The 144,179-nt window shown below is 42.6% G+C and overlaps 2 protein-coding genes across 3 annotated transcripts; one reads left to right on the forward strand and one right to left on the reverse strand.

Moving 5' to 3' along the window:
• Nucleotides 1-1,404: 1,404 nt before the first annotated feature.
• Nucleotides 1,405-45,002, forward strand: RIGI (RNA sensor RIG-I). Its single transcript, XM_060237175.1, has 18 exons — nt 1,405-1,650; nt 13,496-13,627; nt 17,640-17,818; nt 21,912-22,056; nt 22,909-23,049; nt 23,583-23,690; nt 25,254-25,407; nt 27,054-27,312; nt 27,743-27,905; nt 28,892-28,993; nt 30,233-30,390; nt 31,007-31,142; nt 31,744-31,892; nt 34,363-34,453; nt 37,482-37,652; nt 42,215-42,366; nt 42,611-42,757; nt 44,476-45,002. The coding sequence occupies exons 1-18, from the start codon at nt 1,545-1,547 to the stop codon at nt 44,773-44,775; spliced, it is 2,793 nt and encodes a 930-aa protein (XP_060093158.1). The 5' UTR covers nt 1,405-1,544; the 3' UTR covers nt 44,776-45,002.
• A 10,997-nt stretch (nt 45,003-55,999) lies between these two features.
• ACO1 (aconitase 1) lies at nt 56,000-97,492 on the reverse strand. 2 transcript variants are annotated; one of them, XM_060237176.1, is made up of 20 exons: nt 97,372-97,492; nt 96,104-96,272; nt 86,752-86,889; nt 84,729-84,798; nt 84,087-84,270; nt 81,437-81,576; nt 80,005-80,176; nt 78,926-79,026; nt 76,821-76,937; nt 76,266-76,425; nt 72,413-72,548; nt 70,329-70,413; nt 67,850-68,006; nt 64,811-64,935; nt 61,949-62,053; nt 60,923-61,065; nt 59,819-59,966; nt 59,067-59,189; nt 58,061-58,246; nt 56,000-56,547 (listed from the first exon to the last, which is right to left on the reverse strand). In XM_060237176.1, exons 1-20 carry the CDS (start codon nt 97,466-97,468, stop codon nt 56,434-56,436), a joined length of 2,670 nt encoding a protein of 889 aa, XP_060093159.1. In that variant the 5' UTR covers nt 97,469-97,492; the 3' UTR covers nt 56,000-56,433. The 2 variants fall into 2 exon arrangements, with proteins under 2 accessions (XP_060093159.1, XP_060093160.1); XM_060237177.1 differs by lacking the exons at nt 84,729-84,798; nt 96,104-96,272; nt 97,372-97,492.
• Nucleotides 97,493-144,179: the final 46,687 nt, after the last annotated feature.

Raw genomic sequence — 144,179 nt, forward strand, 5'->3', positions numbered from 1 at the left:
ACATATGGTTTAAAATGGTCTGCTGTACATACGAAGCAGCTACTTGTGCAAGTGCAACATTCATGTACCAGCAGCAAACCGCCTGTTTGAGTTGGGAATCTCTGGTATACTAATATTCCTTGCATTGTAGCACCAGCTCTAGTTCAGATGAGATGCTGGATTAGGGTTGCCAGATCCAGGCTGGAAAACTCCTGGAGATTTAGGGATGGAGCCTAAGGAGAACAGGGACCTCTTGGGTTTTACACTGCAGCCAGTGTCATATTCAGAGGTCAAACATTGCCATTACAAATGTAAACGGGAAGGGGAGCAGGCAAGGTTGCAACTTCCAGGGGCTGGCTGGCAATCTCCTGGGATTGCCACTGATCTCCAGGTGACAGAGATTAGTTCCCCTGGAGAAAATGGCTGCTTTGGAAGGTGGACTCTATGGCATTAAACCCCACTGTAAGTCCCTCTCCTCCTCCCCAAAACCCACTCTCTCCAGACTCCAACTCCCACCCCCAATCTCCAGGAATTTCCCAACCTGAACCTGACAACACTAGGGCCTGGGCAGTCAAGGCCAAGTTGATACTTCTGTCTGCTGTGGTTGAGTATCTAGGGCTATGGCATGAGTGCATGCAATATGGCAATGGGGAGATGTGAAGTACAGGGGAAGTGAGAGGAAGCATAAAGTGATTCTAGCAGTGGAAGTGGGGAGGTATTTCCCCCCTGAGGGTTGTTCAGAATTACTGGTCTGGGAGTTATACCCCAGTTCTCATTGTGAAGCTTCTGCCATTCAGTGTGTGGTGTAGTAGCAGGCAGCATGTTGCACGTGGGCTGTGGACATACACACTATATCAGGTAAAAGTTAAACTAAAACATCCTATGGTGGAATTAATAGAATCTAGAAATTAAGTTTGTATAAAGAATGTCACAGTTTATTCAGTTTTTTTTTTAAAAAAGCATTCTGTTGAGGGAAAATTAAACAGAATCCATTTTGGGTGGGTTTAAGAACATTAACTATGCTTTTTAAAAAATTATATCCCACTTTTCCTTGGTCGGGAACACAAAGTGGCTCTTCGCCTAGCTCCCTCCTTTTCCTACACTTAATTCCCACAACAACAACAACCCAGATAGCTGAGGAAGTCAGTGTAGTTCCAAACGAAAGTGCATACCTTGAAGAAAACTTTGTTGGTCTTAAAGATGTCACTGGACTAAAACTTTGTTCTACTACACAAGAATAGGCTTCCGGCGTCGGTAGCCTGGCTGCCTGCCGCCTGCCTTGAAACTTTCTGTTTCCATTTCTTCACTTTCGTTTCCTCCCTTTCCTCTGCAGCAGGCAGCACTGCCTCCCCGTCAGCTGACTTTTAGGAAATGGGCGGATGGGATCCGGGCTCGCCTATAAAAGGCCGGCATGAGCTCCCGGTCAGTCGGGGTCCCTGGCGAGAGCAGGATAGTCCCCTCTGCCCCGGAGTGGTGGCCGCAGAAGCTCTTTCCCCGCCCAGGCTGTCTTTGCAGCGAGAGTTTCTGCAGAGGAAGGGATCCTGCAAAAGGCGAGAGCCATCAAAATGAGCCAGGAGGAGAAGCAGAGTCTCCTTTCCTTCGCCTCTTACATAGAGAAGACGCTGAATCCGAAATACATCTTGCCCTATATGAAGGGCTGGCTCACTGATGGTGAGTTGTGGACCGGCGTGTTTTTGGCGGGACGATAGAGTTGGCTAGGCAGCGTTGGAAGTGGGCAGCCTGTCGCTCGGTGCCTTCTCGCTTCAGCTCTTGGTAACCATTGGGAGCGGTGAGTCTGGAGATGGATAAAGTCCTGGACCGGGAAGATCTGAGTTCAAATGTTTGCGATTCATTCGATAGACTTGAGCGACTCATGCGGGCGTGTTTGGAGGGCAATTTTTAGCTTGAGTGCCCCCGGAGTGGCAAGCTAATTTAACAGTAGTCTCAAAGAACGTGGTTGGGTGGGTTTAATATGGGCTACATTGCAGTGATTGGGACTGAACAGTGGGATCCACGCTGCAGCTCCAAGTCCTGCCCGTTCTTGTTTTTTGTTATTAACTGTTACGGTTTTGCTGAAATTATATTTATTCCTGTGAGGCAAAGAGGTTAATGGAAGTTTAGATCCCACCCCTTGCATATTTTAACTACTGCAGCCACATTTCTCTAAGGTCCTATAGCAGGGGTGGCCAAACTTGCTTAACCTAAGAGCCACACAGAATAAAATTCAGACGTTTGAGAGTAGCAAGATATGAATGTCAGTTGTTTCAGGACCACAAGAGGGGAAGGAAGGAAAGCAAGTAGATGGAAAGGGACATGTGGAAAGAAAGCAACTTTTTTTCCAAACAATTTTTATTAGTAACATATGGCAACATATTCAATTTCTTATATCATTAATAACTACTTTTTTCTCTATCCCATATATTACTTTCTACCTACCCCTCCCCCCATTACTTGACCCCCGCCGGTCTACTGTAATCAAAACATCATTATAAAAGGTATCCCTAATTAATAAGAACCAAAATTCATAACTTCCTCCCACTTATACTTAATACTTAATCATTATCAAAGATTGTCCAATGTCCTTTTATCTTCCCTTCTTTTTCTACATATCTTCTGAACTTCTTCCACTCCATCTTAAATACTTCTAAATCATAGTCTCTTAAAGTTCTTGTTAACTTATCCATTTCACTCCATGTCATAACTTTTACAATCCAGTCCCATTTCTCTGGTATTTTTTCTTGCTTCCACAACTGTGCATACAATGTCCTAGCAGCTGAGAGCAAGTACCAGATTAAAGTTCTATCTTCTTTTGGAAATTTTTCCATTTGTAATCCCAACAGAAAAGTCTCTGCAACTTTGTTAAATTCATATCCCAAAATCTTAGAAATTTCTTGCTGAATCATCTGCCAAAACATTTTAGCTTTTTCACAAGTCCACCACATATGGTAGAAAGAACCTTCATGCTTTTTGCATTTCCAACACCTATCCAACATATATTATTCATCGTTGACAGTTTTTTAGGAGTCATATACCATCTATACATCATCTTAAAACAATTTTCTTTAATACTCTGACATGTTGAAAGTTTCATAGAGTTCTTCCACAAACATTTCCAAGTTTCCATCTGTATTTCTTTGTTTACATTAATTGCCCATTTAACCATTTGAGATTTCACTACTTCATCTTCTGTAGACCCTTGTAGAAGTAATTTATATACTTTTGAAATTAATTTATCATTGTCTCCAAGCAGAACTTTTTCCATTTCTGTTTGCTCTTTTCTTATTCCTTCAGTTTTAATGTCATTCTCCACCAAGCTCTTTATTTGTTGTATTTGAAACCAATCATATTTATGATTCAACTCTTCAGCAGTTTTCAGTTCAATTTTGCAACTTTGAATTTTTAATAGTTGATTGTATGACAACCACTTTCCTTCACCTATCTCAGCTGTTATTTTTATTACTTCAGCTGGCACTATCCATAACGGTCTTCTCTCATCTCCATATTTCTTGTATTTCATCCATGCATTTAGCAAATTATTTATTATATAATGGTGAGAGAAAAAAACATCCATCTTCTTTTTTCCATAATACAAATACACGTGCCAGCCAAATTTATTTCCGTGACCTTCCAGCACTAAGAGTTTTTTATTTAACAATGTTATCCATTCTTTTATCCACACTAAACAAACTGTTTCCTTATATAATTTTAAATTCGGTAATTGAAACCCACCTCTCTCCTTTGCATCTGTCAAAATTTTCATTTTAATCCTTGGTTTCTTCCCAGCCCATACAAATTCTGAGATTTTTCTTCGCCAATTATCAAATTGTTTACTATCCTTCACAATAGGAATAGTTTGAAACGAATACCAATGTATTTATTTTAATTGCAGCTATTCTACCCAACAATGACAAATTAAGCTTGTTCCATTTTAATATATCTTCATCCATTTTATGCCATAACTTCTCATAATTGTTTTTAAACAGATCAATATTCTTAATTGTTATCTCCACCCCCAAATATTTTACCTTGGAGGTGACTTCACAGCCCGTTAGTCTCTGTAGTTCTTGTTGCTTGTTCTTCTGCATATTTTTACACAAAATTTTTGATTTCTCTCTGTTAATACAAAGTCCCGACAACTCCCCATATTCATGTATTTTAGCTAACAACAAAGGTAACTTGTATGGGGTTTTCGTTTATAAACATATCATCAGCAAAAGCTCTATATTTGTAAGTAAATCCTTTTATTCTTAATCCTTCTATATCTTTTTCTTCTTTGATCTGCATCAATAATATTTCAAGAGTCATAAACAACAATGGTGAAAGCGGACAGCCTTGTCTAGTACCTTTGCTAATTTTCATCTCTTCTGTAAGATCTGCATTTATACATAATCTTGCACTTTGTTCAGAGTATATTGCTTTTATCATTCTTATAAAACTTTTTCCCAACTCCATTTTTTCCATTACTGCAAACATAAAGTCCCGATTTAAATTGTCAAATGCTTTCTCTGCATCTGCAAAGAATAATGCTACATCTTTTTCTGGATGTCTTTCATAATATTCTACAATATTTACAACAGTTCTAATATTGTCTCTTATTTGCCTTTTGGGAAGAAACCCTGCTTGATCTTCCTTTATAAAATTTATCAAATGTTGTTTAAGCCGTTCTGCCAAGATTCTTGTAAATATTTTATAGTCGTTATTTAATAGCGAAATTGGTCTGTAATTTTTTACGTTCATGACATCTCTATCTTCCTTAGGTATCAATGAAATAACAGCTTCCTTCCATGTGTTTGGTATTTTCCCTTTTATTCTTGTCATATTCATCAACTTCTGCAATTTTGGTATTAACTCGTCTTTAAAGGTTTTAAAATATTTAGCTGTATATCCATCTGGCCCAGGTGCTTTCCCATTTTTCATTGCATTAATTGCTGCTTCAATTTTTATTTTTTCAATTGGATCATTCAAAACTTTTCGCATATTTTCAGTTAAGGGCTCTATTTTTCTTTTGTAAATACTCAACCATCTTCTCTTTGTTTTAACACCTTTAAACAATTTGGCATAGTACTTAAAAATTCTCTTTTTATTCCCTCTTGGGAAACCACTTCTCTTCCATCTACCACAATTTTATTAATAATTTTATTTTCTCTTTCTTCAATTGCCAAACCAAATACTTTCCCGGTTTATTTGCTCCCTCAAAAAATTTCTGCTGAAGTCTTTTCAAACTCCATTCCACTTCTTTTTTTAGCAAATGTCTCATTTGAGTTTGTAATATTGTAATTTCCCTTAAAATTTTATTTTTCCCTGGCCTTTTTCTCAACTCCCCTTTCTTTTTTTTTATTTCATTTTGAATGTCCAACAACTGTTTTTCTTTTGCTCTCTTATCTTTATTATTCAAAGTAATCAATATTCCTCTCATTACTGCTTTGTAGGCATCCCAGACCGTCTGAAATTCTATATCCTCTTTATCATTCATTTGAAAAACAGCTTTAGTTTCATTTTCTAGATATGTCACTGTTTCTTTATTCTGTAGCAAATCTTCATTCAATCTCCATCTTCTCAACTTCTTGGACAATTTTGTAATCCACATTATTGGGTTGTGATCAGCACCAATTTTAGGTAAAATCTCTATTTTCTTTGTTATAAGACCTAAATCTTTTGTCACCCACAACATGTCAATTCTAGAAAAAAGTTTTGTGTCCTGATGAAAAAAAGGTATAGTCCCGAACCTCAGGGTTAAATTTCCTCCATATATCTTCCAAATTTTCTTGTTTAACCAATTCAAAAAAAGACTTTGGCAATTTTCCTTCCTTGCTATTATTTTTTTCCCCTCCAGACCTATCCAATAAGTTTTTAACTGTTCCATTAAAGTCACCCATTATCAAAACTTGGTTATAAGTCAGTTCATCAAGCTGTTGCATAATGTCTTTTAAAAAAGCATCTTTTGCACCATTAGGCGCATACAGTCCCAATAACGTTTTCTTTCCATTTAATATTGTTTCTACTGCTATAAATCTTCCATCTTTATCTTTAAACACTAATTTTGGCTCCAATTCTTGTTTGATATAAAAAACCACTCCCCTTTTCTTCTGTTCAGCCAATGAAAAAAATTCCACTCCCAATTGTTTATTCCATAAAAATTTGTAATCCTTTTGTTTAATGTGCACTTCTTGCAGACAAATATTTGTTTGCACTTCTTGCAAACAAATTATATTTTGTTTCTTAATCCAATGAAATGTTGCCCTTCTTTTTTGTGGTGAATTTAGTCCATTTACATTCCAAGACAATAATTTGTAATCCATCATGGTGCAAATTCTTTATTTTCTTCAAAAAATCTATGCATTTTCTGCACATTTGTAATTGTGATTCTTTTCCCTTGAAGTTCAAAACTTAAACCTTCAGGTATTATCCATCTAAACCATTCCATTGTCTCTCAATTTTTCTGTCAATTTTTTATATGTTCTTCTGTCATTTATCACTTGCCTTGGCAACTCCTTCATGATTCTCACTCTACTGCCTCCCAGTATCAATGTCTTTTCAAAGTTTTTGTTCATGATCCTTCCCACCATTTCCTTTGTCATATATCTTATAACAACATCCCTGGGTAAATTATTTTCTTGGCATATTTTATTTATTTATATTTAGACTTATATCCCGCCCTTCCCACCGAAGTGGCTCAGGGCGGCTTACAACTTTATAATTCACATAGATTCAGCTTAAAAACATTTACATAATAAAGTTAAAACCATAATTAATAAGACATAAAAATAAGAATAAAAACCAGCGGTCTGTAGATGCATTTCTAGTTCCATTCAGAAGATGTTCTCAATGTCATTTTTAATTCCATCCAGAAGATATTCTCAATGTCAGTTAGTTGTTATAGGCCTGCCGGAAGAGGGCTGTCTTACAGGCCCTGCGAAACTGCCCTAGGTCCCGCAGGGCCCGTACCTCTTCCGGCAGCTGGTTCCACCAGTAAGGCGCCGTTACCGAGAAGGCCCGATCCCTGGTGGATTTCAGGCGGGCCTCCTTTGGCCCGGGGATTACTAACAGGTTTTGTGAACCCGATCGTAGTACTCTCTGGGGAACGTGTGGGGAGAGACGGTCCCTAAGGTAGGCAGGTCCTAGGCCATATAGGGCTTTAAAGGTAATGACCAACACCTTGTACCAGACTCGGAATGTTATTGGCAGCCAGTGCAGATCCCGAAGCCCCGACCGAATGTGCTCCCATCTTGGGAGCCCTAATAGCAGCCGGGCAGCGGCATTCTGCACTAACTGCAATTTCCGGGTCCGGCACAAGGGTAGCCCCATGTAGAGGGCATTACAGTAGTCCAACCTCGAGGTGACCGTAGCATGAATCACTGTTGCTAGGTCGTCGCGTTCCAGGAAGGGGGCCAACTGCTTCGCCTGCCTAAGATGAAAGAATGCGGACTTGGCAGTGGCTGCTCTCTGAGCCTCCATTGTCAGTGAAGGCTCCAATAGTACCCCCAGACTTTTGACCCTGCTCGCCGCTATCAACGGCGCGCCGTCAAAAACTGGCAGGGGGATTTCCCTTCCCGGGCCACAACGACCCAAGCAAAGGACCTCTGTCTTCACCGGGTTCAGCTTCAGCCCGCTCAGCCTAAGCCACCTAGCCACTGCCTGTAACGCCCGGTCCAGATTTTCTGGGGCGCAGGCAGGCCGGCCGTCCTTGAGCAGATAGAGCTGGGTGTCATCAGCATACTGATGACAACCCAGCCCATACCTTTGGGCAAGGGGGCGCATATAGATGTTGAATAACATCGGAGAAAGTACCGCCCCTTGAGGCACTCCGCAATCGAGTGTGTGTCTCTGGGACAGCTCTTCCCCAATCGCCACCCTTTGTCCCCGACCATTAAGGAAAGAGGAAAGCTATTGCAAGGCCAGCCCCTGAATCCCCGCGTCGGCAAGGCGGCACGCCAGAAGCCGATGGTCGACCGTATCGAACGCTGCCGATAGGTCTAACAGCATCAGCACCGCCGAGCCTCCTTGATCCAGATGCCGCTGAAGGTCATCCACCAGGGCGACCAGCACCGTCTCCGTCCCATGGCTCGGGCGGAAGCCAGACTGGCAGGAGTCAAGGACAGAAGCGTCCTCCAGGAAACTCTGTAGCTGCAACGCCACTGCCCTCTCAATAAGTTTACCCCAAAAGGGCAAATTCGAGACCGGCCGATAGTGTGCCAATTCGGCCGGATCTAACATTGTTTTTTCAAGAGGGGATGGACCACCGCCTCTTTAAGCGCTGATGGAAAATGCCCCTCCAATAGGGATCTATTTATGATATCCCGTATAGGATACCTTAGCTCCCTCTGGCAGGTCTTAATAAGCCAGGAGGGGCACGGGTCCAATTTACAAGTTGTTGGGCGTGCAGATAGGAGGAACCTGTCAACTTCTTCCAGGCTGAGCGCACCAAAGCCGTCCAGAACACGATCCGAAGACAGGCACGGAGCCTCAGGTTCGCTAACTGTGTCTAATATGGCAGGGAAGTCGGAACGGAGCGATGCGATTTTATCCGCAAAGAAGTTCGCAAAAGCCTCACAGCCAATTTCCAATTCATTAGAATTTGGTCTGCCCTGTGGCAGTGTTGTAAGAGTCCGAATTGTATTGAACAGTTGTGCTGGGCGCGAAGTTGCGGACGCAATCTCCACCGCAAAGTATTTTTTCTTTGCGGCCTTGACTGCCATCTCATAGGACTTCATAAACTCTCTATAAGATGTTCGAATCGCTTCGTCTCGAGTACACCGCCATTGCCTCTCTAGTCGTCTGAGTCCCCGTTTCAGATGCCGCAACTCCTGGTTATACCAAGGTGTCGGCCTTGAACGAGGGCGCAGAGGACGTCTAGGTGCGATCTCATCGTTGGCCCCGGCGAGCCTATCATTCCAAGACTCCACCAGGTCATCAAGGGAATCGCCAGGGGGCCAGGGATCCCGCAGAGCTGTCAGGAACCGTTCTGGGTCCATCAGGCTCCGCGGGCGAGCTAAAATAAGCTCGCCGCCCAAACGGGCTTGGGGTGGGATGTCCACACGAGCCTTGAGGGCATAGTGATCCGACCATGGCACTGCTATAGAAGCAAGATCGTTCACTAGAACTCCCGTCGCGAAGATCAAGTCTAACATGTGGCCCGCCTGGTGAGTGGGTGTCATAACTACTTGGGAGAGTCGTAGTGTCGCCATGGAAGGCACTAGGTCCATCGCCTGATTGGCGGTCACGTCATCGGCATGAACATTGAAGTCACCCAGGATCAACAGCCTCTGGTGCTCCAATGCCCATCCTGCTGCGGCCTCCATCAGGGATAGTAAGGCGCTGGCCAGTGCGTTAGGCGGTCGGTACACCAGCCAGATCACCAACTCCTCCCCAACATCCCACGCCAGACGGGCACATTCAATGCCCTTGATCTCCGGGGCCGGGAGGGCCCGGAAGGAGTAAGCCTCTCGAATGAACAGAGCCACCCCTCCCCCCCGCCCGCTAGTCCGCAACTGGTGAAAGACCGAGTATCCCGGGGGCGCCATCTGGGAGAGGGCTACAGTCTCCCCATCGCGCACCCAGGTCTCGGTCACGCATGCCAGGTCCATGTCCTGCTCAAGCAGGAATTCCCGAAGGATAGAGGTCTTATTGTTGATGGACCTGGCATTACATAACACCAGTGACGGAGGCGAGTAATTTCGCCTTGCCCCACTACCTGTCACCATCGGGATGGGACGCAGGCTGGAAGGTGGTTGAGTCCTATCTTGTCTCAATCCCCTTCCCTTACATTTCCGCCTGTTCCCACCGTCATACCTTCCCCTCCCCAGGAGTACCGGAATCCCCAGATCAGTCATCTCTTACTGGTATCCACCAGCCCTTCTACTGACAGATATTTAAGTTTATCTCTTCTCAACCCTCCCACCTCCAATTGGCCTATCAATAAGTTAACCCACTAATATTCTAATAGTTATTTAATATACAATCCTCCCAACCCATCCAATTCACTAGCTAACAATAATAAATTATAAATCCAATTGGCTCCTTAATTAAAACCTTCAATCGTTGTCCCTCTTTTTCATTAATTTGCCATAAATAGATCCATTAAATTAGCTAGTCAGTAAAATCAATTTAAATAACCAATAAATTAATCCAATCTTGATAATTTGGGAGATAGAGTCCAGTGGGTAGGAGAGTACAAATTATACTAACTAAAGTGCCAGAGACAGTAAAGTGCAAATGATCTTAATAGTCTTAATTAGTCTTAATTAAATAAAGTGAGTTCACTCTGTACATATAGTCATACATATTTTTAGACTGTTCAGGATCTTCCTCTAAAAATTCTGCAATTATTTTTATTATATATTTTAAATCCCCATCCTACTTTTCAGGTACTCCTCTCAGACGTATCTGAGTTTCCATCAATTTGCAATCATGGATTGTCACTTTTTCTTGCATTTTCAACAAGGTGGAATCATATGCTTTCATTCTCCCTTCTACCTCCTGCACTTTCTTAGATGTTTCCTCTGTTTCCTTTCTGAGATCTTCCATGTCTTTTTTAATCTCTGCAATAATTTCTTTTTTCGATTCATTTATCATTTTTCTCACACTTTTCATCATTCTGGCCTCTATTGCCTCTAATTGGTCCTGCATTTTTTCCAATGAAGTAGCCCTTTACGGGGCTGCTTGTGTTCATACATTTAAAAAAACAGTGAAAATTTGGACCTCAACAATTTCAAATTTGACTATCAGATTCAAAGGAATAGGACTTGCCTTTTATAATAAGCCCAATTTCGCCATCCTCGGAGCCCCCAAAGTCAAGATATTTATTTTTAAAGTTTTTAAATTTTTCAAAATGGCGGTCGCAACTTTTTACTGCTCCTTACAATTTTTCCCCCCTTTAAAAACATCTGAGGTCCACACAAATAATAAGTCCAATAATATTTATCTTCTTACCCTCTTCTCAGTTAACTCCAACAATTTTTAATGTCCAGAATTCTTTAAAAACATTATTTTAATTTTGACCTCCCAGCAATGGCCGCTGATGTTTTAATGGTAGTATATTCCTAGAGTAGGTTTTCCTTCCGTTATTTCCTGCTTTAGTTGCCACGAAGTCTCATTCACACTAGCAAGGAGATCTCACGATACTTGACATACTTCCTGTATTGCTTAAATGTGCTGCAGGTGTGACGATGGTGCTCTTTCTTTCCAAAACCGCAAGTAGACTAAACAATAAATTCCTTTGCACTTTTTAGCACTGTCCTTTATATTTATAAAGTCCAAATTTCACATCTTCCTCCCCTCTTCTTCCAGACTTTCAAGATTTTCCTTTCCCACCTTTAAATTTATTCCATGAAGCTGTAAATTGTCCTGGAATGAAAAACAGTAAACTGTACCTTCTCTTTCAGTTATCCAAATTCCCACTGGTCTTGTGTAGCTTTAAATGTTTATAAATGTCCAAGAAGGTTAGGATCTGTCGACCTTATGTCAAATAAATGACTCTGAAAACTTCTGCAGATGATGAATATGCAACTCTTCCCGGAGACCCCTCAAAGGAGCCCCCCCCCCCCGGGACTCCCTTTTAGCCAAGGTAAATCTCCTCAAAGTTTTCTGTGCATATCTTGGACTAATCTCGAACTGAGAAAAGTAGGCAGTAGGCATTAATTTGCCTTCCACTACACCGAACAGAAGTTCCAGCCTGCTCCTGTTATGAGAAGCAGCTCAGCTCGACATTTTCCTCCCCCGGAAGTCCTCAAACTCTGGAAAGAAAGCAACTTTAACTTTAAATACCTTCTCTAAGCTGGCTGATGGAACATTGGGGGCTTTGAGAGCCACACAGTATGTATGAAAGAGTCACATGTGGCTCCTGAGCCACAGTTTGGCCACCTTGTCCTATAGTATCAGTTTATCTCCTTTACTCCTCTAGCCTGTTTAGCATCAGGTGTTAGTGTCATATGTTGAGTGAGCCTTTGCTTTTTGGAGTGGGCCTTGATTTGAACTAGCTTCTTTTTGAAAATTCCCCACCCTTTCTGTTGGGCATCTAAATCTGCATGATGGATATATTTTTCAATGCTTCTGATGATGTGAGCTCTGCCTCAAGAAAGCTTATGTTTAAGGTACCACTGGTAGGACTTTAGTGGGTATCAGTCGTGTTGTTGGTCTTGATGAGTCATCCTTCTTTAGCCATGCTTATTTAGCACCTCTCTGTGATATGTCTATGGAGGATAGGTACCTCAGCGGGGTACAATGCAATAGAATTCACTGTCCAAAGCATTCGTTTTCTCCAGGGGAACTGATCTCTTTAAGTCTGGAGAAGACCTGTAGTTCCAGAGAATGCCCAGGTATTACCTGGAGGCTGGCATTCCTAATTTTACTATATATTCTGAGTGATGAACACTTCCTAAATAGCATTTCACTCATTCCAAGAAAGAAAATATTTCATAGAATTTTTTCCCCAGTGCTCTCAAAAATTTTCAGTTTCTTCGTTGGAAACATAGGATACCCTTGATAACTGTGTAATGTTTTTTCTGTTTTTCTCATGGACCTTCAGTCTCAAGGACACAATGAAGCCATGTAGGACATGTGTGAATGAAATGCAGCTGAGCAATTTCCTCTTAACCCCACCTTCTGGTACCATCAGTTGGACAGCAGTAGACCTTATGCTAATCTTGACCAGATGGTCCAGAACTTTCGCATGGCTGATGCTGTCAAAAGCCAAAGAATCAAAAGGGGCACCCTCTTCTTCGCCCTTGGGGTGACTAAGGCAGTTTAAGTTCCAAAAACAGACCTGACAACATCAGATTGGAACGATCAATCTAGTCTATCCAAGAAAGCAGAAAAGCTCCGTAGCACAGATTGTTAAAGCTGCAGTACTGCAGTCCTAAGCTCCGCACATGACCTGAGTTCGATCCCAGCGAAAGCTGGTTCAGGTAGCCGGCTCAAGGTTGACTCAGCCTTCCATCCTTCCAAGGTCGGTAAAATGAGTACCCAGCTTGCTGGAGGGAAAGCGTAGATGACTGGGGAAGGCAATAGCAAACCACCCAGTAAAGCCGTGAAAACGTTGTGAAAGCAACATCACCCCAGAGTCAGAAATGACTGGTGCTTGCACAGGGGGCCTTTCCTTTCCTGCCTTGCCTCCAAAGTAAATGTTTGCTTTTGGAGGATAGTTCATAGGCTTCTTTGGGTTCAAAGAACAGTTCTTCCAATGGGAGTTTCTCAAGATTTGACACTAGTCTCTCCTTTAGCAAAGTATTTGCTGACTCCTGAACCCATCTGAGCAATTCACAGCTGAGTTATTGCAACTCCATAGAGTCTCAAGGCAAGAAACGTAATGGTATGCCATTGTCTTCCTCTGCATAGCAACCCAATTTGTACTTGAAAATCCAGATCTTTTTTCCACCTCTTCCCTTTCCTCTAGAAAAGTGGCAAACCTTAATTGTCTTGTTGTTCAAAAGCATTCAGAACATGTTGTAGTTCCCAATCTTTGTGTGTGGAAAGAGCGAGTCTGCTTCAATGATAGAACTTTTATATGGTTTCATTCCAGAGGATGTGGAGAAAATTCAGACAGAAGGACAGAAAAGTCCAACTGCTGCTGCCCGTGTTTTTCTTCAAATCATTGTGAACCTCACAGAGGATGGATGGTTCCGTGGATTTCTGGATGCTTTGTCTGAAGCAGGTTGGGTTTATGCTGCAATACTTAATCATGGGAGATGCACATTTTAAAGTATTAGCTTACATGGACATGGAATAGGGTTCCCAATCCCCAGGTGGGGACTAGGAGAAAACCGTGTTGAAAGTGTTAAATCTGCCAACACATATAACTGTTCCTCACAAGTAATATCAGTTTGCTATAATGCTTATTTTTGTTTACTCCTAAAAACTGATCACTTTGCACTTATATCATGAACATACATACACAGAAGTATATATGTCTGAAGATACATTCAAATTACAATAAATTCCATGTATAGTCCACTGGTACAAAATAACAATTTGTACATGAAAACTTATATAAAGGTGCCAGAGTTTCTCATCCAGAAACCGAATTGTTTGTGACCCGTTTCTGGCGATATACGTATTTTGATTACGATTCTTCATCTGACAAAAGAGATTAATTTATCTAGAACCACAGCTCAATTCAAAGTAAGTCTAAGTCAATTTCACAAGGCAACAGTTATCACTGGTGGCTGATAGCCGCAGGCTGATAGTAATTAGTCAGTTCTTGAACTGATAGTGTCTGCTTTGTAGGGCCGGATCTGAGGGGGGGGCAGAGGGGGATGCTTGCCCTGGGCACCGACAGAGGAGGGGTGCCAAATTGGGTATGGAGTCCATTGTATTCTATGAGACCATAAGATAGAATGGCCTGTAAGGGGGTGCCATTTTTTAATTCCCCCCCCTCAAAAAAATGTAGACTCGGTCCTGCTGCTTTGAGTAATTGACCAGTAACGCTGGTCAGTAGCGTATAGAGCACTGGTTCCAGACTAATTACTATTAGCCTGTGGCTATCAGCCACCAGTGAGAACTGTTGCCCTGTGAAATTGACCTAGACTTACTTTGAATTGAGCTATGGTTCCAGAGAAATTAATCTCTTTTGTCAGATGAAGAATCGTATTCGAAACACGTATGTTACTGGAAACGCGTCACAAACAATTCAGTTTCTGGATGAAAAACTCTGGCACCTTTATATAAATTTTCATGTATAAATTATTGTTTTTGTATCAGTGGACTGTACATGGAATTTATTATAATTTGAATATATCTTCAGACATGTAGTGTATACTTCTGTGTATGTATGTTCATGATATAAGTGCAAAGTGATCAGTTTTTAGGAGTAAACAAAAATGCATTATAGCAAATTAGTATTACTTGTGAGTAACAGTTATATGTGTTGGCAGATTTAACACTTTCAACATGGTTTTCTCCTAGTCTCCACCCTTCCGTGTCCCCCCCCCTTTTTTGTCAATCCCCAGGTGGGGGCAGGAGATCCTCTGGTTTGGAGAATCTCCCACTGCTTCAGGGTCATTAGAAAGTGGGGGGGGGGAGAAAGGTCTGCTGGGCACTCTATTATCATAAGGCATATGATAATAAGGCATATGATCCATACTGAATCCCATAGGGTATAATGGAGACTTGATCTGTGGGTATCTGGGGCTCTGGAGGGGGCTGTTTTTTGAGGTAGAGGCACCAAATTTGCAGTTTAGCATCCTGTGCCTCTCCTCAAAACACCCTCCATGTTTCAAAAAGGTTGGACTGAGGGCCCAATTCTATGAGCCTCCAAAGAAGGTGCCCCTATCCTTCATTATTTCCAGTGGAGGGAAGGCATTTAATAGGTGTGTGGTCCCTTTAAATGTGATGGCCAGAACTTCCTTTGGAGTTCAATTATGCTTATTACCCCCAATGTCTCCACGCTCCACCCCCAATGTTGCCAGGCTCCACCTCCAGAGTCCCCAGATATTTCTTGAATTGGACCTGGCAACCCTAGCATGGAGGAGAAATGAAAATCGCTTGGGAACACAGTAAGATGGCAGTATCCAGTCACTTTAGACCAAGGTGTCAAAGTTCCAGCCCATGGGCCAGAAATGGCCTGTCCAGAGCTTTAATCGGGTCCATGGCTCTTTTCTCCCCTTCCGCTTCCTGTCTTCACCCTTTGAAGCTATGAGGCTGCTGAAGTTCCCAGCTCCTTCTGCCTTGTTTTTGCTGGCTGCAGCAGGAAGCTCTTTTGGGCTCACAAAACTGCAAAGAAAATGCAGAATGGATTTTCCATCAAGGCCCAGAGACTTTATTGGAAAAACCGATTCCATGTTTTCCTTGCAACCTTGTCTTTTGTGCAATGTGTTTCAATGGAGTAGAGCTCAGTTTCACTTTCCAGCATTTCTATGGCCAGCTGAAACAGTTTCTTTCTGGAGTTGTGTCCTTGCAAATAAAGGGTTGATGCTCTGAGTCAGCTTTTCTCTGCTGAATGGACCTGAGAACTGGTGCTTAGTGAGTACTCTAACCTGGGAACACACAGCCAAAGGGGGATATTACACTGGAGAGCCATTGCCAATCTGAGTAGACTGGGAGGGGGAGAAAGTGTTGGCGTTTAGTGTGTGGTCTCTTGAGACGCGAAGGAATAAAGTCTGCACACAGCTGCTGTTAGGCAAACTATACACTATTTATTTACAGATATTTACACAGAATAACAAAGTGCTCTGCATATACAACCACCATCCATCCACCATACGTAGCACTGGGCTACATTGCATTTATACAGTTCAGCACAGTTCATTATCCAATCAGCTTAGTGCTGAGTCATTATACTCTTCCCCCTTACATCATTCTAGCTGATGCAATCTGGAGGACTGTCAGCTGTCAGCTGTCACTTAGATCATCTATTGTCCTGTAGATCATTGCAGCTGTAGCTGTGGTCTGATGACTGTATACTCTGTCACCCCTCCTCATGTCTCAGACCACTAGCTTCAACATTTCTCTCAGCTTTAAGAATCTGTCCACTGCTGCATTCTTTGTAAATACATCTGCCATGTTACCACAAGATTTACAATGTTTAAGAATGACCATTCCGTTATTTACAGCTTCTCTAACATTTTGGTAATGGATATTTATGTGCTTATTCCTGCTTTTTATTCCTCTGTCAACTGCTAGATGCTGAGCAGCCGTACTATCACAATACACCTCCACCGGTGTTGGATCTTGTATTCCCAGATCCCTCATTAGCTGTCTTAACCATTCAATTTGGATGCTCACTTATTGCAGAGTATTCTGCTTCACAGCTGCTCATTGAAATATGCGGTCGTAACATCAAAATGATGTACTGCCATGCCACTCACCCCTGCTTTACACAGCATTGCTTTCAGTGTTTCAGTTTTTACAGTAGGTGCAAAGCTTTCGTCAAAATCTCTGCCCTCTAGCTGTGTAAACCCTCTAGCTACCAGCCTTGCCTTTTTCTGTAAAGACCCATCAGTCAGGCATTTCAGTTTATACAGCCACTTACAGCTGATGACTGTTTTACCCGCTGGTAGAACCGTAGGTGTGAATACATTGTTTTCTTTCAGTGAGTCAAATTCTTTCTGCATTGCACTCAGCCAACCATCCCGTTCCTCACGGTCTAAAGCTAGCACTTCATAGTTTTGTGGCTCTTTAGAATTCACATAGTTTATAGCCGTACTAAACCCGTACATGCACACAGTTTAGAGGGAACATTGAGGGGGGGAGGGTCGGACCTGAGTGAAGTCTCGATCTTGGGAATGTCTGGAGCTCTGCCCCCTTGGCCAGCCAGTAGAGAAAGAGCTGGGCTGGCTGAGGGCCATTGTGGGACCATAACCCTAAGTCAAACTTATTACAATTTATGTCTATTGTGAGGAAGTAGAATAGATTCAGCTTGTGGACTGGCTTTAGGAGAATAGAATATTCCCAAACATCCAGAAATTGACTCTCCATGACATATGCACATTGCTAAAAGCAGCATTTTCTCCTCCGTCCCCATTTTGTCCTTGAGCAAAAAACCCTGAAATTTGAGAAAATCTGTTGGCCCTTTGGACAGTGGGTGCTGGTGAATTATGAAACAAACCAAGTGTCTTGTATGCGTTGTAGCAGGGGCCAGCGGGGGTGTTTGTGTAGTGAATTCAAATATATGGTGTGCTTTATTTGCTGATGAATTAGCGTACATTTCTACGGATTTGCTTTAAAAGGTTACCATGGCCTTTATGAGGCAATTTGCTCCTGGGATTTCAGCATGATTGAAAAGCTGGAGCAGTATAGACAGTTGCTGAGAAGGATTGAGCCCTCTTTGCGACAGATTGAGATAGAACAACTGTTTCCATTCTTACCTGACTGTATCCTGGACCAGGAGTGGGAAGAGATCAAACAGGTATTATTGTTTCAAATATGAAGATGCCAAATGTTCAGTATATAAGGCCTGTAACAAGTGTGGAACCTCTTATTCGTACTCAAGCAGCTCAGGTTATGCATCAGGTTATTCTAATTTCCCCTGACAATAAATTGCTCTATAACAGGTGTGGAACCTCTTATTCATACTTCTTCAAGTAGCTCAGGTAATGCATCAGGTTATTTCATTTTCCCCTGACAATAAATTGCTCTGAGATAAGTTAAGCTTGAGAGAGCATAAATTGCTACCTAGTGACATGTAAACTTCGTGACTGAACAGGGACTAACATAAGAATTTAAGAGGAGTCCTGCTGGATCAGACCAATGGTCCATCTAGAAGAAGAAGAAGAAGAATTGCAGATTTTTACCCCGCCCTTCTCTCTGAATCAGAGACTCAGAGCGGCTTACAATCTCCTGTATCTTCTCCCCCCACAACAGTCACCCTGTGAGGTGGGTGGGGCTGAGAGGGCTCTCACAGCAGCTGCCCTTTCAAAGACAACCTCTGCCAGAGCTATGGCTGACCCAAGGCCATTCGAGCAGGTGCAAGTGGAGGAGTGGGGGATCAAACCCGGTTCTCCCAGATAAGAGTCCACACACTTAACCACTACACCAAACTGGCTCTAGTTCAGCATCCTGGCTCACACAGAAGCCAACAAGTTACTCCAGAGAGCCAACAACAGGCCATATAGGCCGAGGCCTTCCTCCTAATGTTGCCTCTTGGCTCTGGGATTCAAAGACTTAGTCTAGCCTGTGAACATCAAGGTTCCCTTCTGTCATTATGGCTAATAGCCACTGATAGACCTATCCTCCATGAACCGATCTAATCGTCTTTTAAAGCTGTTTATACCTGTGGCCACTACTACATCCTCTGGCAGTGAATTTCACATTTTAATCACTATGTGTGTAAAGAAGTGTTTCCTTTTGTCTGTTTTTAATCTGCTGTCCATCAGCTTCGCTGAATGCCCTTGAGTGCTAGTATTTTAGGAGAAGAAGAAAAATTTCTCTTGTCAAGTCTTTCCATCTCACGCATAATTTTTTAAACCTCTATCATGCCCCCCCTCCCCCGTCTCTTCTAAACTGAAAATGGGGGACGACTCTTCAGCCTTTGCTTACAGGGAAGGTGCTCCAACCCACTATGAACTCAAGTTTTTCCAGTTAAGTCCAGCTCTTTAATCCAGGTCAAAGTATATATCTCTGTTCCGCTTAAGGCCAGACCAGCCTGTCCTCAGCTCTACCTCCCCTTTATGGAAGCAGTAATGTAGCCAGGTGTCACCCAGTAATTCCCCTGTGGCTTTCAGTAAGCTGCCATACACAGCTTGTTGCCAGATGGAAGTTCCTTAGAAGACCTAGGGCTTCCAGTTCATAGTCAGGTGGAGCCTGCAAGAGCCTGGTGCCATGGCTTAGCTTTAAATTGGTTGGTGCTATAAAGGGCCTGTTCCCCTTGGCATTGCTGTGGCTTCTCTACCCCTGGAATGTGGTTGGAGTTAGTCTGCCTTGTACTCATCACCATCATTGTTGAGAGTTGCGCTGCCCAAAGCAAGTCTGCAATCCAGCTGGGGGAGCAGGATGGAAACAACATTGCACAAGAAGAAGTGTTATGATCCTAGGCCTAAGTGAGGCTTACAGGCTCCAGAGAAGTCTGTGCTAAAGTAGCTACAGGGCCTAAACTTCCCAGCCTCCTTCTGTCCCTCTGATTGGTTGGGCAGCAGTTTTGGAGGGAAGACTTCCACAGAGGGGTGGGACCTGGAAGGAAACAATAAAAGGCCAGCTGGAGAGGAAGGTTTTTTTTTTTTTTTTGAAAGGCTGCAGCTGGGGAGAAATCTCTCATCCAAGGAGGTTGAGTGAGTCAGTTGGAAATCGAGGAAGGGAACGTTTACTTAGTTGGGTCAGGGCATTTATACCTTTGTACCAACTTTTACTGTTTTCATATTCGCTGTTGCACTAAAAGTTTTTACAAACTACTTATTGTTTTTGAGCACTTACAATAAACCTGTTGTTATATTGCCTGGGTCCTCACATATCTTTGGTCACAGATAGGAGTTTGCTAATAAGGAAGACAGGGGTGGGTGGGTGCTCTGGGCCCTCCCAGACAGACCCTTACCAGAGTGGTGACAGCCAATAGAGGCCCTTCCTGGTCCCCTACTGTGTGACAAGAAGTACAGCAATAACTAGGACTGACAACAGCTAGGTGGTGGCTGTATAACTCCTAGAATTAAAATTGATCTCCAAGCTACAGAGATGAGTTCCTCCAGAGCAAATGGCTGCTTTGGAAGATGGACTCTATGGCATTATACTCTGCTGAGGTGCCTTCACTCCTCAAAGGCAATGCTCCTCAAACTCTACCTATAACATTTCCTAGGATTTCCCAATGCAGAGCTGGCAGCCTTAGCAATAATAGTGGGTGGGTACCTTAACTCACACTGAGGCACTATTTAGTCCATCTCCACTAAGGAGAGAGACAGAGGCAAGCAGCTACCAACAGGCTTGTCTGGGAAGGCCACACTCTTCTGGAATAAACAACATCCTCTGTGATTCTTGGATAACTCCAATGGAAACCTAGTAAGAAATGAATGTCAACAAAAGCTGAGAAAAGGGAAGCAACACCTGATGAAAGAAGTCATTCTGGGCTTTGGGAGAGGAACAAGGACTTGGAGAGCCAAGGGCAGGGCAGTACCCTTTAAGCCCTGTCCTTTCCTATGCTGTGAAAGCCACACTACTGAATGAATGGGAGAGTGCATTTTCTTGAGAGTGTGAGTTGTGAGCCAGGAAGTCCTAAGGTTGAGTGTTGTCCAACTAGATGGCCTTGGATAGAGATGTAAAATTTCTGGAAATTTTGAAGCTCGGAAAACCCCTGTTTTTTTTTTTCAAAAAAATTGAAAAAAAAATGCTACATTAGCACTTTTTTCTTTTCCAGATTGAAAGTCATTCTGTTACTTTAGGAACATAAAATATAACTATGGACAATTTTACTTGGCATAAAATTATCACAACTATTAAAAATATAGTGTATCCAAACAATTATTACGAACAGAATTTCCTTTTAAAATAATATTTATTTGCCGTTGTAACAAATGGAGCAACAATCTCCTGAGCTGTTTACTAGTTTATGTGGAACAGACAAAAAAACCTCCACAAAACAGTTTTTAAAAATCTAGAAGTAACCATTATTCATATTCCCTCTCCACAGTATTAAATAAAAATAAAAGCCTCATTCTCATAAAAAGAATTGAAGAGGAGGGAAATGTATAGAAGGGAGTGTAGGACTAAGTTTCAGTGAATGGGCATGACCTAGGACTTGCTTGTCCTCAGTGCACAGAAATTAGAATAATCTGATACCATACATATTTTTTAGAAATGATTTGGAAAATATTTGAACACTTTGTCTTAAAATGTTTTATTCATCATGTTAAAATAAAATGTTCCATAATCATTTTTTTCTTCTTTTTAATTTTTTCCAATTTTTTGGGAAAAAACAAAGACTTCAGGGAAAAAATTGGAAAAAAACCAATCCCCCCCCACCCCAAATTTTTCTGGTTTTTTTCTGGGCCTTCACATCTCTAGCCTTGGAGAAGCTACTGAGTGAGGGGTCAACAATAGCTTCTCTGTCTAGTGACCTTGAAAATTAGAATAAGTTGAGAAATGAGTCCTGAACGTTACATTAATTTGAGAAGTGGATCTTGGTTACATAATTTTGAGAGCTACTTTTGAGAGTTAAAGCAGTATCAGTGTTCATGCTTTGAAATAAAAATTAAGAAAATCAGATCTTGCCTTGTTGAAGTTGTGAACCCATCCAGACTTACCATGTTTCCCCTACACCCTATTGTGGCTTTAAAGCAACAGTGGAGCAAAATAAAAGAACTCTTATGCTTGATCCAAACTCATAATAATGTGATGTAGATTTTCCCAGGACAGCAAGTCTGATTAAACAGTTCTTTAAGTTTGTCCAGTGTAAGCAAATCTGTGTGGTTACTGAGGTGAACTTTCTGAGACAATGTTTATTTACAATATGCACATACTTCTTTTCTGTTGTACACTCAAAAATAGTCCTGAAGTTTTACTCATTTTTCTTTTTGCAGGTTAGACAAAACAATGGCAAAGCAGCAAGTGCATTAAAATTAGCAGATTGCCTATATCGGTCAGACAAGACAAACTGGCCCAAAACTTTCCAGCTAGCACTGGAGCAGACAAACTATGCATATATCAGCTGGAATTTGACAGATGGTACAGTGCATCCTTGTTGTTCTTGTGTCTTTGTTTCATTTTTTGTGCCACTGCTTCAGGAATTTAGAGGATATAGTAGGCCAGCCACAGACAGACAACTTTTTCCAGCTAAAAGCTGGAGGGGCACCACTCCCCCTTCAGAGCTGTTGCAACATTTTTCTCCCTCCCAAACCGTCATGTGCTCCAGATGCACGTGCCCCCTTTCCCTCAGTTCCTTTTTTGCCACCACCTGGATAGGAGCTTTCCAGCTCATCTGGTTCCCACCAGCTGTCCTTTGTGTCTGCAGTCTAAACCCATTGATTTAATCTGATTTGGACTGGCATAGCTCTTCATAAGAATTACCAAGGACAATGATTTCATCAGAACATAGGAAGACCCTCTGAGCAAATTGTTGGGAAGACAAAATAAAAAATATTTAAATACCCTGTATTCAGGCCTGTTTGTGTAGTTATGCTTGTCTTGTGCAGAACACGACAAATGCACACAAGCATTTAAAGCCTTCTGCCAATGCTGTGCCCCCCCTCATAACTATGAGGACTAGAAGCGTAGAGGTGATTGGGAAGGAATATTATATTCTCTATGGGATTGCTAGCATTGCTCTATAAACTCTTACCTATTTTATCCTGCCTGTGTGTTTATTTACAAAATTTATACCCTGCTTTTCTGCCCTCATGAGGGCCCCCAAAGTGGCTACCAAAAATGTATGAAATAAAAACATGTGTTGGAATGAACAGATCTGAGGGAGGGTCACTTGGCAGAGTTAGTGAAACAAATATTTTTACCCTGCTATGTGAAAATTAGTGAAACTTCTAACTCTTATCATGAAATGTGCTTCTTTTCTGTCATGCTCAGATCAAAGTAATGTGAAAGATGTTGAAATGACAGATGAAGATGAGGACAGCTGTGCTGTTGATATAAATGTTCAATATACTGAAGATGCAGAGCCTGCCAATTATAGCGAGAATGCCTGCTCTGCTTTGACTTCTCCTGCAGGTAACATCTAAAAACCATGTTAGTGCTATGAATCTGTGTTCTTAGTGTATGTAGAATGATCTGTATTACTGACTTCCAGATGATGGATTGAGACCTGAAGGAAATTGCAGCACTAAACGGATGACTCACTGCATCGAAAGGATTCCCATGCCTGAATTTATGTTGAGGGGATGGGCAAAATAGATGGGGGAATTAGCTTTATGTAGTTGAGAGAGGCTGGAAAGAGACTGAAAAGTGGCCTGGCTTTTATGTGGAGCACCAAGTCCAGCTGGATGGGTCAGATCATCAGGAAGTGGGATCTTTGAACTGTTAGAAAGTTAGGGGATGAACTTAAGGGAGTGGTGGTGGTGGTGGTGGTGGTGGGTACTTCCCAAAAGAGATCTGTGGCCATGTTGTGGTCAGGAGTGGAGGTCATGGTGATTTGCAAGTCTTATGGTGTGAATAACAGTGCCTTCATTGTGATATTCTATCAGGGTTGCTTGTGGCATTTATCTGCATACTACAAAGTTACTTTTGCCTTCTTGTGTTTCTAGAACCTTCTCAACAACCCACTTATTTTCCAAAGAAGGCAAGAAGCTATCAAAATGAACTTGCCCAGCCTGCTCTCAATGGGAAAAACACAATCATTTGTGCCCCTACTGGTAAGATCTCACTGCTTCTGGATTATGGTCATGTTTGTCAGTGGGCTTTCTAAAATTGTTGTGTGGTTTTAGAATTTGGGAATGATTTCGTTTGGAATGGAAGATCTCTTTGGAAAACCACAGAATATTTGTTTTAGAACTGATATGGGAAAGATTAATTAATCTGAAAGAGATAGTTGTAGTGTCACTTTGTGGTACAGGGCTGTATTGTCACTTTGTGGTGCAGGGCTGTACTGCAGAGAGCATGTTTTGTATGCAGAAGGTTGCAAGCTAAATTACTTGAATCTCCAGTCAGAAAGGACCACTTGTAGTGAACCTATGAATCTCTGCTAGTGACTCTGGAAAACCACCAGCAGTCAGTCAGAGTAATTGTTATTGAACAAGGTGCATTGATGGGTAGCCCTATGTGTGTCCATTGTAAAAATTGACTGGTTGCTGTGAAAAAGCAAAGTCACAAGTGTGCTTCCATATTATAAGTTTTTTTTTATAAAACAACAACAGTGAGCTCATCTTTTCATAAAGGTATCATATAGCGTCAATAAAAATTTTTAAAATCTGATTTTAAAAATCAATTCTATAGAACATCAAAGAACCCAGTGCAGCAGTTTATGACACATGTTACTAAAGACGGAGGTTAGAAATAAAGTTTTTACTTAGTGCCTCAAACATATACAAGGAAGAGTCTGAACATCCCCAAGGAGGGTATTTCACAAGTGAGATTGATGGGAAAAAGCCGAACAACTGCTGTGTTGTTTAAAATACACACAGAGATTTTATCCAAACATCTGATCAACCCCCCTCCCCAGTTGTCTACAGTGGTTGTACTTAGTCTGACATTTCAGAGTAAGATTTTCATACTGTGGCATCATCCATACACGTGGAACTCCTGTGTGAAGCCCTTCTTTCTTTGTCCAAACTTCAGGGCTTTCTAATTTTGGCTCAAAAAAAAAAAACTATGGAGACATCTCTGATGAGGATTTCTTTGATGTTAACTAGTCTCATTATTAGATGAGTGGAAAGGAGTGATCCAGCCTACTTTCCCACCCATTTTGCATGCTGCACAAGGCCATAAAGCTGTATTATAGGAACTAAGCTTGCTTCTCAACTTGTGAAATCCTTTTTTAGCCTGTTTACTGTTCAGAGAAGTACTGTAAAAATAACAGGGACATCAGTTTTCTGTCCCTGCTTTTGCAGTATATAGTACTAGTATTCAGAGTGCTTCCCATACATTATTTCACTAATGTGTACAATGGTCCTTTAAGGTATGTCAATATTATTATCCTCATATTACAGTTGGAGAGGACTGAGTCTGACTTAAGGCCATTAATGTGTTAGGGCTTTTGAGTGAAATTTGAGGAACTTCATGACTCTTCTGTAAGATCAGGACAAGCATAACACTGCTACAGGATTGAATCTTCATTTGGTACATGGATGTATTTTCACCTTGTAGATAGATACAGAATGTCTGAGGTTACTAGGATGCACCCTGGGAGTGGTAAGAAACACTCTTGCTTTTGCAGCTGATACCAACTAGCCCTTTTCTTCTCTGTTCTGCCTTCACAGGATCTGGAAAGACTTTTGTATCTCTTATGATATGTGACTATCACCTCCACAATAGGCCTGCTGGGGCAAAAGGGAAGGTTGTCTTCCTTGCTACTAAAGTCCCAGTGTATGAACAGCAGAAGGAAGTTTTCCAGGAGCATTTTGAAAGGACCAGGTATGACTGAAGTCCTCCTTTTTGGATTGCCTGTTCATAAACAAATCAAGCATGTTTTTAATATTTACTTTAGGCCAATCTGAACAGTAGTTGTCTTGGCTGAATGTACTTCTGAGTAAAATGAGCCGCAAGAATGATTAGCTATCCTTATTAAATGCTTAAAATGGCCCAGTATTTGTGAGAGGTGGAGAGAAATGTGGGGTGGGGGGTTGGAGCCAAAGTTTGATTTCTGTTGACAGAAGGCACTTCTGTCTACAGAACAGCTCTGCCGTTCCCCTTCCACTGCAGCCTGGGGAACTCTCTTTACATGGTCTCCAGTGTCCTAGTACCAGCATTTCACAAAGGTCAGTGGGGTGCAGAGGGAGGAGGGGAATAGGTATATACTATTGATGGAAGTGCCTTCTGTTAATGAAAAATTTAATCCAGGATCCAACCTGTGGTGTTTGTATCAGTAGTGTAGTTCACTTCTGCTTTCGTTATTTCTGATTACTAATTTCTTCTGTGTGGTCCACAAGAGGAGCTTTCTTAGCAGCTCAGAATGTCCCCTGCAAGTTTTTTCTGGGGGTGGGGGAGTCAGTGGACTCTCATAAAGAGCATAGGTGACAAAGGGAAGCTCTGCAGTGAGAGCATCAAATTGGAGTAATTTGCCTCTCCTCCTCTAATCAAAAAGCCCTTCTGTCATTGCACTGTGGGATACAAAACAATGGAATGACAATTGGAGATGTTTTGACATGTGCATGCATAGGCATTACTGTCTTCCTGTATGCTTGATAACGTGACATTTGGTAAACTGAATTCATTCAGACTGATGGAAGGAATGGAAGTATGTTCATTTGATGTTGCAATAATCAAGTGGTAAATATGTGTATGTGAGTGAAACTGACTTGATGGTGTGGTCCAAAACAGAGTGAGTCCAGTGAGTTTGATGTGCTTGGAAGGCTATGTAATGCCATTTAGGTTGAACTGTAAACCATTTGTTAGATTATTTTGGGCTTTTATAATGATTACTCAGTCTACAGATTGTCAGCACAAACATAAACACAGATTTGTAACATTTGTACCCTTAACTTACTCTCTCTCTGTGTAGAATAAAGCCTAAGTTATTTGTTCATTGGCTCTGAGGGAATTTCTGGGTTATTTTCTCCACATGGGCTAGTTGCTTTCAATTCACACCACCAGACAAACATGGAAATGGTGAGCCTGTGCTTATCTCACACTTGTTTGTGACCTACTTTCAAGAGAGGAATTATTGGTTGGCTTGGAGAAACCTACCACAAAACTAAATTTTTTTAGATTGAGTCAGTTGACTACTGAAGAATATCTTGCAAGTCCAAGAGAACTGGGTAAAGAGGCACGATTCAGACAAGCCAGGGCATTGTTACACGTCGCATCTCAATGCGCCATACATTCTGTTATTCTTTCCTCACACATGAACTTACTCATTATGCCACTGGAGAGTCAATTTTTTTTTATTTTTAAATAAAGAAGGTAGAACTAAGCTTGTATATTTTGAAGATGGTCATTTGACTTGCCCAATTTTTGCCAAATTACAACATTTTGAATTTATTTGCACAGAATTTTAAATCTGCTAGATGTCCAGTATGAGTTGCTAGAGTTATGATCAATGCCTATCTGTTCCCTCCCAGCTATTCTGTTGCAGGCATATGTGGGGAAACAGCTGCAAATACCCCTGTAGCCATGGTCATTGAGGGAAATGACATCACAGTCATGACACCTCAGATTCTAGTCAATTGTCTCAATGATGGAACACTGCCTTCCCTTTCGATGTTCACACTGATGATTTTTGATGAGTGCCACAACACAACTGGGAACCATCCTTATAATGTACTAATGTCCAAATACCTGGATCTTAAATTTGAGCATGCTGAAACACCTCTACCTCAGGTAACATATCTTCACAATTTTGGAGGATATAGATTTGCTCATCCCCCCCCCCCAAAAAAGCTAAGATTCTCAGGAGTTCTGTATCCCTACACCATGTTTCACCCCCCCTGCAATCCAACCACATCATAGCATTCCTGCAGTTTTAAGTGGCATAACTTTGCTTAGGATTGCAGTCTGTCTTAAAGACTTAAACTCCCATAGAATGTAGGGAGGGCCCTGGTACATAATGGCTAGGGTAGTTCCAACAAGCCCTCTGGGTGTGATTTTAAGAGCATCCTGGTGCATATGCTGTTAGAGAGAGACAGACTCCTCTTTCTCTCCGGTCTGTTGTTCTGTCTTGTGTCATGCTATGACTTATACTGCTTGTCATCAGGCAGGGTCATCTGTTTGAATTCTGTGTACAGTGCTCAGTTTCTGAATGTGTGCTTAGATTGTAGGTTTGACAGCCTCTCTTGGAGTAGGAAGTGCCAAAAATCTCGAGGAGACCATAGAACACATCTGCACAGTTTGTGCCTCTCTCAGCGCCCAGGTCATATCAACCGTCAAAGAGAACACAAAAGACTTGGAGGAAGTTGTCTGGAAGCCCAAAAAATGTAAATATGCTCTTGAGTTAGTCTTAGTGGAGGAGGAAATGTGCACTTATTTTGGAAGTGTCCTGCTCTGCAGGTCCCCTAAAGCCCAGTCTGAATTTGTTTGCCCTGGAACCAGAAGTGGTGTTGGCATGAGATCATTTTGATGCTATATTTCCTTTTGTTTTGTCATAGACTGTACTACTGCTCTTCATGTAACACATGGATAGTGCTGCTGGTTCCTATTTAAAATTAGAATAATTCCTCAGGTGTTTGGGGTTTTTTTTTACATCAATCCGCAAGGGGATCAGGCTGGCTGGCCCTGGCCTAGAGCCATTTGGGCTTTTGAAGATGGCGATGCAACTCATCTAACTGACAACCTTAAGCACAGCTGCTTCTTTCTAAGACCATTGAAGCCAATGGGCTTAGAAAAGTCCAGCTCTGCTTACAATTGCACCACACATCTTGTGAGGAGGCTGTTCTACTGCCTCCCGCTGGTGGACACATGTGTTAATAACCACCCTATAGTCCTCTGTCAGATCAAAGCTGTTTCCAGCATCTTGAGTCTTCAGTGGCTAACTGGGAAGCCTGGAAGAAGAAAGCGACCACAGCATTCCCCCTTGTTTTGCTTCTCAGCCACATGGCCATGACAAGAAGTTCATATAATAATACAGAATCTTCCATGTGAGAAACAGAGCAGTTCCTTAACATCTGAAGTCTGCTTACTGTACTTTCAACATGACTTCTACTGTCCAGATATAGGAAAGTTACAAGTACCTTTGAATAGAGCACAAGCAATTGAGACTGCATGGCAGCATAAGAAAAGTGTGTTCAATGTTCAAAGGCTCATTAAAAATGAAGGAAGTGATCTTAGTAATCATATCTGGAAGGTCCTTGTGATATGGTTCCTCCCACTGCAGGGCAATGGTTACTGGTCAGTGAATTTAAAGCAACTATATGCTGTTGATTTCTTTGATTTCTCATTTCTTATTTTTTTTTCCTGATTGCAGCAATTAAGCTTATTGAGAAACGTCCTCAAAGTTGCTTTGTGGACATTATTTCACACATGATGTCTGAAACTGAAGACTTGGCAAAGAAAATTTACCCCATAGGTAAGACCTTGGAGCAAATCAGAAGATGATGTCATTCCTGTGTGACTTAATGTCCTCTTTCTTGAGGAAAACATTACTTTTTCAACCCCCACCCCACCCCCGCCGAGCAAAAGTCATACCCTTCCATCTTTCATTTAAGGCCTCTTAGTTCTGGCTTGCTCATCCTTTCTTCTCCCTTTCTACTTCTTTGACATCTTTTTCTTTTCAACACCTCCTCAATCCCTGTTTTTGAGCCATTGTAGACCCAATGGAAGAAGAGGATCAAAAATAGTGGTAAGTAGTTGTCCTGCTTGAGTTCTGATTGTACCAAAAACTACTTGGCTGTGTATGGATAGTTGGGGGTATTGGGCAAGACCTGCATCTAAAATTGTGTTTTGCTCAGTCAAAATGTGATCAGTTAGCCAGACTACTGAATATTTATTTATCTCAACTATTAAGTGGCCAGTTTGTGGTAGAGGCAGCTAAGGGCCTGGCTTTGACAATGATATGAAATCAAGCCTGGACTGCCTTTTTTGTGCTGTGCTGCTGCCTGTCTCTACAGACTAGAAAAGAAAATACCTTAATGCACAGGAAAAGTCTGAACATATATGAGGAATCTCTCTCTTGTTCATGTTGATGCTGTCTTCTCTCCATAGATCTCAGAGTACCAATCATGGTTCTTCTCACCTCTGTTTTATTTTCAAGATAATACTTTGAGGGAGATAAAATTAATACTGCTCTCAGCCTTCACAGCACAGTCACTACCTCATGGATCCATCCACATGCTTCTTCCTCCAACTGGGAATAGTCAGAAATGGCATTTCTGCTTACATTTCCTCCTCTGTGCTCATGAGCTGTGGGGACAGGGCCAGCATACCACATCTTCAGTAGACATGCAGAGGGATTCACATGCAGAGAGTTAGGGTTAGGGTTAATTACGACACCACACTGGCTTTCTAATGGATCTTGCAGTGAACTTCCCAAAGATACATTTAGGAAAAACATTAGCTATCATTGATCCAGACACTTGGGTATCTTAAAGGTTTTCAAAATGCCTTCTTCCTCCTATGCTTTGTTATATTGCTCATACTTATCTCTTTTTTTAGTTTTGCAGTCAATACAACTGAAAAACACTTATAAACAGGAATTAAATGTAAAAGTGTATATATAGTTTCTGTTCGGCAAGTGAATTTCCTCCCTTGACCTCGTTGCTATGTGTGTGCCCTGTTTGCCAATTTGCCTGTCTGCTTTCCCTTCAAGATACGTTGTCCCACATTAAGTGCAGAAGTTTTGGAACACAGAAATATGAACAGTGGATTGTTGATGTACAGAAGAGATGCTCAGTGTTACAGCTGCCAGATAAGGAGAAAGAAAGCAGGATTTGCAGGGCTCTTTTTATTTATACAGAGCACCTCAGGGTGAGTTAGTGTTTTCTCCTCAGAAGCAACCTTATTTCCTGCAGTGAGAGTCCAGGAGCAGTTTGAGGAAGATTCATGTTTTTCCTGGCCTTTTGTTTAAGCTTGGTATTTCTACAAGCATTGGTGGAATTTCACACTTCAAGTAAAAAGGCACCTTCACCTTTTGTAGACTAGCAGGCAATATAGCTATCACCTTGAAGCCATTTTAAGTTGTTACATGTAGTGGATGTGTACCAATTTATCATGTAGATCAGGCAGTTTTAAGATCATATTTTTGGGGTGAGGGATTAACAGAAAATTGCCCAGTCTGTATTGAGAAATGATATGTTCCCATTCTTTGCCACTGAGAACAATTGAGCTCTGCTTAACAGTCATTTTGTGTGCAGCAGTCCAATGAAGGCCTCTCTAGTTATTTCCACTGGGCCGTTAGTAAGTACTGTGGAGAAACTATTTTCAGCTGCCCATGACTGATAGGTGATTGCTTCTCTCCCCCCCGCCCACCCCCAAGCATTGCTTTTTGAACATCAGTTGCCATTACAGGGTCAGAATGAAGTGTATGACTGTTTTGGAAAAAATTCCTCACACATAAAGGTTCCTAAATTCTCTTTATATGTAGAGATACAATGACACCCTCATCATTAATGAAGATGCACGTACACAGGATGCACTGGCGTACTTGAAGGAATTTTTTGTGAATATCAGGAGTGGAGGGTTTGATGAAATAGAAGAGAAGCTGGCTTCAAACTTTGAAGGTACTTCATAGAAAAAGCTCTGTGGTCAGCTCATTAACCCCAAATGGCTCTCTGAGCCTCAAGTAGCTGCATGACAGAAAGAAATGAAATAGGTTCTATTCTTTCAGCAATAGAGAAACTTAAATTTCCAGTGAAGGTCCTCATTCCAAGAATGACTCTCCATGCCCCCACCCAGGGTTGCCAACCTTCAGGTGGTCCCTGGAGATTACAACAGAAAATAGAAATCAGTCTCCCTGGAGAAAATAGATGGAAGGTGGACTCTGGCATTATGCCCTGCTGAGATCCTTCCCCTCCCCAAGCCCTGCCTTTCCCAAGCTCCCCCCCTCCAAAAAAAAAAAAAAATCCCCAGGTGTTTCCCAACCCAGAGCTGGAAATTGTGCCCCCACCCTGAAGACAGGGGCAGCATCTTCTCAGTGGTAGGTCCCTGTTTGTGGAACAGCCTCTCTCTGATGCCTGTTTCATTGGTTTTCATGCCCCATGCAAAAGTATTTCTGTTTATCCAGACTCCCTCATCTCTTTCGAGAAACAACTTTATAAATAAAAAAATAAATATGTGCTGCTAATTTCATCTCCCCCCTCCTCCATAAATTCTTTTAATCAGATAAACTGCCAGAGATGAATGCAATTTCTCAAGATGAGTACAATGAAAATCCCAAACTGGAAGAGTTAACTTTCATCTTGGAGGAAGAATATCGCCTCAAACCCCAAACTCGTTCCATTCTCTTCGTTAAGACAAGAGCACTGGCAGCAGTAAGACACTTTCCTCTAACAGTTTAGATAGAGTGGCTAATTTTTAAACTGTGTCTACTGTTTATCTCCTGCTTTAGTTTAAATTGTGAATTAATATGGTTTCTGGACCAATACTGCCCTCATAGCAGCTTACAGTAATTTGAAATGTTCGGTCACTGGCAAGGAGAACTCTGCGTGCTGACTGGATTTTTGACCCTTGTCCTTCTTGTTCACTTGCCTAAAAGTTGTTCCTGAGGTTCAAGAGGACTCCTGAAATCAGTGTGAGATATGCCTATAGGGGTTTGCTTCAGGAAGGGGGAACTGGCAGGAATCCTCAGCTCCAAATACTAACACCACAATTATTCTCCTTGAGCAAGGATGGTGTGTGTTTATGTCTGTGAGTGTAGGACAGTTCGATTCAAGTCCAATAGCTCCTTAGAGACTAACAAGATGTAAGCTTTTGAGAGTCAAAGCTCCCTTGACTCTTGAAACCTTACACCCTGAAAAACTTGTTAGTCTCCAACATACTACTGGATTTGAATCTAACCATTTTGTACCCCTTTTGGTAGACTTTACAGCCTCTATGTATAGGTCCAGAAACAGTGCCTTGTTACAGATCACATTGTATATGTTTTCAATGGTTTATACCAAGTGTGTCAAATGTGTGGCCTGTACGCTGAATCAGGCCCCCAGAGGGTTCCTATCAGTCTGCTTTCTTCTCCCTCTCTTCTGTGTCATAGCTTGCTCAATCGCACAGGAGCCTCTACTTTCTCCATTGGCTGAGGCCCCTCCCTAGGGGAGGAGGGAGCGCTTGCTTTGTCAGGCTCTCTCAATTGCACAGCAGAGCTACTGAGCCAAGCCTCTTTTCCTTCTACTGGCTGAGGCTCTGCCCCTCCTCATTTCCAGGGAGAGAGACAGAGCTTCCTTTGCCCAGTTCTCTTGATCACATGGGAGAGATAAAAAATCTTTAACTGTGGTTGTCTGTGTCCTTTATAAAGTTTATATCTTTGCTACCTGGCATTACATTTTATGACACACATGGCCCAAGCCAACAAGTTCTCATTTATGTGCAATCTGGCCCTCATAACAAATTGAGTTTGACACCCCTGGTTTATACAGTTTTGTGACATACCATTAAGCACACCATTATATTTATACTTTATTTGTTCCCAGTGAAATGTTGCTTCTGCTTTCTGTACCTTGGTGACTCACAGGGCCCTTTTTTATCTCTGGTCCCACCCAGAGGTTGGCACCCTGGTCCTCCGCTGAACATCCTCTTTCCAGATACTCTTTTCTTAACTCCTGAAGGCAGGGCCCCCTGGACTTCTAAAGAAAATTACCATCACAAAATAAGATTGCTTTGCTTCCTAGTTTTATCACCCCGCCTGCATCAGTGTTTAAAATGGCTGCCAGTCCATCCAGCAGACACCGTGAATTTGTGTACACCAAGTCTGTTCGTTTATGATGCAAAGCTATAAGCATCAGAACCTGATCAGGATAGAACACGTTCTCTTGGCATACATCACTTATTTCAAAGGCAGGTGACTGGTGGTGACGAGGCAAAACCCCCTTTAGATTTTTATGGATCTTATGGGTGGTCTGCTGGCAGAAGCAGCTCTATGGGACCCCCTCCCTGAAAGCATAATTTGGGGCTTTATAGGAGCTGCAGAAAGGAAGAGGAGCAAGTAAGTTTGTTCCTCCTTGTTCCTAAATCTTGTGTGTGTCAAATGGTTTGTTTTACTTAAAATATTTTAATACGTTTTTCAGTTGTCTGGGCTTGGATCCAAACTAAATCTTCCATCAGAAGAATGGAACTTTCCTGACTCCTTCCTCTTATTGCAGCCCCCCCCCCCCCCCCCGCCGATCCTTTTCTTACTTCTTTTTGCCATCAATTCACAGTTGATGTACGGTGATCGCATGGGGTTTTCAAGACAAGAGGTATTCAGAGGTAGTTTGCCATTGCCTGCCTCTGCATCACAACCCTGGACTTCCTTTGGTGGTCTCCCATTCAAGTACTAACCAGGGCCAGATCTGCTTGGCTTCTGAGATCTGATGATCTCATACAAGCCGGGGTTGGGGTAATCGCTACAAAATGCATGATCCCGTAGGAATTAGGGACCTTGAGGAATGTCTTGGAGGAGCAGTCTGTAGAGCATATTTGGGAATTGCCAATTACGTGTGGATCCAATGCCTAGTCTCCAAGACAATTTTACAAACAGTGATATAAAACCAAATGAAACTTTCTGTGCAGAACTGCTGGAAGTGTGGCATAAAGCTCAGTTGTGTTCATCCTGGTTGGAAGAAAGACAGCCCAGGCCCTATCTTTGGCTGAGGTTGCTGTAGATGCCAAAAGGTTAGGCCTGTTTAGGGAACAGAAGGCTGAAACTCTATTATTCTTTGTTTTTAAACTTAATTAAGCACCTTGCCCTTTTCTGTCGTTAAGCTGGAGCTTTATTGTCAAAAAGATTCTGAAATGGAATGACTTTTACAGGCCCTAAAGAACTGGATAGAGGAAAGCCCTCAACTGAAGCACCTAAAGCCAGATGTCTTGATGGGACGTGGGAAAAGAAATCAGAACACAGGTAGGAAGGTTTTGCCAATGTTGCAAAGATTGGAAGGTTAATTATGACCCTCAGAGTATTTGTAAATATACAAGATAGTATCTGCATTTACACTGTGAATAACCAGGTTATGAAGGACAGAATGGGATAGTTATACATAATTCTGGATGAACTGCACCTCATTTTTAGAAGAACATGTTTCTAGACCCTATTATGAATGTGAAAAGTTTGAATAATATTTGCTGGGAAAGCCTGCATGCCAAAAGGATTTCCCAGTGGTGGGAATTTTTAAAAAAACCATCAGCAGACCCGGCCGTATTGGCGAACTATCGGCCGGTGTCGAACCTTCCCTTTTGGGGTAAGGTTATAGAGCGGGCAGTGGCAATTCAGCTACAGGGATTCCTGGAGGACACTTCCGCACTGGATCCATTCCAGTCCGGCTTTCGGCCAGGTCCCGGGACAGAGACGGTTCTGGTCGCTCTCATAGATGACCTCATGCGACATCTGGATCGGGGCGGCTCAGCGGTGCTGTTGTTATTAGATCTGTCAGCCGCTTTTGATACGGTTGACCATCCGCTACTGACTAGCCGCCTTGCCGATGTGGGGATCCAGGGATCTGCCTTACAGTGGCTGACCTCTTTTCTCCAAGATCGGGGACAAAGGGTAGTGATGGGGAGGAAGCATCCCAGAGGCACTCTCTTAGCTGTGGGGTGCCACAGGGAGCGGTCCTATCCCCGATGCTATTTAATATCTACATGCGCCCCCTTGCCCAGATTGTCAGGAGGTACGGACTGGGTTGTCATCAATATGCGGATGACACCCAGCTCTATCTATTGATGGGCGGCCAGTCTGACTGTACCCCGGAAAATCTAGACCTGGCTCTACAAGCCGTGGCATCTTGGCTCAGACTGAGTCGGCTGAAACCGAATCTGACGAAGACGGAGGTTCTCTTTCTGAGTAGGGGTGGTCCAGGGGGAGAGATCCATCTGCCAACTCTTGACGGGGTGCCACTAATACCGGCCCCTAAGGTCAAGAGCTTAGGCGTGCTCCTTGAGTCCTCCCTTACAATGGAGGCCCAGGTAGCAGCCACTGTTAGATCTGCCTTTTTTCATCTTCGGCGGGTGTGGCAGCTGGCTCCTTTCCTGGAGCACAACGATTTAGCGATGGTAATCCATGCTACGGTCACCTCAAGAATAGATCACTGTAATGCTCTCTACATGGGGCTACCCTTGACGCTAACCCGGAGACTACAGCTAATGCAGAATGCTGCGGCACGGCTGCTAATGAGGCTGCCGCGATGGGAACACATTCAGCCAGTGCTGAAAGAGCTGCACTGGCTACCTGTTGTGTTCCGAGTTCGCTTCAAGGTGTTGGTATTGACCTTTCAAGCCCTTTATGGTCAGGGACCTGCCTATCTACGGGAACGCCTTTCTCCATATATTCCCCAGAGAGCACTGCGTTCAGGGGCAAAAAACTTACTGTCCGCCCCCAGACCAAAAGAAGCCAGGTTATGTGTGACAAGATCTAGGGCTTTTTCGGTGGCAGCAGCAGAACTTTGGAACACTCTTCCGGAAGCCATAAGGACCCTGCGGGATCTGTCTGCGTTCCGCAGGGCCTGTAAGACTGAATTGTTTAAGCAGGCCTTCGATGTTTAACTGAAAGAGAGCTGCCACCGGACATCACATAGAATGCTGGTGATCGCTGTTCGAAAATTCAAAGCTGCCTATATTGTACTGATGCAGCACCACAGAATGATTTTTACAAATTGAAATATGTAAATTATGGTTTTATATGTTTTATTTGGTTTAATTGTATTGACATGATGATGTGAGCTGCCCTGAGTCCGCTTGCGGAAAGGGCGGGATATAAGTCGAACGTAATAAATAAATAAATAATTTGAAACAGCCCTCCTGAAACTATAAAGTGGGAGTCAGCAGCTTTTTGTAATTAAAAGGAGAAACTTGAGCTCAAGAGAACAATGCAAATACAAATATATAGCTTTACATTGTCAAGCATCAGATCTCAAAATAACCATCCATTGATTTTGAAACAAAGTATTGGTTTATTGATAATCCATTGTGCTTGGGTAGGCACCAGATTTGAAGTGATACAGTGTAACTCTAGAATACTAACTTTAAGGGGGCATATCAAAGATAGCTTAGGAATTCCTACTCAGGCGTGTGAAATTCACACGCTTGCTACTTTATCTATTCTTGCGGTTTAGCAACATTTTGGGTCCAGGTCTGCACCTGGGAAAGTGTCTCAGGAGGCCTTATCTTCAAAGAGGACATTCCTGCATTTGCTTCTAGTGAGAACTAAGGAAGAAGTTACATGGCTTTGATGTGCAACACATTAGAATTACAGTTAACAATACAGTCATACTAATAAAGAAACAAGATGCTTGATATACATTACTGAGCACTGACATGTTGATTAATAATCCATCAAGTTTCTGAAGCCCAAACAGTGGTTGCTGTAAAGTTAGGAAGTCACATATGAGGTCTTACAAAAAAAGTAGTCAATACACACAAGTTTCATATGTTTTTAATGTACTGGCGCTAAATCTGTGCATGGTTTGCGCTTGAATTTTTTTTATCATCCCTACACCTCTAATATGCCTGAACATAGAGACTTCATTCCCCTTATTATAGCACCATATTTGGTTCCCTACTGAAACAGATTTGGCTGTAGAACCATAAGCTGCAGATCCTCGGTGTAAGGAATGCCCTGACTTCGGTGGCATTTGAGAAAGGCCATAAGACTGACACTGCTATCATAAACAGGGCTATACCCTTTTTGGTGGAAGGGATGGAAGGCAAGGACTGTTTCGACTCTCTGCTGGCTTTGTATCAGTGGTGTTTCAAATGTCCTGCTGTTACTGTTTTTAAACTGAATGGTTAGCATCATGAATCTCAAAGGCTGGAAGACATGCAGACCTGTAAGTGTTTTAAGTAAATACATGAAAATTAAAACCTTGACTGAGGCCAGTGCTGGCACAATTCTAGTCTTTATTAAGAGGCTACATTATCTCCTGTTGACTCTGTTTTAGGTATGACCCTTCCAAATCAAAAAGGTGTCCTGAATTCCTTCAAAAGTAATGGGGACAGCAAGCTGCTCATAGCTACATCGGTGGCTGACGAAGGGATTGATATTGCCCAATGCAACCTTGTCCTCCTCTATGAATACACAGGCAATGTCATCAAAATGATACAAGTCAGAGGTAGGTTAACTGGCCAAGAGTTTCCATGGGGTTAGTGGTAAAAGCATGATTGCAAGTATCAGAAGTCATGCTGTTCCAAGTTAGGTAATGTCTGTGCTACCAAAAGTGTGATGTATGTGTGCATGGGTTTGAAAGCCAGTGTCTGTACAAACAAACTTCCATTTTGCCAATAGGTTCATGGAGATTGGCTGGAACAATTATTACAGTGATTGTCATGTCTTTTTAAATTATGGTTTTAGTTATTATTCATTCTTTTTTTGTTTATACAATCATACTTACCGCTTTAATGTTTCTAAATGCTGAGTTGTCAAAATGTTGCAGTTTCTTAGACGTGATGCAAAAGGAAAAAGAGATGGCAGAAGTTCAGAGTTAAACCATAAGTATTTCACAAATGACCCATCAGTGTGTTTGGTGTCATCAGTCCAGTGGAGAGAGCTATATCTCTCTTCCATCCCTTCCATTCCAGTGCCAGGGACCTCTAAAGTCTTGGTGCAGAGGAGTCAGGTGCCCTTAAGAGATTCTAAAGGCAGTGCTTAGCTCTCCACCATCTGTTTTGGAGTGGCTTGTAATTTTTGCTGCAAGTTTAAAGGAATTTGATGCATTTAAATTTTTTTTTCTCAGCATATTAGTGTTTTTCAAGAGCGTGTGTGTGTGAGTGAATGAGAGAATGTGAACATACACATTTGCTTTTTCATGTGGACATACCTGCAAAAGGATTCTTGGCATAATCTTGCTTCTTATGTGATAGTGCCTGTTAGCAGGAACCTGCATTAGTATTAGAATTTCTAGTTTGCAGCAATACACAGTGTAAATCAAACAAAATTAGTAAATATATATTATTTATATGTGCTGTTTACTTTATGAACAATTGTGAATGAACTGATACATTTATTAATGTAACATTTACTACATGCTTGGAGGCTTGTAAAGAGTGGGGGCTCCTTAATATCCCCCTCCAGGATCCTCTAAGCCAGGGGTCCTCAAACTACGGCCCACGGGCCAGATGAGGCCCGCCGGGTTATGGCAAAATCAGACCGGAAGTGACGTTCGACCTAAACTCTCGTTAGCAACGCACACTTCCGGCACTGGGCTGAGGTGGCGGAGACAGAGTGTAAGGTGATACTGAGGTGAGGTGAGTTCCCAGGCCAGGGTGTGTAATGTGGGGAAGGGAGAGAGATGCAGAATACGGAGAACTGACGGCCCGCGGCCTTGTACAGTAACGGCAGTCCAGCCCTCCAACAGTCTGAGGGACAGTGAAGTTGCCCCCTATTTAAAAAGTTTGAGGACCCCTGCTTTAAGCCCTCAGGGGTTGAGCGGAGTAATTCCTTTCCTGGCCTGATCTGACTTGACCTGATTCTCACCGTGCAATCTTCTAGATTGCAGGGGTGGCCAAATTGTGGCTTGGGAGCCACATGTGGCTCTTTCAGACATATTGTGTGGCTCTCAAAGCACCCCCCCCACCCCATCAGCTGACTTATGAGAAGCATTTGTCTCTTTAAATAATTTCTCCAAGCCAAGTCAGCTGGCAGCTTGGAGAATGCATTCAAAGTTAAAGTTGCTTTCTTTCTCCCTCCCCCATCTATTTTCCTTCCTTTCTGCTTTCTGTTTGCCTGCTCTCAAACATCTGATATTCGTGTCTTGCGGCTCTCAAACACCTGGCATTTATTCTATGTGGCTCTTAAGTTAAGCAAGTTTGGCCACCCCTGTTCTAGAGCATATTTAGTCTTCATCAGATCCATTTTTAGGGGTTTCCCCTGTTGAAATAGACAATGTCTGGTGTACAAAGAAGAAAAGACCCTACAGGGAGCAACAAGAGGACAGTTACACATGATAGTGAGGTCAGCATCTTCTCTCCTGTAAAGTACTATTCCTTTTCTACCTTCAGATTGCTACGCTTAGGGCAATATCCTGCTGCTTCTCAGAAGTTCCACTTTCTCTCTCAGCTAGTGGAGCAGCTAGGACCCTATCTCTGTCTCTCCTTTTCACTTTCAAGTAAATTAGTTCCTAAATAAAGCTTTATCTATACTTTAATCAGATTGTGCACCTTTATTGTGTTATTATATCAGCACCCCTCCCTTGGGTTAATTTAGAAGTCTTATGTTTCTGCATAGCCGGGGAGTCCTTGAGTAGGGCCATGAGGTGAGTGGGCAGAGTAGCTGGACTAGAATCTAGAAAACCTGTGTTCAAATTGCCACTCTAGCATTAAACTCTCTTGGCAATTCTTGGCCAGTCTCTTCCCCCCCCCCCCCACCTACCACACAGGGTTGTTGTGAAGAGAGAAGGGTGAACCATGCAGACTGCCCTATGCTCCTTGGAGGAAGGGTGGAATACAACTGTATCAAATAGATTGTAGGGAAATAGCTGTAGAGAAACACTATTACCTTTCTTCATTTATGTAAAGGGTCAAACATTTACTTATTGGATACAGTGATTTATACATTGTAATTGATACAATGTGAATTGTTAGTATAATTGCTACTCTGGAGGTGGGGACAAAAATAGGCTTACACACACCCTATGTGTCAGTGTGGAGTAATGTGGGCTAGAATCTGAGAGAACCAGTTCAGATTCCTACTCTTCCATGTTAGGTTGCTGGATGGTTTTGTACCAGTCACTTTATCTCAGCCTAATCAACCTTTCAGGATTGCTGTCATGGAGAGGAAATAGAGGAGATCATGCTGTTGTTTGTTGTACTATAATAATAATTAGATTTTTTTATTTTTATGTTTATTATTAGATTATTTACTTCCTTTATCTGCTGCCTTTCTCACCAATGGGGACTCAAAGCGCTTTATCCTCTCAACAGCAACCCTGTGAGGTGAGGCAGGTCAGGCTGAGTGTGTGTGACTGGTCCAAGGTCTCTGAGGTAACTACTGTGGCAGACAGAGGATTTCTGCCTGGGTCTTCCAGATCCTAGTCTGACACTCTTAAGTCAGAGGTATTGAACTCATTTGTTATGAGGGCCGGATCTAACATAAATGTCACTTTGTTGGGCCAGCCATGCATGTAATAAAATGCTACATGAGGTACTGGAGATAAAAACTTAAAGGAGATTTCAGATGTCGAATGGCAATAGCAGTTGAATGACAATAGTAGACTTCATTGGATTAGGTGTGATATGCAGAGGGATATTGGCGTGGAGATACCAGTATTGAGACAGAAAACCTAGGTCTCAATTCAATCCAGGAGGATTCAATCCATGAGGATACAAAGAATAAATGGACATAAATCTGACATCAGAAACCACAATTTGCTACATTTTTGCAGGGCCTGCAAGATGAGCTGTTCTGCCAGGCCTTTGGTGAGGCAGCAGGCATCTAAATTAAACTAAACTAAACTGGCCTCCTTTGAAAAGACCCACTTGAAATATGACATTTATTAGTGGCCAGTGGGATATTGTTCTAAATTTATACCCTTCTGTCTCCACCTCTGAACCAGGTTTCTACTTGTTTCAACATATTTTTAATTGATTTTTAATGTCTTGTTGTTGTAATCCGCCTTGAGCCCATTTGTGGGCAGGGCAGAATATAAATTTACTAAATAATAATACTAAATAAATAACATTCAGTTGCTGATGTAAGAGTAGCAGTGCTCTTACAAAGAAATTTCAAAGGGAGTTTAGGAAGAGAGACTGCTGAATTGCAATTGATAACGAAGATCAAGAATACAATGTATCCTCCTGGACTGAATTAAGAGCTAGTTTTCCTGTCTCATTACCAATGTGTGCTATTATCATTTGGCGTTTGAAATCATTCCACTCTTCAAGGTATAAAGACCAGTCCAGGTATTCTAATTCCTAATCAGGGTCTTTTTGAAAGAAAATAAATCCGGATAAGAACAGAGAAAACAAATATTTTTTTTTAAAAAAAAAAATCTAATAACTTTTCAGAATAAGACAAAATAATTTCTTCAGTGTACATTGTTCTTGTCAGGAGAATTCACCCTCCCTCCAAAGAAGTGTGCTTGCACGCAAAAGCTCATACCTGGAATACCACATTGTGGGTCTTGAAGCTGCCATCAGGGGACTCCAACTTTGTTTTCTCTTTCCTCCTGGTCCCTTGCTGTGTAGAAGGAAGCAGAAGGGGTGTGTGTGTGTGAGAGAGAGAGAGACTGACTGACTGACTTTCTGACTTGCCTTTGTATCTCTCTCACTGGAAGCAACCGTAGTGCTCTGTGAGTGTGTGTGTGTGTATGAGGGAGGAAGCAAAGAGCCACTGAGGGAACTGGTAAAAAGCAAGCTATGTTGCAGCTGCAGCACCAGCCCCGGAGAAGGAAGTTGCTTGGGAAGCTAGATTTGAGCCTTGCTCTGGCTACATGTTGGACACCCCTGCTCTAACCGCTGTGCACACTGGCTCTGTTTGTTGTCCCCTTTAGAATGTCACAGGGCAGAAAAGTGGGTTTCACCATCCCCATCTCAAAATGTCATGCTCACATTTATGCATTAAGTGACATTGTGTCTGTGCTACTCTGAAGGTGGCTGTTCTGTCATTCAAACATCAGTCAGAGTTTTTCCTCCTCTTTTGCTATGTTTTGAACTTGTTTATGTGCGTTACCACCTGTAGGCCGTGGCAGGGCAAAAGACAGCAAGTGCATCCTTGTGACTAGCAAAAGGGACCGGGCTGAGACAGAGAAAAACAACATGTTGAAGGAGGAGTTGATGAACAAAGCTATTGAGAAGCTGCAGAAGTGGGATGAAGCTACATTAGCACAGAAGGTGAATCGCCTTTCCAGCTTTTTCCCCCCTTTGAAATGATCAATTGGCCCATGAAGGGAGGTTTCGTAGCTCAGTGGCCAAGAAACTAGGTAATAGGCCCAAATGCAGGTGGAATGAGTCTGCTTGCTAATTCTTGTGTTTGTATGTCAGCTGATCCCTCCTTGCATTCAAGTAGTTCTGTGCCACAAAGAGTATAATCCAAAAGTATCTTGAGTTTTTATTTTGTCTTTCACTTTAAAAAAAGATAAATGACTTGCAAATGAGACTAAAGCAGAAGCAAGATTCCAAGAAAAAAGAATCCCCACAAAAGGCAAAGGCAGGCAGTCGAAAGCTGTTGTGCAGAAAATGCAAAAAGTTTGCTTGTGACTCGGAGGACATCAGGGTAATTGAGGTAAGCCTACAGAGCTGGAATTTGAAAATGGCTCTGTGGATATGGTTTTGGGGTGTGTGTGTGGGGTACATTCATTTTCTAATGCTGATTTTAAAAGTGAGAGTAGGCACTTAGACTATTTTTAGGTTTCATTTTAGAATAAACAAATTCCACAGTAAGACAGGCAAAAGTTGGGAAAATGATGCAAAAATATACTCCAATCCACTATCTGTAGTGCAAAAGCAAGCTTTTATACATCTGGAATCTTTTGCTAGAGAGGCAAGAGCATTCTGGATGGAATAATAATAATACTAGAAAAAAATTGGTGTCCCAGAGTGAACACCTTACATCCAAATATGCTGATTTTCCAGTGAAAAGATTTTACATTGTAGAAATGTCTGGTTGAAATGCAGAACTGTCCAAGCTACCTTCTTTAATCCTCTTAAAAAACAAGTGCATTTTTTTCATTATCATGGGCATGTCTCCTTGGATTTCTGATCAGGTGTAGTAAATACATGCACAGGATGGTATATCGGTACTTGGCAATCTGGATTGGGCTCTGATTGGGAGCAGTGCTCACATTCAGTGTCTCAAGTGTGAGCATTTTGCTAAGGTAATATATATATCATAAAGACGGATGGAAAGGCTAATTAACACAGTGACATTGGACAGGGAAAAGACTTGTCTTAGCACAGTGAGGCTATTCCTTACAAATGCACCTCTAGTGGCAAGTTGTGGAATTTGCTCACCATGGAGAAAGGTTAACTTGGTGCAGTAAATACTATCTTTCAGAGTTTGGAGAAATACGTTTAAATCACACTCAAAACATGAAAATTAAGAGTTAAACTAGCTTTTAACATACCAAAAGGAAAGATGGGAATTGGGAGAAAGAAGAGGAGGGTTCCCATGTGTACTGAACATGGTTTGATTACTGGCAATGCAATGGGTGTCTTAACTTGAGAGAAGCACTACATTTAAGCCAATGACAGTTCTGTGTATTTTTAATGTTTGTGATAGCTCATTCCTCCTGGCATAACCTCACTTGACAGTGTAATCATAAAATGATGAGTGTGTATGTCTGATCCATGCATAAATATATGGATAAAGAAGGAAGTGCAGTGTAAGCTAACAAAACAAAAAAATGCCAAAGCACGCACTGTAATAGAAAAAAAAAATAACAATTCACTACTGTGTTTATATAATGAAGTAAAAAACTACATGCAAGAACCAAGCAAATCGTGCATGCAAAACATACAAAACAGACTACAAGTCATGCATGCAGAGCAAGTTCTGCATAAAATGCATAATGCAACATCTCTTGCATGTAGAGCAGATGCCTCACAGGCAGGCCAAAGACAAGAATTTTGTTTGACATTTCCTCAATGAATATATTGATACATGTGTTATCCTATATAGAACTTTTCAGCTCAAAAGCTTCATAAACAATTCAATAAACTCTGAATTCAGCAACCCTCAAAGTTTTACAGGAGTACCTTTTAGGGCTGTTAAAAACCTTTTACATTGATTGTACAAGCATACAGGACCCTTCTGTCCTATATGTACTTTATGCAAGACTTTATTTCTCTATATAGTTTTTGACAGTTATATAATGCACACTGCGTTGTTATTTATGTTCAGTTATGGTATTTGCTTTGGCATTTTTTAGTGCTGGTTAATTATGTGAACTCTTTCTCAAGTCTTTGGAATTTTGACATTGAATGCTGCTGTTTGTATTCCAGGGAGCCCACCACACTGTCATAAATGAGAACTTCAGGCAGCTCTATATAACAAGGCCTCATGAGAAGGCAAGATGCTACAGCAACTTTGAGAAACGATGCAAGCTATACTGTAGTGATGAAAAATGCCAACATGATTGGGGCATTACTGTGAGATACATGACCTTAGATGACCTACCCATCATCAAAGTGGAAAGTTTTATAGTGCAAGATGTGGTGTCTGGGACACAGCATCTTTTCCGAAAGTGGAAAGATGTTGATTTTGCAATGAAAGCATTTGCCATTGAAGAAATGTCCAGATGAAATACAGAACTGGCCAGCTGGTGGTATCTGTGTTTATTCTTATGAAAGGAATCTAGATATAAATAACATAGGGAATGAATTTCATTGCCATAGAATGATACTTCTGAAGTTGGTTTTAAACTTGTTTTAGTGGTTGAACACTCAGTTTCTGGGATGACAATGCATCAGAAATGCTCCTGTACAGCCATTGTACTGTTGCCACATAGAATAAAAGAATCAAAGAAAAACTGTGATTTGTACCTGTCCATATGGGTCTGGGATTATTACTGTTTTGTATGTTTCATTTTTGTCAGTGTGGTTTGATAATAAGAGTGTATAGGAAACTGGTTATTACTGTTTGCATTGATTATCATGTTGCATTATAGTAAGATGATGGACTTACAGTGTGGTTCTGGTGTGATAAGAATGTTATTAGGCTGTGCTTTTTTCTTGGAGGGTTTTAGGAAAGCTAAAGCTCAGTATGAGCTTAGGCTAGCGAGAGATGCTAGAAACAACAACAAAAAAGAGTTCTTATGTACAAAGTAAGAAAAAGAGCAAAGACATGATAGGCCCATTCTGAGGACAGGAAAGTGAAACACGTGATGAAGAGAGGGCACAACTGCTCAATTCCTACTTTTTCTTCAGTCTTCTCTTCTAAGGGAAACAGTGCTCAACATGGCAAAAACAGAATATATGATGTGGGAAGGGAGTTGCAGTCTAGGATCAGCATAGGGGTAGTATATAAACACCTAGCTTCTTTAAATGAAATGAAGTCCTTGGGCCCAGATGAATTGTATCCTAGGGTACTAAAAGAACTTGTGAATGTAATTTCTGAGCCTCTGGCCATTATTTTTGAGAATTTTTGGAGAACAGGTGAGGTGCTGAAAGATTGGAGGGGGGCAAATGTTGAACTCATCTTAAAGAAGGGGAAAGAGGAGGATCCGGGTGTCAAGAGGCGCTCTTGCCTTGAGGGGTCTTGTAACCTGTAACCTTTTGAACCCCAGTACTTTGACTGGCTAACTTGCCCTATAATAACCGGCTCTCAGATATGCCTGCTATCAATTGCGCTCTGTATTGTAACTATCATGTACCCACTATCACCCTGTGCTAGACGCTTCAAGGTCGGGGAGTCTAGTTCACAGAAATTTGCTTGCACCTGTATCCAAGGGGATGTCTGGGAATGAACTGTGGGGCGGGGCGGGGGGGGGGGAAATGCTTTTGGTGCCTAATGCTTGAAATGCTCTAATTGTTATTTTCAAGGTATATGTAAGTAAGTAAAGCCCTAATATCATTTTTACTGGCTGCAGCCAAACTGGTTTTAGCTCAGTTTTGGAGATATTCTAATTCCCCTCCTTTAAAAGTTTGGTACGCAAAAATATGGGAGGTATATGCAGTGGATAAGATTGTGGATAGCCTGAAATATCCCTCTGATTCGAATGGTGACACTTCTCCATTTTACAAGTGGTTGCCTTTTCTTGAATTTTCTTTTGCTAATTCGGAACTTGCGTGGTCATATATCCCCAGCAGATATTATGATATTATTAATCTAATGTAATGGATGATGTTAAAATGTGGTTACTGTATTATTTTCTAACTCATGCTGCTAGTTGTGAAGTTGTGTTGTTTGGATGATTATCAAAGATTATCTATTGTCTGATTATCAAAGATTTCAGGTTTTCACGGCTGGTAACCTCATTAGGGTTTGTAGAATCTTTTGGGATCAAGTGCCGTCTTCTACTGGAGAAAGTTTTCCTTCCAGACGTTTCGTTCTCAGCTGCGGAGAACATCCTCAGTGGCGTTGCAGCCGGAGCAGGCGCTCAGACTTTCGAAGGTCTGAGCGCCTGCTCCGGCTGCAACGCCACTGAGGATGTTCTCCACAGCTGAGAACGAAACGTCTGGAAGGAAAACTTTCTCCAGTAGAAGACGGCACTTGATCCCAAAAGATTCTACAAACCCTAATATTGTCTGATTGTCCTTCCTAATTGTTTAAGTAAGGATGCTGAAGATATGGTCAAGGACTATACTGTATTTGTTTTTTGATTTCAATAAACTGCTTTGATAATTTAAAAAGGTATATGTAGGGGGGCTTTTGCCTGCCAAAATCAGTTTTAGCAATGGTCATCTAGCCTGTCATGTTGGTAGTCAGTATTGTCTTCTCAGACTGGCAGCGGCTCTCCAGGGTCTCAAGCTGAGGTTTTCACACCTATTTGTCTGGACCCTTCTCCGGTGGTCCCTGGTAGTGGGACGGTCCAAAACTGTTGGGAGTAGGCTCCTCCTCCGGAAACAGGGTCGTTGATCGCTTGATCCGGCCTGGGGGAGGGGCCGCTCCGTTGGAAACTCTCCAGTCCAAAACGGCCCTGTTATGAGACAGGACGTGTTCGCTGTGCGCGGAGCACATTGATCCGTAGACGAGGTCTCCTTGTGAGAAAGTCTCTGCCATTCAGTTCTTCGGCCGCAGCCGCGGCGGGCAGAGCTGTTTACCGCCAGCGTTGGGTTTTTACCTAACAAAGGCGGTTCAGCCGGGGACTGCCGCGGAGAGCGAGGCTCCCCTCCTGAAGCCTGTTGAGGCGGGAGGGGGAGAGCGGCAAGTCCAGGCTTGCGGTCTCACGCAGTGCCGTCAGGCGTAGAGCAGACGACCGAGGTCCAGCGCGGCTGAGAGCAGCTCCCTCAGACAACGGGTCTACTCAAGAGGAGGTGGTAAGCTGCCGGAAAGAGAGCGGGAAGCTCTTTGTGACGTGCGGACTGTTGTTTACTTGGGACGGGCTCCGATGGAATGTGGGAAGCCCACCCGGTAGCTTACGGCAGTTTCCTAGATTCCCCCCCTCCCCCCTGAATGGGGTGCGGGAAGGCTTATGTCGTAGCAGGTCTCTCCATTTCAGGCGTGCTTTTTAGTGGCCTGGGGGGCGGGGTTTTTTACCGCGCAGCAGGGGGTCGCCATTTCAGGCATTTAGCCTGGTAACAGAGGTTTTTCCCTCTCCCCTTTTCACTTTCGTTCAGCCTTCGGTAGTAGCTGAGATGGCTGACGGACGGGGACAGACTAGTGAGACAGGCTCACCCAGTGATTTCTCCATTCCAAAGTACTCTGGATCCGCTTCTGAAAAAGATCGAGAGGATTCTGAACCGGATTTATCTGGAGAGGATGCCAAGTTTAACTTGCTTGCTTGGTTAAAAAGAGAACTGAGCAAGGAGTTTGCTCCTGCCCGAGGCTCTACTGCGCCTGCCCCTTCCCAGGAAAGGAAGAGACACGCAGTTCTAGACTTTGCCACTGCCCCTACAGACATGAGCCTTGACTCTCCTTGTGATAGTTCTCAGGAGGAAGAGGAGGCTGACTCTTCAGTAGACTCCTCTGCAAAGGAGGAAGGGGAACTCTCTGATGAAGAGAGAGCCCCGTGGCGCAGAGTGGTAAAGCTGCAGTACTGCAGTCCAAGCTCTCTGCTCATGACCTGAGTTCGATCCCAGCGGAAGCTGGGTTCAAGTAGCTGACTCAAGGTTGACTCAGCCTTCCATCCTTCCGAGGTCGGTAAAATGAGTACCCAGCTTGCTGGGGGGGGGGGAAGTGTAGATGACTGGGGAAGGCAATGGCAAACCACCCCGTAAAAGGTCTCCCAGGAAATCATCGTGATGCAACTTCACCCCAGAGTCGGATGCTACTCCTTCTGTGCAGTCTGGGGTTTTTTCCAGTGGAATATTATTCTAAACTCCTTCCTAAGGTCCTTAGGGAACTGGACTTTGCTGCCTCACCCAGAGAAAAGGCAGAATTGGACCCTGACTTGCCTGCAGGCTTAGGGAAGATGATGCCCAAAGTGGGGGTTTCTCAGACCGGGGTGCCCTTGCCTGCTCCCTTTTTTAGTCTTATCAAGGCGGAGTGGGAACACCCGGCCAAGCCTAAATCTAACCACATCTGTTTTCCAAACTGTATGGGTTGAGTCCAGAGGCTACTAAACGACTGAAATTTGCCTGTAGTGGACGATCCTGTAAATAGTTTATTATCCACATCTGTGCTCCCCATGGATGTGGATGGGCTACCCAAGGATGCCTGCGATAGACGGACAGGGCAGGCACTACGAAAGAACTTTGAGGCTTCGGCCTGGTCCTTTCGAGCGTCTTCAGCGGGATCGCTGTTTGCACGCGCAGTGTATACCTGGGCATCCAATTTGGCCTCAGCAGATAGTGATGCGCCAAAGGAGTTCAAAGATGAGCTCAAGAAGATAGCTTTGGGCACAGCGTTTATTGCAGATGCGACCCTAGACGCGATGCAGTTGTCCGCAAGGGCAGTGGCTTGCAGTGTGGCAGCGCGCAGGAACGTTTGGCTGCGGACTTGGGATGCAGTTGCAGCTGCACAGGCTAGACTGGCAGCTGTACCATTCAAAGGCGTTAGCCTCTTTGGGGACGAACTGGAACGCTTCCTTATTGAGGGGAAGGACAAGAAGAAAGTCTTGCCTTCTAAGAGGAAGGATTTTAAGTCTGAAAAGCCCTTCCAGCCCGTTCGGGACTTCAAAAAATTCTCCCGGCCTTCGGCCTTTAAGCCTTTCCGAGGGAAGTGGCAGTCCCGCAGTCGGGATGCTAAACCCTTTTCTAGCCGAGGCGACAAGGGAAGCAAAAAAAAAAGTGACTCCAAAAAGGGAGGGTCACAATGACTATGCCATAAGGCCGGAGCTACTTCCTATCGGGAGGCGCCTTCAGTTTTTTGCAAACCAATGGAGCGTGACGGTTTCAGACCAATGGGTGATCGACACGGTATCCAAGGGCTATGCATTAGAGCTGGAATTTTTTCCACGTCGGAGGTTTCGTGCAGTCCCGAGGAAGCAAGACCCGACCACGCACCAGCAGATGTTGGGTGCCATCCAGCATCTATTGGACATAAGAGCTATAGAACCCGTACCTACGACTCAGAGGGGTCAAGGGGTGTATTCCATTTTATTTCTGGTGCCAAAGAAGAATGGCGATGTCCAGGCCATTCTAGACTTAAAAATGGGTAAATCGATTTGTGAAGACCAAAAAGTTTCGGATGGAGACGTTGCGTTCCATTCTATTGGCGGTTCAGGAACAAGAATACCTGACGACCATCGATCTGTCCGAGGCGTATTTGCACGGTCCCATTCGACCAAACCACAGACGGTTCCTCAGGTTCACGTACGACGGGAGGCACTTCCAGTACCGGGGCCTTGCCTTTTGGGCTGAAGTCTTCCCCACGAGGTTTCACCAAGATCCTGGTGGCGTTGGTTGTTCATTTACGGATGGGGGCTTGGCTCTTCATCCGTATCTGGACGGCCTCTTGCTCAGGGCCCCTTCCTTCCAGCAGAGCTTGGAGGACACCAATCGGGCTATTCAAATACTGCAGGACCATGGTTTCGTGGTCAACAGGACAAAGAGCAACCTTACTCCGACACAAGAGATAGTGCATCTGGGTGTTCTGATCGATACTCGGAGGCACAGAGTGTTTTTGTCGGAAGCACGACAGGTGAACCTCAGATCCTTGTTGGAGGAGGTTCTGTCTCTGCTTCGGGTCCCTGTGATGACTCTAGCAAAGCTTTTGGGGGTTCTGGTGTCTGGCCAGGATGTACTGTCTTCGGCGCGTTTCCATCTACGGCCCCTACAATGCTTCCTGATCCCTTTTTAGCATGTGATAGCTCGCAAGCTGCACAGGCTAGTGTTCCTTCCACCGGAGCTGCGGACGCAACTCCAGTGGTGGCTGGTACCATCCTGTTTTCCACAAGGAGTGGCTATGAAGGAGCCACAGAGGATAGTGGTAACTACAGACTCCAGCCTCTCGGGCTGGGGGGCGCATTCTCAGGGGATGATGATTCAAGGTCAGTGGTCCCAGATGGAGTCCCAACAGAGCATCAACCTGCTGGAGCTGAGGGCGATTCGTCTGGGGTTGTTACGTTTTCAGACGGCGTTGCAGGAGAGTCACGTGTTGGTGAAAACAGACAACGTGACGGCCAAAGCTTATGTCAACCGTCAAGGCGGGACCAGAGTCAGGAAACTGTGCAGCGAGGTCAACAGCTTACTGGAGTGGGCAGAGAAGTATCTGTTATCCATGAAGGCGGTTCACGTAGCCGGAAAGGACAATGGGCTGGCAGACTGGCTCAGCAGAGAACGGCTGGATCAGACGGAATGGTCACTGGACAAGGCGGTGTTCCAGTCTCTTCAACGCAGATACGGCAGAGTGGCTGTGGACTTGTTTGCAACTGCGGACAATCGTCAAGTGCGGCAGTTTTTTGCCAAACAAAAAGACGATCAGGCGGGGGGCGTAGATGCTCTCAACTGCGACTGGCCGGACGGTCTTCTGTACGCCTTTCCGCCACTACAACTGATTCCCCGGTTGGTTCACAAGATTCTACAGCAGACAGCGGAGTTGATTCTGGTTGCTCCCTTCTGGCCGAGAAGGGGGTGGTTTCAGGACCTCATGCGGCTGTCGACGGAGAAGCCTTGGTGTCTTCCAGTATCCGCATGTTAAGCGTTTTTTGAGGGGGGTGTCCCTGTTGAATCCCCCTACTGCACATAGGTTTCCTACCTGAAAGTTAAACGTGGTGCTGAAGGCGTTGTGTCATGCACCTTTCGAGCCCATGGCTACTTGTAGCCTGAAGGATCTTACCCTTAAGACACTGTTTTGGTTGGGATTACATCTGCCCGCAGGGTATCCGAGTTGCAGGCTCTGTCCGTGGATAAAGACCTTTGTATCTTTCATGAGGACAGGATAGTGTTGAGACCTGATCCGACCTTTATCCCTAAAGTGAATTCAGTTTTTCACCGGTCTCAGGACGTGGTTTTACCCTCATTCTGTCCTAATCCCAAGCACGAGAAAGAGAAAGATTGGCTCGGTTAGTTGTTAAGCGTGCCTTGAGTTTTTATATTAATAGAACCAAGGACTTTAGAAGGTCAGAGTCCTTGTTTGTTTCCTTTAATTCTCCCTCATTGGGAAAATCAGTTACTTCTTCGACTCTGAGCAGATGGTTGGGGCAATGTATTTCTGCAGCATACACTGCGTCAGGGTTGGAGCCCCCAGGAGGAATTATGGCTCACTCTTTACGAGGAGCGGCCACATCTGCAGTGTACAAGTCCTTCTTGTCCCTGGAAGGCATTTGTAGGGCAGCCACCTGGAGTTCCCCTCATTCTTCACCAGGCATTATAAGGTGGATAGGTGGGCCTCTGCTGAAGCGGCTTTTGGCCGCAGGGTGCTACAACAGGTTATACGTTGAATGTAGTGGTTCCCGCCCGGGGTACATATTGCTTTTGTATGTCCCAACAGTTTCGGACCGTCCCACTACCAGGGACCACCGGAGAACGGAAGATTGGAAGCTCTTACCGTGAAGCTTCCTTCTCGGTGGTCCTGGAGTGGGACGGTCCATCCCACCCGGTGTTGTACCTTGCTCTAGGCGAATAGCTGTGGGAGCTGGTTGTGGAAGGTACTGGGGCACTGGTAGCGGAAGTGTCTGTTTGGTTACGGTTACTTCTGCCGTTTGCAGTTCTTAAGATGGCGTTGCATCATTATGGTCTCTGTGTGGTTTATTACCATTCTGCAGAGTTTCTTTTATAGATGTATGCCGATGGGGGAGCATGGCTTTTCTATGGACTGGAGAGTTTCCAACGGAGCGGCCCCTCCCCCAGGCCGGATCAAGCGATCAACGACCCTGTTTCCGGAGGAGGAGCCTACTCCCAACAGTTTCGGACCGTCCCACTCCAGGACCACCGAGAAGGAAGCTTCACGGTAAGAGCTTCCAATCTTCCGTTTTTTGGAGATGCCAGGGATTGAACCTGGGACCTTCTGCTTCCCAAGCAGATGCTCTACCACTGAGCCACCGTCCCTCCCTTTTGAGGGAGTTCTGATTGTCAGTTCATTATCACTTAGCTCTTCTATTCCCCCCTTATCTACTTTGATCCACCTTCCTAACTTGGTGAAAGAACAAGAGCTAAAACAGCTGAAGCTGTGAAAAGCCAGGAAATTAGAAAGTAAGAGAATCTAGCAACAAGGGACAGCTTTGAGCTGTTTAGAATGTGGGGACTTTGTTTAGTGCAATTTGTGGTGATAAGGCTTTTTATTCCATTCCGTTTTTAATTTTTTAAAAAAATTGTTCCAAGGTTGAGACAGGTGTAGACATTTGCTGTTGTTAATTACTCCACTGGAAGGGATGGTGATTTTAAAGCTCTAATTTTAACAATAACTTTTAATAATTAGGTAATGTATATAGTCTTAATAGAGGACTCAGAGCCACTCTATAAGGATCAGAGAGGCTAAAATATTTGTAATGGGGTGATTCAACTTGGTAAGGGATTGGTGCCATATATTAGTGATCTGAGCAACTAATTATAGGACTGATTTTATATCTTATTTTGGAGATTAGTGCTGGAACAATTCTAGGACACGCCAGAGATCAATTTAATACAACCAGTCCCAATATAATTAAGACAAAGGTCTTTGTTACCTAGCTGTGGCTGGATGTAGCACCAGGTATCTGAGAAGCACAAGTATTAATTAGGTAGGACTTGTTTTAGAGTACAACTATTGTACAACTTAAAAGACTCCCCTCCCCACTAAAGAAAATATAATTATTAATTGTAAATGTAATTGTGCCTTTGATTATCTTATGCCCCCCTTAAACTCAATCATAATTTTTGTGTGTGTGTGTGTGTACCTGGAAGTCATGGCAACCTCTGGTGGCCTAGAGGATATTCAGAGAGGCATACTGCCCATCCTCCTGACTGCTGGTACTTCAAGGAGGTCTCTCATCCAAATAACTTCTAGAATAGACCCTACTTAGTTTCCGAGATCTGATGAGATTGGGCTTGCCTAGGCTATCCAGGTCACGGCAACTCAAAACATATTTTTGAAGCTTTACAACCTGTCACAGACCATCTTCTCTTACCAAATGATGTAAATACAGATAGTGTTCAGAATCTCTTAAATGATTCTCTAACTTGGGTGATCTGCAGAATATGACCCAGCAGTCTGGGATATCTACAGATGGGGACTCAGTATTGAGTCTGTTGGCTTCACCAACTTTTCTCATTGCAGACACTCTAAATAAAATTTATGAAAAAATTATCTTTCTGCTCAAATCCCAAATAGTAATCCAATGAAGGACTAAGGGAAAGCTCATAATGTTCTGATCCAGACCATTGCAGATTTGTGTTAGATATATATCACTTTAATTGGAGAAACAAATGATCTGTAATTAGAGAAATAAATGACATAAATGACCTAAATTTACTCCTTGCATTACACTGACTTAAAATATTATATTTTTTCTAGCAACCTTCAGGTTTTTTTAGTTTAATGCTTTTATTTTACTCCCCAAACATTCCATCATTAATTTTGGGAATGGTTTCATTGCCAAGGCGTCTTCACACAGGGCCCTCTCAAAACCACTATAGAAGCCCCTCTCCTCCCAAGATTTCCTTGAATTTCTCTGCAAAGGTACCTAAATTATATAAAAAAGAAATTGGTAGACCATTAATAATCAAGAGGCAGGGTTCTAAAGCTCTGGAGATTATACTGATTGACCTAACAGAACCATCAACTGCACAAGAGGCCAGAAAAGTGCTTGAACTGCAAACTGAGGGGGAACCCCCCCCACAAGTGGCTTCACAATATTGCCCCCGCCTCTTTTTTTTTACATCCAATTATCTGATCCTTATTGCAGGCAACCTCATTGCAAACATTGTGAATTTAAAAGGAACAACACACTGGAAATTCTAAGGCAGAGGTGTCAAACATATGGCCTGGGGCCAAATCAAGCCCCTGGAGGGCTCCTATCAGCCCCCCGAGCAACCGGCTGTCATCTGCTTCCTTCTCCCTATCTCTTGCTTCCTTCTGCATCACAGTTTGCCTTTCAAGGCTTACTCGATTATATAGGAGCTACAGAGCAAACCCTCTGTTTTCTCCATTGGCTGAGGCTCCTCCCTTGGGGAGGAATGAGGAAAGGCAGAGCTTCTTTGCCAGGCTCTCTTAATTGCACAGCAGAGCTACTGAGCCAAGCCTCTTCTTCCTATTAGCTGAGGCTCCTCCCCCTCCTCAGTCCCCTGGGGAAGAAAGAGCCAGAGTTTCCTTTGCCCAGTTCCCTGGATCCCATGGGAGAGATACAAAAAAGCACCTTTAAGACCAACATGTGTTAACATCTTAAGCATGTTTTAATTTTTTTAAAAATATATTTAATTGTATTTATCTGTGTCCTTTATAAAGTTTATATCTCTGCTACCTAATCTTAAATAGGTACACACATGGCCTGGCCTGACAAGGTCTCATTTATGTCAGATCTGGCCCTCATAACAAATGAGTTCGACACCCCTCTAGGGATACTAGGATAGCACTGACACACCAACTCTTCGGAGTGAGTCAATCTGAGAGTTGGTAATTAGCCAATGTGCTATTGTAACCTCTGTCTTTTTTTCCTGAGCACCGAGCTGCTCAGCCATGGTATAAAGGAGGGGAAGGGGCTGAACTGGTATACCCTGTTCCAAAAGTTGGATAACATTGAAAAGATGTTCCTGGCATGTACAACATCAAAACAGGATGCTCAAGGCTTCCCCCTAGTTTGTCTTTTCACAGTATTATCTCACTGTATACCATATGCGCACACACATTGTTCCCAAGGAAATGAATTTCAAGCTACTGATAGCCTATGTGGTCTTTAAGCCTTAACTACAGCCACAGGCAATAAACTTTTAAACTTTTTCTACATGTCTGCTATAATATGCAAAGGCTGGGTTCTACAGGCTTTTTCCATTAGGAGAAACTCCTAGAAAAGAGTGATAGCTATAGTAAGGAACAGAATCGGACAAAATGCAAGCAGAAAAACTGGTGGAAATCTTTCACATGATTTCCAATCCAGCAGGCCTATGTGAGGTTACTATCAGTGCTTCGGTGTGGACAAATTATTGGGGGGGAAAATAGTTTTCAGTTGCTTCCACATAAAACATAATTTGCAGAACTGACATTCCCACTAGGAATAACCACGCTTCAGTGTCTAATGCTAGCCTGAAGTTTCTTTTAATAGTCAAAGGCCTATGCCTGTGTGTAACTTACTATAATAAAACCTTAAGAAACTCAAATGAATATTAGTATTAAAAAAGGACAATTTTTTTTCTGAAAATAGATCTAATTATAAATGGTCTTTGTGCCCCCCAAACAGATTTCCCCTAAAACAAAGCCTAGGAATAACAAGGAAGAGAGCTTGAGAGAGCATCTATACTGTCAATATAGAACAGCTAAGCGCTTTGTAATCATTTCAGCAGTAGTCTTAAAAAGGGATTCTAAACAAATGTTTTAATAGAAAGGAGACAATAATAGTTGTTAGTAGAAGACCGTGAATCCAATGTCTGATGGGTAAGAAACAGTCCAGTCAGTTGAAATAGAAGGGTGAAGAGGTGCCAGGGAGTTTGTTTACTGCACCAGCCTGTCTGTCTTCGCAAAATCTTTCCACTGACTTCCTCCCAATACAAAATAGACAAAAGTGCTGTGGGTAGGAAGAGTAATAACAGTAAACCTAGGTTGGTCTGGGGGGCAGGACGTCTAGGCTCAGAGTCTTAGTGGTGTCAAGCATCCCCTTTCAATAATACACACGCAATTCACATCAGGCTGTAGATGCTATATCATCCATGACTACTGTGCAATTATCTTGTTACAAAAAAAGAGGCAGGTTTCATAATAATTGGACACTGGCTCAGTCGTAGTTGGGACTAGGATGCCATTTTGCGAATCATATAGTTCAAGATGCCTCCGTTCCGGAAATAAGTGAGTTCCACGTCAGTGTCGAACCTCATGACTGCCTGGAAGGTCTTCCCTGTATCTAGCTGTTGAGAGGAGATTAACAAAGAAATTAAAATTGTTGGCAAACTCAGTGGTCTCTGTCCAAAAAAAGGCGAGGGGTGCATGACATTTGCAATTCAAGCATCAAAGGATTTGAGTGATGACGACAATCTTAAGAGGGACTTCAGATGAATTAAAGAACTCTGCAAAGCAGCCACATGTGCCACATAAATGGATTAAAAATGGCTTGCAAAGAAGGACTGAGGTTTGAGGATCAAAAGTTAGTCTCTGGAGATTATAACACTACTAGTGTGGTGCTTTGATGCTTGGCATATAATTTTGAACACGGGTTCCCAACCTTTTTTGAGTCTTTTGAATTCTGACACAGTATAGTGGGCACAACAAAGAAATGGCTACTGCAGGAGGCGGTGCCAGTCACAGAATGATTGCCACAGTACATATCCTTGCTGCCAAAGCAACATTAAAAAAAAACCCTGCACCGTCAATCAAATCTCCAGTAGTCAATCAGAATACTTGCTGGACACAAGCCTTATCTGGCCCCACCCACTTCCCAATGGCGCCCACAGGCACCACGTTTGGGGACCCCTGATTTTGAATGTGATTGGCTAAAGTGGTTTATTTTCTGTTAGAAGTCTGCATCCCAAGATTGTTCAAGCGCTCTTCAAGTTGCTTTTCACAATGAGGAGTAACCATAAAACTACATGTAAAATAACTGCAATTCTTAGCATCTATACACTGCTTGCCTTAGGTGATCGAAGCACCTATATTATCATACTAATTCTTGCAACCAGTATGTGAATTAGATTAGAAGTATTACAATCAATGCAATTGTGTGGGGAGGTGGGGGGAAAGGAGCTAATAGATCATGTTTTGTTGCCGATCAACCAGCAAATTCTTCAGAAAAAGTACTAAATCCCCAACAAACTACTTGTAGGTTAATTAATATGTAGTGTAGTTTTATAACACATTTATGTAAGGACAGATTCTGCTTTTATTTCAGAGAAGAGAAATAGCTGGCAAACAAAAGTAGTGGGCAGGACACACCGGGGAAGCATGGCTCTGCATAGGAATTCTGTTCCTTGGTCAATAGACCTTACATTGACTGCCTTAAATAGCTTGTGGTATGTACTACAAGGGGAAGCTTGGTGAGAACTGCCATGGAAACCTCTTATAATCCCATGTTTAGTTGGCATCTGAGCCAAAACATTCAGGGCTTACCACCCACCCTGCAGACTAATGACAAACCTACTGAGAAAAAGCTTCCATAAATGAATTCCATAGAAACAGGACAAATGCAATAAACAGTTTCCCCTTGAAGTGTGCCATCTGAGTAGCAGAACTACAGGATGCTGCTCTGTCCTTGAAGTCTATGGAGGAAGCTGTAGGGGCCTTTAGTTTCCATCCCAAAGAGCACAATCAATTAGATGGTGCTTTGAATTGTCTAGAATCAGTCACTTTGGAGAATTCAATGGTGATACTTATTTATGGGGTATCTTTTTAGGTTGCCTACACAGCTCTTCTAGAATGTCTACTTACTTTGATTTGTACATTCATTCTGGGCACCAGCTCTTCAGGAATGATGATTGTGTAATGTTCCCGACCTGTCAGCCCTAGACTCTCAGCATTCTCGCCTGGCAAATACTGCAGTGGAATCACTCCCATTCCTACCAGATTACTGCGGTGAATGCGCTCGTAGCTCTCTGCAAGGACTGCCTTGATGCCCTGAGAAACAGAATGTAGATGTATTTCATAGAAGATCTGTTCATGGCTCCCAAGTCTCCTGCTGTTCCTTATTCTTGAGCATTTTAAAATGGCTTCTGGTTTGTTTCCTTCCTTTAGTATTATTGTCACTTTCTAAAGTCAACAGAATGATGGCTGCTGATATATAATCTTGCCTCTGTAGAAATTATGTGGGAAGAGGATCCAATGTGGAAACTTTGCAGGAGTATAGAAGCAACACTTATGCTTGCCCTTCCCACTCTGGAGCCAAGCGCACTGCTGAGGAGAATAACCATGGTGCCTCTCATGTAGTATCTGCACTTTGTATGGAACATGAGCCACAAGGGAACACGGTGCAAAAGCTACAACCACTTCATGTAGTTGTTCCAAATTTATATCAGAATGATGACTATATGATTAAAGGTTGAAAGACTTAACTCCAACATAAAGACAAAAGTTAAAATTCAATTAATTTCATAAAGTTGAATGCAAGACTGCAAAATTTCAGTTTGTATTCAGTTTAATATCAGTTGCTAATCTTGCAAGGAAATGCAAGTTTCATATCAGCCTCTGCTTGGATTATTTTATATAAATATGTATAACTATAAAATGTAAATAATACAGCTTGTCCATAGCTTATCCTCATTTAGCAATAAATGTTTTCAGTAATGTCAGTTCCTATATTAGTGAATTCAAAGGAATCAAGATTGCCATTTTTTAAATGCTAAATTTAAAATGTGCTAAATTTTGATTGTATACAGGGGCCTGTTAACATCATTTTCATTACTCCCTAAAATCTCCCATCTGGGAAGGTTTCACTCACCAGCAGAAAAGGCCCCTTTGCAGCCCAGTCCCGGGAGCTTCCGGACCCATATTCCTTACCAGCCAGCACAATGAGAGAGTGGCCTGCTTGCTGGTACCTTTCTGAAGCATCAAACACATCAAGCTAGAAAACAAGATGACTCCAGTTAGCAAAAACAAGGAAAACGTGACAGGTAATAAGTTGTAAGGCTTCATGTGGTAAGTCACACTTTACATATACAGAAGCTTCCAGCTCTTATCTGACATGACAACATCTCAACATCACAATCAACAGATAGGAAGCATATTGTAGCATGCCTAGAAACATCAGAGAAGCTTCCACATTCCACCAGATTCTAGTACATTCAGTGAACAAACTTTGTTCTGTTCTTGATAAACTAGAGTGGATTCTGGGAGAGGGGGAAGAAGTTGCCACCTTATCAATCAAGATCACAAACCAACATTTCCCGAGCCAACTAACTGCGTACAGTTTTCAGAGTTCAATGTTTTTTGCCAAGTGTTAATATTATGTACTTTCACAGCTGGAAAATACATATGATGCTCTATTAAGTTACAATTGTGAGTGTGCACATTGGGAGGATTATAGGTAGTTTATGGTCCTGGTATACTCCCAAATATATGAAAAGATCTGATGTCAATCAATTTATGTTTGAGCAGCTTCATAATTCTGCCCGAGTGGCAACTTTTATGCTTCTGAGGTAAAATGAATCATTCTTACCAGTGCAAGCCTACTGCAATAGGGAGAATACTCACAGTTTCTTCTGAAGGGAAATGTATGGTTTGGGGTGCTTGCTTGCTGAGAAATTTGTTCAGTAAGCGTATGTTTGCGAAAGTTCCTCTTGCCATAACAGCATCATTGCCCCGGCGTGAACCATATGAGTTGAACTCTCTAGGGGTTAATCTATGAAGACAAAAGTTTTTAAGAATTCTTAAATTGAAATAAGGGGAACTGGAGCCAGTGTAGTGTTGGACTAGGACCTGGGAGACCCTGGTTCTAACCCCTCTCCACCATGAAGCTCACTGGGTGGACTGTGGGCGAGACAATCTCTTTCAGCCTGAACTATCTCACAGGAATGTCACGGTGATAAATTAGGGCTTGGGGGCCCCATGGCTGTTACCTTGAGCTCTTTGAAGGAAGGGCAGGATAAAAATGCACAGCCAGACTTAAATGACCTGGGTGTCTTCTTCATTTGTTTTACTTGTCTTTTATAACACTAGTTCTTCTTAATGGACTCTAAATGTCATATAGATTGGTTTTGTGCCTCTAGAGAACTTCTGTTTGGAAACTTCTAAAGAAAGCTTTGGGGACCCAAAATGGCTTGATGAGGTTCTCCTCTTCTCCATTTTATCCTCACAACAACCATGTGAGGTAGGTTAGGCTGAATGTGTATGAGCCTGGCCCAAGGTAACCCAGCAAGCTTCCATGGCAGAGGAGAGATTCAAACCAGATCTTAGTCTGACAACCTAATCTTTACACGCAACTAAGGCAAACATGATTATTGCTGAGAACAAAGGAATAAGCTAAATGAGAGGAAAGAACAAGAAGGAAAACAAAACTTAAGAAGAAGAAGAGGTTGGATTGATACCCCACTCTTCACTTGGAGTCTTACAATCTCCTTCCTTTTTTCTCCCCACAAAAGACACCCTGTGCGGTAGGTGGGGCTGAGAGAGTTCTCAGAGGACTGCTCTTGAGATAACAGCTCTAACAGAGTAACTGACCCAAGGTCACTCCAGCAGTTACATGTGGAGAAATGGGGAATCAAACCCAGTTCTTCCCAGATAAGAGTCCACACGCTTAATCACTACACCAAACTGGCTCTACCCTTCCCCAAACATTGCCAGTGACTCTTGACTTACCCTCTGCTGGTTAAGTAACGGGCAGCTGGACTGTTCCTTGCTATATTCCCAGCTGGAGATATGTGATCGGTGGTCACAGAATCTCCAAGATTTAGTAGGACGTAGGCATCAACTATGGATTTAGGAGTCTGAAGCTCCAAAGTCTAAAATTATAACAAAACAACAGCACCACACAAATTCAAGTATCAGAACTTTGTAAAAGAGCAAATGTACAAATGCAACAAAGGGCAGACATCTGAAAAGACAATCTTGCAAAATCTAACATGGTATGATGACTTTATATGTTCTGACATCCATCACAGGCAGGCTTGCACAGAAATCAGACAGAAGCAGGTAGAGATTTTAACCCCCATCTGAACCATAAGGGGGCAGACAAAGCAGCCATCAGAAACAAAGAGCCAAATGCTTGCAACGTCCTCTCTCAGCCACCACAAACATAATACAAGCGGCACAGTGCCATCCAGAGCAGAGCTACACCATCTTAATTCCACTGACTTCAGTGGATTTAGAAGGGCTCAAAAGATGATTCGGACTGCAGGAGCATGCTCTAGACTCACATGCTTCTTCCTCCCCTACACCATGCACTTGCCCTCCTCCCTTTCCTTTGAACATTAACTATGGTGCAACAGTACCTCAGTACTGGCACTAACATGGCTTTGTTTCCTCCCCATCTCACCCTTTTATTTGTATAATTACATAAGTGCATATCCAGGACTGCAAAAATATTTCACAACATTTAAAGTACTGCTCAGAGAAACATGTTATGTATTTACAGCTCTTCTAACCTATCTTTATTCCAAAAAAGTGACCCCAAGCAGCTTGCAATATCATTTAAAAACAGCAAGGATCATATCAAAAAACCCCATTACAAGCAAAAATCATTTGTGTTCAGAGTACTTCTGGATCCTCTCAGCTTTAAAAAAAAAAATCAGGATGCCTGCAAGACATACAGGCAATTTAACAGTGGGGGTCAGGAGAAAGAGTGTCCAGAAACAAAAACATCAGAGAGAAGAAAAAGTTACTTACCAGGTTTTCAAAAAATGGAGGCGATTTAATATATGTGGATTTTGGATTCCATGCATACAGTGTGTCTGATGGGACCTCTAACGCATTCCATGCTTTATTTACTGTCTGAAAGGAAATAAATGAGAACAGTGACATTTATGTAACAATTTAAATCTATCCATGCCAGAGTTATTGACAAAACATGGACATTTCTCATCCAGTCTTGCAGGTGGGGAACACGGCTTTCTGATCACAGCCAAGTATAACCAACCTCCTGGTTCGTATTAGTTCATGGTTCGCCCATGAACCAAATTGCAAAATGTGGTTTGTGCCCATTCCTAGAGATGACCAAGGGTGGACCTGATAGAGGCTTTTAAATTTATGCATGGGGAGCAGAGAGAGGACATAGATAACTTTTTCTTCCTGTCTCAAAATACTAGAACTCAAGGGCATCCAATGAAGCTGATGGGCAGCAACTTAAGGACAGACATAAGGAAATACTTCTTTTCTCAATGAGTGCTTAAAATGCGGAATTCACTGCCTTGTGGTGACATCATACTTATTACAGTGCTATCCTATTGTTATTACCATCGTTTAAGGTGGGCCTACAACTGGTTATTGATATGCTGTGCCTTGTCTGTCGGTGGTGCATTTTATTTATTGTTTTTTACTGTTAATTTTAAATTGGTGTTTTAACTTTGATATGTAGGTTTTTATTGTTATTTTTGTATGTTGTGATCCGCCTTGAGCCCATTTACAGGAAAAGGCAGAATATAAGCCTATTAAATAAATAAAAATAAATAAAGGATATAGAGATGTCTATGAAAATAGAAAGCTTTAAATGAGGACAGGTCAGTGGCTGAAAGCCACAGTGGCTAAAGGGAAATTCCAGATTCAGAGGTGTTAAGGAATTTTACATACCTTATAATTATGAACCTTTGTTGGTTTTCCAACTTTTAGAAATGTGGTGTTCCTGACTGAGTCCCCACCCCCACAGTGGATCAGTTCATTTTGACGTCTGTTCCCTTAGTAACTATCTCAATCAAGGGTTGGTATCATTATATCTCTCATGGAAGAGTTTCATGGTTTGTTTTGCTTTCTGGAATGCAGGGTATATTCTGAACAGAGGTTAGGGAGAGAATTATGATTGGGAACAGAACTGATGAACTCTCCTTGAAGTTCTAGACCCTGACCTTTTACCTATGTTATTCTATGAAGGAAGAACTCAGTATTTTGTTTGAGGTGCTTGCATGATCTGCTCTTGGAGGCATCAGGATGATCATCCATAATAAAGACACTATGTTCTGTTAGTCAAAAGCCTTGGGTGAATTTCTCTTCCTTAGACATGTTCTTGGAAAGGGTGTGTGTGTGTGTGTGGGGGGCCTTCCTATTTGAAGTTTTCTCATAGCAGCAAGCTTTTGAATCCCAGTGGCAGGAGACAACATCAGGGGAAGGTCTTGGCCTCTATGCCCTGTTGCTGGCCCACCAGAGGAACTGATTGGCCACTGTGTGAGACAGGATGCTGGACTCAATGGACCACTGGTCTTTCTGATCCAGCAGGGGTCTTCTCAAGGTCTTAAGCAGATGAGGACTAGAAAGCTATCTTAAAACAATGAATGCTGAGATTACTAGAGATCTACATTCCACACTATAGTATACAGTCTGTATTTCTTTAATGTACCTTTGAAATGTACACTCAAAGCCTATGACACAGCCCTACTGAGCGTAAATGTTTTGACAACAGCAAAAAGAAATTATGGTGCCAAGTATATATACTATTAGCTGAAACAACACTGACACACCAGCATAGGCTTGCTCAGACTGGGAACTGGACATTAGTTCAATTTTACTTGATTACCCAGTCTGTTTTATATAAGCACTAATCCAAATAAGACATAAACTGAATATCAGCTGCTTGTGCAGTTGGAAGGGACAAAGGGAGAGATATACTTGAACCTTCCACTGAGGCATTCTGGTTGAAAACGGTCAAGTTACATTACTTTATGCCATAAGAACATAAGAGAAGCCATGTTGGATCAGGCCAATAGTCCATCCAGTCCAACACTGTGTCACACAGTGGCCAAAAAAATTATATATATACACACACACACACACAAACACACTGTGGCTAATAGCCACTGATGGACCTCTGCTCCATATTTTTATCTAACCCCCTCTTGAAGCTGGCTATGCTTGTAGCCATCACCACCTCCTGTGGCAGTGAATTCCACATGTTAATCACCCTTTGGGTGAAGAAGTACTTCCTTTTATCTGACTGCTCAGCAATTTCAGCGAATGCCTACAAGTTCTTGTATTGTGAGAAAGGGAGAAAAGTACTTCTTTCTCTACTTTCTCCATCCCATGCATTATCTTGTAAACCTCTATCATGTCACCTCGCAGTCAACATTTCTCCAAGCTAAAGAGCCCCAAGTGTTTTAACTTTTCTAATTGGGAAAGTGTTCCAACCTTTAGTCATTATAGTTGCCCTTTTCTGCACTTTTTCCAATGCTATAATATCCTTTTTGAGGTGCGGTGACCAGAATTGCACACAGTATTCCAAATGGGACCACACCATCGATTTATACAGGGGCATTATGATACTGGCTGATTTGTTTTCAATTCCCTTCCTAATAATTCCCAGCATGGCATTTGCCTTTTTTATTGCAATTGCACACTGTCTTGACATTTTCAGTGAGTTATCTACCATGACCCCAAGATCTTTCTCTTGGTCAGTCTCTGCCAGTTCACACCCCATCAACTTGTATTTGTAGCTGGGATTCCTGGCCCCAATGTGCATTACTTTGCACTTGGCCACACTGAACCTCATCTGCCACGTTGACGCCCACTCACCCAGCCTCAACAGATCCTTTTGGAGTGCCTCACCTCTATCTTCTGATAGACTTCTTTAAACATCCCTGGAATGACATACTGATGCTCTACAGCTTGGAGCTCCTCTCTCAAGGGCCAAATGTCTTTTAGAAAGACCTTCTTTCCTTCTGCATTTACACCTGCAATAAAATCAAAACCTTTATGTATATTGCACACTTCCAGGGCCACTGTTATAATGAAACACTCAAATGTATTGGGTGTTCTTTCAGCTGAAGCATTTCTCCTTGCTTCTCTATGAAAGAACCTTCCTCCTAGTGGTTTTCAGACTATAAAGATCATGAAGTTCTATAGAGCTAAACAATAAAATCCAAACAATTTATACCGTCAGTCCAAAATCACAGCAAACATTATTCTTGATAGACACTTGGCAGATGGATTTCAAAAACCAGAGTCATTTATATTCCTTTTTGTGGCAAAAAAATGATATTAAAGCCCACAGATTAGAAGTTTTATGAATCATGGCTAATTTTCATTTCCTCTTTTCTCTTCGAGGGCATATCATGGGATATTTCAGGGGTCGTCAACGGTAGCTCTCCAGATGTTTTTTGCCTACAACTCCCATCAGCCCCAGCCATTGGCCCTGCTGGCTGAGGCTGATGGGAGTTGTAGGCAAAACATCTGGAGAGCTACCGTTGGCCACCCTTGGGATATTTAGATGACATTTAAGTCAGAAGCGAAGGGAAAAATAGCAAATGACTTTTCTTATGGATTAAGAATGATTTGATATATTGCCCCCAATAATGAGCCACCAGTTGGAAGAGAAGGCAAAAGGGACAGATCTGAATTTCCCTTCTATACCAAGATGAAGACCCTAGGCAATAGACTGAAATGTTTTCCCCTAAGGCAGGTGTTTAAAAATTTGCCCACTCCATGCAAATATTAACCAATGTCAGGCTTTTTTAAAGGGTAAAAGAGAACAGTCAATGCACGTACATCTGTTTGTACATGTGCACATCTGTTTGTAAGAAAGAGCCAATGCTTGTTTGCTTTTTGAATGAAACCAGGGACCAGTCCTGGATGAATGTGGGATTTTAGCCACACGTTCAACTATACATGTGTTGGATGTAACATTCAGAATTACTTAACACAGATATACAAAGGGCAATCAAATGTACACTCCACACAAACCATATGTGCATTTACTGTAACTTGCAAACAGGGCTCAGGAATATATTTGAATGTAGGCAGTGACCTCAGAAATCTCTGAAGCCACCAGGGAAGAGGCTGAATAAAGTCTCAGGCAGTTGAAGGTGTGCCTTCCAGAGCCTGTGGAACTTCTGCCCCTCTGCATGTCTAGCAAACGCAGAAAAAAAATATTTAAAACAGTGAAGAGAGCAGAATAAATTATGCAAACTTGCTCCATTGGAATAATGCATGCAACTTGCAGAATTTAGATTGCATGGGTACAGAATTTTTTCATGTGCGTGCATGCATATTTCTGTGTAGCGTTCACAACCCTGACTTTTCCTTAGAAGACTAAATAGATCTGCTTGGCCACTGTCCAGCCATTCTTGCTTTACTTGAAGATTTACAATTTTCTGCTTGGGTGCGGGAGGCAATTCCTTTTACACAAGCAACATAGATACCATCTTTGCTAGCATCACAGTGTTGAAACATGGCCCCCCTCTCATTTCCAAGAAGATCCCCATAGACCTCCTACCATAGACTTCTCTACCAATTCTACTGTAGCTGTAGCGGTGACATATACCACCCCCCACACACCTAACTTTAAAATTACTTAATTACTTAAAATTACTTAAAAATTACATGCTATCTCTCCAGAGACCTGGTTGAGGTGGATCATAAAGTAAAAAACAATACAATAAAACCATTAAAAACATCAGTCTAAGAATTATAATAATAAAAACAACCCATGGACATCATAAAAAAGAAAATTCAGCAGCCTACAATGATATGCACAGAACAATCCTCATGCTAGGAAGAGACCATACAAACAGCTTTAAAAAACAAAACTCCTCAGTTAAAAGCCTAAGTAAAAAGAAATGCTTTGGCCTGGTGCCAGGCAAGAATCAAGCAGGACGGCAAAGCAAAGGTGAGGTGCCACCACTGTAAAAGCCCTGCCTCTTGCTGCTACCTGATTCTGCGGATAGTAGCAAAGAGGCCCCAAGCTTAACCGACAGGTAGTATATTCTTTCTATAATTTGGAATGCCCTCCCCCTTGAGGATTGCCTGGCATCCACTTAACTTTAACAGACAGTACATCAGCCATTCATCAAATCTATGGCTTCCCTGAACCCTGATCTAAAACTACTATTCTACCCACCTGCTCTAAGAGTGGACACTAAGGATGAAGATCTCTGAAAACTGTTCTAGCCAACTGGTACCCAAGGACTGTGAATATTTTGTGCTTGCTTTGCAAAATTTATTCTTATTTTGCTAGTCACAAGGAGACACAGGTAGTTATGCAGGGTCCTAAAGCCCTGCTTTCAACTGCTGGAAACTGCTCAGTCTGAGAAATCTCTTGCTTTAGAGACTTCTGCTAGTGTTGTTCACATAGTTTCAAGCACGTGCCCAAAGCCATGAGGACCAGAAACAAGACTGTTTCTGAAAAATGAGAGTTGAATTGTTAGGGAATATGCAAGCAGAGGACGCAGTTCTGTGTCTCTTGTAATATCTAACCTAACTCAGCAGTCTGTCCTTTAAAATCTGGGAAAACAGGCCATACATCTGTATGCACAGGCTTAGTCCTTTTCAAGGGCTAAATGTATGACTGGGCTATACCATTTCAGCCTACAAATGATGACTTACATGAATGAATCTCTATCCCTTTCCCAGACAAAAACACACCAGCAAACCATCCCCTACACAGAAAATTAGCATGCTAGGCAAAAGGCTTGACTCAAAACTTTACTGTACTGACAATTCAGTGATGCGACCTACTTCTCCACTGGGAATGGAAAAGCCCCCGATGGTTATACTTCCTCCTTAGGAACTAGAGCCCCCTCCCCCCAAATGCACATGATTCCCAATTATTTAGAACAGTCACTTTGGATTTTTAAAGTGATGCCTTACCTAAGGGTTCCTTCTCGAAGTCAATTCTTATAGTCCCTGCGATAGCATAGGCTATTACCAGAGGTGGTGAGGCCAGGTAATTTGCACGAGTATTCGGATGGACTCGGCCTTCAAAATTCCTGTTTCCAGACAGCACACCTACAGCTACAAGGTCTCCCTGTGCAAGAGAGGGAATGACATTAAAAATGGCTTCTGTTTCTAGTTACACAAGCATATAAAACCTGAGCAGACAGAAAAATAATCACCGCGATTCACCTCCAGTTTACTTTCTATTAAGAAACAACATAAAATGTTCAGTTATTTCCCCCTACAGACCACAGAGACACAGGATAAGTGTAGGCTAAACAGGTAGCGGGGCTTAGTTAACAGATGTTCAAATCTCAGTTTGGGATAGTAGATGATGAGAATATGAGTTTGCCTCCTGGAGGCCTATGTAACTAGCATCCACTAAGTTGACTGCTATCCCACACACATTTAACTGTGTTTTGCCAGGGGCTTGACAAAGACTGTTTTGACAGCCCTAGGAATGCCACACAAATAGGAGAATTTTCAGGGGGTGAGATGGAGAGGGTTGCAATAATGCTGCTAACAGGCTTGGAGAAAAATATCCAGTGTCTGGAAATGGACAACTGAAGCTTTTCATGACATGGGGGGAAATAACATCAGCTAGTAAAGAAGCCTTTACTAAAGGGGCAAGCGATTTTTTCCCTTCCGTTGGGAACCATCTTGGGAGTTCACCAGTGATACAGGCCTCTCTTAGTTCAAATGGCAAAAATGTACTGAGACTTCAGAACACCGACATATGAACCAGCCCCTGCTTCATTTACAGTACTGCTGTCAGATAACAGAGATCCCCTCTGAAGAATGACATATAACAATACTGAATCCTGAAATGGTTCAAGGGATCCATTTCTAAAGCCAAAGTAATCTATGAACAATTTCCCGTCAGTGCTATGAAGATTTCGACACAGCAAAGGCAGATGACACATTCACTGAGATCTCCCTCCTTAGACAGTGTTTCTTTGGCTTTTAAAAAACCTGTATTAGCTAATAAGAGTTCATTCTATTCTAAATATTCTGGGTCTTTTGGCCTCAAATCCCACAGCTTGCCTTGCCTTCTAATTCTGGGCTTATTGGAAGCCAATTGTTCTCTTTGATCTGATTTGTCCTCTTAACAAGCTACTTACTTGTTTTTCTCATACTTTGTCTTTTACTGACTTTTCCTACCAGTCTATAACAGAAAAACCAATAATACTGTGTAGCTTGTCAATTATGTCTGTTTGAAAAATATGCTAATAAATCATTACTATTTTTTCCACAGTTTTTGTATGTATATCTTACTTGTTTCCAATATCAAGTCAATCTACTTTACATACAATATATATTTAACACCAACCCAGATGTACAAAAAGCAAGAGTATGATGCACAAAACTAATCAGCTCAGCTTTACAATTACCAAATATAACACCGTACAAAGTCCATATAACTCTGTTTATCACAAGTTGAATATATGCCAAGTACTATTCACTTTGCAACTCTATTTATTGTAAATTGAATGTGTGCCAAATACTGTTCACTTGATGAGAAGTGAAGGTCAGTTTCTCAATGCAAAATTTCTTCATCAGAATGTGTAGTCTTCAATAGCACATCCTCAAATAAACTGGAACCAACAAATGTGTAGTTATATCCCAATCAATTGTAATTTTTATAAGGAATATCTACATCTCTCCTCTTGGCAAAGTTGACCTTTTCAAAAGGAGAGATGTAGATGTTCTTTACAAAGTACAATTTTAAATTTGCTAACTGTACAAGTAAGATTGAAGAATATACATACAAAAAACTGTTTTAAAAATAGTAATGATTTATTCGCATAGTTTTCAAACATAAATGTAATTGGCAGGCTACACAGTATAATTTTTTCTGTTAAGTCTTATACTGTGTCCCCTGTTTTTGTATTTTTTTCTTCTGGTACCGTCATTTGCGGGGGTTTTTAACACTGAAATTTTACTGCTGTTTTAAAATTACTGTTTTCTGTGTCTGTTCTTATGCTATCAATATTTGTTCAAGAAAAGTCTAAGGCAGGGGTGGCCAAAGTTGCCTAATGTAAGAGCCACACAGAATAAATATCAGATGTTTGAGAGCCGTAAGACATTAATATCAGATGTTTGAGGGCAGGCAGGCAAGCAAATAGATGGGGGAGAGAAAGGTGGAAAGAAAGCAACTTTAACTTTAAAAGCATTTTCCAAGCTGCCACCCAATGGGGCAGTGGGAGTTTCAAGAGCCACACAATATGTGTGAAAGAGCCACATGTAGTTCCTGAGCCACAGTGTGGCCACCCCTGGTTCTAAAGTAATGTTTTTGTGTGTTTTCATTTTAAATTTTGTCAAGGCACCTTGACTGCAATTTTAACTTAAAGGTGGCCAACATCTTCCTAAATAAATAGCTGAACATACAGAAGACAAAGCAGTTGAATTGTACCTGAGTAATAGCTTCAACAACAGATTCTGGTAGAGGTCCACTGTTGCCAATGCAGGTCATACATCCATAACCCACCACATCAAACCTGCAGATTATGAAACACATTACCAGAGATTTTTACTTTTAAAAAAATCACACAGCTGCCAAGAACAGCAACCCCCAAATGGAAGATAAAATTAGATATGCTAGTACATAAAAATTAGCATTTCCTCTCCTGTACCAGAATGTTACTGAGAGTCCTATATTTTGCTGGCTGCTGTGGAAGGAACACGAGGGAGAAGGCATTTTGATATTCTGTGCCAAAAGTCTCTGTTGACAAAATGCAGGCAATTATCCATCCCTATCTCAGGGATACTTCATGTGCAACAACAGAGTTAAACTGTTTCCAGATGAAACATCTTCAAACTAAGTGGGGACTTCTTGGGACTTAATGTGCAGAATGTTGCTATGATAGGGAAAGGAGTTCTAATCTAACAATATTTCTGATTTTTTTTTTTTAAAAAAAACAAGCATAAATTCAGTAATGCAGTCCTCCAACTGTAACCTGGAGTGGTACAGTAGAAAGTTTTACCTCCTCAGCTACCAGTTGTGTGAAGTGGGACCTTGCTGCAGTAATGAAGCAGCATTTATGGGTATTCTACAAACTGCTGGTGTTGGAAAGTGCTGTCAAGTTGCTTCCAATCTATGGTGGCTCTGTAGGGTTTTCAAGGTGAGAGACATTCAGAAGTGGTTTGCCATTATGTGCCTCTGCATAGCAACCCTGGACTTCCTTGGTGGTCTCTTATTCAAGAACCAACCAGGGCTGACCTTGCTAGCTTCTGAGAGCCAAAGATCCAGCCAGCCTGGACCATGCAAAATAGATGGGTAAATAACTCCATCTTTCTTCCTTCATTTTTATTATTAAAGAAAGGACAACAAAGGCAAATCAATTCAGATTCACATACATAGGATCATCATCTGGCCTGGCTGCTGATTGACACCTAATCATAAAAATCCTACCTGTATGCTGTCTTTTTCAGCCACTTTGTTTTCATATGTAGTTTTCTTATTTTGTTACATGTATTTATTAACACGTTTATAGACCACCATATTTATAGAATAAAGGGAACCCCCACTCCAGAGGCAGCAAGTCTCTGAATAGCACTCCTAGAAGGCAACATCAGGGAAAAAGCTTGGCCTCTGTCATGATCCTAGGTCTAGTGAGGCCTACAGGCTCCAGAAAAGCCTGTATCAGAGTAGCTATAGGGACTACATTTCCAAAGATTCCTTCTGTCCCTCTGATTGGGTGGGCAGCAGTTTTGGAGGAAAAATTTTCCCAGTGGAGATCAGAGGGGTGGGACCTGGAAGGAAGGAAATAGAGAGGGAGGGTTGTTCTCTCTGGAGAGGCTGCAGTCAGGAGAGTTCTCTCTGGAAAGGCTGAGATGGAGAGAAGGCTGCAGCTAGGAGGGTTCCTTCATCCAAAGAGTGGTGAGTTAGTTGGAATTAGAAAAAGGGAATGTATAGTTAGTCATGTCAAGGCTTTTTATTTTGCTTTGTACTACCTTTACTGTTTCCATATTTACTGTTGCACTAAAGGTTACAACCCATTTGCTGTTCTTGAGCACTTACAAGAAACTTGTTATTGTTATACTGCCTGGGTCCTCACATCTCTTTGGCCATGATCAAAAGGTACTTGTTAAGAAGAAAGACACAGAGGTCAGGTGGGTGCTCTGGGCCCTCCCAGATAGACCTGTACCAGAGTGGTGGCAGCCAGTAAAGGCCCTCCCTGGTCCCCTGTGACAGCTTTTATGATTGGTTTGCTGGCCCTCCATAGCAACTGGTTTGCCACTGTGAGAAACAGGTTGATGGACTAGATGGAGCTCTAGTCCGAGCCAGCAGGAAAGCTTTTTATAGTCATCATTTCTCAACTGGGAGACTGTAAGCTCCAACTTGTAGATTAGCAATTAGCAATCATTATGACATATCCTGATTAAATACACTTAACCCCCCCCGCCCCCATTTTTTCACAGTTGAGGGACCATCTCCTATCTTGAAGCACAATCAAACAAGCCTCCAAAGTAAGAGAGCAGGAAACCATCTTATACCCTAGTTGAGCAAGATAAGGCATCACTCCACTTTCTCTCAGGTAGTAAGTGACCACCCCACTTCCAGGAGAAAGGCTAGTTTTAATGTATGGCTTCACAGTCAGGCCAGCTTCCACAGCTTTTTTTGCAAGCAATCCTGAAAAAAGAGAGAGACAATCATAGCATTATATGACAATAAACATATGAAGCTGTCTTATGTGAAGGAGGAAGCTATTCTACAATGTGCTGATTTGAACCCATTCACTGTATTCCAAGGCATTTGTTTTCAAAGTAAAGAATTTGGATTTTAGACCTCCTTTACCACATTTAGAACATTTCGCTAGCATATTATGAATGAGAACACTGACTGAACTCCAGATATGATCTACCTTAGCTGGTAGAGGTTTTCCAGACACAGATCTAGATAATGTTATTGGGGTTTTTTTACTGCCAGAGGTTGAATCTCAAACCTTCTGCATGCAAAGCAGGTGCTCCACCCCTGAGTGACATCTCTTAAAATGTACAACCTCTAGCCTTCTGGCAATAACAGGGTAAGAATCAATAACATTTCTCAGTGGCAAACATCATATATGACCCACCAAGCTCTACACAGTTAGCACATTTTTGAATAATGATACCACAAATCCTATGAGTTCTGAGTCCAAACCATAGTAAAAAGAGGGCTTCTTAATTTTACCTGTTTATTCCTGGTCACCAAAATACCAATGTTCTGGAGGAGAAAATGGGAACTATTGCAGTCGTTAAGGCTTCTGATGTATATTTCACTGATCTTGCTACATGGATTCCTGATTCTGTACTCTGGAGACTGAAATACTACAATACACTTCACCTGGGGCCGCCCTTGAAGACAGTTTGGTGGTATTAATTTGCACACAATGCAACAGTCTGCATTTAACTAATACAGACTGCTATGTACCTCTGACTCTGATCTTAAAATAGATCTATTTTTCTTCCAGATTCAACTGAAGGAGCTGGTTTTAGATTTAGATTAAGAGCACACGAAAGCTTACATTCTGAATAAAACTAAGTTTGTCTTAAAGGTGCAATCTACTCCTATTTTGTTCTGCTACTTCAGACCAACATGGCTGCCTACTTGGATCAATTTTCAAAGTGTTTTGCAACCTGAGACTCAAAGTCCTTCCTAAAACAAACCTGTATGACATCTTATCACAGTGCCTAGTTGTGCTGGCATTCAGACAGGTCTGTTCATTGGTGCTATCTTTGTTTAGATTTCGCTTCAAACTTGCTGGAACAGCCTTCTGGAAAAAGATGTGCAGACTTTCCTCTCTGGTTTCTGCCCAGAGGGCACATTTCTATTTTAGATGGTTTTTAAAAAAAGGATATGGGTATTCTGCTGACATTGTGTTATAACTAGATCCTTGTTGTTCCATTGATTTGCTGATTTTATGGATGACTATACATTTTAATGATTTGAGGAGTTCCCTGAACTTACGGCAGATACAGGATACATTTTTTCAAATAAATAAAAATACAACATTTCCATGGAATCCCATCCACATTTAACTACAACTATGGCTACAGCTAGGCAGATATAACACATGAGAACTGAGAGGATATATTCATTTTCCAAGTAGTTGTTTTTAGCACTCATTCTTTGAGAACCCTGGGTATTACAGTTTGGTGAGAGTGCTTGGTAACCTCTAAAAGAGCTTGTATCATCTCCAGTGTGGTATAGTAGTTATGAGTCGCAGACTCTAATTTGTTTAAACAGGCTTGATTCCTTGAGTTACCTTGGGCTAGTCACAGTTCTCTGAGAACTCTCTCAGTTCCACCTACCTTACAAGGTGCCTGTTGAGGGGAGAGGAAGGGAAAGGCACCTGTAAACTGCTTTGAGACTCCTTAGGTTAAAGAAAAGAGGGGTATAAGAACCAACTATTTTTCTTCCCTCCATCAAACTACAGTTTCTAGGGAGAAACCAAGAGAGTTGACCAGCTATATAAACTGATGCAAGCCCTTATAGCACAGGCATGCCCAGAGAAGGATCCAAGATCAGACACATGCTCAATGAATGAGACAGTATGCACAGCCAAGATTAAATGGTCTTGTCACAGTCAGTTGGTCAAACTCCTTCTAAAGGAACCATGTTGGCAGTCACTAGAGAATCTTTGAGCCAACCTCTGCAAATTTTGTGATGGAAAAATGGTTAGTGTTTGTAGAAAGACTGAGTGCTTTATGGCCTCCTCTGAACACATTGAAAGTCTATCATAAACCAGGCACAGCACACAGAAAACAGCACAAAGGGCACTGTGTTGCTCTCTGAGAATGTTTCAGACTGATGTGTGTAGAGGTCACTCCAGGAAATTTTGTTTTATTAACTGAATTGAGACAGCTGGCACAAGTCTTTTAGAATTTCAGTCACTGGCTCAAGAGGTTTTAATCACCCTTTGTCATGTTCAAGTGCTTTGGATCAAGGAACAACTTCCAGAACCAGGTATGAGTAGACCAACATTCCATGCAGGCTTGCATTACAAATTGCTTCAAACATTGCAATGGTCGGCAGGGCAGCCATTAGCTTTAGCATAAATAGTTTCCTAACAGTGAAGCAAGCTGAATATACTGCTTGAAGCACCAACTAGATCTGGAGCAAGCCCTTCCCCAGCTATCATGAAGAACAATGGTTTCATCAGTGAGGCCATCTTAAGTGGGGGGAAGGAAGCAGCTGAGCACCTCTCCTTGTGCATGGATCCAGTTCAGCTGAAAATCTCCTCTCTTAACAGTGTTTTTTATTTAACATCCGCTGTCGTTACTATTAGATCTTGATTCATGTGAGTTGCTTTGGGAACCGTTTTTGATCAAAAAGCCAGTATAAAACGAACAAACAAACAAAAACAAACAAATATACATCTTTTCTCAAAATTGCCAGTTGTTCTAGATGGTGGGAATGGATTCTTGTACTTTAATAAGAAAAAGACTGGACTTTCTTATGCTATGTTGTATCCAAAGACTTCTTCCAGCTAAGTCCTTCTGTGCAAGAAGAAGTCTGCTGGACAAAGTATTAGCAGAACAGAGTCACTGAGTTCAATCCATATTCATATTCTACTTGTTAGTCCCTGATCAGGATGTGGAATCGTGTGGTATAGCCCAGTCTCATCAGAAGCTAAGCAGGGCTGGTACTTGGATGGGAGACCACCAAGGAAGACTCAGCAGAAGAAGGCAATAGCGAACCACCTCTGCTTCTCTCTTGCCTTGAAAACCCCTTGCTTGGGGTCACCACAAATCAGTTACAACTTGATGGCACATAAACATAGGTTACGATCCTCCTTATTTTGGTGGGAGATGGGTGCACAGCAGGAACAGAGTGTCACAATAGTAGTAAGTGGATTGGGTGGACACTCCAGCTGCTCCAGAGGAATTATCTTCGGTACATTAAGAACATAGACTATTTGGGGAAAGACACTGCAGCTATCACCAGTTTCATGCATCTTCCTCAATCCCCTTGAGGCAGAAAAGAAAGGGAGAGACAGAGGGGGAACTGATGTGTATCCACAGAGCTACATTATGATTCTTGATGAGCAGAGAAACAGCAGAGGGCTGTAGATGCTGTATATGCCAAAGTTCCCTGAAGGGCACATGGAGGTGTGCTGCCTATGAACTTGGAGACAGCTGTTATTCACCACAGGCAACTAAACCCCTGCTTAACTGCAAGGCTCTGTTTGGTTCTGTCCCCTGCCCTCAGGACTCCCGGCTCTGGAGACTTATAGAACAGAACAGGGTCTTCAGACAATCTGTTGGGCAAAGGTTATCACAGGGAATATTTTTATCTTTCTCCTCACCTTCGAATCCTGAATGAGAACTAGAGTTGAAGTGATGCCACATGGTTGGTTGCACCTACCTGCACCCAGCATAACAGATGGATTACTAGTGTTGGTACAGCTGGTAATGGCAGCAATCACAACTGATCCGTGAGCGAGTTCAAACTCCTTGTCATTATAAACAAATTTCACATGGCTGCTATGATGCTCATGGGCAATTTGGAAGCCTTTAAAACCTTGCTGCAAGAAAAAGCAAACACAGAAACAATGGGAATTTGGTGACTAATGTTAAATAAAGAAGAGAAAGGCCATGAAATTGCACTATGTCTGCTGCTGGTAACTTCCACTGAGAACAGCTAACTTAACTCTTCATGGAGCAGGGCTTGCTATAAAGATAAAAAAAATGGGGGAAACAGTTTATTGTATTTATTTCATTGTCAGCCTGCCTGTCTTGGTGACTTACAAAATGTTACAAAAAATGCAATACAAATGGTTTACAGCATACTCAGGAAAAAGTGAGGTATAAAATTTAAATAAAATACATAAAAAAATTCATACTGGCTTTAAGCTGTCGGAAGCAGTATTATCTTTTTCAAGAAGCTTAAATGCAGTTGCAGGCTCAGAAGAACTCTTACCTTGGCTCCTAAGCAGGTCTCAAAATCCTTCTTCATTTCAGAGACCTCCACTTTGTCCTGGGGCCTCTTTGGGCCACTGCAGCAAGGTACAACAGTCTGCAAATCCAACTCCACAATCTGTTGTGGAAAAAGAGACCCTTCTGAGATGTTACCAAAGATTGCAAGGCACTCTTCTCCACATTACTTTCAAAGCTCTAATTCAACAAAGTAACTTTGAGAACATGTCTCAATGGCATCATTTAAGAACACAAGAGCAGCCATTTTAGATCCATCCAATCATCTATCTTGTCTGGTTCACTGTGTGATGCCTCTAAGAAGCCCACAAGCAACACATGGAACCCCAAACTGGTCCCCTGTTGCTGCTCTACATTCTTTTGATGATTATTGCCTCTGAACATGGATATTCCATTTAATTATTACGGTTCATAGCCAGTGATGGACCTATCCTTGAATGTGTCTGATCTCCCTTTAAGGAATCTCCCTTTAAAGATCAAGATCCAGACCCATATAGCCAATCCAGCATTAACTAGTAACTGTTATGGGTAGAGGTGTGTGACTCTGAGAAACCCTATGGGAAAGAGAGAGCTTACATACAGCAAAAAAGCCCTAAGGAAAAGTCAGGTGCATTCCATCTCCTGGGTGACTCCTGGGGCACATAGTACCAGTGGTGGAGGACAGATTCCACCTTTTCCAGCTATGTATCTTAGCTAAAATTTCCAGGCACAGAAAGACTTCCATGCACAGGATTGTGACTTCCCAGTCTCCCCATGAAATATCCTTGGGAATGCTGTTTCTGCAGGATGGGGGTACCCAAGGTAAGTGTGGGGGGAAGACTGCATTGGCAAAAAAAAAATAAAAAAAAAAATCACCCCTGCCTTGTACTTGCAGATGCTGCTTTGTTTCTGTTTCCAAAGAAAGAAGTTGCCAAGTTAGACTCAAGGAAGCCAAAATGAGGGCACACCACTAAGACAAATTCGCCCACGATGTGATCAGCACTTTACTAACCAGTCAGCTGATAACAAGTAACCTGAAGCTCCCTGCTACCCCCCATCCTCCATGCCACTGGAGACTCTTTGGATTTTATCTCCAAGATTCATAAAGCAACCAATGGTAACACACCAGGGGCTGCCCTCAGGCATCATGTTGGGGAGTGGTAAACTGGAATTTCGCTCTCCACCTGTAGAGAGCTTTGGGGCTGACTTTTTAAAATTAAAACAGCAGGGCCATTTCACTTTAAAAACCAAACCAGAGGCAATTTAAGACCTCTTTAACCAAACCAAGGCCATTGCCAGAGCAGGATTCTGTAGCTGGGATAAAGCAAAGCTTCGCATATAATACTTGAGAATTACGGTATGTAAAACTGAAAGCAATAAGAAAAGGTACCCTGCCATTTTAATGAAGCTGAACTGTATTTGGTTTAACCAGTTACAGACTCTTAGAAAACTGAGATTCCAGTTCTCTGGGTTGACAAACAGCCATAGTACTGTTAACTGTCTATCAGGTAGCAGTAAAATTTTAACTTCTTAATACTAGGTACTGGGACAGAAAGAGGAAAAGTCGTCTTTCAGTGCAATCCTAAGGAAAATTACTTCAGTTTAAACCAACTGAAAAGAATGAATTTAGACTGGAGTAACTCTCCTCAGGATTGCACTGTTTATGTTCCAATTATAAACCCTGCAGAATCCTTGGATTGGCCACTGGTGGTTAACAGAATGTTGGGCATAGACCTTTGGTCTGATCCAGCAAGGCATTTCCTTCATTCTTACCAGGCAATGCATGCTGGGATAGGATGATTATTTATTATTATTATTATTTGTAATTCATCATCTGACCTGAATCTTTATGATGATATGATTTCACTTTTACTTTGCAACTGTGTGCTGGAAATGTTATTTAAAAAAAAAATTAAGGCAAAGATTCTCAGAAACCCAAACAGATGGAACAGACTGTTCATCACGAGCACTGTGCAGCAAACACCAAAATGAGGATCACTTTTAATATGATTTCCAGTCTTCTTTCTAGTAGCAAATGAAATGCTATGAAGGTTTTTTTGTCACAAGAGCTCTAAAAAAGAACAGAAAGCTAAAAGAGTAAGAAAAATCTACCTGGGTAAAATCTGGGTCCTGTGATGAATTACTAAAATCTCTAAACATTCCCACAGCCTGAAGATATTCCCTTATATGCTTAATCTTTTCTTCTTCACGGCCTAAAGCAAACAAAAAGCACCACTCAGTAAAATTACATTTAGAAGACAGAAATAAACCACTCAAATTAATATGTAGGCTACTCAATTCAAACATTTTTGACTAAGTGAAAAGAACTGTCCTGGATTAACTTCTTTCTTTCTGCAGGTATTTAACCTGGACAGGGCCAGAAGAGTGAGCCCTTCGGCATGAACTAAAAGGCAGGCGTCAAAGGGCTCTTGGCCTGTGGCTTTTGGCCTGGGTCTTGTGATCAACCCAGATTAGGGTTGCCAGATGCAGGCTGGGAAACTCCTGGAGATTTGGGGATGGAGCCTGGGGAAAAGAAGAACCTCAGCAGGGTGCAATGGCATAATCTTCCAAAGCATCCATTTTCTCAAGGGGGAACTGATCTCTGTAGTCTGGAGATGAGCTCTAAACCTGGGGGATCCTAGAAGAGGAATTTCTCCACTCTTACAGTGAAAAAAATGTCTCTTCTTAGAGGTTGGAAGGCCATCATCAAATATAAAAGAAAAAATTGTTCTTCCTCCCAGGGCTTTTTATCTGCAGGAACGCACAGGAAAGCAGTTCCAGCTGGCTTGACATCAGAGGGTATGGCATAACATGCAAATGAGTTCCTGCTGGGCTTTTTCTGCAAAAAAAGCCCTGCCTCCTCCCAATAACTACTGATATACTTATGCAGATCTATGCAACTGGTTAACTAACCAGTTGATTAAAAGAACTCACAACTGCAATATTTTGGTTATCTGCCAACACACAAAGGGAGAAACATATTGTTAAAGATACTACTTGCCTGCATTGAAGTTAAATTAATCAGCTACACATAAGCCCATATCCCTTGTTTCCAGGAATCCAGATTCACTGTATTTACATGTTGCCATTTTTCCAAAATGGAACTCAACAATTGGGTTTTTCAGGACATCCTCCAACCAACCAGTGAGTCCAGACCTCGACTTCAACATGACTGTGACCTTCATACTTACCAGTCTGAACCAGGTACTGGATGCTAACTTTATCAACAGGGAAGAAGGCTGCAGTTGCTCCATACTCTGGGCACATGTTGGCAATGGTGGCTCGATCAGCAATGGACAGGTGAGTAACCCCAGGCCCAAAGAACTCGACAAATTTACCCACAACCCCAACCTGACGAAGATGCTGCAACAGATTATACATTTAAGAAACACATTCAGCATCATACGACATAATCTTATCCGACACAACAGAAGTGGCCAAAATTAAAAGCATTTCCAGTGGTTCATGTGATCATCCAACTATGACAGTAAAAAATTACGGTTAATTATGGTTTCCTGTAATCTGTGAACTCAGACACACTGGCTTAATCCTTTCTTATTCTGCAGCACCATCCTTGTTTATGGCTGGGCTACAGAGATGTCTGGCCAGAGTGAAGACAATGGAATAGATCCAGACTAAAATGGCAATTGTCTCTAAATCCCCTTTCCTGCTGAACACTCCCTTCATGTCATCCCTCAGGATCTCCTGTCCTCCAGGAGCAGCACTTCGTAGAGATCAGCGGACAGCGGTGGGAGGGGGAGGGGGAGAAGGAAAGTTCCATTCTGACTTCGGAAAATTTTGCCTAGATCTAACCTAATTAAGCCAGCATTTATTGTCACTCAAATCCAGATTTTCATCTGCAAGATAAATCCTGCTTTCACAGACTAACCATCACTTAAGTAAGCCATGATTTTAAGTTACAAATTAATTTGGCCAAACCATCCCCACAGCACACACACAGTCAAGGATTGATTTGAATTTTTAAAAGCCACAAGACATTTGTCCTGATACTAATGTTGCTGTTGCTACTCACAAAAAAACAATACATTCAAATGTCCCCTGAAATGGGATGCACTCATGTTGAACATTTCTAAATATCACGAATAATGACCTCAAGCACAAATATAAATCTGAAACATAAAGTTTTGCAGCCCTTCTGTTTTTCCCCCCGAATAAAATAAGAACACCACATAGTGGCTTTTGCTTAAACAGGATATTCAAAAATTTAAAGTCATTTTGAAAGGACTTCTTGTGTTTCCAGCCTGCTCTGGCATGCTATGTAACCTGAAGATATATTTCTCAACAGTCTTCTTTTAAAAAAAAAATCATTCTAGTGTCTAGTCACATGTTTTGTCCTGAAGAGATTTTTTTTTTTGCGTACATTGCAGAGACTCAGAACAGTAAGGCTTGCCTAAGGCAGCCTAATGAGTTTGTGAATGATGAAAAATTTGAACACAGGACTTCCTAGCTCACTGCTCATGCATTTAGCCACCTGGTGGTAATTATATCTGAAGGCCCTGAAGACCCATCTACCATAAGCAAACCTCTGGACAGAATACCACATTCTAGAAAATGGGCAACAGTGGCATGAGTGGTGGCCAAGGTGTCACATGATGTTATTACCTTGGTAACGGTGAGCACAATGTCTGTAGATGTGACAAGTGGTTGAGGATTCCCTGTCAATTTGTAGCCAATCACTTCAGGAAGCACCATGCTGATTGGTTGGCCCAGCATCACTGCTTCTGCTTCAATGCCACCAACACCTAAACAGCAAAAAGGTTCATGTGACTCTCGCCTTCCCATGCAAGCAGATAAGATCAACATAAAAGCCTAATGAGGCTAAGTAAACAGCAGTGCTACAAGTGATAACAGCAAAGCAGATCAATGATGGCACTGTGCATATCCTTGGCACAATGGTTTCCAGAAATGCTTGCCTACAGCTGGGGATTCTGTGCATTTATGACACTTCTTGAATTGCATTAAGCACTGCTGTAAAGGAGTAGGCTGTTTAAGTCAAAGGTCAGCCTTGGATTTGTTGCATTTCCTCTTCTCGTCTGCAACTGAAACCAAAGGCTGAATTCATCCGAAGCACATCTGCTCTCCAGGACAAACCCTTCAAAGATGTAGCATCTGGCACTGCATACCTGTTCCTGCTGACCAGGCAACCATATTATATACTTGTAGGGAAAGCAAATCTCACCTGACGCTGGAAGAGACTCGAATGCGTGGTTTGTGGGATCTGCTGAGTCTGGGTTCTCTTTAAATGCTAGATTAGGCAGGTATTAGGTGAGATTTTAATTGGGTTTTAATCTCCAAGAGGTTTAATCTATTTGGTGGGTTGCCATTTTGTGCTCATTACACCTTTGTTGTTCAAGCTTGGCTTGAAATATGTTCCAGCATGCCTGCAGTTTCTGGGATGGGTCAGGATTTTTTTTTTTTTAAAAAAAGACTATTAACACAATCCTAAAGTAAGTTACATCCTTCTATGTCCATGAATGTCCTGGGAGGGTGTACCTCTGTTTATGATTGCACTGTAAGGGAATAAATGTTGCAAGTTAATAGGCACCTATCCCAAAGTAACAGTTTCTTGTGTAACTTTGCAGGTGAGTATATTTACTCCTCTCACTTTTCTCCCCAATAGGGACTCCAAGCGGCTTGCGTCGTTCTCCTCATTTTACCCTCACAACAGTCCTATGGGGCAGGGGATGCTGAGAGTGTGTGGTTGGATCAAGGTCACCCAGCAAATGTCCATGGTATTGGCAGAGTGAGCATCTGATCCAGGATTTCCCAGATCCTAGGTTTGAATTAACCACTAGACCAGAGGTGCTGAACATTTCTTATGAGGGCCAGATCTGACATAAATGTCACTTTGTCAGATCAGGCCATGTGTGTCATAACGTAAATGTCATTTTGTCGGACCAGGCCATAAAATGTAATGCCAGGTGCTGGAACTATAAACTGCATAAAGGATAGCCGCTGGTAAGATCCAAGTTGGTGTATCCTTGCAGCAAGGCCCTGTGGGCTGAGAGAGGGGTGCAAAAGCAAACCCGCATAGGTCGACTGGGGAGTCAGTGGTGCAGCCCTGTGCAAATGCTCCCATGCTGCTCAACTAATGCAGCCGCTTGACTGCAGCAGATGAAACTGTTCCATCATGCTGAAGCCACAACTGGAGTTGCTTCCCCATTCCTCCCAGCAGTCTCCTGTTCTCTCTCTTGAACCAGTTGTTCATGGGTCACATAAGAGCCCTAGATGGGCTAGTTCTGTTTCCTGGGTCTTATTTTTGACACCCCTGCACAAGCCCAAGGGATTGATGGATAAATATATGGAGCAGAGGTCCATCAGTGGCAATTAGCCACATTGTATTGATGAAACTCTCTATCTGGGGCATCGATGCTCTGTATTCTTGGTGCTTGTGGGGGGGGGGGGCAACAGTGGAAGGGCTCCTAGCATCCTGGCCCCACTGATTGACCTCTTGATGGCACCTGGTTTTCTGGTCACTGTGTGACACAGAGTGTTGGACTGGATGGGCCACTGGCCTGATCCAACGTGGCTTCTCTTATGTTCTTATGTTCACCCTGTGCCAGGGTCTTGTAAGGCTCCAGAGCAAGTGTCCTCTTTCCCACCTCACCTTAAGTGGATATGCTGTCAGCACTAAACACCAAAAGAGAAATCAGGGAGCTCATACAGGCAGCCATTTCACAACTCCTTTGCTCACACATTTCACTCACTGGACATTTAGCAAAATCATCCTTAGCATCTGGCAAGACGATCCAGATGAAGCTACTAAAGGTAAAGATGGTTCACTGGAAGTAGTCTAGTTACCTGTATGAGCTCAGGTTCCCCGACAAACTGAAGTTCTTTATCTGGGTCTAATCCTACTTAACTTTTCCAATGACACAGTGAAACTAGGAAGAGTGAGACTTGCTCTGAGGAGGCAATCCTTTTGCCCACTCCTCATTTCTTAACTGCCTTCAAGAGAATGTCCACATGACAGCTGCCCCAGCTCTGGTTCAAAGATTACCATTCCCAATGCGAGTACTGCCAAAGAGCTCTTTTCCATTCCATTCTGTGCGTAAATAAAAGATCTAAAAGCTCCTAATCACACAAATTACTACTGACATGGGATGCTGCACACATTGGGCAGTTGAATTCAAATCAAGACTTAGATGGCAAGTCTTGAAAACACTAATATACCGAATTAGTTTACTGTCCCATATAGCCCTCTATAAGCCAATTGGCAGCAGCCTTCCCCTTCAAGACAGGGGGTACTTACCCCAGCCAAGCACTCCCAAGCCATTGATCATGGTGGTATGGGAATCAGTGCCCACCACACTGTCTGGATAGTAATATCCCTTCTGATCAAAGATCACTCTGGCCAAATACTCTAAATTCACTTGATGGACAATCCCAGAGCCTGGGGGAATAATCCTCATGTTCTGGAAGGCTTGGGAGCCCCACTGAAACACAAAAGGGAAAAGGAAGGCATATGAAAATGCAGGCAACTAGTCAGTACTGTCCTTGTTCATTTGTCAAAATTGAGGCCTGTCAGGTATTAACGGGGTATGAAAAATCACACAAACACATGAAATCACCTTCTACTGAGCTAGACTACTGGCTATCAAAGTCATTATTGTCTGCTGGCAGTTGGTTTCACACCTCTAGCTGCCTGAGCACTTGTTTTTGAACTGGAGACTGAACCTGGGGGAATTTCAGAGTTCAAAGCACATGCTCTTCCACTGAGCTGTAGCCCTGTGTCAAGAAGCTAAGGTTCTGTCCTGGGTCTGCCCTCAAGATTATGCCTGCTCAAGACCCTTCCCAAAGGCCAGTGTGTTTGGAACCAAATTCTGACAAGCCCTTGAGGCATCTTAAGTCATTCCAGCTTTGTATGCAAAAAGCCGAGTGTGCCTTCCTATACCTTTAAGAACTCAAATCTTTCTTTGTTCCTTTCAAACTCCAGATCTTGATTCTTCTGTAAACTGTCTGGCCTGCAAAAAAAAAAGACAACAACAAAACAAGTACGGATATCAGAGTGATAACAACTTCAGCAGCATCTAGCACAAAAACCAACGTGTGTGGGCAAAAAAAGAAAAGAAACAAAGCCCAGTTTGTATTTTAGCTCAGCTGTTTCATGCACTTTAATTACCTTGCATCTGTGGGCTAGAAACAAGCTACAGAGAGAGCTTAAGTAGCTTTCGCTGTAATTCCTACTGTCTGGCTCAAGGGCTAATTCCACACTGAATGCAGGTATATTGGCAGAGTTTAGGCTCAACGTCAAAGGAATGGAAAGTTTTCTAAGCCATCAATTATAACCAATAAGCATTCTGCAGGGGGTGGGGTAGGGGGGAATTAATGATTCTGCTGATCTGTCAAAATCCGCTAAGTGCTTTGAATAACATGCCACACACTTCTTTTACATCAGAAGCACTGATGTTATCTTTCACCACTGGCATGAAGCAACAAGCAGTAGCCCTCTGATTGCCATTATAACCCAGGCTGTGTCTCTGTTCTACAGCATCTGCGTTGCACACAGAAAGTCCCAGGTTCAGTCCCCAGCATCTCCAGCAAAAAGGGTTGTGTGGAAGGTGAGGTGAAACACCTTTTATCCAAGAGCCTAGTGAGTATGTGGTCAGAGCAGGCTATACTGGGAGACCAAAGGTCGACAGCAACACAAAAGAAGGGGCGAAAATCCAACCCAAAATGGAATTGGACACCTAAAAGATTGCGGGTACAAGCATATAAAAAAGGGATTAAACGAAATATATCTTTAATGTTACAGTGTACTTGAATAGTCCATTAAAAACAAAACAGGTGCTTAGGCTATCCAGGTCAACACTGTGCAGTATGCATTACAAACAAATCAGTGCACTACCAGTGGTGCTGATTGTAAGCAATAAGCCAGTGAAACTGGATCAGATGCATTTCAGCCATAAAGGTCTTCTTCAGTGGTCACAATTTAATACTCTCCATATGCTATATGAAGTAATCTGTGTTGCAATAAAGCTTTTAAGGTCATGTGGGTGTGTTCCAAAATAATTCCCGAGCCACAAAATTACTTTGTGGGACTCTCACACTTAGTTACTGATCGTTATAGCCACACCCAATGGAATGTGAGATGATATACTAATGTTTATCATTAGTTTATTTAAACTTTGTTTACTCAGTTTTAAGTGCCGCAGGGTACAACAGCTCCTTCACCCGCAGTGTGCATATGTGTACTGCAAAGGTAAATTAAGAAACGGTATAAGACAGCTTCATGACGTAAATGAAATAAATTGTTGGCAAATTTATTTCCAGACAGTAATCCCTGACAAACAATTGTCAGCAGAAAAGAGTAAGAGTCCAATAGTAGTAGACTCTCAAAAACATATCCCCTGAATCTTGTTGGTCTCTAGGACGCTACTGGACTCAAATATAACTGCTTTATTGCAGACCAACATGGCTACCCTCTGACATGATCTGAACTCTAGTGAACCAGTAAAGACAAAAGTTTTTGTTAAAGTAATTCTCAATATCGGTGTGTGAAGCTTCTGCACTTTTGCAGGTGGGGAGGTAGGCTATTGACAGCTGGATTATAGAAGATGTCACAAATGGCTCCCCTTTCCATCTCTTAGTTCACTGTTTACATATCCCAGCTTCACTAATCTTCTGCATCTTTAGGTAAAGCCCTAGATCATGGGCAAACCAAAATAATTTAATGCAAGAGGGGCTGTGGCTCAGTGGAAGTGCTTCTGCTTTGCATGCAGAAGCCTCAGGTTCAATCCCCATTTGATGTGAAAGACCTCTGCCTGAGATCCTGAAGAGTTGCTGCCAGTCTGAGTTGACAGTACTGACCTTGATGGACCAATGCTCTGATTCAGTGTAAGGCAGCTTCTTGTATGTTCATGTAAGAGTCCAAAGAATATGATTCTATTATGCTTGCGGCAGGAACTACGACTTACCTCCTGTTAAAGTCAACCTGGATGGAATGGTCAATGACTAAATCAGCAGGACAGATAGGGTTGATTTTTTCTGGATCTCCTCCTAGGACCTTCACAGCATCACGCATAGCAGCAAAATCAACCACCGCAGGGACGCCCCTGTAATGGAAAAGTTCAACAAAGGGAGGGGGCATAAGACAGCAGCCAAACAGATTTGCAGTACAGATCTTACCAGAGCTTTTTTTGTAGCAGAAACTATTTTGCATATTAGGCCACACCCCCTGATGTAGCAAATCCTCCTGGAGCTCACAGTAGGCCCTGTACTAAGAGCCCTGTAAGCTCTTAGAGGATTGGCTACATCAAGGGGGTGTGGCCTAATATGCAAATGAGTTCCTGCTACAAAAAAGCCCTGGATCTTACATCAAAACACTTAATAGTATTGGTTACAATAGGCCAAAAATATGCAGATATTTGGGATGCTGGAGGGACATCATTGTGAGGTTCCATTCTATAAAGCCAAAGGCAGGACAGGTAAAAAAAAAAAAGACAGTCTGTGATGATGCAGTGTACATAGCTTGTATGTACATAAGTTCCACCAAAGAAAAATGAGCACACACAGGCTGGAAGGTGGGATCAGCAGGCACAATCATGGTACTTCCTCCACACATTTATTATGCCTCATTTATAGCATTCTTATGATACAGCCACAGGTTTCTCTTACTCTCTTATTGCTCTTTTAAAGGACAGGTTAATCTTTGATTTCTCCGTGTAGAAAAATCAATGTACCCTTTTGTAACTTCACCCCTGGCAGTTGCTTTATGTTATGTATCACAGGGTGGATAAGAAGGTCTGCAAAGATATTGCCAACCTCTGAGCATCCACAGACTGAAATTCTGACATTCTTCTGAACTTTCCTTTCTTCCTGCTCCTCTTGCTTTCAACATTCTCTTTGATCAAAACAGACCTGATCAGACATTGACTCCAAATTTGTAAAACAAGGAAAAGAATAAACAGATTTCTGGGAGAAAGTGGATAAGAGGGAATTAAGAGAATTGCTCAACATAAAGCTGTTAGTTTTGCACTGTGTTCAAGGAATGTTTTCTCAGTAATTTAGATTTAACACATGTACCATTGATAAAATAGACTCTTTTTAGCATTTCGTTTAATTAAAAGGAACTGAAACAGACAATGGAAACAAGGTCTGTGATTTTTTTTTAACCTTCATTAATAAATAGGGTTGCTAAATCCAGCCTGAGAAATTCCTGAAGTTGTGGTGAGCAGTGCCTGTGGAAGGGGGATTTGGAGACGGACTCATGTGGAATCTATGATGTGCTATGCATTCTGCCCTCTGAAGCTGCCTGGGGAGGACAAGGACTGCAACCGGGTACAGTGCCATAGGGTCCACTCTCCAAAGTGTCCATTTTCTCCAGGGGAACTGATCTTTGTAATCTGGAGAGAAGCTGTAGTTCTGGGGCATCCCTAGGTTCCACCTGGAGGCTGGCATCTGTACCCACCTGAACGTCAGTAATCCCATTACTGCATCAGCCAAACAGAGCTGCACTTGAATGGTCTGTGAGGAATGCTAGAGTTAAGGAACTACTATATTTTTAAAATCTATTTTGGATTGTGCATGTTACTGTAAAAAGGAATGAAAAATAAATGTCTGAGGTGGACTGCCTTTCTAAAAAAAAATGGGGTTCATCTTTGTTTACTCAGTTTTAAGTTCTTTCGCATGTTACTCAAAGTCCCCCTATTGTGGCCCTGATAATATGCATATGTATTTATTCATGATTTTATGTTCTGCCTTTCTGCTTAAAACAACAACAACACACCTTAGGCAACTAAAAAAAAATCACACCAAAGGTAGATCAAATTATATATAACCCCTGCCAATTACAGCAATAAAAACAATCAATTGAGGAAGGTAATGCACTTATAAAGAAAGCAGCTGCATTCGGTACACACATTATTAGAACGGATGAACAGGATGAACAACCTGTTGCCTAAGAGATCATTACATCAGGTCTGAATCGACAAGGAGGTGGCTATGGCTCACTGCCAGAGCATCTACTTGGCATGCAGAAGGTCCCAGGTTCAACTACCAGTATCTCCAGTGGAGCTGCCAACTCTAGGTTAAGAAATAGCTGGAGATTCTTTTTCTTGGGGGGGGGGGGGGGAATGACCTCAGCAGAGTACAATGTTGCAGAATCCGACTTCCATTGTAGCCATTTTCTCCAGGGGAACTTATCTTGGTCATCTGGAAAGTAACTGTAATAGTGGGAGATCTCCAGGTGTAACCTGCAGACCGGCAACCCTAATTTAAAAGACTGGATAGTGGGTGATGTGAAAGACCTCCACCTAAGACTCTGGAGAGCTACTGCTAGTCTGAGTAGACAATACTGATATAAATGAACCAAGGGACTGATTAAGTATAATAAGGAGACTTCACAATTCCCAAATATTTGATTAAAATATAGATTAAAATACAAATACATCATTGGATGGCTCTAATAGGAACTCATTTTCTAGTTTTCCAGATCAGGTCACCTTTGATATCCAAGTTTTTAAAAGTAATTTGAAGCAAGAACTGCACTGGATTCTACATACATAGAATCCAGATTATGAAATCTGCATAGGACAGCCTTGGTGGTGGAATGTGACCTCAAGTCCCAGTCAATGAATATATAGGGTTTTTCAAGGCCAGAGATGAACACAGGTGGTTTGCTATTGCCTGTCTCTGCATAGCAACTCTGGGCTTCCGTGGTGGTCTCCCATCCAAGTTCTAACCAGGGCTGACGCTTAACTGCTGTGATCTGATGAGATCAGGTTAGGCTGCACCATTCTAGATCAGGGCAAGAAAGCCTTACAGGCTTTGAATTAAAAAGTGCATGATTTTTAATTTGAATACTAGTTGAACTGACTTGCTGGTTAAGGAAAAGATGTACTCTTGGTCAAATTCAGGAGAAGAATAAAGTAACTTATATAACTTTAAGATATCCTAATGGTTAACAAAAGACAATTTCATTATTAGTGTTGCCAGCTCTGGGTTGGGAAATACCTCGAGATTTTGGGGGTTGGAACATGGAGAAGGTGGGATTTGGGAAAGGGAGGAATCTCAGCAAGGTACAATGCCATAGAGTCCAAAGCAGACACTTGCACCAGGGGAACTGATCTTGGTTGTCTGGAGATCAACTGTAATAGCGGGAGGACTCCGGGTGCCACCTGAAGGTTGGCAATAGATAATGGTTGGATCCAGGCATCTGGATCTGTTAGTGGAGCAACATATCTCCCCCCGTTCCCCCATGCTCATCCTGAAATGCTGCTCCCACAGGACCTTCAAGAATGGTACTAGGGCAAATTGGGGTAGGTGGAGATAGGAACATCCTGTTCCCCTTCCATAGGTAGAAAATTTAGTCTGGATCCATCCCAATTATTCCAATAGGTGTTCTTTCCGGAGTCTGGAAATAGCCAAGCAAAACTTTTGTAGGGGAAGAGATGTGTGGCTATAAAGTATCTTTGCTAGGATTGACTAAAGCAACCCACACCCATCTTGAATAGTTTCAGAAAGATTTACTTAGAGAAATTAAGCTATTGGTTTCCTTAAGACCACACAACAAGATAAAGCCAGACTTGGAAAAGAAAGCCCAGATCCAAGCAGTCTCTGTCCTGTTTTCTAATACTACAATAGCTGTTTGTATTTCAAGAAATAACACATGTAAATTCCTTGGAAAATAAACATGTTTCACCACCTTTGTTTTGTCCTAAATTGCAAGGATCAAATTTTCAATGCACAGCATTTTTAAATTGCTGCTTAGCTTAGATAAAAGAAAATAACATTTAAAGGTCTGTGTCTGTACATCACTATATTTCCTTGCCTGAACTACAATATACCAGGCTACAATGGAAGTCGGATTCTGCAAATGAACATTACACGAAGAGTACTTGGGGGGAAATGAATATACTTAATTTGAATGGAATTGACATATAAGACATATTGACATATAAGAAAAGGCCTGCATGGTTAACAAACAAAGTAATGGAAGCTGTAAAAGGTAAGAAGGACTCCTTTAAGTGGTGGAAAGCTAGTCCAAGTGAGATTAATAAAAGGGAACACAGGCTGTGGCAAATCAAATTCAAGACTGTGATCAGGCAGGCAAAAAGGGACTATGAGGAGCATATTGCAAAAAACATAAAGAACAACAATAAAAATTTCTTCAAGTATATTAGAAGCAGGAAACCAGCCAGGGAGGCAGTGGGGCCCTTGGATGACCAAGGGGTAAAAGGACTACTGAAGGAGGATAGGAAAATGGCTGAGAAGCTGAATGCATTTTTTGCCTCCGTCTTCACTGTGGAAGATGAGAAGTGTTTGCCTGCTCCAGAACCACTTATTTTGGAAGGAGTGTTGAAAGACCTGAGTCAGATTGAGGTGACTAGAGAGGAGGTCCTGCAATTGATAGACAAATTAAAAACAAATTAAAAACTAATAAGTCACCAGGTCTGGATGACATACATCCAAGAGTTCTGAAAGAACTCAAAGTTGAACTTGTAGATCTTCTGACAAAAATATGTAATCTTTCATTGAAATCTGCCTCTGTTCCTAAGGACTGAAAGGTAGCAAATGTCACCCCATCTTTAAAAAGGGTTCCAGAGGAGATCCGGGAAATTACAGGCCAGTCAGTCTGACTTCAATACTGGGAAGGTTGGTAGAAAGCATTATCAAGGACAGAATGAGTAGGCACATTGATGAACACAAGTTATTGAGGAAGACTCAGCATGGGTTCTGTAAGGGCGTCAGCGTGGCAGATGAGGTTCAATGTGGCCAAATGCAAAGTAATGCACATTGGAGCCAAAAATCGCAGTTACAAATACAAGTAGATGGGGTGTGAACTGGCAGAGACTGACCAAGAGAGAGATCTTGAGGTCATGGTAGATAACTCACTGAAAATGTCAAGACAGTGTGCGATTGCAATAAAAAAGGTCAATGCCATGCTGGGAATTATTAGGAAGGGAATTGAAAACAAATCAGCCGGTATCATAATGCCCCTGTATAAATCGATGGTGCGGTCTCATTTGGAATACTGTGTACAATTCTGGTCACCGCACCTTAAAAAGGATATTATAGCATTGGAAAAAGTCCAGAAAAGGGCAACGATTAAAGGGTTGGAACACTTTCCCTATGAAGAAAGGTTAAAACGCTTGGGGCTCTTTAGCTTGGAGAAACGTCGACTGTGGGGTGACATGATAAAGTTTTACAAGATTATGCATGGGATGGAGAAAGTAGAGAAAGAAGTCCTTTTCTCCCTTTCTCACAATACAAGAACTCTTGGGCATTCGATGAAATTGCTGAGCAGTCGGCTTAAAACAGATAAAAGGAAGTGCTTCTTCACCCAAAGGGTGATTAACACGTGGAATTCACTGCCACAGGAGGTGGTGGCGGCTACAAGCATAGCCAGCTTCAAGAGGGGGTTAGATAAAAATATGGAGCAGACATCCATCAGTGGCTATTAGCCACAGTGTGTGTGTGTGTATATATATATTTGGCCACTGTGTGACACAGAGTGTTGGACTGGATGGGCCATTGGCCTGATCCAACATGGCTTCTCTTATGTTCTTATGTGGGAAATTATAGGTTTCTGGTTGATGCAGAAACTGGGCCCTGAATTAATTTGAGTCTGGCACTCTGATCTGTCAGCAATTCAGGCTGGCTGCAGTGAACTCTTCATCCTTTTCTACTCAGAACAGCAACAAACGGCTTAACCAATTGGCTGTTTTGGTAACATTACTTCAGTTGAACAGGACAATTTTCAGAACTCATCAAGCCTGCAATTATGGTATTCTTTCTCAGTCAGCCACTTACATATTTTCACTGATGGAAACTGATTTGTTTCATGACTGAAAATACAACTCTGAAGGCTAAGCAAAGGGAAACTTTGAATGCCCTTATCTACAAAGAATGTAAGGTAGGTTGCAATAATTATAGAGGACTCCAGTATGACAAAAGCAACTCAAATTTCTTGAATATGCCAGGAACAACATACAGAAGCTCACATAAGATTGTCAGTTTTATGACAATCATCCAGTGGTTCATTCCTGGAGAGTGTGTGCTTTGAGTTGTAACTTCCCTCCAAAAGCCAGCCTGAAGAACCAGGGGCACCTCAGAGCTTCAAATGGAAAGATGAGCAAGAGGTGTGCTAAAATGGCTCCTGGAGTTACCGTAGTTAGTATCTCTGGGCCTAAGCTGTATGAAATTTAAAACAAGCACTTTGGTTTCCTTCATAAAAGGATGGGTCAATTCTTGTGGGGGGGAGGCACCTTTAAACTCTACTGCAGCACCCCTTAGTATGAACACCCAGCCAGGGAGCTTCAGTATTTTTCACTAGTTACAATGATCGTGAGAACAGCAAAACAGTATTACTATATTACTAAACAGCAAAACAGTATTATTACTATATACCAGGGGTGGTCAAACTTGCTTAATGTAAAAGCTGCATAGAATAAATGTCAGATGTTTGAGAGTCGCAAGACATGAACGTCAGATGTTTGAAAGGTGCAAGGAAGGAAGGCAAATAGATAGGGGAAGGAGTGAAAGGTAGAAAGAAAGCAACTTTAACCTTAAATGCATTCTCCAAGCCACCAACTGGCTTGGCTTGGAGAAGTAATTTAAAGAGAGAAATGACTTCTCCAAGTCAGCCAACAGGTGGGGGCTTTGAGAGCTACACAATATGTGTGAAAGAGCCATATGTGGTTCCTGACCTACAGTTTGCCTACCACTGCTATATACTAACTAATGTCCATTCTAATGTTCTAACTTATGTGCATTACAAATACAAGAAACGCTAACCAGCCAAAGCGTTGATTTAAGAGTTACTTGTAGAAAAGGGTTTCAGCTCTGAAATACCACTGAACGTACTGCCATCAAAAATGTTCTGTGCCATCTTCAGGGTCTGAAGGTCAAAGAACAGCAAACTCTGGATTCAAATGACGTACAATGAGTTACTTTTTCACCTGAAGGTCTGTTTATCTAACCCAAAAGCGTTGGTTGCAAACTCTGTTTTAGAAGTAACAGGCTCCATGCAAATCGACCACTTTCTTAGCTTTAGATTTGCATTTTGTCAAATATTATTTGCTGTTACCACAAACCTCCAGTGTCATAAAGCTAACTCTTCTATTGACTTCAATAGAACAATTGACTTGAATGGAACTTCAATGCTTACAGGACTCCGTAATTCCCTCTCCCTCAAGTATTCTCAGGCAAAACACTCGTGGGGGGGGGGGGATGTTGTCCAGGATCTGAAATTGGCTTATTTCAAGGCCATTAGCAAGAAGAATTCAAAACACAAAAAATCTCAGGATAATTTTGTTTTCTGATAAAAAACACTTTAGTTTTTTATTCTTTCCTCAAGGGTTTTTTTTTTAAAGTCTGCTAATTTGGCCAAGATGGAATTTGTACCTAAAAAAGGTCTCTCACAACTGGGCTTTGCATTTTTTGAAAGTCTATCAATAAGGGCAGTGCTGCACATTAAAAAAAAAACATGGATCCAGTACCAAAAGTGGCATCTCTGTCAAATTCTTTCTGCTAAGATTTATCCTAATGTCAGGATCTCCTCATGCTTCACATTTCCCTGCCACCAGCATTTTATGATGGGCAGAGGGGACAAGGCAACAAGCAGTGTGATGACATCAGAATATGGAATAACTTTTACTACACATTAGAGAGAGATGAAGCAGTGGGGAGAAGAACATGTCACAGAGATACCATTTTTGTTTTGTGAAATGCCTTTAAGATGCAACCCTCGAGACTTTTAGACACAATTTTCAAAAGTGTATTCATGTGCTTTGTGTTTTTACAAATGGTGTTTACTTAATGGGTTAGACTTTGAATTCGACAAGCTATAGGTTAGAGAAAACCATGGAATGGTTTCTTTTGGTGCACATTAATGGATATTGCTCTGATCTGTGAAGATATGATATGATTTTGCAGGCAAGAATAAACAAAAAAGACAAGCATTTAAGGTGCATATTTTTTTAAAAAAAGAAAAACATGGAATTAATATGTGAGGGACACAAGGAAAGTTCATAATCAGCAAGCTGCCAACACACTGTTGTAAAACAAAACATCATCAAACTCTTAATTGCATCTTAATTTAATTTATTACTTCACAGATTGAAAGCAGCAGTCTACCATTTTTAGGGCTGTTTAATCCAACTACAATCTAACTCTGGCATGGAAACACATTTATAAAGACACCCGTCTCTACCCAATTCTGTCCTTCTCTTTAAAAAAAACCCAACAAAACCAAACAACCTCACCCCCAAACAAACACACACAGACACACAAACAACAATACAGTGCTGCTGCTTATTGTATGATCCACTTTAGCCTGGTCTGAATCATTTTTGAAACCACAGCACACTAGTTGAAAGCACAGATTTAAAACCACACTAAAAGGTACTGGTTTCCATAGGACCTTCCCTTGAATGATTGCTCTTACTGTCCAGCGACACCACTCCCTCACAGTACATAATTTCCAATGAAAAATGCCCAGCCAGTCAGCTTTAGCAATGGTAAAGAGCTTAACCTCTTAACGGTAAGAGGTTAAGCCACAGTTCCTGGTGCAGTCAATACTCCCAGGCTCATAGGAGGGCATCACAACTGGCCAATGATACTCAGTTGGGATGTTATGCTGATACTCATCTGAGCACCATGTTAGCAGCCACATAATCCCCTTTGGTGTGTGCTGCGGGAACATTAACAGGATGGTCGTTTTCGCACTCACCTTAATCAGCAGCGACGACCCTCTTCACCGCGCAGGATCTGCGCGGATTTCGCACTAATTGCCGCGGAGCACCCAGAAGAGCCGGAAAGTTCCGGCGCTTTTGCGGCGCAAACGGAAACCGCCAAAAACCAGTTTCCGTTTGCACCACAAAAGCGCCGGGACTTTCCGGCTCTTCTGGGTGCTCCACAGCAATTAGTGCAAAATCCGCGCAGATCCTGTGCGGTGAAGAGGGTCGTCACTGCTGATTGAGGTGAGTGCGAAAACGACTGATGTAAATAGTCACGAGCGATCTTTTGCGGACAAGAATTATGCTGTTCATCCTTGTTTGTCAAAGTCTCCCTAAACATAAAACAACAAGTCACTTTACATTCTCTTCTCAGAAATTCATTTGCATATTAGGCTACACCCCCTGATGTCATTATTGAAAAGGCCCAGCAGGGACTCATTTGCATATCCAGCCACACACCCTGACATCAAGCCAGAAAAAGCTGCATTCCTGTGCACTCCTGCTCAAAAAAAGCTCTGATTGTAACTGATAACGAATGTTTCCTAGATTTAAAACATACATACATGCACGCACACACACTAACACTTACGTAAAGTCTTGCAGGATAACTCGAGCAGGCTTAAATGGCACTTCAATGACTTTGTGCTGCATTGTGTTCCAATTCAGAATGTTTTCAACATCATCCTTTTTCACGAGGAACTCATCACAGTTGCGGATGGCTGCCTCCAGCAAGACTCTGATAGAAAACGGCAAGCGTTCTAAAGAAATGGAATTAAAAGCATAATGAAAATAAAAATATATCCTATTAAGTTGCCACACCAGATCTGGCTTTTCAAACATTTGTGTTAACATATAGAAAGCATGTTTGTTTCTAGCAAGGGCAGGCCAAAACTATATGCATCTGTAAAATATGTACTATGGGGAAAAAGGGGGGTCAGTTCCCCAAGAAGAAGAGCTGTATTTTTGCAGCAATTCAAAATCGAGCATAAAGACTAAATTGAATTATGATGAAAAACATGGCTTCTCATGGGCTGGACCTCACAGAAGTTTTGCATGTATGCAACAGTCCTTGTGCAAATGGGAGTGCTGCAATCAGACTGTTTGTGCTACATCAAAGTGATTGTAACTGTCCTTTCTTTTCTGCATGCGCAAGCCAGAGCACAAGGCATTTCTGGCATAATTAGCAAATTAAATGCAAACTAAATGGAATCATGTAAACCATCTGTTGTGCATGCCATTGGCATGTTGTACATACTGTTGTACAGATACACTGTTTTTTAATTAAAATTATACAGAAGTGCTGTGTGCTACAGCCCTTGCACTATTGCTTGCGTAAGCAGAACAGCATTAAATACATTTTCTTTTCCGTTCATCATCTTTAGATATAGCCGCATCATTTCTTATTATGTCTGAACCACAAACTACATTTTATTCTCTTGTCTATGGTTTGGGATCCTTGCTTGTACCCAAAACAGGTTTTAGAGGCAAGGACAGACATTGGTGCCAATGCAGAAGTCTTCCATTTCTGAGTAACCCGCAAGGTGAGTGCAGAGACACGGCAAAAGCAAATGGAGTCCCAGTATGAATTCCTGTAATGACAAAAATTGTTGTCATGCCTGAAGGTGGTCATAAAACATGAAGGGGAAATCTCTCTCTCTCTCTCTCTCTCATAAAATCACACACAGTAAATAATGCACTTTCCAACTGGACTTTGCCAGTTCACACAGTAAAATCCAGTTGGAAAGTAGACTGAAAATGGATAAAAAGTGCACCACTTACAACACAGTTCCATTATAAATAAAATTTTATCAAGTTAATACCAAAAAAGCATATTTATGCACTGAGTAGCCAACATACCATATCTTGGGTCGCCCAAGTGGTTCAAATTGAAGAATTTCTTCTCAGGATGGCTGGCATCCAGTGGCTCAACAATCCGGGAAAAGGGGTTAGTCATGGCTGAAAAATCTAGACGTCACTGCAAAGACAAGGTGGAGTCAACTCACTATTTTATTTTTTTTTTAAAAGTCATTTTTCATTTGCAACATTCTTTATTTTATCTAATGATTTTTACAAAACAAAAGTTGCTTCAAAGTCAAGCTGTACTCCAACCATCAAGGGCACTGGGGAAAGAGACAAAAGTCAGAGCCTTGAGAGCTAAGAATCATTTTAAAATATGTGAGTAACTCATATAAAAAATGACAACCAGAAATCCAATGGAACTCGGGCTGCGCGCTGCAGAAAAGGAAACTCCTGAAAAGCAGACCACGTGTCCACCCTTAGAACCAAATCCATCACCCATTTTCATGAGCAATTAAATGCAGAGAAAGGGGGGAAGCATTGCCAATTTCACCAACAGCTTTAACCATAAAAGTTGCCACTATTTATGGTACTCAAAGTCCCATTTCACTGCACACAGTTTGCCAAATGCTCATCTAACTTTATGGCTTCCAATGTATCACATTCAGTCAGGCTGGCTGCTATCTGAACATGAATAATATACATACACCTGAACCCTAAAGTTTAAGACACAGAATCCATCAAGCCGGAAGCTGGAAGATCTTTGGTTTGGTCACCCTCCCTCATTTATTGTTGAATTTTCATATGCAGATGTTCTTTTTATGATGTAACCCACCCTGAGCCCGTTCTAAGGGAGGGGCGGGCTAAAAATTGAAATAAATAAATAAATAAAGTGCCTTACATTTTAAACACCAAATCCCCAATATTGTATTGCTGTTTACCTGAATGTGAGACTGTGTAAGGAGGGTGAAGTGCTGCTGAGTCAAAAGCCCGTCAAAGAATGGGGCACTCTCAAAATTTTGCTTCTACACACAAAACGGTTAGCAGGCATACTTCACACTTCAGTCCCAGGAGCTTCCATGCATATGAAATAGTTAAGAAATACTCCATAGTAACTTTTTTTCTTGGCCATCAAATTGCAGCTGGCTTATGGTGACCCTGCATCTCTTGTCTTGTCAGGGTTTTCAGGACAAGGGATGAAGAGCGGTGGTTTGCTATTGCCTTCCTTTGTGAAGCAACCCTGGGTTTCCTTGGGGGTCTCCCATCCAAATACTAACCAGGACTGACCCTGCTTAGCTTCCAAGATCTGACAAACTCAAGCTAGCCTGAGCTATCCAGGTCAGGGCAGCTCATAAATTCAGCTGTGATAAATGTTCCAGGGCCCTTTTTTGACTCACTTATCAAAAGTTCACTGCTCAAAGAGGACACCTTATTTTTCTACAAACCCTGAGAATTTAATAAGTGGGAATTTAGTAAGATTAAGACCACAACCCTGCTCATATGACACATCCAGGTAAGTGAAGGGGAGCAATGCGTGCTCAAATGGGCTCACTACCTGACATCTGTTGTGCATTTGCAGTTTGAAAAAAAAAAACTATTTCCTTCACTAATACCCCACCTTTCTCCCCATTGGTTTACACAGGGCTGTCCAAAGTATAGCTCAAAGGTGGGATCAGGCCCCCGGAGGGCTCCTATCAGGCCCATGAGCAACTCTCTGTCATCTGTTTCTTTTTGTCTCTCTCTTGCTTCCTTTTGCATCATCGCTTGATCTGCCAGGCTTGCTCAATCGCAGAGGAGCTACAAAGCAAAGCCTTTGTTTTCTCCACTGGCTGACCAGCACATAGGGTTGCCAAGTCCAATTCAAGAAATATCTGGGGACTTTGGGGGTGGAGCCAGGAGACTTTGGGGGGTGGAGCCAAGATCAAGGCTGTGACAAGCATAATTGAACTCCAAAGGGAGATCTGGCCAGCACATTTAAAGGGACAGCACACCTTTTCAATGCCTTCCTTCCATAGGAAATAATGAAGGATAGGGGCACCTTCTTTTGGGGCTCATAGAATTGGACCCCCTGGCCCAATATTTTTGAAACGGGGGGTATTTTGGGGAGAGGCACTAGATGCTATACTGAAAATTTGGTGCCTCTACCCCCCAAAACAGCCCCCCCCAGAGCCCCAGATACTCGTGGATCAATTCTCCATGATTTTCTATGGGAATAAATCTCCCTAGGGAATAATAGAGTTCCCAGCAGACATTTCCCTCCCCTCCCCCCGCTTTCTGACGACCCTGAAGCGGGGGGAGGGCCTCCAAACTGGGGATCCCCTGCCCCCACCTGGGGATTGGCAACCCTACCAGCGCACAAAGCAACTTATGTACAAAACTCCCAATGCCCAGTCATTTCATTTTCCCCCCTGGGTCTTAGGCTCAAAGCATTGATCATGAGATTTCTGTAACAAATGTCAATATACCAAAAGTAGGTTTGCAACTTACAGCTACACACCTGAACAGCATACTCACAATTGCTACAGCACACTGTCTCTAGATTTTGATGCAATAATTCAGAGCAAGAGGTGTCAGTTATCAAAAACTGTTAAATATCAAAATATTGCAAGAGTGCTAATCTTTTAAGCATGTTTTATTTTAAGAAAACCCTTTAATTGTGTTTGTTTGTGTCCTTTATAAAGTTTATATCTTTGCTACCTGGCATTACATTTTATGACACACATGGCCCGGCCTGACAAGGTCTCATTTATGTCAGATCCAGCCATCATAACAAATGAGTTCAACACCCCCAGCTTACAACATTCTCCATGTCTCCATTTTATCCTCACAACAACCCCATGAGGAAGGTGAAGCTGAGAGAAAGTGACTGGTGCAAGAACACCCAGCGAGTGTCTGTGGCACAAGCAGGGATTTGAACCTGACATTCTAACCACTTCACTGCACTGGCACCAATTCACATACACAGAGGATTAGGTACATGTAAGAATAAGAATATAAGAGAAGCCATGTTAGATCAGGCCGATGGCCCATCCAGTCCAACACTCTGTGTCACACAGTGGCCCAAAAAAATTATATATATATATATATATGGCTAATAGCCACTGATGGACCTCTGCTCCATATTTTTATCTAAAACCCTCTTGAAGGTGGCTATGCTTGTGACCGCCACCACTTCCTGTGGCAGTGAATTCCACATGTTAATCACCCTTTGGGTGAAGAAGTACTTCCTTTTATCCGTTTTAACCTGTCTGCTCAGCAATTTCATGTACAGGAGGCACTCCACTATCAGGATCCCTCTGTGTTCAAATCACTGTCAGAAGACTGAAAATGGAGACAGTCTATGGGATCCTACCCACACACCTATTCACACTTTGAAATAATCTGGAGCCTCCATGTAAACATTAAACTGAACAGTTCATCTAAGTGTATAATCCCCGACACCCCTGAAATATAAACTAAAGTCCACAGAGCAATAGAGAAAAGACCAGGGAATGAACACATTTTGAGCTTTTCTTACTCTTAGAAATCTTTCCTTTCCCACTGATCTGCAGATTAAAATTTATCCCCACTACCCAGCATTCTTTGTCTCGCACAAGCCTGTTCAGGTTGGTATGACCCATCTCCACCACTTTTCCCTATGACATTCACATTCAGGCTTTCCTCTTGTTCTTCTTTTTGCTAATTTTTTCTCCAGTTGTATTTCATACTAGCCCACCATATTTAGGACCCAGCTGTACTTGCCAGAGTGTAGATGACTGGGGAAGGCAATGGCAAACCACCCTGTAAAAAGTCTGCCATGAAAACTTTGTGAAAGCAATGTCACTCCCGAGTCGGAAACGACTGGTGCTCGCACAGGGGACCTTTCCTTTCTGGTACTTACCAGTGGGCCCTACATCAGCAATAAGGGATGTGTAGAGGGCTATTTGTAGCATCCACAGTGCTGGCCCTGTCACTAGGTAAACCATGTTACTGCCTGGGGTGCTGGTCTTCTGGGGATAACAAATTGGGACCCCCCCATTTGACTAGGTGACATTATCAGTGCAGGGGTGGGTGGGTGGGCACCAGCCGAATGACAGCCATGATTTTCCAAGCCATGCCCATGGAAGCCACCGGCAAGTGCCGGACCCTATCTACTTCCTCTCTGCATTAAACTTCGGAAGACAGAAGAGTTAAAAAAAGAGCTAAACCATCTGACCATATCTGATGGATTCTTAACATTGGATAGTCTTTCCTAATGTGCTGCTTCACAGGCAATTCCTATTGTGGATTATACAGCAATACCATGAAGCCCATCCTGTCTGGCAACATTTCACCAGACCACTGTCTTCTCCATATCTCTCTTGTTTAAAAGTCCCATTGACTGTCACCCAAACATTAGAGCACAGACAGGTAATGCTACCACACAGTTCAAGTCAAACCCTCCGCTGGATTCCATTCCTCTGCCAAGTGTCAGCCTAGGATCCAAGACACCCAAGGTTCAGTTCCCCATGCTGTTGTGGAAATTTGCCGGGTGACTTTGGGACAGTCACATACTCTCATCCTAACCAACCTCGTGAGGTTGTTGTGAGGATAAAATGGAGGGGAGAATGTAATAAGGAACATTGGGGGGAGGAACCATGGCTCAGTGGTAGAGCATCTGCTAGACATGCAGAAGGTCTCAGGTTCAATCCTCGGGATCTCCAGTTAAAGGATCTGGCAGTAGGTGATGTGAATGACCTCTGCCTGAGACTCTGGAGAGTGGCTTCCAGGCTGAGTAGACAATACTGACTTTCAGCACTTTTTTGTAGCAGGAACTCCTTTGCATATTAGGCCACACACTCCTGATGTAGCCAATCCTCCTGGAGCTTACAGAAGGCCCTGTACTAAGAGCCCTGTAAGCTCTTGGAGGATTGGCTACATCAGGGGTGTGTGGCCTAATATGCAAAGGAGCTCCTGCTACAAAAAAAGCCCTGCATTGATGGAACAAGGGTTTGATTCAGTATAAGGCAGCTTCATGTGTAAAGATACAGCAGAAAACAGGAGAATGATGTTATTTGTTTTGGGTCTCCATTGCGGGGGGGGGGGGGGGAGGTAGGGTGTAGTAAAATAACCTCTGTGATGAACCTGCAAGGAACCGAGCAGTTTGTATAAATACTATCCCCCACACTTGTCAACAAACTTTCCTTTTTTTGAGCAGCAAAGCAGAAAGAGGGGTGTGCATACCAAATTAAATAAGCAACAGGAGCCCCTTACAGATTATCTCCTCTGACCCCCCTGTACAGATGGCCTCCTCTGACAAGACAGTCATGCAGCACACCATGAAAACAGACACATTTATTAATGGAAAAGCTTCTGTTAGCCGCAGCCCACTTCATCAGATGCATGAGGTGTTACATTCAGTTAGCTGGGAGAGAGATTTATCCCCAGGGCAACAAATGGATGGAAGGGTGGGGAAGGAGGAGCTACTACAAAGGAAGGCCAGAAGGCCCCGCTGTTTCTCAGGACTAGGTGTGTCCTATTACACTGCAGAGCACTACTGAAAGTGAGACCCAGTCAACAGAATGTAAAAGAGAGTTGCCCCAATGGTTGATGACTCAGCAAAGCAGGGTGGAAGGGAACGGAGTACACATACCTGAAAGGGAGAAACAATTAGCTTCTGTAGTGAGGTAAGCACTCCAAATCCCTACTAACTCCAACTGTGACTTTGCTTCAAATGTGCTCCTGAATTCTAACTTTGCAGCTTCTCACTGAAGCACCCCTTTGAAACATTTCTGCTGGAGGCTCTTTTCAGTGTTTTGTCGAATGTCCAGGCAGAGTGACAAGATTCTCCCCTCCTTGCCCCCACCATTGGCTTCTGAGTGTTTCCATTTCTAAATAACTGTTTTAAGCCCATTTTTATTATATCTCTGCTTCAGAAACGCCTTGTGAAAAGGGAAAGATTTATTCCACAGTGTGTCAACGTCAGGGGACCGAAGATAAGGTTATCTGGGACAAAGTTCATTGCCTGCAATATTGTTTCATAACAGGTTGCCCTGCATTTTACAATGGCTGCAATCCTGCTTTATAAAGATCATTTGGAATCGTGCCCTCAACCTCAAAGGACTGAGAGCTCTACTGAGCGTGCCTTCGCTCCCTCCATTAGAAACGTGCTCTGTGGAAATCTGGCCCATACATTTCAGTGCTGTTCATTTCTAAGTGGAATGGGGTGAGAGTATCGTGATTGGCTAAAGAAAATCAAATCAAATGAAATGAATAATCAAAGGCACCATTATCCAGATGGTATGGACCATTTATATTGCTCTAAACAAACAGACCATTTACATCACAGACACCCTGCCGCATAAACTGTGGCTTTGCAGAAAATAGTCAGCTTCTTTGACAGCACAGCCCATAAAGAGGAGGAAGAACACGTTACAGCAGCTCCCTCCTCACTCTGCTCTCGTGTCAGCCAGGTCCCTTTTGCAGCAAGACTGGTAGGTACCAGCTGGGGAAACATTTGTTCTCCCCATCCCAGCTTGATTACTGTGGACCCACAGGGAACTCATACCAATCCACTAGTCCACATCAACTGAAACATCTTTCTGCTTCTGATCCACAAGGTTAGTGTGCTCGGCTGAAAACTCTAGAATTTAAGGGAATGTGATGCAATGGCGCTTGAAATTACTAGGCAAGCTGGCAAGGCCAATGCCAATGGAGAGTCAGGATGGATGGACTGCTTGGCTCAGATCTGGGCTGTGAAGACACCCATGGACCAGCATCCACCTAATGTCATCATTGCCAGAGCCCAAGTCCAAGCTCCCCCTGCCAGGCTGCCAGCAAACACCTCAGCTTGCTCCACAGTTGAACACATCCCTGATTAATAGCTATGGGGTTTTTGATTAGTGAAAGGAGTCGATTCATTTGCCCAGATAGCCAGGACTTCCCATTGTATTTGGATCATGTACTTTCTTCCAGCTGCACTTTCTCTGGCTGTCATAGAACCTCATTATAAAACCGGAGTCAGTGAATGGCATCTATTTTCTGCAAAGCCACAGTTTATGCGGGAGGGTGTCTGTGATGTAAATGGTCTGTTTGTTTAGAGCAATATAAATGGTCCATATCATCTGGATAATGGTGCCTTTGATTATTCATTTCATTTCATTTGATTTTCTTTAACCAATCACGATACTCTCACCCCATTCCACTTAGAAACGAACAGCACTGAAATGTATGGGCCGGATTTCCACAGAGCACGTTTCTAATGGAGGGAGCGAAGGCACGCTCAGTAGAACTCTCAGTCCTTTGAGGTTGAGGGCACGATTCCACATGCTCCTTGAAAAAGAGCAGCTTAAAAATGTAAAGTATAGTGGTGTAGACCAGGCCTGAAGCTTTGGTGTTCAGGCCAGATTGTCTGGCCTGTATGCCCCCACCAAAGCCCCCGCTGTGTCTGCCACAGCTGTTGGGGATCCTGTCAGACTGGCTTCCACCTACAGAGCCCCCACCAAGCTCAACAGTACTGCCAGGCCCAGGGAATGTCCAGTAGCCCAGTCTCTTGTGCAGTGGGCACAGCAGATATGATAACCATCTTCAAATACTTGAAGGGCTGTCACATAGACGATGCCATGGAGTTATTTTCTGTCGCTCCAAAGGATGGACCAGAACCAATGGACTGAAATTAATTCAAAACATTTAGTTTTTGGCTAAATGTCAGGAAGAACTTCCTTACAGTTAAGAGTGGTTCCTCAGTGGAACAAGCTTCTTCGGGAGGTGGTGGGCTCTCCTTCAGAGGTTTTTAAACAGAGGCTAGATGGCCATCTGACATCAATGCTGATTCTGTGAACTTAAACAGATCATAAGAAGGAGGGAAGGAAGGGATGCATCAGTGCTTGGTTCCCATGGTCCTTTTTTACATACCCAAAGAAATACTGATCATCACTTCGGGGTCAGTCAACAAATTTTCCAGGAGGCTTTTTGCCATATTATGGGCATGAAGCAGGGGTCACTGGGAGTGGTGGTGGGGGAGAGGTACTTGTGAATTTCTTCTACTGTGCAGAGGGCTGGCCACATGACCCTGGAAGTCCCTTTCAACTCTATCATTCTATGGTCTAGTACATAATACAGTAAGCACTTGCTATTTTGATAAGATGGAATGTTAGTTAAATTTTTTAAAAAGATTGTGCATGTTTTGCAGGTTTCAAACTGCTCAAACTCTGAGGGCACCTGTACTTTGTACTCCTGTCTGATCATTCTCTTGAGCATCTTTGATAGGAGAAAAAAAAATCCAGCTTCATTGGAAGCAGTTGTGATTAGGCTACTTAGAAAAGACTTTGCAGGCTGAAGTAAACTTGGGACTGATACAGTCAACAAAGCATGGTGAAGCACTGAAACATAATATGTTTTTACTTATGTCAGACCAATTAGAAGCATTGCCTTTAATTGGCACATTTATTTGGTATTGCTTTCTTTAAAAAAGAATAGGCTTATATTATCAGAAAGCAAACATTAGTAACAAGCTCTTAAGAAAGCAAGATGCACACCATCTCAAACATTCTGTCTAGTTTCTGTCCAGTTTTTATTCTCCCTTCCCATGTTCTGCTGCCTCTCAAGGGAATGACTGAACTGGGGAGTTCCCATGTTTGTCTGAATGGAGAATCTCTCCCCATCAGTCATTTATTTCTATCTCCCAACAATGGGAACAAGAGAAGGAGTCAGAGATTTATCTGTAGCTTTGCCATGGCAAAAATTATTTTTTGGGGGGGAGGGGCAGGAGAAATAATCCATCAAGAAGTCCTTCCTTGGAACGAAGTTCCACTGAAATAAAAGCAAACCACTTTCAAGTAAATACTGTTAATACAGGACAATATTATGCTACCTGGCTGAACTTTTAATTTGAACTGTTCATTTTCCTTCCACAGTTTCAGGATATCTAGGTAAAACAGTGAAAACATCTTTTGATTCATCTCTAATATAATTTTGTACGATAACTCCAGAAGGGTAACTGTGTTTCTTTCAGAAGTGTTGATGGACATCTGTTTTATTTTGCTGCTATAGACTAACAACATTTACTTCAGTGTCAGTTTCTGTAAATCAGACCTTCCTTCCTCAGATACATGGAATCTCCTCATGCATCGCATGAAGCAAGTCCTGACTTATGAAAGCTTTGACTGGGATAAATTTTGTTAGACTCTGCAGCACTGCTGGACTTCTATTTCATACCCTTTTGTATGCTACAGAAAGAAGTTGTGAGCAGGTATCGCTTATTCTCCCTTCATCTGCTGGGCAAACATTCATGGAGAGATTAGAAAATTTGGCAGCAATTAATTCATTTAATCCTGATCACAGCAAGTCTGAATACTGCCCTAAATCCAATCTTTTCAAATGAACAAAAAAGCAAAGTACAAAGGTACTAGAGGTTTCTGATTTGACAATTAGATGTACTGTGAAAGTCCAAAGTAAGAAACATCGTAATCCCTGCCTCAGTGAATGTTAAAATTTGTTGTACAAGCCCAGACATAACATATTACATCCGAACACTGAATTTATAAAACAAACCAGGAGTAAAATGCACCATAGTCGCCAAAGAATCATAGATCCAAGGCTAAATATTCAAACAATACACAATTCACAGTAATGCATTATGGCACCCAGAACAATTTTTACTCATGAACATTCTCATTTTGGATTAGAGCATCCAAGGACTATCAAAGAGCAGACCATACCTGGGAATGAATGTTTATAAAAGATTTAAGAGTGCTATTGTTCTGGGTTAGTCTGATTCTCCATAAAGAGGCAGTGACCACACTTCCTACATGGGAATACTCTAGGAGTAGATGCTTTGCAGACAGCTACCCAATCTGGAATGCTACTCAGTAATGATGGGCAAGGCTGGCTTCCCTGTAGGGGATTTTATGCTGCTAAAATACAATGTAACCCTTTCTGAAGTCCGGTGGCATCACAAAGACCAGCAATATTTATTCTTGCATGAATTTTTGTGAATCAGAGCTCACTTTCTTCCGATGTCATGAGAAGCAAATCATTCTAGAGACTTTTTTTTTTTAATAAGGAAGATCACAGGAGGGAGAGGACAGAAAAGAGGAGTTATGCAGTTTTTACAAATATGTAGGCTACAGATATGATCCCTGCCACCTTTTTAAATTGCAAACATCTGTGTCCTTCTCTTTTCCTTGAAGGGCTATGCAACTTGACTTGGAGCTAAAGTGCCAAAGAAAGGGTGGGCACCTGTACCAGTAAACCTCAGGGTGTGTGGAAGCTGGAAAGGAAAGCAACATTCAATGGGGAGGGAAATTTTCAGAAAGAGAGAGACAGAGGAAGAAGAAGAGTAGTTTCAGAAATAAGAGCGACTATAATCTTTACATTGCTAAAACTGTATCTATGGCAAAAGGTGTGTGGCCTGCAATGCGCCCTGACTGGGAAGATGAGCCCAGAACAGAAACTTGTGCAGAGATGCAATGAGCACTCTCCTGCAAGAGCCACATCTGTGACTTGCACATGATCTCTCCTGTCACAGCAAAATAATCCTGCCCTCAGAGGACGCTGATCAGAAGGTGGCAAGACTAGAGCAGTGCAAAGAGATAGTGGGGAGCCCCAAGTGTGGCTGGGTCCTATGACTCACATAGTTTTAAGCGTGCATCAAAACAGAGTTTGGGAATGACAAGGACAGATGTTGGCTAGCGTGTCTTCTGCAGAAGAGCTTCAATCTAAGCATGCCCCTGGTTATCGTTTAAGTTCCATCTTTTCTAAAGGTGGTAGAAATCAACAGTGTTGCAACAATGAAGCTGTTGTGACATCCTGAGTCTGTATCATCCAGAATTTTATCTCTGATGTTGCTAAAGTTCCCCCTTGCACTCCACAAACTCCAAACGTGCTGACTACAAGCAGTGCCTTGATTTCAGGCTTCAATTGCAGCAATCTCCCGTAGCAGGCAGTGAGTACCGGTTATGATACCATCTCTCCCTTACAATGGCTCAGCTTTCATTGCTCTCTGCACTCACCTCTCCCTTGCCCTGTTCTCCTGCCCAGGATCACAAACTGCTTTTATCCTTAAACTTTCCTGTGTGGAATCAAAAGCAGGTTGAAGCTGGGGAATTACATGTCCGCCTCCTATTAAAATTGCCACATGTTCCCAGCTGTTGGCTGGGAAATCTAAGGAAGAAGCAAGAAAACACTGGATGACATTCTATGCCTGGTTAGACAAGCAAGACTTTTAAGATTCTCTGGTGTGAACTTATTTCTCCTTTTTCCCTGTATTTTATATTACAAAATTGTCTTTACTGGAATTGTCAAAACCAATAGATATATTAACCAAAAGATTTATAATAGAAAATATTAAAATCTTGACGATGTTTAACTTAAAGATAATAATATGGGACGATTTATGTAAAGAAAGTATTGCAGATGTGGGCTTGTACTCTTTGAAAGTATCTTTATGCAGAATAAGGTTAATATGTATTTTGTTTTCTACTCCCTCTATTCCCTACCCCTATTTTTTTCTGAAACTAATAAAACTTTTTAAAATGAAAAAATAAAATAAAATTGCCACATGTTGAATGATCAAGGTCAATATAGGTTTCCCTCACTGGCAGCTACTCTCCAAGGTCTCAGGTAAAGATTGGTCACATTATCTGTTACCAAGTCCTTTTAGCTGGAGATGCCAGGGATGATCTTGGAACCTTTTGCTTACAAAGCAGATGCTCTACCACTGAGCTATGCTCCTGCCTCTTCATGGAACAGTCAAACACTGCTTACCAAATGATGGCGAGAGATAGACAACTTTTGACATGGAAGATCTCGCTTTCATACCCAGCCACCCATCGGCACAGCCTCGACCCAGCATTCTGTGACCATCTCTATGAAAGCTGTGATTCACTTTTGTAGACAGGCAAAGCACAGTTCTAGTTCTTCTAAATTCACTGCCACCAGGACTAGCCCTAGACTATCTAGTACCCCAGGCAAGGCTAACTTCTGGCACCCTTTCCCCCGATAACATCACCTAGTCACTTGGGGGTGCCCAATTCAGCGCTTTCAGAAAGCCAGCGTCCTAGACAATTCCCTAGTTTGCCCAGTGGCAGGGCCAGCCCTGACTGCCACACGCAACCAGGCAGATGAAGCATTAAACAGTTGTAATATACCAGGGAACCAGACAAACAAGGCATAAGCCCATCAGAAAATGAGTACCAAACAAAGCAAGTTAGCTCTAAATTTTGAGGAGGCATAAGGTTAGCTGCAACTCCTAAAGTGTCCCAAAATGCATCCTTGACTTTCATACTCATATAGATAAGGCAGTAGTCTCAAGACATTATCACAGGGTGAGCAGAACCTGTCCTCTAGAAGGGCACTAATTGGCCCAGGCCACACCTAGAGCAAGCCAGAGGATAGGTCCATCAATGACTACCAGTCTGGGTGACTACAGGGAACCTCCACATTCAGGGGCAGTAAACCTCTGCATCTCAGTGCCAGGAGGCAACATCAGGGGAAGGCCTCAGTCTCTATGTCCTGTTGTTAGCCCTCCAGAAGAACCGGCTGCCCACCATGCAAGACAGGATACTGAGTTTGTGGATTCTGCAGGGCTCTTCTTATGTTCTTACATAGCCCTGCCTTCTTTCTGGTCCACACCATGCAAAGTTGGCGATTCCATCAAAAGAACCTAAGAGCACACTGTGGCATAAGACTAAATGGTCTATCTACACATCTGGGAGGCACACAACTCCCATTACACATTTGTGAAGTAGGTTAGGCTGAGAGATGAAGTGACTGGCCCAAGATCACCGAGCAAGCTGCCACAGTGGAATCATGACTCGAACCTGGTTCTTCCAGATCCTAGTCTGATGCTCTGACCACTACACCTCATTAGCTCTACACTACAAAGAAATCAAGAGAATTTCCCATAATGTTAAACAAAACAGCCTACTCTTTAAAGAGTTACAGAGGAGGAAAAGAAAGGGTGGTTTAATTCACCCATTAGGCAACTCCAAATGCTAATCCCCCCCCTTTCCTACTTTGTGAAAATTGTGCAATAGTGAACATTTCACAAGTGCTTATTTTTGGGATGGTGACATGGGTCTGGCTGCTGCTGAACTCTGTAACCACTAAACACATTATCACCAGAAAACAGATACTCTTATGAATTCCATGCAGGGTGGCGGGTGCATTTTATCCTCCAGCCAAAATGCTCCACAGTTGCGCAGTTCCCACTGCTAGAGAATCCAGGCATCCGATCCATATCCTTGCAGTTCACTTCCCCACACTACCAATCCATGGGGAACAGAGGACTCTTAGCTTCTTCTGAAGCTAAGGATCCCTTTGACTGCAGATCTCTCCAACAGCTCCTTGACAGGCTTTGGGAACACAGCTCATGTGACAGGCCCTCCCACAAAGAGGCCTACCTTCAGCAGCTTTCCTCCCCCCACCCCAAACTCCACCGTTAGAAGAAAAGGGATGCAGACCACAAACACACTCTCATACCACCAAGAAGGACCTGCCCAAGAGAACCCCCAGAGCTGCCCCTTGCAGCTTCAGAGAAAAGGGGGGGGGGGGAATTCTTACAAATGCAAACACTGAACTTTGATTCTGCTGACAACCAGGATAAGGGGAGGGGAGAAAAAGGAAGGAGGAAATCTGAAGTGACCCAAAACACCCCTCCAACCTTCCACTCAAGTTGCGACACTGATGTTGGTGTCTTTTCAGGAAGGAGGGGATATCCAGCTAACTTGCTCTGCTAGCTTAAAACGTCCAAGTCCTACAGAATTCAACAGGCATTACAGAGACTGACAGAGTGCAATCCTGAGCAAAGTTATGCTCTGCCAAGCCCAAGGACTTTCAAAGGACTCAGAAGGGAGTAGATCTGTTTAGGGTCGCACTGCCAATCACATACAAATCACAAATTAATCGGACTTTCCCTCCTAGTTTGCAAACAGCTGCAGATCCTACACTCTTTCTACGAGGGGGAAAAAAACCCACAAAACGTTGAATGTGGAGGGGGAAGTTCCTGTCTCAAAGCCCCCTTTATTCCAATGAGATCAAAGGAGAGCTGCAGTAGAGGCTTTGAAGGTCTTAACAAAGGAAAACAATTCTGGAAAGGGCTTGAGATAGGAGGGAGACGGTTTATCTGTCTCGTAGATTTTCAGTCTCCCCATGTTCCAAAGAGCTCACCCTATCCTGTCTGGTTCTCTGTCCCCCACAAGAACTCTCTGAGGTAGGGCAGGATGAAAGAGGGCGACTAGTTCAAGACCATCCCGCAAGTTTTATAGCGGTGCAGGGAGCTGAGCTCTGGCTCGTCCAGATCCTAACCCTCTTTCCACTGGGGTGTATAGGAATACTCTGAAGTAAGAAAAACGTGGAGCAAGAACCATATTATGCGCGCGTGCTCGGCATGGGGAAATGTAATCCAAGCGGCCCTAAGGACGCCTAGCGAGGACTGAAGGGCACTGGGCCAGAGCGGGACTGACTTCCGAGGAGACACACCTAGGATCAGACTACAGCAGCTTGAGATGACCGTCTTGCTAGGGAGCGAGCCCCACTTTAGTTCGGCGGCGGACGGCCCTGGCAGGGGCGACCCTCCTGGCTTCCAAGAAGTGGCTGCGGAGGAAGTGCCTCTCAACGCAAGGCAGGAATGGGAACGCGCGGCTGCTGGGAAGACAGAGAGGCCGATCCCCCCACAGCCGCAGCCGCAGCCAGCAAGGACTAGAAGCCAGAAGGCAGCCTGTCCTGTCCACCGCCCCTTCTCCCCTTCCCCAGGCCCACACGATCGCGCCGAGTAGCGGCTGCTGCAGCCCACCGACACTCACCTGGGCAGCGGCTGTTGCTGGCTCTTGCCGGGGGCGCCACTGCTGCAGGAGAGCAAGCGCGGGGCGGGGGGGGGGGGGGTGGCAGCCGCGGCCGCCTCCAGTCTGCCTCCGCCCCAGTCTCCTCCCCCTGGGCCGAGGAGGAGAACCAAAGGCGGGAGGCGAGCGGAATCGGCTGCTCGCCTACTTCAGCCGGGAGGCGGAGCCCTCCGAGCACCCTCCGCCCTCCCGCCGCCAGCAGGCGCGCAAGCTATCGCGTTCTTGCTGCGCTCTCGCCGAGGGGCAACGAAGGCTTCTTCGTGGTGGGCCCGCTTTCGCCCGCGCTTCCCGGCGAAGCCTCGACGTTTTCGCTTCGGATGGGAGGAACTCCCAGCCAGCTCGCCCTCTTCTCTTTCTCGGAGCAGGACCCTCATTTCCCCCCGCGCCCTATATTCTTTCCCTGCTTCATTTCAGCGATGCAGTTTGGCCTCGCTTTGGGACTCTGGGGCGTAGTTCTCCTCTCATTGCTGTTACATCTTCACAACAACCCTACGAGGTAGGTTAGGAGTAAATAGCAGTAGCACGACAAGATTGTCCATAGGCAAGGAAGGGTTCTCTGCCTGCAGTGCTCACTATCTAGCAGGTTCTTACCCCGCCCTAAGGAACTCTAATAGGTATGTTTTCCTTTCCGCATTTCATTCTCCCAACAACCCTAGGAGGCAGGTTCGACGTGGATGACAAACAGCTCAGTAAGAGCACCTACAGATATGGCAGAGGTTTCTGTCTAAATGCTCTCCCCCATTTTGTCTGCACAAACAATCCTGTGATGTAGGCAAGGCTGAGAAAACGTGATTGGTCCAAAGTCACCCAGTGAGTTGATGGCAGATTTTAATCCTCAATTTCTTGGATCCTAGTCCAGAGTTAGGCATGTTCGCATATAGTCTGCATGTTTGTGCATACATCTGTAGGAAAGTGTGAAGGCACAGGTGCTTTAAAAATAAAACTAGTATGTGGTTAAATGTGGGATGTGAATTACGTGTTCAAATATACATGCAGTGACTGTAATGTAATGCAAGCATTATTCCATTATGCACATACCAAAAAAAAGTATATCGCATATGTGGATTGTACATGCATTCCCTGTAATATTTGGGTATGGCAAATCTAACCATTGTACCACATTGACACTACCAGTCAGCACCACACAAACACTCATAGAATCATGGAAGGGGCCATACAGGCCATCTAGTCAATGCAGGATCAGCTTAGAGCAGGGGTGTCAAGCTCATTTGTTACGAGGGACGAATCTGACATAAATGAGACCTTGTCGGGCTGGGCCATGCGCGTCATAAAATGCAATGCCACGTAGCAGAGATATAAAGGTTATAAAAGACACAGACAACCACAATTAAGGATATATTTTTTTTAAAAAAACCTTAAAACATGTTTAAAACATTAGCACTCATTGGACTTAAAGGTGCTTTCTTTGTATCTCTCCCATGCGATCCAGAGAACTGGGCAAAGGAAGCTCTGGCTCTTTCCTTCCTTCCCCAAGTGACCAGGAGGGGGAGGATCCTCAGCCAGTAGAAGGAAGAGAGGCTTGGCTCAGTAGCTCTGCTGTGTGATTAAGAGAGCCTGGCAAAGCAAGCTTTGCCTCCCCCCTTCCTCCCCAAGAAAGGAGCCTCAGTCAAACATGAAAGGGAGGGCTATATGGAGAAAATAGAGGCTTTGATCTGAACCTCCAGTGCAGTTGAGCAAGCCTGGCAAAACAAGCTGTGATGCAGAAGGAAGCAAGAGAGAGGGAGAAGGAAGCAGACGACAGCCAGTTGCTTGGGGGCCTGATAGGAGCCCTCCGGGAGCCTGATACATTTCCCAGGCCTCATATTTGACACCCAGGCTTAGAGCATCCCTGAAAAGTGTTTGTTTTTCAGCTGGTGTGGGTCAACACCCTCCATTTGCTTGGCCCATACTGCTTTGCCTAAACACTGATGCTGTTCTTTTGGGAGTGATTCAGGAGAGAATCTGTCTGACTTTCTCTGTGCCTGACCTTCTTCCTTGCCCTGACCCCATTTCCTTCACATGACCCTTTCTGGTCTCTGGAGACACTGCCAAGGGTGGGGGTGAATGCCGGCAATTTCTCTAGCATGCTTAGAATCCCTTGAATCCTACACTTGATCTGACTAAAGAGGCACACCATTTAGGAAGGAGAGCTTAGAGGAGGAAAATAAGTGATTCTTAGAGACAGAGCAGCGATTCCTGGGTTTCTTAAGAGCAACTATGAATGGAGGACAAAGAAGCTGCCTTCTGCTGAACCCTTGATCCATCAAGGTCAGTATTATCAGCAGCACTCCAGAGTCTCAGACAGAGGTCCTTCACATCATGGATTACTTCATCCTTTCAATGGGAAATGTTAGGGATTGAACCTGGGACTTTCTTCACGCCAAGCAAGTGCTCTACCACTGAGCCACGGCCCCTCCCCTAAGGGCTCAGTTGGTCCTTCAGGTAGAAATATCTGTTCACAGGAGGCACCGACATTCATGGAAGACCAGAATGCAGTTGTCTGTTCAGTTTCCTCTATGGCTATCACCAGGGCTTTTTTTGTAGCAGGGACTCCTTTGCATATTAGGCCACACACCCCTGATGTAGTCAATCCTCCAAGAGCTTACAGGGCTCTTAGTACAGGGCCTCCTGTAAGCTCCAGGAGGATTGGCTACATCGGGTCTGTCGCCTAATATGCAAAGGAGTTCCTGCTACAAAAAAAGCCCTGGCTATCACATTTACAAACCTGATGGATACATTCAAATACACTTGAACGGCATTTCTGTGTTGCTCACCTCCAGATAAACGGAAAAGGATTCAAAAGCATTGTGAGTGATGTCTCTTCTTTGCTGCTCTTCTCCCCTGTTCACCAGGTGCTCTCATGCAGTAAACAAAACTTCAGCCTTTTCTCCTTCACCCCGCTCATGGACTACACATAAGTTTCCCCAACAGGAGCTAGCAGTAATTCTCTGAGAGCTGTTTCAGGTTAGAAAACTAATGCTTTATCTACCGCCATGTGCCATGGTGCTAGCCAGAGTACCCCATGGACATGAGTACCCCAGGGAATTAAAGCCCAAGAGAGGACTTGCAGTGGACACTAGGGTTTTGTGATAGGTGAATTAGCCCTCCCTTTCATGTTTGACTGACAGAACCTACCCAAATGGGCTCAGCGCAGGACAGAGACCCATGGTAGCAAAAATGCAAGCAGGAGAGGAATGCTATGAAAGTCGTTGCCTCAGGCTTTGGTTGTCTTTCCAGAATTTTCACCTAATAATGGAAGGCTAGAGGTGGGATACACTTCTGAGCTGCTGGTGAACTAACACACCAATGGCAGTGAAAACACATCCTTTACATGACGCCTAAACATATGATGCACTCCTGATAGCACCTCTCACAGCTGAGACTGAAGAGATGCAGATGTCCAAGCGCGAGATCTTAGGTCAAAAATGGAATGGGGCTATCAAATCCCTGAGGTCTTAAATCAGCTCAAGAACAGCCTCATAGCACATTAAAGACTGCCAGAGATATTGTGGACTCAAACTCGCTTCAGGCTCCAGTCCACAAAAGCTTAGTCCAGAATAAGCATGTTAGTCTTCAGTGTGCCGCAAGATTGCTTTTCAGCTCTCATAGGGGCGTGACATATCCCGCAGTAAATCAGGGGGCATTCCCGACCCTGTTAGAGAATTAGTGGTGTAGGAGATAGAGCCCAGAAAGAACTGGGTTCAAATACCTGCTCTGCCTGGTGACTCTGGACCTCTCAGCCTAACCCCAAACTGATGTGAAATAATTTGAGACTGAGGATCAGACATGTATGCTACCTTGAACTGCTTGGAGGAGGCCAAATATTGAAAAAGCAGGGGCATTATAGACAGAAGCAGACATTCATTGCTAAGTCATAAAGTAAGGTAAAAGATGACAAGTATACAATCTCCGCCCCAGCATTTTGGATCTCAGCACTTTTGCTGCCCTCTGGTGTTGCTTTTGTGAATCTACTGTATCAAAGATTTCAGGTTTTCACGGCTGGTAACATCATTAGGGTTTGTAGAATCTTTCGGGATCAAGTGCCGTGTTCTACTGGAGAAAGTTTTCCTTCCAGACGTTTCGTTCTCAGCTGCGGAGAACATCCTCAGTGGCGTTGCAGCCGGAGCAGGCGCTCAGACCTTCTTGGCTGCTGTGCATTGAGTGGGGCCAGGGCTGCTGGAGAGCTGCTATTTCTAGGCTGGAGGGGGTGTGATGAAAGGGCAATTAATTTGTGGATGTGCCCATTGTTTGGTGGGGCTTCCTGGAAGGGTAGTGATAAGGAAACTGGCTGTTGAATGTGACCATTGTTCCGTGTTAATTGCTGGGAGGGTTGGAAGGGGTTTGAAGATAAGGAAGATGGTTGTTGACTGTGCTGATTGTTCTGTGGAATTTGCTGGTTGTTCTGAGACTTTCTGAGACTTTCTGCAATTTATAGTCTGTAGGGTGTTTTGCAGAGCTGCGTACCAAGATTGGTGGATGAAAATGCCTTCTTCCTTTCTGTTAAAATTGTGCTGGTGTTTGTAAATCTCAATAGCTTCTCTGTTCAGGCGGGTATGATAATGTGAGACCGTAGAAAGGACTTCAGTTCTTTCAAAGTGGATGACGTAGTCTCCTTCTTGAAGTGCATGTTCAGCTATAGGTGATTTTTCTGGCTGAAACAAGCGACAGTGTCTCTTGTGTTCGGTGAGACGGGTGTTGATACTGCGTTGGGTAGTGCCAATGTAGACTGCACCACAGGAGCAGGGTATTTTGTAGACTCCAGGGGTTGAAAGTGGATCTCTCATATCTTTGGCCAAGTGCAGCATGTGGCGGATCTGTTGTGTGGGCTTGAAGACTGTGTCAACATTATGGCATTTGAGAATTTTGCCAATGCGGACGGTGACAGATTTTATGTAGGGCAGGAAGTCAAACAGTCACTGCAGGCCAATGGATACTCCCAACAAGAAATTAGAAGAGCCCTCCATCCCAGGAGACCATCCACACCAAATCCCAAGCCACACACAAATGTGGGTACAGCCTTCTTGCCCTTCTTGCCCTACATAAAATCTGTCACCGACTGCATTGGCAAAATTCTCAAACGCCATAATGTTGACACAGTCTTCAAGCCCACACAACAGATCTGCCACATGCTGCGCTCGGCCAAAGATATGAGAGATCCACTTTCAACCCCTGGAGTCTACAAGGCCTCCTCCACACTGTGGCATGGACCCATGTAGGGATTTTTTTGGTAGAAAAAGTCCAGCAGGAACTCATTTGCATATTAGGCTACACTCCCTGACACCAAGCCAACCAGAACTGCATTCCTGTGCATTCCTGCTCGAAAACCCTGAATCCATGTCCGAAAGTGAGTGTCTTAATAGTGGTGCTTCCTTTCTGGTTCAAGGGAGACCAGAATCCTCTGAACTGGCTTAGACTGGTTCAAATAAGTTCACGTTAGTTAACTGGCTTAGATTGCTGCAGTACTAAGTACTCATTTATCTGATTGCAAACAAAGTTTGAATACAGTTTTTTCCCTCCAGGTTTGCTCCATTTCAAACTGCACCTCTCTTTCATTCTTTGCAGCATCCTCTGTTCTCTGCTGCTGAAGTTGCTTCTCCCCAGACTCCTGCGGGTAAGGATTTTTTGTTTTTACTATTATGGTGAATATGATTATTACTGGGGAGGTGTTGATAACTGCCGTTATATTTATTTTCTTTCCATTTTACTCCCATTATGTTTCTTCTGATTCATTTAAATGCTATTTCTTTAAAATGGAGCTAGTGGTGCAGTCTTAAGCAGTTACATCCTTCCAAATCAATTGACTTCAGTGGATTTTGAAGGTTGTAACTGTTCAGGATTCCAGGCTGAAATGCCTAATTGCAACGGCCAGTGAAGATAAATATACAAAAGCAGATGCTGCCCTCTAGTGGTGAAATATCTGTTGTGCAATTAAAAGTGGCTTTTTATTCAGTGCCTGGTTCTGCAGTGATACGTGTGTCAGCGCTTCAGATGAATTGTGAAGCTGGCTGTGTGCTGCAAGACAGCTGGCTTTTGCTGCTTGAGAAAAAGCCTGACCAGTACTTTAAATAAGTATATGTCAAGAAAACAGAAAGTATATACTTTCTTGAGCTGCAGGGCAGCGGGCAGGTGGAAGAAATAATAGAATCCTTCAACAGTTCTTTCCCCCAATCTCAGAAAGAAGATTATGTCCAGAAATAGCAAGTGTTACTGCAGAAAGGAGATATTCTTGAGTTATTTCCTCACCCCTTTCTATTTTCAAAGATCTACATTAGACCAGAGAAGCACTCACAAGCACTGCTGTGAAGTCTTGTGAGCAAAAATTCTACTTTGTGAGCTACTGGCATTAAAGTAGTGAGCTACTGCATAAATTAGTTCGCTTTGGGGTCATCCTTCCTGAGCGAAGACAAAAATGTGTGAGCCAGAGGCTAAAAAACTATGAGCTAGCTCACACTAACTCAGCTTAGAGGGGACACTGCTCACAAGCTGTACTATCACAAATGAAACCATAGAAGGCCAAAAGACCCAGGCAGCACTGATGCTCGTGAAGGGAGGAATCACAGGGACTAGGCAATTGCTGCCAATAGGAAGGGGAATCCAATTTTACTAGCAACCTCTGATAGCAGAATGAAGGGTTCTCAACAATGACAACACACATTCCAGACATAAGATGCTAGTCAGTTAAATACAAAAGGATCTATTTCAGGTATGCCCAACAGGTAGATTGCGATCTACCAGTAGATCGTGGAGGGGTCAGAGGTAGATCACCAGCCCCACTTAATCTCATGGTTTGTTGGACAGGTGTTTGGGTTTTTTTTGATGATTGTTTGGTATGGTGGTATTTGATTATTGGTGCCAGTATGATGAATTCTTATTTATACTTTTAGAACTGCATGTGTGGTTTTGGCATCATCCAGAGGTCTTCAGTTACTGTTGATCTTTAATACTTTGGGACAGTGACAGTTTTGGACCAGATTCAGCCAGTGTTAACTTAGCACCCCAGCCACCCCAGTATAATGAAGATGAGTGTTCCAAAGAAGAGCAAAACCTGCCACTTTCATGATGAATGGGAAATGGACTACTTCTTCATCATGGTGAAAGACAAGTGTTGTTGTCTACTTTGTAACGCCGCTGTATCCTTGCCCAAAAAGGGTAATTTGGAGCGTCATTATAAGGCTCTGCATAGCAATAAGTTTGATGCTGATTTTCCACCCAAAAGTGACATTCGTAAACTGAAGCTCAAAGAACTTAAATCTAAATTGGTTGCACAGCAACAGTTGATGGCGAAGCCAAGGTCACATTCGGTCAATGCAACCATGGCATCCTTCAAAGTCAGCAACCTGATCGCAAAGAAATGCAAACCTTTCAATTAAGAAGAATTTGTAAAAGATTGTTTTCTTGAAGCAGCAGACAATCTTTTTGAAGGAGTTAAGAATAAGAAAGAAATCATAGCTGCTGTTCAAGATGTACAATTGTCAAGAAACACCGTCGTGCGGCGAATTTAACACAAATTACTCAATAAAAGTTAAAAAAAGTTATTAAAACAGTTAAAGAAAGTTATAATAATAAAAATGTAAGAAAAACTGTTCGCAATTCTTTCTGGATCTTTGTCTCTCTGTTTTGTTTTTGCTTATTTTGCTTACCTGTAAATGACAGAAGGTGCATTTTTAATGGGGGAGGGCGGTGGAACCCAACTTTGGTGGGTTAAAATCTAATTCGAAACTAATTTGAACCTTAATTTTCATGGTGGTAGATCACCAGCACTTTTGTCCAGAAAAAATAGATCATGACCTGGACATGATCTATTTGTTTATTCATTCTATAGTAGAGTTACACACAGAAAGCATAGAACAATATAAAATATTCAACTAAGTAGATACAATGGGTATGCAGATTGATTGGGCTACCCCCCTAAATACTAATACCTAATTTTTCAATCCACTCACTCAAAGCTGGGGAGAGTTCAAAGAGCTCTATCACATCTCCCTGGAAAGCATGACAGTCGCATTCCTGGGACAGATGGAAAATAGTTTGGTGGGCTGCACCACAATCACATTTGGGTCCTGGTATTTTGCCCCATTTAAGAAGAAGAAGAAGAAGATGATATTGGATTTATATCCCGCCCTCCACTCCGAAGAGCGGCTCACAATCTCCTTTACCTTCCTCCCCCACAACAGACACCCTGTGAGGTGGGTGGGGCTGAGAGGACTCTCACAGCAGCTGCCCTTTCAAGGACAACCTCTGCCAGAGCTATGGCTGACCCAAGGCCATCTCAGCAGGTGCAAGTGGAGGAGTGGGGAATCAAACCCGGTTCTCCCAGATAAGAGTCCGCACACATAATCACTACACCAAAGTGGCTCTTAAACAACAGGTCTGCACAACTGTCAAAGCCTGTCACTATTCTGTTGGGTGTCTTCCATACTTTACATAGCAAGTATTCAGGGTTCTCATTGGTGTTTCTCAGGTAACAGATATTGAGTGGAACGGATTGCATCCATGTTCACAACCATTCCTTCCCTAGATCAAAATTATGTGATTGCAGGGTTTGTGCAGATCTTATTGTTGGGAGTCAGGATTTTTGGATAGGCCTGCATCAGCCTTGTCTTTGTGGATGGGCAACTCTCATTTTTAAGTGATCTTTCCACATTCACAAAGAAGAGCATCTTGCTTTTGGGGATCCTGGGGAGTGATGTGGCACAACATGGGTAGCCAATAGGTCAGAGTGGGTTTAATACATCTGCTGATGGTTCTCATTGTTGTATTGAATTGAAAATCAAGTTTGTGGACATGGGGACTAGTTGGATATTTAGCAGAATAGATGAATCACAGCAGAATAATGCAGTACAGATGTGAGTATCTTCTAAGAAAAAGTTCACTTCAAAATTAGGAAAGGAATTGCTTGGAAAGAAAACAACAGTCTAACTCATCTTTCTGGTTCTGATCTACTCCATCTTGTTTCCTTGTTCCCTCATTAAGAATAAAACTCCCCTGGGACTTCTGGGTTTTGGTCATGGAGGATTGAGTTGCTCTTCAGCCAATGAGCGGATCAGAATCTCTGTTCTGGGCAGAGAAGGTGATCTTAACACCTGCTGCCTACCTCTTCCAGGCAGTGAGAGTGTCAAGATATGCGTATCAAGTTCTGAGGGGATTTACTTTGGCTGATGACGGACTCCAGTGGGGTTCCTTTTTGGCTTTGAAGAGTCCCCCGAGAAGGACTGCAGAGGATTACAGAGGATTTCTGAGGTCATTAAGTTGGCTTAAATTCACCAAGATACAAAGCTTCTTTGAGACTGATCAACATCTAACAACTAAGAGAGCAGTGTGCAGAAGGATATCGGAATAGAAGATAAAAGATTTCTATCTATCACTCCGGGACTAATAAAAGACTAAATAAAAATAAAGGTCTGGATCCAGATATATCATCTTATATTAAGGAAGATAAAAGAGGGGTTAAAAGCGGGACTTGTAAACTTGGAGAATTAAGACAAAAAGAGGAAAAACAAATATTGTTTGGAATACCTGTGGTCTGAAATAGACAACCCCTCCGAGAAGATTTGCTGAGCTGGTGATTATAATACAGGAAATGTCATCATTGAAACAACGTGAGACTTCATAACCACTGAAAACGAGACTTCGTGTCAAGAAAGGAAGGAAGGAGCCATTAGGAGAAGGGAAAAATAACAAGCCTTCCAGCCTTCTCTAGGACTCAAAATCATAGAGAAGTACCAGCGGCCATTATAAAAAGGTCAAAATTTTAAAAATTGATTAAAAGAAAATTAGACATTGAAAAATAGCAGTGCCTGCAGATACTGTCATTAAAAGGTTAAATCTATTGGACTATATACTCAGAATCAACTTTGGTACAGTTTTGGAGAAAAAATAAAAAACTTTTTAAAAGGACAGAAAAACCGCGGTGGCTATTTTGAGTAATTTTTTTTCTAAAAAAAATTAATAGCTTGACCTAGGAACATCAGAGAACGGTGATTTTGGGATTATCTAACAGGGCATGATTTAATCTACAAGACTGTGCACTTAAAATTTGAATCTGTGAGGTCAAATTTTGAACCTTTTTAAAGCAACAGGTAACCAGTGATGTCGGAGCAAAAAGTAGCAGCAAAGCAGATGCAAGAAGCAATGGATGTTAGGGAAGCTAGACTGGCAAAGATAATTAGAGAAACAAAAACAGAACTAAAAATAGAATTAAAAAAAGAAATTGAGTCCAGTACAAAAGAAATTAAAAAAGACATTGAAGATCTCAGAAAAGACACACAAGCAGCTCTACAGAAAGTACAGAAGGTAGAGGAAAAGGTGAAAGACCTAGATACAAGAATGGATAAGGTAGATTCTACAATCCAAAAAAATGCAGGAGAAAGCATTATTAGCTGACTGTAAACTAATGGAGAATCAAATACGGCTAAGAGGGGTGCCTGTGTCTACTACTACTGACTTAAGGACATATATAATTAAAATTACTGCTGAATTTTTAGAAGACCCAGAAGAAACTGACCATTTCTATGACTACATTTATAGGGTAGATTTGAAGTATGCAAAAAAACAAAAAATAAACTACCAAGAGATGTGGTGGTGAGATTTGTGACAAGAGACATGATGGGAAGGATTCTTAGTAAACAGTTTAAGAGCACACTGGAGGTGGATGGCAATAAAGTAAGAATTATGAAAGAATTGCCAAGGAAAGTCATTAATGACAGGAGACTTTACAAAAAGTTGACAGAAAAGCTGAGAGAAAAAGAAATAAGATACAGATGGGAACTTCCAGAGGGTTTGAGTTTTGAATTTAAAGGACGGAGATTTACTATCACAACTACTCAGCAAATGACAAACTTTTTGAGTGACCATAAAGACTTTGGGGAAACAGATCAAGAATAAAAATCAATATGGAATACAAATTAATATCTTGGAATATAAACGGACTTAATTCACCACAAAAAAGAAGGGCAACTTTTCACTGGATTGGGAAACAAAAATGTAACATAATTTGTCTGCAAGAAGTGCATATCAAACAAACGGATTATAAATTTTTATGGAACAAACAACTTGGTATGGAATTTTTCTCATTGGCCAAGGAGAAAAAAAGGGGGGTAGTTTTTTATATCAAACAAGAATTTGACCCGAAATTAATTTTTAAAGATGATGATGGCAGATATATTGCGGTAGAAGTGACATTGAATTACAAAAGAACTTTGTTACTGGGAATATATGCTCCAAATGGAGCAAAAGACTCTTTTTTAAAAGATATAATGCAACAATTAGACCAAGTGATGCATGAACAAATTACAATAATGGGAGACTTTAATGGAAGTGAAAAACTCTCTGGACAGAACTGGGAAAAAAATAATAATGAAGTGAAACTACCAAAATCATTTTTTGAATTGGTAAAACAAGAGAGTTTAGAGGATATATGGAGGGAATTAAACCCCAAAGAACGTGATTATACTTACTTTTTGGCAGAGCACAACTCTTTTTCGACCACAAAAGATCTTGGACTTTTAACGAAGAAAATAGAGATACTTCCTAAAATAAGAGCAGACCACAATCCAATACTGTGGTCTGCAAAATCAGGGAAAAAGACTCTAAGGTGGCAGATAAATGAGGACTTGCTACAGAAACAGGAAATAGTGGTGTCTCTGGAAAAGGAAACTAAATGCTTTTTCCAAATAAATGAAAATGAGGATACTCAATTTCGAATTGTGTGGGATGCTTATAAAGCAGTAATGAGAGGCATTTTAATTACATTGAACAACAAAGATAAAAGAGCCAAAAATAAGCAAATGATGGACATTCAGAAAGAAAATGGCAAAAAAAAAAATGGAGCTTAAAAAGCGACCTGGGAAAAAGAAGATTATAAGAGAGATTACAATATTACAAAGCCAACTGAGCCATTTGCTGAATAAAGAATTGGAATGGAATCTAAAAAGACTGCAGCAGAAATCTTTTGAAGGTGTGAACAAACCTGGAAAATACCTTGCATGGCAAATGAAAAAAAAGGGAGAAAAAAGTAATTAACAAAATTGTGTCAAGAGAAAAAGACATTGTTGACCATGAAGGAATTAAAAGGGAGTTTTACAAATATTATGCCAAGCTGTTTAAAAGCCATAGTGTAGATAGAAAAAGAATTGATGCATATCTACAGAAAATTAAGGTAAATTCATTAACAAAAAATATGAAGAATGTGTTGAATAAACCAATTGAGAGAGGAGAAATAGAGGAGGCGATTAATTCAATGAAACTAGGAAAAGCACTTGGTCCAGATGGCTTTACGGCAAAATTTTATAAAGTTCTCACGGAGACGCTATTACCAAAACTTCAGAATGTGATGAACATTATAAGAGTAAACGGGAAAATTCCTAACACATGGAAAGAAGCAGTAATTTCTTTGATACCAAAAGAAGACAGAGACACCACAAATGTGAAAAATTATAGACCGATTTAATTACTTAACATTGACTATAAAATATATGCAAAAATCTTAGTAGAATGCCTTAAACAGCATTTGAACAGTTTTATTAAAGAAGAACAAGCAGGATTTCTTCCCAAGAGACAAATTAGAGACAACGTTAGAACAGTTATAGATATTATCGAATATTATGAGAAGCATCCTGAAAAAGAAGTAGCATTATTTTTTGCGACGCAGAGAAAGCATTTAATAATGTGCATTGGGATTTTATGTTTGCAGTGATAGAGAAATTGAGATTGGGACAAGACTTTATTAGAATGGTAAAGGTACTTTGAACAATCAGCAAGGCTCTGTATTAAGACAGACTTAATGGAAAAAAATGATAATAAATAAAGGAACAAGACAAGGTTGCCCTCTATCCCCACTGATATTTATAATGACTTTAGAGGTTTTGTTAATTCAAATTCAAGAAGATAAAGAGATAGAAGGACTAAAAATGAAAGGTTTTTCTTATAAATATAAAGCATTTGCAGATGATGCGATGCGATGTTTATAAATGAAAATCCCACTCATGTAAAACCATTGTTGCTTCGGAAAATACAAGAATATGGAGAATTGGCAGGCTTTTATATAAACAAAGAAATATTCAAAATTTTGTGCAAAAATATGTTAAAGAGTAAACAGGAAGAACTACAGAGATTAACAGAGTGTGAAATTACCGCCAAAGTAAAATACTTAGGTGTAGAAATAACAACAAAAAATATTGATCTGTATAAAAACAATTATGAGAAACTCTGGCGTAAGATCGATGGAGATATGATAAAATGGAACAAATTGAATCTGTCTATGCTGGGCAGAATTTCTGCAATTAAGATGAACGTCTTACCGAGAATTATGTTCCTGTTTTAAACAATTCCAATAGTGAAAGACAATAAACAATTTAATAGATGGCAAAGGAAACTTTCAGAATTCGTATGGGCCGGGAAAAAACCAAGAATTAAAATGAAAATTCTGATGGATGCAAAAGAAAGGCGGATTTCAACTGCCTAATTTAAAGCTGTATCATGATGCAGTGTGCCTGGTGTGGATTAAGGAATGGATGACATTATCAAACAGAAAGTTATTAGCATTAGAAGGACATGGAAATGTCTTTGGATGGCATGCTTATATGTATTATGGGAAAAATAAGATGGACGGTTTCTTCTCACATCACTATATCAGAAGTAATCTGTTAAATACTTGGTCAAAATATAAAAGATATGGTGATGAGAGGAAACTGCTTTGGATTGTACCAACAGAAGTAATAAAATTGTATTCAGATATTAAAGAAGAGAAGTGGTTAACATATAAACAACTTTTAAAAATTCAAGGAGGAATGCTAGAATTAAAATCGGCTGAAGAAATACAATATAAATATAATTGGTTTCAACTGCAACAAATAAAGAGTTTGCTTGAACAGGACATCAAGAACTATGGAATAAGACAAGAACAAACAGAACTGGAGAGAATGCTGTTTGGAGAAAATGAAAAGCTGATCTCAAAGACATATAAACTATTATTGAAATGGTCTACAGAAGATGAAGTAGTTAAATCACAAATGACAAAATGGGTGATAAATATAAATAAGGAAATACAGATGAGTCATGGGAATACTTATGGAAGAACTCTAGGAAAATATCTACATGTTATAACATTAAAGAAAATTGCTTTAAAATGTTATATAGGTAGTACATGACACCTAAGAAATTGGCAAAAATGAACAATCAGGTGTCGGATAGATGTTGGAAATGTAAATGCCATGAAGGATCTTTCTACCATATGTGGTGGACTCGCAAAAAAGCAAAACAATTTTGGCAATTGATTCAGCAAGAGATCTCGAAAGTTTTGGGATATAATATTAAGAAGGCACCGGATATCTTCTTCTTGTTACAAATGGAAAAATTTCAAAAGCAAGATAGGACAATAATTTGGTATATGCTTTCAGCTGCACAGGCATATGCACAAATGTGGAAACAAGACAAAATAACGGAAATGTGGGAATGGACTTCGAAAGTCATGCATTGGAGTGAAATGGACAAATTTACAAGAATAAGAACATAAGAGAAGCCATGTTGGATCAGGCCAACGGCCCATCAAGTCCAACACTCTGTGTCACACAGTGGCAAAAATTTTTATATACACACATACACTGTGGCTAATAGCCACTGATGGACCTGTGCTCCATATTTTTATCTAAACCCCTCTTGAAGGTGGCTATACTTGTGGCCGCCACCACCTCCTGTGGCAGTGAATTCCACATGTTAATCACCCTTTGGGTGAAGAAGTACTTCCTTTTATCTGTTTTAACCTTTCTGCTCAGCAATTTCATCGAATGCCCACGAGTTCTTGTATTGTGAGAAAGGGAGAAAAGTACTTCTTTCTCTACTTTCTCCATCCCATGCATTATCTTGTAAACCTCTATCATGTCATCCCGCAGTCGACGTTTCTCCAAGCTAAAGAGCCCCAAGCGTTTCAACCTTTCTTCATAGGGAAAGTGCTCCAGCCCTTTAATCATTCTAGTTGCCCTTCTCTGGACTTTCTCCAATGCTATAATATCCTTTTTGAGGTGCGGCGACCAGAACTGCACACAGTACTCCAAATGAGACCGCACCATCGATTTATACAGGGGCATTATGATACTGGCTGATTTATTTTCAATTCCCTTCCTAATAATTCCCAGCATGGCGTTGGCCTTTTTTATTGCAGACGCACATTGTCTTGACATTTTCAGTGAGTTATCTACCACGACCCCAAGATCTCTCTCTTGGTCAGTCTCTGCCAGTTCACACCCCATCAACTTGTATTTGTAGCTGGGATTCTTGGCCCCAATGTGCATTACTTTGCACTTGGCCACATTGAACCGCATCTGCCACGTTGACGCCCACTCACCCAGCCTCAACAGATCCCTTTGGAGTTCCTCACAATCCTCTCTGGTTCTCACCACCCTGAACAATTTAGTGTCATCCGCAAACTTGGCCACTTCAGTGCTCACTCCCAACTCTAAATCATTTATGAACAAGTTAAAGAGCATGGGACTCAGTACCGAGCCCTGCGGCACCCCACTGCTTACCATCCTCCACTGCGAAGACTGCCCATTTATACTGACTCTCTGCTTCCTATTACTCAGCCAGTTTTTGATCCACAAGAGGACCTGTCCTTTTACTCCATGACTCTCAAGTTTTCTAAGGAGCCTTTGATGAGGAATTTTATCAAAAGCTTTCTGGAAGTCAAGGTAAACAACATCTATCGGGTCGCCTTTGTCCACATGTTTGTTCACCCCCTCAAAGAAATGTAACAGGTTAGTGAGGCAAGATCTTCCCTTACAGAACCCATGCTGAGTCTTCCTCAATAAGAATCTTAAAAGAACAAGATCTAGAGAAGTTTAAAAACGAATGGGGAAAGTTTCAAAAATATATTGAAAAACAATGGAATGTTAAAGGACATTTGGTGATATTTGACAATGGTTAATTCTTAAAGAAACTATATATGGATTACAGTTTTAAGAAAAATAGATTATTGGATTATAATTTTTTCGTTTTCTTGTTAATGATTAAGAAGAACTACCATGAAGATGGATTATAGCTATAACCTTTGGGGGTTTTTTTTAAAAGAAAGATTCTTTAACAGATAGAGTTTATTTCCTTATAACAAACTAAATAGTAATATGGAGACGTTTGTTAAGGGGGTCGGCACTGCTGGGGGTCACCAAAAGGGGTGGGGTGGGGTGGAGAAAATGTTATATATGTGTATTAACATTTAATGAGAAATGATAATATGTCATTACAATATATTACATTATATATGTGTATTAACATTTAATGAGAAATGATAATATGTCATTACAATATATTACATTATCAAATCTGTACCCTGCTATGAGCTGAGGGCAGTCTGTATGGGGGTCATTTTGGTTGGATGGTGACCCTATCAGGTACCTATCTCATGGGAAGGCTGGCGGTAGGACCCGCAATGTTGTCTGTGCCATTACACTTCTGCAAAAAAACCAAAAGTGACGTATGGAAGCTCTAAGAATTGCCAGAAACTCTAAGGTAAACCATAACATTTTCAGCAATTCCTAGAGCTACCCTACATCACTTTTGGATTTTCTTGAGAGTGACATACCAGCACAGATAACGTTGCCTTGGTTTGACATTTTTTTCTCCTACGACCAGTTAGAGCAGAGAGGGAGACCTGGCAACCCTACCCTCTCCTGCACTTGAAATAATAAAGCTTCTATCGGGGTGTCAGATATATGGTCCATGGGCCATATCTGCCCCCTGCAGGGGTTCCATTTGTCCTGCTGAGCAACTGGCCCTCTTCCTGTTTCTTGCATTACAGCTCCTTTTGCCCAGTCTCTCCTATTTCCTGCTTTCCAGAGGAGAGAAAGAAAGCCTTCCTTCAATTGGCTGAGGGCTCCTCCCCCTCTGGAGAGGGAGGGAAAGGAAGAAAGCCAGAGAGAGAGAGAGAGAGAGAGAGAGAGAGCGTGAATGGATGGTGTCTATGGCAGCTGACCTACAACATTGTATGCTAGGTATAAGCTTTTGTGTAGAAGCACACACTCTTGAGAGAGGGTGCGGGGGGGGGGGGGGGCGGTGTAAGCCAAAATGCCCTCAAAAGAGGTTGGGGAATTGACAGGTGAGCATCTTTGGTTTAAAAAGGACCTAGAATCTATGTATACAGGATTCCACTTCCAGAAATTATTGCTAAATTTACCAAGGACACTAATTAAGTAAAACCATTAAAAGTTATTACAGAAAAATATAGAACACACATACAAGGTAATGGATACATACAACACACATACAGTCCTAATAAAAATAGAGAGAAATGCATAAAGGTAACATAAAGATGGACAAACAGGGTGATAATTACCGATCGTAGTCTTCAAGGAAGGCTCCAATGGTGACAAACAAGGATGATGGGGAAGGGGACCCTCAACTGGGCAAGAATCGGGGATGTATCTAAGCAGCAGGAATGGGGTACTGCTAGATGCACGCCTGTGGGGAGCTGGGTCACAGGTTATAAGGACTACCTTGAGCCCTTAGGAGATGGGAGGTACAGGGGCGGATGACAGGTGGTCAGCTGGTACATGACCTCAGAAAAAGGGGAGGCTCCGCAATGACAATAAGGGCTGGATTTATGCGGTAGCCAATAGCCAGTTTATTGGGGGCACCTGATTGGATGCCCATACCTGGCCAATGAGCAGACCTGGCCCTGGTTACCTGATTGGACTTCCAAGTAACAATGGGCCAAAGGGGGAGGCTCCAGGATGACCATTAAGGGAAAGAATGGGAGAAATTATTGGGGTGGAGGTGATTAAGACTATCAAAACTTATCTAAAAGGTGACAATAGATGGCCCAATTGCTACCTAAGGTAACACCCAATCTATACAAAGAAACTTGGCTCTGGGTGAAGATGTTCTTCCTCTTCTTCATTCCTCTACTGGCACCATCCTTTGCATTGGGTTTTGTTGGACAAAGGCTTAGACAGTCTGACAGGATCCACGCCTAAGATAAGCTTGATTGCCTTATGCATAGGTGATATCTGTTGAGTACGTGAGCCTCCCGCTTCGCTGTAATGGAGTCTGGCACTGCAGGAAGATAGCTGCTGGTGATGTTAGCATTCCAATATGGATTCTATGGTCAAGGCTGGAAACAGCTTGCCTGGACAGTTCCTGGCGGCGCAACTTCTTCCGCTGCAACAGCCGAGATGGTGAGCGCACGGAGCGACTGGAAACCCATCTGTTCTCCTGGTTAGCACTCTTCCAGAGACACGGAGTGCTGCTGCAACGTTGTGGCTGTTAGTACTCACATAAGTCCCTTACAGTCTGGTAGACAAAAACCCACGTTCTCATGGCAGATGTGTGTGAGTTGAGTCTCCAGGCACCCTGGCAACTACGATGTTCTGAAATTAGGGGTCTTTTTCTCACAAAGGTGGGAGGAAAACATCTAAAGAGAGAGAGAGGAAAAAATGGAGTCCTCTGTTTAAGACCAACAGCATTTTGTTCCTGGTATAAGTTTTTTGTGCAAGCACACTTTTTCTTCAGAGAGAGAGAGAGGGAGGGAGGGAAGGAGGGGAAAAGCCAGAGAGAGCAAGCCAGAGAGATAAGAGAAAAAAAATGGAGTATCTTGTTTAAGACCAACAATGTTTTATTGCAGGTATAAACTTTTGTTTGCCTGCACACTTCTTCAGAGAGAGTGGGGCAGGCATTGGTAATGAGAGAAGAAACCTAGGTGTTAGTTCAGTTCAAGAGGATGCATTGCCTTGAGCTTCATTATCAGTTGCAATTCAGCAGTCTCTCTAATCTCCCTTTGAAATTCCTTTGTGAGAGAACACTTAGATCAGCAACTGAATGTCCTAGAAGGTTAAAATGTCCCCCCCCCAAAAAAATTGGTTTTTGAATGTTGTGATTTCTGATAGCACTAGAAAAGAGCAAGAGACCAATAGCGCCTTAAAGATTAACAACATTTGTGGTAGGCAAGGCTATTTTTGTGGGAAAAGCCCAGCAGGAATTCATTTGCATATTAGGCCACATCCCTGATGTCACCATTGTTTCTCACAGGGCTTTTTTGTTGAGAAAGTGCAGCAGAATCTTATTTGCATATTAGGCCACACCCCCTGACACAAAGCCAGCCAGAACTGCATTCCTGTGCGTTCCTGCTAAAAAAAAAAAGCCCTAGTGGTAGGGTATGTGCTTTTGTGAGTCACTCCTCACTTCTTCAAACTTCTTTCCATTTATACTTTGCATCATCTCGGACCGAACCCTTCTGTACCAAACTGAGACTGTCTCATTACCAGTGCTGATAACTCCGTGCCTACTACCCCTCTGTATATTACACCTAATCCAATCAAGCCTGCTGTTGCCATTTAGCATCGGAAATCATCTTTATAAAGTTTGCACCTCTGGTACATCATGTTACATTTTATGGTACACATCACCCAGTCCAACAAAGTGACATTTATGTCAGATTCGTCTCTCATACAAATGAGTTTGACACCCCTGCTCTACACGTCTAAATGCAGCAAGAGAGAGAGAGAGAGAGAGAGAGAACAGAATACCAAATTGCTGCTTCTAGTCTACCCTTCATATTGTACTATGCCTATAAGGAGTAGGCTTCAAACTATCATGTGAGTTTATGTTACAGTTTCATTTGAAGTGTCTCTGCTTCAAAACCAGGTAATGCCAAATACAGTTAGAAAACCCCCAGAATTTCATTTAGTGAAGACATATAAACAGTAAGCAAGAAGATATTTCCCTCAGGAAAGATGGCCACCCTGGCTTCTCCAGGCATACCACATAACACCCTTGTTGCACACGCAGTTTGCTTATTGATGTCAAACAAAATCTTGTCAAAAACCTGCTAAAAATGGTTGGTAAACCTTAAAGCATGCTTTGGCGTTCCATAAGCTATGGAGGTACCCTGGTGCAATTTCCTGTTTCTTCCATAGATGGGGCTGTTGCTTCATCAAATGAGGCCAAGGCTCTCTGGGAAAGCCTAGGGGAAAAATGCAAGTTTATAAGGAAGCCCAGAAATGAATTTGCCTAATAAAAATAATATGGAGAAGGAAACAAATGTAGTTAGGAGGTTTTTAACAACAAAGTATATGAACTGAGGACAGGCAACTTCATTGTCTTGTCTCCTGGAACTCTTTCTATGTATTTGTGGATTAGCAGGAAAAAAAGTTTACCAACCTGCACATTTTATTTCCTGCCCATCTGCCTGCACAATGCCAGATGCTACAGGGAAGTTTTAGTAGTGGCTAGGCCTGAGAATTTACTTTCTAAGAACCAAATAATTAGTAACTCAGTAAAATTCTATTTTTATTTATTTATTTATTTTATCAAATTTATATCCTGCCCTCCCCCAACGGGCTCTTTTTAAAAAAAGGGTAATGCTGAATCTCCACTTTGGGTTGCCATGTCTCCTCAGTCACCAGTGGAAGGTAGGGTTTCTAGCTCCAGATTGAGAAACTCCTGGAGATTCAGGGGTGAAGCCTGGGGAAGACAGGGACCTTGACTGTGTACAAGAGAGCCAGTTTGGTGTAGTGGTTAAGAGCTCTGACTCTAATCTGGAGAACGGGGTTTGATTCCCCGCTCCTCCACATGCACCTGCTGGTGTGATCTTGGGTCAGTCACAGTTCTCTTATAGCTTTTCTTTCAAGAGCAGTTCTCAGGAATCTCTCTCAGCCCTGCCTATCTCACAAGGTGTCTGTTGTGTGGAGAGGAAGGGAAGGAGATTGTAAAATGCTATGAGGCTCCAAGTGAAGGGTGAGGTATAAATCCAATCTTCTACAATGAAAGAAAGTCCACCCTTCAAAGCATCCATTTTCTCCAGGGGAACTGGTCCCAGTGATCTAGAGATGAACTGCAAATCCAGGAAATCCTCAGGCCCCACATGGAGGCTGGCATCCCTAAGCACAAAGGAAACAAGCCAGTATGGTATCATGGCCCAAGTGTTGGCCTAGGAATAGGGGGGCTCAGATTTGAATCTCCACTCTGGCATGGAGGCTCTCCAAATAACCTGGGGCCAGTAACCTACCTCACAGGGTTGTTGTGAAGACAAGATGGAGAAGGGGAAAACAATGTCATTTGCCACTTCTGATTCCCATTGGAGAAAAAGGTAGGGTATGAATATTTGCATAAAAGGAAAATAAATTGTAAAACCTAGCAGTTTCAGTGAGCAAAATATTCTGGGCAATGTAGTTCAGGAAGGCTGTATTTGCTGAGCCTCTGTTCAGCCATCCTGTGTGATGGGTGCTGCATGTAGAGAGCAAATCATCAAATAAGGAATACAGAGCCAAGATAAAGGAGGGGGAAAACTGAACATCCCGATTACAAGGTTATTTTAACATCTACTTACCATTTACATTTTCGTATCTATTTACTTGCTGCCTGATTTTAATAACATCTGGCCCTTTTGATGGATGATGATTGGATATATAACCAGGAGCCCTGCTGGGCCATTAGCAGATTTTAAAGAATGAATGCCTGGCCTGATTGGGGAACAATAATATTATTCTTTGCAGAGACATATATTCACATTTACAGGATTGGCCACATATGGAGGCTTCTTACATTTACTGCAGCACAGAGGGAAAGAACCAAGATGACACAGACACGAGTTCCAAAGCTGCTCATTTTATTAACAGGACGGCCCCCAGTTTTACACCTTTCTTTTCTGAGATCTGGCAGTACACGACTGGCTTTTTTTTAAAATTATCTGGTACATTATAAATAGTCTAAGCAGAAGAGCTACGGTGAACTCTTGAACAGAAGCAGAGAGGCCAATGCACATACCTGTAGCATTCTGAAACAGTAGCTAATGGGGCCTGTCCCAAGATGTACAGCGGCAGGCACCGCTTGGCTTCCTGTAATATCAAGTACTACAAATACAACTACAAACTAATAGTCCTTCCATTCTGCAGAAGGAATAGGTTTGCCAACTCTGGGTTAGGAAATTCCTGAAGATTTTGAGGGTTCAGCCAGATGGGGGTGGGGTTTAGGGAAGGAAGGCCCCTCAGGGGGGTTTAATGCCACCCTCCAAAGCGGCCATTTTCTCCAGTGGCACTGATCTCTATTCTTCCAAGGATTATTGTGATTCTGGGAGACCTCCAGGTTCCACCTGCAGGCTGACGACCCTCTCTGAGGCATCTTTGGATGAGGCAATGGCGTCCAATTAAGTCGGTTTCCCTTGCTGCAGCTTTCCATCTTTAAGCGGCCCAGACTGAGTAGATCTTATAGGCCCAGCAGCTTAATCTTTGAGATCATTGCACTTTAACTGACAGTGCCACCTGTTTTTGATTTAGATTGTTCTTAACTGTTTTAATTATTGAGTTATTAAACTATTGTTTTATCGTTGTATACTTTTGTTGTGATCCATTCTGAGCCCGCTTGTGGGAAGGGTGGAATAAAAGTCAAAACAAACTAACAAATATATATGAGAAAGCAATCTTGCTGAGGCTAAGGAGGTTTGAGTCTCTGGTCAGTGTCTGGATGGGGAGCAGCTTGAGCACTTGACATAACTGAGAATCCTGAAGGACTGAGAAAGAGATGATAACAAAATCCAATGAGCTCCTCCCTCAAGGACTCTGGAGTGAAGAATACATGTTTCGGCTAGGGTTGCCAAGTCCAATTTAAGAAATATCTGGGGACTTTGGGGGTGGAGCCAGGAGACATTAGGGGTGGAGCCAAGATCATTAAATTCCAAAGGGAGTTCTGGCCATCACATTTAAAGGGATGGCACACCTTTTCAATGCCTTCCTTCCATAGGAAATAATGAAGGATAGGGGCACCTTCTTTTTGGGCTCATAGAATTGGACCCCTTGGTCCAATTGTTTTGAAACTTGGGGGATATTTTGGGGAGTGGCACTAGATGCTGTACTGAAAATTTGGTGCCTCTACCTCAAAAGACAGCCCCCCAGGGCCCCAGATACTCGTGGATCAATTCTCTATTATTTTCTATGGGAATAAATCTCCATAGGGAATAACAGAGTTCCCAGCAGACATTTCCCTCTCCTCCCCCTGCTTTCTGATGACCCTGAAGCGGGGGGAAGGGCCTCCAAACTGGGGGATCCCCTGCCCCCACCTGGGGATTGGCAACCCTAGTTTCGGCTGCTCAGAAGCCCTTGTTGAATCTGACAGGGCACTGATACTCAAATTCAGCTCATTTCCCTCCTTCTTTATTTATTCCTCTGCTTTCCCTAACAGAGACCTCCAATGGGAATTTCCCCCTAGATGTATGGCTGTGGCCGGCTGGCATACTCCAGTCATCATGCAAATTAGCCTCCCGCAGTAAGCGAGGGCCGGCATGAAATGGTTGCACCACTATCATTTACTCTGACACCGGAGACGGGTGCTGGGGAACAGGCCTCAAAGCTATTTTAAGTCAGTTTGTTCAAATGTTATTCCTCTGTGTGATGTCTGTAGCACTGGCGTGTACAAAAAAGCCACCCTGCCATCCTGTCAGAAGAAGAGCCAGTGTCTGAGGCTCTGACTGAAAGGAAAACCTGGTAAGCTGCCATGTGTTTGTTCTCTATGGTTCACCCGTTAATCTCCTGTTAACCCTCCCACTGCTGTTTGAAAATGTCCAGTGCTGCAGAATATTTCTTTCATCCCACAGCTATGTTTCCCCCATTTTAGCCTCATGATAATCCTGAGAGGAGCTAAGGCTGAGGAAGAGTGGCAGCTGTAAGGCCACCTATTGGGCTTCAAGCAGTGATTTTGACTCAGGTCTTCCTGGGATGTCCTTGGATGGCTCAGGCTAGCCAATTTTGTCAAATCTTGGAAGCTAAGCATGGTTGGCCCTGTTTAGTATTTGGATGGGAGACCATCAAGGAAGGGCAAAATTTGAACAGACTGACGTAAAATAGCTTAGATGCCTGTTCCCAGCACCCTTCTCTGGAGTCCAGAGTAATTGGTAGTGGTGCAGTTGATGGAAGGAGAGCCAGTGTGGTGAACCAGCTAAGAATGTTGGATGGGGTTTTTGATCCCCACTCATGCCATGATAGTAGGGTTGTCAGGTCTACTTACCCAGCCAGCAAGGGGTGCAAAGGAGCCTTTCAGGAGTGAGAAAGACAGGGCGACATCGCTGTGCACAATACTGTCGGTATGATGATGTCACTTCTGCATGATATCATCACACCGACAATGTCAATGTGGGGGGAGGGGGAGCTGTTTGGGAGTGGGGCTACCTTGGATTGGAGCCCTGAAATTGGAGGAAACCCCACCCTGACCAGGGGGGTTGGCAACCCTATATGGAAGCTTGCTGGATGACCTTAGGCCTGTCATACCCTTTCAGCCTAATCTACCTCACAGGGTTGTTGTGAGGATAAAATGGAGGAGAGGAGAACAGTGTAAGTTGTTTTGAGTCCCCACTGGGGAGAAAGGCAGGGTACAAATGAAGTAAATAAATAAGTCCAAAGTTGCTATGCAAAGGCAAGCAATGGTAATCAATGTCTCTTTGCTTCTGGCCTTGAAAACCCTTTGGAGTTGCCATAAGTCAGCTGTGATGTGATGGTACTTTACATTACCACTTCCTGGGATGTATCCAGGCCTCATTTTGGGCAGGAGCTCACAGCAGCAGAGTTCCAAAACGTCTAAATTTTATTGTGCTCTTTCTTTCTTACCCCTCCTCCCAAATACTTGCTTCTGGGCTCCATTGTTCAACCCCCCTGTGAGAATTTTGCTGAACTCTAAGATTTGACAGACTTTCTCATATTTTCCCCCACATAAAAATGGGAAAATAAACCAAAATATATAAAGCAGACAGATGGAAATCTTCCTCATGCCACTGTGGCCACAGTGGAGAAAGTAATTTAAAAAGTCTGATGAGAGTAAGGTTTTATTATGACAATTATAATTCAAGAAGCATTTTAAGGTAAATGTTGATCTGATATAATTTAGTACACTTTCTGGTGACGTCAGGGGTGTGTGGCATATGCAAATGAGTTGTACTAATGAGTTCCAGCATCCCTTTTTCTACAAAATGACCCCTGGATGTATCTGACATGTTGTCACACTGGGTTTCAAATATGTGTTCCATTTCTGATTTCAGCAGGGGTGGGCAAGAGTCTTAGGAAGGTTTCAAGGTTCAATCTTAAATGCAGTTCCTCTTTCCCTAGCTGAGGCGCACCTTACTTCCCTTTAGGTGACAGGCCAAAACATGTTTTTACTCAGGCTTTAAAAATCTGTTTTATGGTCTACTGGTAGCATGAGCACTGTTTTATGAACATCGTTTTAGGCTGCTGAGAGGGATTTTATGCCCCTGGCTAGCTTTTATTGGCTTATTTTACCATTCATAATTTTTATCAATCATAATCTCTTTATGGCATCATTTTTATTATTGCATTGTATTGTTTTTACCTTATGAACCACCTTCAGGAGGTCTCTCAAGAAGCAATGCATACATTTTCTAAATTGATTAACTAATTGATCAATTAATTAAATTGCAAAGAGCAGCAAAGGTTGTTTGCTAGGGAGACCAGGTAGTTTAGTAGGAAGATCTCCTAGTCCCAGCACCAGATTCCCTCTGCTGCTTGTGGTGTACTGGGAGCAAAAAGGGAGAAGACTGAAGCTGTGCTGTGCTGCAAAACCACTTCTGGTTGTCTACCCAGAAGTGATGTCATGGTGTTGCATGATGCTCTAGGAATTTCCCAGGTCTGTACAGTAAAAACCATGGAATTCTGAGAAATTCCTAGAGTGTTGCATGGTGCCAGCTACCACCATCTCCACCCTCTTGAAGCTCCCAGGGGTTGCCAGTCAGCGCCAAGGGATGGCATCTCAGTTGTTTATTTTTTACTTTCCTCTGCTTTACAGTCATTTTAGCAATGGACCAAATGCTACAAAGCTCAGACTGGAAGTCCTGCAGGTAGGGCATTCGCTGTGTGTACCCCTAGGACTTATGGTTAACAGTGAGAACTGCAAGTAGTTTGAGCTAGGACACTAAGGGAGGGGGAGGAGCCATGGCTCAGTGGTAGAGCATCTGTCTTGCATGCGGAAGGCCCCAGTTTCAATCGCAGGCCTTTCCAATTAAAAGGACCGTGCAGTAAGTGATGTGAAAGACCTCTGCTTGAGACCTTGGAGAGTCACCGCCAGTCAGAGCAGACAGTACTGACCTTGAAGGACTAGTGGCCTGATTCAGGATAAGGCCACTTCATGGGTTCACTATCCTCATAGACCAGAATCCTTATGGGTCTAAAACACAGGTGAGACCAAAGATCCAGTTCTAACCTACTTCCAGCTTTTAAGTTCCTAGAGTAAAAGCAGCAATAAAAATCCAATCTAATAAAACAGGCCAATCTGAATATCAACGGTAAGAGGAAGACAGTCACATGAATAGGTGGAGTTGCCCATATTGATTCAAACCAATGGCCAACATTGATGAAACAGTCTTCTTCATTTTCAAGCATTTTTGTATCTTCAGCACATATACCCCTTTATTTATTACGGGCGTTTTCGCACAGGGCTTACTCCTGAGCAACGTCCCTCTTCACCGCGCAGCGTCTGCGCGGATTTCGCACCAACTGCTCCGCAGAACCAGGAAGAGCCACGAAGTGCCGCGGCTTTTGCGTTGCAAATGTAAACCGCCAAAAACCAGTTTACATTTGCGATGCAAAAGCCGCGGCTCTTCGCGGCTCTGCGGAGCAGTTGGTGCGAAATCCGCACAGACGCTGCGCGGTGAAGAGGGACGTCGCTCCAGGTTAAGCCCTGTGCGAAAACGCCCTACATCTCTATCCCACCCTTCCTTTAAGGAGCTTGGGGCAGTATGTATGGCTCTGCTGTCCTCCATTCTGTTGCCACAACAGCTCCAAGAGGTAGGTTAAGCCAAGAGAGAACAGGTGACGCACAGTCACCCAGTGAGTATCATGGCAGAGTGAGGATTTGACTATAGAACTGCGATCACACACACACTAAATGATGCACTTTCAACCTACTTTCAATGCACTTTCCAACTGGATTTTACTGTGTGAACTGGCAAAACCCCATTGGAAAGTGCATTGAAGGTGGATTAAAAGTGCATTCTTGAGTATGTGTGATCGCAGCCTAGGTCTCCCTTGAATCAGGCAAGCATTCTAACCAATGATGAAGTGTAAGAAAGCTCTATTTAACTGCTTAAAACTTGACTACATATTTCCATGACTGAATATATTTGTTAAAAGTAGCCAAGACAGGGGAGCTGATTTTGATAGGGACCACAGTGTTATGGAGGTACCATTTCCCTGATAGAAACTGGACTCCTTTAGCTGTTTTTAGCAATGGTGGAGAAAAATGACAGGTACAATAAAAGGGAGGCAATAATATTCATTGGGGAAATGGCACAGGGAGAAAATCCTTCCAACGCAACAGGTTGAAATCCTTCCAACACAATGAATCACAGCTATTTTTTTAAAACCTCAAAATGCACTGGGAGAACCATTTTGTGGATTTTTCATGCAGGGCATAATGGCACTGAATTCACAGGAAATATAAGTAATCGCATAGGTAGCTGCAAAGTAGGGGAACAAAGAGGGAGTAGACAGGCATTGCTGTCCTTCCTTATTGGCTGTCCCTATTGTCAAAGCAATTAGAACAATGTTTTTAACTTCTCAGTTTTATAGAATTTTATAATTTTATTGTTTATTGTCTTCTTTATCCCTCCCTCACCAATCCCAAACCAGGTCTGCAAAGAGCCACTTTCCAGATTCTTTTGAGTAAATAAGGATCTAATGTTCTTTTTGGTAAAATAGAAGAGACACATAGTTTCTCTTTGTTTTTTCTTTTGGGTCATCAATGTGCCACAAGTGACAAATGTAAGTATATGTGGGCCAGCAGGCTCATAAAACTGTTATAGGCTAGTAACTTTTGTGGGCTTATCTGCAGGTGTCCCCTAAACACTGTCAGTTCCAAGAGAAAAGTAAAGTAGCGGTTGGCTTTAAAGCATTCTAGCAAATGGCTCTACAATTGGTGGTCTGTGATAAAAATGTCTTTTGACAAAACTGTGTGTTTTTAAAAGTCTAAACTCAAATTCACTTGTGAGGCAGGTATTTTTTTTTGGGGGGGGGGGAGATTCTCAGCAAAATTGCTTCTGATGGGCCTTCCTGGTAAGTGTGCAGTTGTTGCTTCTTCGGCTTGTTCCCTGCTCATCTGCAGCAAGAGAGGACAGGTTTTGGCTGTGCTGCCTGTTTTTGGGTATTCTCAATGATCCATCCACTTAACTGAACAAATGAGCAGACTTGAAAGCTATCACATCACTTCTGTTCACTGACATTAGGGGTCTCTAGGGCAGCCTGATGTTTTCATGGGAAGAACAGATGATGCAGGGTTACCATCCTCATGGCAGGGCCTAGAGTTCTTCCAAAAACTCTGCTGGGATGAAGCTGTGGCTCAGTGGTAGAGCATCTGCTTGACATTCCAAAGGTCCTAGGATCAATCCCTGCCCCTTCCAGTCAAAAGGGTCAAGTAACAGGTGGTGAGAAAGACTTTTACCTGAGAACTGCTGTTGGTCTGAGTAAGACAATACTGACTTCAAGGAACCAATGGTTCTGGTACAGTGTAAGGCAGTTTCATGTGTTCAATTACAACGGGTCTGTATATTACAGAAATTGATTCCCCCAGAGGAAATGGCTGCCTCGCAGGGCAAAATCTATAGCATCACATGCCCACTGAGCTCTCTCCACTCCTCAAACTCCACCCTCTGCAGACTCTACTCCCAAATCTCCAGGAATTTCCCATGTCCCAGTAGGCAGCCCTAACCTAAAGGCATGTATGAGAGAGCTTGACTGTTCCTCCACCACAGAATCAGAGATCGTTACAAGAGCTTCCTCTATGCTGTCTCATTTCTCAGTGGGAGTGGGGCTGATGAGAGAGATGATGCTATGATTCTTTTCTCTGATATGTGATGTTTATGACTGGGAACTGGGAGGGTACTGGAGTTTCTGGGGTGACCCATTTCCCTATGGGGTCTATGTCAGGAGGAACAGAACATGGCTCTTATGATCCTAGCAGTTCAGAGCATTGTGATGGCATGCTTGGCCAGATGACTGCTTGGCCGGATGCTGTGCTGAATGCTGTGTAAGGCACTAAAGATGTTGCTCATCTGAAGTTGAGATTAAGAACATAAGAGAAGCCATGTTGGATCAGGTTGGCCCATCCAGTCCAACACTCTGTGACTCACAGTGGCCAAAAAAACCTCCCCCAAGTGCCATCAGGAGGTTCACAAGTGGGTCTAGAAGCCCTTCCACTTTGCCCCCCTCCCCAAACACCAAGAATACAGAGCATCACTGCCCCAGACAGTTCCAATAATATACTGTGACTAATAGTCACTGATAGACCTCTGCTCCATATTTTTTATCCAATCCTCTCTTGAAGCTGGCTACACTTGTAGCCACCACCACATCCTGTGAATTCCACATGTTAATCACCCTTTGGGTGAAGAAGTACTTCCTTTTATCTGTTTTAACCCAACTGTTCAGCAATTTCATTGAATGCCCACAAGTTCTTGTATTGTGAGAAAGGAAGAAAAGTACTTCTTTCTCTACTTTCTCCATCCCATGCATAATCTTGTAAACCTCTTATCATGTCACCCCGCAGTCAACGTTTCTCCAAGCTAAAGAGCCCCAAGCGTTTTAACCTTTCTTCATAGGGAAAGTGTTCCAAACCTTTAATCATTCTAGTTGCCCTTTTCTGGACTTTTTCCAATGTTATAATATCCTTTTTAAGGTGCGGTGACCAGAATTGTACACAGTATTCCAAATGAGACTTCACCATCGATTTATACAGGGGCATTATGGTACTGGCTGATTTGTTTTCAATTCCCTTCCAATTCCCAGCACAGCGTTGACCTTTTTTTATTGCAATCACACACTGTCTTGACATTTTCAGTGAGTTGTCTACCATGACCCCAACATCTCTCCCTTGGTCAGTCTCTGCCACTTCATACCCCATCAACTTGTATTTGTAGCTGGAATTTTTGGCCCCAATGTGCATTACTTTGCACTTGGCCACATTGAACCTCATCTGCCACGTTGACGCCCACTCACCCCGCCTCAGCAGATCCTTTTAGAGCGCCTCATAATCCTCTCTGGTTCTCACCACCCTGAAAAATTTAGTGTCATCTGCAAACTTGGCCACTTCACTGCTTACTCCCAACTCCAAATCATTAATGAACATGTTAAAGAGCATGGGACCCAGTACTGAGTCCTGTGGCACCCCACTGCTTACTGTCCTCCACTGTGAAGACTGCCCATTTATACTCACTCTCTGCTTCCTATTAATTAGCCAGTTTTTGATCCACAAGAGAAACTCCATGCAATGCTCCGTTCAAGAGAGAACGAACATTGTGAGTGAGGTAAGTTTTATGACTGAATGTTCATTTACAAGAAATGAATCATGATTTGAAGCTTTGTAAGTGCAGGAATGACGACACAGGTTTTATGATATCATTGATTCCCATTTCTAACACAGATCTTGGTCAGAACTTTGAGAGAGGTTGCCACTGTTGACACAGAAGAGGAGAAGTTATTCCTTTTTTCATGCCAATGATGGCTTGTCAGGCCTGGCATATCTCCTTGGGTTGATTGCATCATTGGTCTGTGCTTGCAATGCCAGATTAGGGATGCCAACCAGATGGGACTTGAGGATCTCCTGGAATTACAGTTTACCTTCAGATTACAGAGATCAGTTCCTCTGGAAAAAATGGATGCTTTGGAGGGTGGACTCCATGGAATTGTACACCACTGAGGTCTCTCTCGTCCCCAGGCTCCACCACCCCAAATATCCAGAAGTTAGCTAACCTGGAGATGGCAACCGTACCCCCCACCCACATGCCAGTGGTTAGGGAGGATTTGGCAAACTTAGGTCTTGGTTGCAACTCTGGAATGAGACTCTTGATCCAGAAATCATATTTCTGGATGTTATCTGGAAGTCCAGCAAGTAATTAGAAAAATGCATGTTGCATGCCACTCACAAAGTCCTTGTTGGGAGTGGCTTTCCAGGCCACTCTGATAACTACTGGAAGTAAATTGGGCAGCACTGGACATGACGTCATTGGTAGTCATCTGAGATCTGCTGGTGAGCTCCTTTAAAAAAGAGGCATCAGGAGTAACAACGGCAGTTTTGGAGTGCCTATTTAGAGGCAGGAATTCCCAGATCGCCTCTGTTGCCACAAAGGCTATTGAGAACTGGGAGGAACATGAGATGCCAGGAACAGCCAGCAAATGGGTGACCCACACATCGAGACTAAGAGAGAATTACAAGTGAAGAGCTGTGAGTTAACCTTCTTTGCCAAGACATTTATTCTAACCCTCAGGCTGTGATAAGGGATGTCTTTGTCCCCAGGTGGGAAATGGGGTATAATGCCTGGCAGGCTACCTGAAGGACTGGTTCCTCCAGTACCATTCATCCCATCAGTTAAGATCTGCCTCTCAAGGCCAGCTCTCTCAGTCCCCCCACCTTCAGAGTTGGTGACAAAGAGACAGAGCATTTTCTGTGGTGGCATCTCACCTCTGGAATACCCTCCCTCTTGAGACTCACTGGGCAGCTACTATAATTTTTTTTTTGGTGCCCCATCTTTAAAAGCAGGCTTATAGTGAGGCTTTTTTTTTTTTTTTTAAGTTTACCAGCTTTTAAAATGGCCTGCTTCTGCTTTATGGATCATTTTCAAGTTGTTTTACATTTATGGCTTGTTTTGAATGGCTTGTTCTTATATTGTTACATGGCCTTACCTGTAAGCTCCCTCAAGCAGGACTCTGAAGAGACAACATAGAAATATCCTAAATAAACCAATGACCGCCAGCCAAGGGTTAAGATTGTGCCCTCTGAAGCCCAGAAGAACGTGACAAGATGGCTCAAAGTATTTTTGAACTAGATCTGAGTTCACCCATTGCTGTCCAGAAATATACAAAATACAGACACATAAAAAACCCCCTCTGGCTGTGCTGCTTCCATATCTGAACTGCACAATCCAGGCAGGTGGCAAAGACACTCTGCTACTCCAGTCATCATCAGACTCATTCATTTAAGTTCTGATTCCAGGCTCATTACTGTTGACAATGATTTTCAAAGTAGATGGAGCACCATTTAATTTTTCAGAGGGAAGGTGGGGGATACATGCAGACAGTCAAAGATAGCTCATCTGTTGTC

The sequence above is a fragment of the Heteronotia binoei genome, chromosome 4 (genome assembly GCF_032191835.1).
Source record: "Heteronotia binoei isolate CCM8104 ecotype False Entrance Well chromosome 4, APGP_CSIRO_Hbin_v1, whole genome shotgun sequence".
NCBI lineage: Eukaryota > Metazoa > Chordata > Lepidosauria > Squamata > Gekkonidae > Heteronotia > Heteronotia binoei.

Excerpts from the sequence above, each read along its gene's own strand:
- RIGI (XM_060237175.1), top strand. The coding sequence starts at position 1,545 with ATGAGCCAGGAGGAGAAGCAGAGTCTCCTTTCCTTCGCCTCTTACATA. Across the intron at positions 25,408-27,053 it reads GAGCATTTTGAAAGGACCAG|CTATTCTGTTGCAGGCATAT; the intron begins GTATGACTGAAG and ends GTTCCCTCCCAG. Across the intron at positions 42,758-44,475 it reads AGGACATCAGGGTAATTGAG|GGAGCCCACCACACTGTCAT; the intron begins GTAAGCCTACAG and ends TTTGTATTCCAG.
- ACO1 (XM_060237176.1), bottom strand. The coding sequence starts at position 97,468 with ATGACTAACCCCTTTTCCCGGATTGTTGAGCCACTGGATGCCAGCCAT. Across the intron at positions 84,271-84,728 it reads AAAGATTTGAGTTCTTAAAG|TGGGGCTCCCAAGCCTTCCA; the intron begins GTATAGGAAGGC and ends TTTGTGTTTCAG. Across the intron at positions 59,967-60,922 it reads CGTTACTTAACCAGCAGAGG|ATTAACCCCTAGAGAGTTCA; the intron begins GTAAGTCAAGAG and ends TTGTCTTCATAG.